This window comes from Alosa alosa, chromosome 6 (assembly GCF_017589495.1).
Source record: "Alosa alosa isolate M-15738 ecotype Scorff River chromosome 6, AALO_Geno_1.1, whole genome shotgun sequence".
NCBI lineage: Eukaryota > Metazoa > Chordata > Actinopteri > Clupeiformes > Clupeidae > Alosa > Alosa alosa.
The window spans coordinates 21,124,058-21,230,065 of record NC_063194.1 but is presented as its reverse complement, the minus strand read 5'-3'; the positions used below and the strand labels follow the sequence as shown (position 1 = coordinate 21,230,065).

General features: G+C 42.0%; 2 protein-coding genes across 2 annotated transcripts; one reads left to right on the top strand and one right to left on the bottom strand.

Annotated features, from left to right (window-relative positions):
• Window positions 1–1,486: 1,486 nt before the first annotated feature.
• helz (helicase with zinc finger) lies at window positions 1,487–39,403 on the bottom strand. Its single transcript, XM_048245483.1, has 32 exons — window positions 39,326–39,403; window positions 37,467–37,673; window positions 34,423–34,459; window positions 33,468–33,592; window positions 33,168–33,224; window positions 32,925–32,973; window positions 32,713–32,788; window positions 28,906–29,104; window positions 28,354–28,461; window positions 27,757–28,063; window positions 26,565–26,832; window positions 24,352–24,688; window positions 22,891–23,021; window positions 21,715–21,894; window positions 20,621–20,722; window positions 20,118–20,293; window positions 19,187–19,305; window positions 18,616–18,761; window positions 16,030–16,177; window positions 14,290–14,473; window positions 13,668–13,896; window positions 11,535–11,745; window positions 10,221–10,272; window positions 9,071–9,264; window positions 8,540–8,747; window positions 7,583–7,665; window positions 7,196–7,447; window positions 6,785–7,067; window positions 5,978–6,206; window positions 4,737–5,361; window positions 3,466–3,679; window positions 1,487–2,476 (listed from the first exon to the last, which is right to left on the bottom strand). Exons 2-32 carry the CDS (start codon window positions 37,653–37,655, stop codon window positions 2,139–2,141), a joined length of 5,856 nt encoding a protein of 1,951 aa, XP_048101440.1. The 5' UTR covers window positions 37,656–37,673; window positions 39,326–39,403; the 3' UTR covers window positions 1,487–2,138.
• Window positions 39,404–43,843: 4,440 nt separating this feature from the next.
• Window positions 43,844–82,789, top strand: pitpnc1a (phosphatidylinositol transfer protein cytoplasmic 1a). Its single transcript, XM_048247062.1, has 9 exons — window positions 43,844–44,498; window positions 66,847–66,995; window positions 69,991–70,079; window positions 70,273–70,280; window positions 72,282–72,353; window positions 74,708–74,803; window positions 80,997–81,152; window positions 81,279–81,342; window positions 81,655–82,789. Exons 1-9 carry the CDS (start codon window positions 44,451–44,453, stop codon window positions 81,957–81,959), a joined length of 987 nt encoding a protein of 328 aa, XP_048103019.1. The 5' UTR covers window positions 43,844–44,450; the 3' UTR covers window positions 81,960–82,789.
• The last annotated feature ends 23,219 nt before the right edge of the window (window positions 82,790–106,008 follow it).

Sequence of the window (106,008 nt, the reverse complement as noted above, 5' to 3'; positions counted from 1 at the left end):
GGACCCCCATCAGTGGAAGTTAAGATGCTGGGCCTTACAAGATTGATTCCCCTGCAGAAGGCACAGAAATGCCTATATAGCTCACAAGACAGACAGCTACTGTACTTTACTCGTGTTTTACAGAAAATATGAAATAAAGTATTGTTGCACTAAAATATGCCCTTCGAGAATCTTGTGTGTTTTCAGTTTCAGTGTGGGAATGAAGACACCAAGACTCACTAAGGGGTAATAGCTGTAATAATCTGCTGACCCTGTGGGATGTGGCTGATACAGTTACAGTATTGAGTGAAGAGGAAACATGCTCAGACCTGCTGATGTCCATGCAGTGGCTCCATAAGGCTTTTCACATTATGCTGAGCGACACCCAAAGGCATGGCACAGGTGTCGGATATGGGGAGGAGAATAAAACTGAAAAGGTGCACAAGCATAACTTACAATGCTGACAATGTGAAAATCAGTGTCCTTTAAAACACTATAAATCATTAGAAGCTGCTAAATTATTGCCTGAATTGGCTAATAAGGAACTTAGCAACACTATCATAATTTGACAGTAGCATCCCTCAACATACTACTATTTTTGATGTCTAAGTGCTGAAATCTGTTTCAGGCCAACTAAATCAGAAAAACAAAAACGTAGAATGAAGCCTTGGTCATATAACGTCAAAAGCATCAGATTACAGATTTAAATAAAAATTATTCAAATGAATAGAGAAATAACATCAAGTGGAAATGCCCACTCTGTGTAAGAGCTTATGAACAAAATCCACAAATGAAGCATTTGATGTCAAGATGCCCAGTGGATGTGTGAAAGTGCAACATACATATGGAGAGTATTCCAAATGATACCAAGATCCATGCACAGCCTGGTTAGGTGCAGGTAGATTGCAGGAACATACTTAAATAGCAAAAACTGAGATAGTTCTACCGCACACGGTTTTGACGTTTACTTAATTTTACAGCGTCCTCAGGATCGCTCAGGTATGGTCTGAGCTCTCAGGTGTGTCTTTAATTACCTTCTAGTCACATGACCAGTTGTTTGTAACGTCCATTTTAAATGCCAATATCCAATATTTTGCATCCAATAATACAAAACAAATTTGTCTGTTAATTGTTGATTGTATTTAACTGTTTATGGGAATATTGGATATTGGCATTTAAAATGGACGTTACAAACAACTGGTCATGTGACTAGAAGGTAATTAAAGACACACCTGAGAGCTCAGACCATACCTGAGCGAACCTGAGGACGCTGTATGCGAAACGCGTTGTTCGCTCTGAATAAAATTAAGTAAACGTCAAAACAGTGTGCGGGTAGAACTATCTCAATTTTTGATACATATGGAGAGCTTTATAACAACGTACAGAAATCTTTACATTTCATATTTCAGAAGTGCGACTTGATGAATCAAATGTTCCATAGCTCAGTATAGTGTAGTGTAGCTCGTTTCTTGTTGTTAAAGAAAATACTACAATCTGGAGACGTGGGTCATTTCATTCATGTCTTTTTATTCATATGTACAGTTTTGAGAAAAGGGTTGTCTACAGCTATACAACTTTTTATATAGGGTTTTTTTTTGTGTATGTGTGTGTGTGAGGGAGTCAACTAACCACTCAGCTGCAAGCACAAGGAAACACACCAATATTGATAAAAGGAAGAATTCAACATCATTTCAAAAATGAAAAGCCAGCTGAAGAGAAAAAAAAAAAATATATATAAGAAAAATCACTTCAACAATTTTACTTTTTTTATGAATCGATGCAAACAAAGCAGACATAATTCCTGAAAAGAGGGAAGCAGAAGACAGGCAACTGAGTGGTTAGCTAATTCGCTTAAAATGTGTTTAAAAAACTTTTTTTTTTCCTTTTCTTTGTCCCATAAATCTTTTTTTTTTTCCTGATTTTTGTTTTTGTCCAACATTTTGGTATAACTTTGAATATATGCTTAATTTTGTTTGCAAAATCACAATTGTCAAACTGTAAAAGAACAACTAGCTAAATTAAAAGTAAAAAAAAAGAAACGAAAACCGCAGGGAAAAAAACAAAACTATCTGACAAAATCATTTTTTTCTTAATTTTCTTGATTATTTTTCCTTTTTTTTCATATATATTTCATATTTTTTACAGGTATGTATTTGATTTTATTTAAAATAGGAGTAATACCCATTGCTACTGTTTGCACTGCCTATGCTAAGCTCCTGTAACAGAGAAAGAGGGTTGTTTTTCTTGGCCTGCTCAGGGGCGGGCCGCGGTTTTGGGGGAGCGCGCAGGGCACTGGCGTAGGACATGGTTGGGGTCTTGTGGGGCCCGGCGGGGCTGGGGCTGCCCCCTCCCCCCGGGTCTGGAGGGGTCTGCTTGCTGGGCAGCAGCGGAGGAAACTGTCCATGGTGCTGCAGAGACGCGGTGCTGGGTGGGTGCGAGGGCGTCTGGAGGACCTCCGTCTTCCCATGATCCTCGGCAGCATTCATGGCCTTAGTAACTGTGGAGAAGCGGGGAGGTTAGTTGTTGCATGGAATTAGTCAACAGCTTCACTACGCACCAGCAATCGCACAAAGCAGGGAACATTTCTTTACCGGACATTATCAGAAATGTTCAAAGCTGTTATATATAATTATCTATTTTCAAACACAGGAGTTTGTTAATCAGGCCCACGCCTGATTTCCCATGCAGTGCCTGAGAACATTTAGCCCGGTGTATGTGAACCAATTAGCAAACCATCATTGTATCCAAAATGACAGTGAGAATTACATAAGGAGTTATCACAGGGGTTCTAAAAGTTCTTCTGCACATGATAACGACTTCATAATACTCTGTGATTTCATTACGGACTTTTAGCAGAAACTATCAAACAGCAGGAGAAAGACATTAACACACAAGTGAACCTAACATGACAAGCACATCATATCTGAAGTGTGCTAGACGAATGCGAAGACGCGTGCTATCGGAACTCCCCCTATTACCGTCGGTCCCGTATTTCCGCCGTCTTGCGTGTATGTGTCACTTAATATCCATTTCTATACAAACCAAGACAGCGGACTCCTATAGAAACGCAACCACCCACAACATAGGTGTATCTAAATTAGCTATGTACCAAAAAATGACATTTTACCGTGACTCGAGGAGCTGTAAACAGTGTTGTAAGGCTGCGTGTACACAACCGCTTGGAGCTCCAGTGGAATTTTAATTTCACAACGAGAATTCTCGGCCCAACCGGCCCATGTGCCGTTGAAACGGGTGTAAATAGGCGACCCATCAGGCCAGCACTATAACTCCGAAGCGTGGTAAACAAAATCGATATTTCAGGCAGTAAATGCCCCCGTTAAGAACCAAACCAGATTTTGTTCAAATCTACACAACTATGGCTACTGAAAAATGTAAGGTTCATTTAGTAAATGTTATTTTGAAGTGTTAAAAAACATTGTCGTTTTAGAATTTTAGAATTGGTGATAATTGGGGGTGTTACGATACCTATGTTGTCCCTGTGTGGGGCCAGGGGGCTCGCTCCGTTGCATGGAATGTTGTGGATGGAGGCAGGGCCACTGGCGGGCCACAGCTCCGCAGGGGGGAACCGGCAGGGGGGCGCGGGGGGCTGGGGGTCCTGAGGGCTGTCGGGGTACGGCTGGGGAGAGCTGGACGAGATCCGCCGCTGGTACAGGGGCCGGCCGGGACCCCGTGGTTCATACTGCAGCGAGGAGAAGAGGGAAAGAGAGGAGGAGAACGAGAGGGAGAGAGAGAGAGAGAACAGGAGGGGGGGCATAGAGAGAGAGAGTGAATGGGTGGGGTGTGGATGAAGAGAGAGAAACAGAGAGAAGTTGAAAAGAGGCGTGAAAGCCATGGATAACGGGTGAGAAACAAAACACACCTTTAAGAGAAACATCTTAACACAAATCAACACTTCACCACAACTTTCTACACCTCGACTGGTGGGATGTCGCCATGGCGATGGGGAGTGGGTAGGCTTGATGCTCACATGGGAGCTTGACACAGACATGTATCTGCTTAAATCTGTGAGCTGCCACTGGGCTAGCAATCACACTCCAACACTGAAGTTATGCTTTGTAAAATGCTCTCTGTAGGCTCAGATACCTCCTCACCTGCCTCTGTGAGGGGAGGTAGGCTACAAAATTACCAAACTGAGACATTGAGTTTGGCACATGAAAACAGGTCTGGTGCACAGGTATGTGGTGGATTAACGATTTAGTGTTACAGGGTTTCTCACACCTTCTTAAACAACAAATTCAACAACTTTTCAAGGATTTTCAACACCCACTCGCTCGAATTCAAGGACCCAACATGGCATAGTTTGAGACAGATCAACTAACAGATCATTTTCTAACTAAATATATAAAGTCAAGCACTGTAATGATCACCCATGTCTGTTTATGTCTACCTTCACTGAAGGTTGGGTGGGCTGGAGCATGCCATCCAATAATCTCAAAGAAGATTCACACTCCAAAGTTTATTTTCGTTTTCTTTGCGCAGGAGGGGTCGCAACAAACGTTTTGACCACATGGCCTTCCTCAGTATCAGAGCACCATGTGGGCGAAATGTTTGTTGTGACCCCTGCTGCACAAAGAAAGAGAAAACAAACGCAGTAAAATATACTAGTAAAATATACAACTTATTTGTTTTTATCACACTCTGATAAATAAATATGATTAGCACATCAGTTTGTTCTTTACTGCCTCTACTCTAGACACAGTTAACACATATATGTGTGTGTGTGTGCGTGTTTGTACCTCTTCTAAGCTCTGCAGGGCAGTGTGTGTGGCCTGTTGCTGTTGCTGCTGTTGCTGCTGCAGCAGCAGGGGGCTGTGTTCGGGCCGAGGACCCTGCAGGCCCTGGAGGCCCAGTGGGGGCAGGCCGTGCTGGGGGCCCAACATGTGGCCCTGGGCCAGGCCCGGGTGGCCCCACGCCGCCTCCGGCAGCAGGTACTTCAGCGGCAGCGCGGCCGCCGGGTGGCCCGGGTGGTCCGGGGGCAGGGGGAAGGCCTGGTGGGGGCCGGCGTAGGCCTGCTGCAGGTCCGCGGCGCGGCCCGGAGGCTCCGGGTAGCCGTGGAAGGGACCGGCGGAGGAGGGGGAGGGCGGGGGGATGTCGCCCCGCACCTGCTGCTGCTGCTGCCGGTACTGCAGCAGGCGCGACTGAGGCGGGGGCATGTCGGAGGGGTCACGCTGCTGCTGTTGATGCTGCTGTTGCTGATGCTGTTGTTGTTGGTGGTGGTGTTGTTGGTGGTGCTGTTGTTGTTGGTGGTGCTGTTGTTGTTGGTGGTGCTGTTGGTGATGATGTTGTTGTTGTTGGTGGTGCTGCTGCTGCTGCTCGTAGTGCTCCTGTGCGGACATCTCACGCAGCAGCCCAGGGTACCTGCTGTGACAGCGGCACAGAGGAGAAGTAGTCAGACACACACACGCAGGGAAACACCCATACCACACTGAAGAATCTAGTGCACACTGGCATCAGCAGGTTACTCGACACCACTGAATGGAATGAATGCAATGGAATTATGAATGTATTTATAGCTTAAAATGTTTTCGGTACATAACCAATTATACCCAATTACCACCACCAGTGGAACACAGAAACCAAGCTCGGACACAAAAACAAGCAAGCTTTCCAGCTATTTTTTATTCAGATGCACTCCTCCAAAAACCACCTCAATCTTTCTAGAATTACTCATTCTTTTCAAATAGAGCTGTTGTTTTCCTTTCATTTGATTTTGCCCTGCCCAAGACTTTGCCTATGGTTAGTCCTGTCAGGTCCATTCCTGGAGGAAGTGACCATGTTCCTGCACGCCTGGCCTTTGCACACGGCGTCTGTATTGTTTTTTGTATTTTTTTGATGAATTGACAGATAAATATGGCCTCACACTGTGTCAATCGGAATCGGAAACGTCAAAAGAGGTTTGATTTTCTGTGCTTTTCCCATCCATATAGCCTCAGTGAATGGGGCATCCTACTGCAGGGGTGACCATGTCTGTGCTCACCTGGTGAGTGGCCCTCTGGGTCCGTCCTCTTCTGACGGGGGCGGCAGGCCCCAGCCGGTGCGGATGAGCGGGTGTGGGAGCCGCATGCCGGGCTGGCCCAGGTGGGAGAGGGGCTGCAGGGGGAAGGCAGCCGCCGCCACGCCTGGGGGCAGGAAAGGGCCCGGCTCACCCCACTGGCCCAGACGAGCCTGCTGGGACATCAGCTCCAGACTGGACGAGCCCTGGGAGTCTGGGGAGACACAGAGAGAGAGAGGGTCAGAGACAAGGTTGGTGAAGAGCTATGCACAAAAAGCCTCAGAGAGAGAGAGAGAGAGAGAGAGAGAGAGAGAGAGAGAGAGAGAGAGAGAGAGAGAGAGAGGGAGAGAGAGAGACAGAGAGAGAGAGACAGAGGGAGATAGTGACATCTTTCGCTAGCAACAGCCTGGCTAAAACCAGAACAAGGGCTGCGGAGCTCCAGGGAGATGCCGTGCGAGACGCTGTGTGCTTGAGAGTAATCACATGTGTGAAAGCCCAGATTACAAGAGCAAAACAACCCCAGAGTCCCTTTCAAGCACTAACCCCAATCACACTGCCGCCCTAACAAGTTAACGAGAAATGCTAATGAGCAAAACCAGATGTTTGGGATACAGAATACATTGGTTGAGCATCCTGATTAAAATCCCAGCTGTATTGCCTTAGATATTTTTGATTAGATCATAATATTATACATAACATGTTGAAGTAGAAAATTAGATTTTGATATTCTGATCAGTCAGGCCATGAAAAGACGTTGTGGAGAAGATATTTGAAAAAACATAGGAGGCTTACCCAGTCCCTCGACCAGTCCTGAGTCCAGACTGTCCTCCCCGTAGCTGTTGACGTGCATGTTCTGATGGTGTGTGTGTGCGTGCTGCTGGTGTGTGTGTTGGGCGTGTGCGTGCTGGACCGCGGCCAGCTGCTGGGGCTGTGGTTGTGCCCCGGCGGCCGCTGCTGACGGCTGCATGGCTCTCAGCGCCCCCTTGAGCTCCTCGGGCACGGCGGACTGCTCGGACGCGTCCCCCTCCAGGCCCGGCGACTGCAGCCTCGCTGGGAGGGGAAGAATGAGGCGGCAAGCTTAGGCCCGGCGCTGGGCGGGGAAGGGGGGGCCCTGGTGGGGTGGCATCCTCATCTGGCCCTGGTGGCGCGGGAGACCGTAGGGCGGCTGCTGTTGCTGCTGCTGGGGTGGAGGCTGCTGCTGCTGCTGCTGCTGCTGCTGGAACTGCTGGCTGGCGCCGGCGGCTGCAGCCGCGTGAGGAGGGGGGAAGGCGGGTGGTGGTGGTGGTGGTGGTGCGGGGGCAGGTGGTGCTGGGAGGCCAGGTGGGGGAAGCCCATGGGCCTCTGGGGGCCGGTGGCCGGGCCGGAGGGGGGCTCCTTGCGGAGGAGGCGGCCGCCGGGGAAGCCCAGGGGGCCCACGGCTTCAGGGCTCCTGTTGGGCCCTTGGTCAGACTCGCCCTGTAAGAGGATACAATGGTTACCGACAGAGCACTGGTCACACACAGGCACAGGGATGGAGGGATGTGGGGAGGGGTGTGGGGAGGGATGTGGGGAGATGTATGGTATAATGGAGGGGTGTGGGAGAGTGCCCACCTGTTTGTCCTTCTGTTCAGGAGCTTTCCTCTCTGGGGTCAGGAGGCGCCCATGCTCCACCTTCCCATTCATGTCCATTTTACCTGGAAAGTGGATACACATGCAAACTGTTAATCGCCTTTTAAACAACAACCGGAATCTAGCCGGGATAAGGGCTCCTGTCGAACAGAGTGTAATAATACCCAAGGGCATGTTGCTATATTTATATGTGATGTGAAAGGTGTTACTATAGGAGATGGTGTTAGTCTAAGTGTCAACGCTACATGCTACATGTGACTGAGGCTAGAGTACATACTAGTGATTACCGGTAGTATTTTAATTAATTAATTTTTTTTAGATTATGTTCCCACGGAAACTGTCACCATAGGAACAGACAGAGCCCAGTGACAGCAAGAGCTACAGTGGGAACTGGTATTGTGTGTACCAGTGTGCCTGTCTTGACTGATAGGAGTGATGGGATTAGCTCTTTGAAAGAATGCGCCTTCCCAGTCTTTCTTTGTAGTGCTTTGCCATATATTTCAAACATCCAATAGACCGTTTTACTGCCTACGTATAAGTATGCGCATGCATTTTTCAGGAAAGTGATGTGCCACCCCATTCATTCACACGAAGAAGAGGAAACTACAGAGTTTTGAATGCTGATTTAGAAGTGTATCTAGCATGAAAATGTCCAGTTGTTGCGTGTTCGGCTGTCAGAATCGCTACTCTACCAACAGCGGACTGACATTTTATCGAACATTTGACATGACTCCGTTGCCAAAATGTGCGCGCATCCACACCTACGTAATCACTGTTTACAAACTGCAAAAGGGTCCATAACCAACAGTAAGAAGGTAGCACCAGACACAGGTCTTCAGGACAAAATGCACTAATTTGTACGGTGAAAGTGTTGCTGCTACATTCTTCCTTTAGTATTAAGAACGTATAGAAATGACCAGAGCTCAGGTGTGAGTGTACCTGCAGTTCCGGCGTCCTGCAGCAGCTCCTTGTCGGTGCTGGACTGGGCGGTGAGTCCGAGGGGTGAGGGGTGGCTGAGTCCGTAGAGGCCCGGGGAGGCCCGGCTGGTGGGCTGGCGCAGGTTCAGGTTGTAGGCGGCCATGGCCGCCTGGTGGTTGATCAGCCGGGGGTCCATGGGGAAGCGGCTCTGGTAGCCCGGCCAGGGGAGCTGGGAGCCAGGGAAGAAGATGAGGCTTTAAAATCAAGACAGTCTGCACAAAAGAAAATATTCTAGGAAAGCTGATCTGTCTGGAGTCTTGCTCCACAGACACTACTATCTAGTCTTACAGTGTAGATAAGTCAAATTCAGAAAGCTGTATGAAGATCTAGTAACTGAGACTTGTTGCTAATATTACAGTTTACTATGTTAACCTGACATTTGTGTCTATGTGTTTTTGTGTTAAATATCCCACTGCCGTATACCTAATTGCACCCACCACAAATAAAGTGATTAATTGATCTACTGACCTCTCCATGGTTGGCTGTACTTACGGGTAAAGGCATGGGCATGACCATGTTGGCCCCGTACACTGCAGGCACGTAGAGGATGGAGGCCCCCGTGTGGGGGTCCACTCTCTGGACCGGGCTGGGGGACTTCCCTGCTGAGCCTGCCGCACCCCCACCGGCCACTGGGGGGGTGAACGCCTGGATGGGGTTCCCCATGAGAACAGCAGCACTGGGCTGAACTATAGAGGGCGAGGGAGAGAGGGAGGGAGGGAGGGAGGGAGAAAGAAGGGAAAGAGAGGAAATGAAAGAGAGGAAAGGGGGCAGACATAAAGACAGAGAAAGGGGGGGTCGGTGAGGGATGAATAGAGGGTTCCAGAGAAGAATACAGAGAGAAATATTGAGTGAAAAACAGGTCAGAGCATGTTAGCCGGTGGGAGGCCAAGAGAGGCCCTGGGACCAACATAAACAACCAGAGGAGAGGCTCCTCTTCCCAGTCCTTCACAAACACTCCACCAGATGCTTTAGGGAGCACTTCAACCAGTCTTACACACACACTTGCACTAATGGTGCTAATGAGAGTCATTTGGACGAGTAGTAGTTTCATCATGTGCTGTTCTGTTTACGCTCAACCTCTCCAACTCTCAAAGGCCCAGGAGGCCCGCACTTAACCACCGCTTCAAACCTCTCTTTATCTATCTCTCTCTCTCTCTGCTCTCCTTCCTTCTGCCTCAGCGATCTCTCCATGGCTGCAATGCAAACGGATGACCTTGATTCCGGGTGACAGCAGAGGTTTGGAAGCGTTCTAATAAGATCACACCCAAAAATGTTGCTGTTGACGCTGAAGCGTCGCTCTATTGACCATTACGCGTGGATACGCCATTACTGAGGAAATGCTCTCCGGTGCCTTTGAAGGAAACCTGTGCCTTTGAAGTAGTCCCACTCACCTGACTACTTCAGGACTAGAGGACGAGATTAGAGGTTTTCTGTCGCATCAGTAATGGGTGACTCCACAAAGAAATATCTGACTGAACTGGCAAAATTTCAACTTAAACCATCTACACTGTGCAGCCTAAATAGTCCATTTATAGGTGTCAGTTGATATTAAATGTTAGAGAGAGAGAGAGAGAGAGAGAGAGAGAGAGAGAGAGAGAGATGTGTCATCCATGGCTAGTTCCTGCCATGGTTAGTTCCTTACCGAATCCCTCCGGTGGGAAGTGCTCCGAGTGGTTTGCCATCGTCCCTTTGGCCTGCAGAAGAGCAGACAGGAAATGGGTCAGAGATACAGCGGTCATGAGGTCACAGGGGCAGCAGCAGACAGGCACCCTACTTCTGTCACAACATGGCAGCAGTGCTAAGGCAAAATGACAGCGCCCCTACAGGTCGCGTTACTGGGGGAGCGGGTAGATTGGGATGGAGGGATTGAATGTGACACAGAACGTTCCCGAGCGCCTGATCCTCCACCCAGTTTGGGTTTGGCTGGGGTGGTGCAGAGCCATACAGAGAGAGAGTTCGGCAACTAGGGAATCGAATGAGACCAATATTTCTATAAGGGCCTTTTACATATTGACAAAAAGTTGATAACATTTATATGCCTGTGAATGGTGATAAATAAGCCATTTATTTCAACATAGCATATTCGCCCAATAGGGTTACACTGTTGGTATCCAACATGGCGCCCATGCTTTCAGTTGGTCAAACTCTTTCTGTACGGCTCCTGGGTGATGGTGGTGGTGTTGACCGTTTTTGCTTGGGTGTGTCCACTGGAGTTGGGCTACTTTTTTGGGGACGGGGGCCTGGAGCTATGAGATGCCTGCACCGCCTCAGTCAATCAGACAAAATGTGGTACTATTTGCTAAAGTGACCATTCCAATGAGAACTTGGGCATGCTAGGGTTAACCTGGCAATAGCCAGATGAATTTCGTCTCATCCATCTGGAACCGATCCATTGAAGTGTTGCTTCAGAAGGCTGGGCCTAATCAAAAAATGCTTGCATATGATTGAATAAGCCACTTATCATGGTACTTCAACCACTCACATCGAAGCCAACCTGTGACGCTAATAACAGACTCACAGTCGCTTCTACGCTATGTCACATCTATGAAACTCCCGCCTAAGGCCCTGATTGGCTAAACCATAAAGTTGGTTGGAGAAATCACTCTCAATGGAAGAGGTCCCAGATGGATGTGAGTGAAGCTAGGCGGAGCTAAACGGAACGACATTCATCTGGCTAGGGTCAGGTTATGCTAGGGTGGCAGTGCTAGAGTTCGAGACTTCACCTCAGGTATGCAGCGTTGGCCTGAAATTAGGGATGTGCAACATTGGATTTCAACAATTTTCTAGCCTATTGCCAATGCAAATACTGATATATACAAATGTATCTAGAATGAAACATTCGCTGCCATTGTGATGCCCTATTTGTTGCAGATACAGGCCCATTTCCTTTCATTCTTTAACTTTCAAGAAATCTGGACATCATGACTCATGCGCGAGGTGTCCGTCTGAGTATCACCTTGGGTGGCGAGTGCTGGTGTTTGCTGGAGGCCTGCTGCGGCGGGGGCAGGGGCCGCAGGGCGCGGGGGATGAACTCGGGGGCCAGAGGGTTGAGCACATACGTCTTCTTCAGCTCCAGGGCCTCCAGCTGGGCCTTGATCTGCTCAAAGGTGATGCCGTGCAGACTGCTGTTGTCATGGCAGATGGAGATGAACGTCTCCCAGAACTTCCTGTAAAGGTTGGAACACACACACACACGCAATTGAGCACATGAAAACACAGTGATGTATGCATAATTGTTTAAGATGAGGGTTTGGCCAGTTCCCTACACATCCCTATGGAAAGGGTTGATGGGTATATTGAATTAGACCAAACGGAGGCGTTTTAGCGAAGTTAAGGTATGAGCTACACCAGGTGCGTAACTGAAGCGTTCCGTTTGCGATGCGTAATATCCATTTTAGAAGAATGGTCTATTTTTTTCGAACCTACGCCCTACTGTCACGTCTGGTGTAGCTACTTCCATTGATTATAATGGAAGCTAATTGTTGCAGCAGACGCAACGCGAACGGAACGCTTCAGTTACGCGCCTGGTGTAGCTCAGCCCTAACCCTGGAGGAGGTGCCCTGAGTGCCGTCTGCACATATCATCCGAGGGAGGCTGCTTAGCAACTGACCGACAGTGGTGCTTGAGGGGTTAAGAGAGACAAGCCTCCCACCACCACTCCCTATCCCGCTCTCTTTCTCTCTCTTTCTCTCACTTTTCTCCCTCCATCTCTCTCTCAAAACACACCAGTCTGTGCAATCAGATACAGGGTACGCACAGAGCACGATTAAAATAACGCTGGCAAAAGAGAAACTGCGAAAAAGCTCCTCGTCTTGCCAGAACAGAGAGGTCGGGTCTTGCGCCCACTCAACAAGGGAAGTTAATGTATAAATGACAAGTAATCAGATGGAGGGGGAAAAAAGGCAGAAAAAAAGAAAATAAAAGAATGGTAAAAACAAGTGAGCGCTGCTCCTCCAAACACGCGGATTGACTTAATTGCCAGGGCAATGCGATTGACATTTCCTGCGGTCTGGGCCTCTGCGATTGGCTGAACGTGAGGTAGTCTCCATGGAGACAGCAAAGAGCTGCAGCTGTGAAAAGGAGAGCGAGCGAGCGAACGAGCGAGAGAGGGATGAAGAGAGAGAGCGAACGAGAGAGAAAGAGAGTAAGAAATAGAGGGAGAGAGATATGGAGCCTGAGAGAGAGTGACATGAAGGGAGCCTGTTGCTTTTTGCGGTGGATCGGTGAGGGTCTCTCACCTTCCCACTAGCGACAAGCGCTAGCTCCCGAAGTGGGAGCAATGCTGGCATCAGCACAAACAAGACAGGCCACAAGTGCCCGGCAAAACCGCTCCCCCGCACTCCACCTGTTTATGGCAGTCTAACTCACTCTGTGTGTGTGTGTGTGTGTGTGTGTGTGTGTGCTCATGAGCGTGTTCTGGTAGTAGTTTGCTTCATCATCTTTAGCGGGCAGATTCGGCGTGACATTTCCAATCCAGTGCAATAACACACACACTCAAAACAGCCTGCAGACACACTCCGCCGTGGCTTCGTGTGCTGTGGAAATGCCAGCTTCACAGCTGCGGGAGGAACTGCCGCTCGATACCACAGTGTGAAGCAACAGCACAAGTCCACCACACTGAGAAAAGGAAAAGACACACTGACCTCGGCACAGGTGATGACCAATACAAAGAGATAAGAGAGAAAATAGACTCGTGGGAATAAGAACAATTTGGAGTTTGGGTTTTGGATTATTTTTTTGAGTGGGTGCAATGCTCAATTCCAATCGGTACAACACTTTACTTGCAGATCCTCACTTTGAGCTGGTTAAATCAAGACTTTTTTTTCAGAGCACAGAGCATAGAGCTTTGTAGATTCTGAACAACGTTTATGCAACACATTCAAGCACTATTAATCTACCCCTCCATTTTGTGAAGAGAAATCAAACATTTCCAAATACTTGGCTAGATACTAAGTCCACACTAATTAATCTACTTCAAACTGTAGTACATTCTGGTACAGCAAAAGCATGCATTCTGTGGTTGTGTGTGTGTGTGTGTGTGTGTGTGTGTGTGTGTGTGTGTGTGTGTGTGTGTATTGGGTAGTCTTACCTGCAGCGCCCCACCGAGCAGAGAGCAATGGGGTCTCCCACCACGGCCACAAGGGACTGGGCTCGGGTGATGGCTGTGTTGAGCAGCTTGTAGTTGGACAGGAAGCCGTAGTCCAGGTCCTCGGTGGAGTCTTCCACCAGCTGCTCCTTGCGCTTGATGGCCGTCTGCTTGTGCTTGCAGGTGTGGCGCGTGCGCACCGTGCTCAGGAACAGCACCCGAAACTGCTTGCCTGTAGCGGGAAGGGCAGGGTCAAACGGCAAAGGTCAGCAGGTAGTCCAGACAAAGGCACACCCAAACGCTCCTACTCAGACTGGCTATGAACTAAGGCATCTTAAAGAGGGCTAAAAAGGGCCGTTCACTGCCTCACTGGAGAATTGTTGAAATAACTGCACACTGTAGACATGTTTGTATGTGTGACTACGTCTCCATTGCTATATGACCTACATATATAATAGAATATATTTATGTAAGAGTCAAGAAAATACACCCTCAGAATAAATGTATGTGTGTGTTCATATCTGAGCCTGAGTGACCTCTGTGGGACACACGTTGAGCATATGTAGCGTGAGCATTTAGGATTCCTCTATCAAACGGAATGTGTGTGTGTGTGTCCGTGTCTCACCCTGCACGTTCAGCACCCTCTCCACGCTGACGTCGTGCATCCGCTTCTTGCGCAGCTCGGCGCGGATGCGGAACACCTGGTCAGCGTAGGGCGACACCACGCCGATGCTGCCCTCGTCCAGCTTGCCCCAGGCCACCGGCCACTTCCGCCGCATCTCCTCCACGCGCTCCACAATCTCAAACACCTGGAGACGAGGCACACGGTCAGAAACGCACAGAACAGGACAATCCAACTCACAAATATGTCACATGGAAGCACACACAGTCACATAGAAACATGTGAGTTATGCTGAATTTACTGCATCCTGTTCACAGATGGTACTGTAATGATGCCTGTTGATCAGTGTAAGAGGCCACGGTGACAGAGTATCTGTGCGCATCTACTTGAGTAAGTGGCACATCTGTGTCTTTTTGTGAACATCTCAAAGACAAAAGGAGTGTGGTGCGTCATCCCAGTGGAGTGGCTGACACAGCTTCTCAAGACCGCTCAGTCAGAGCCATTTTAACCAGCGCCGACACACTCCCAAAAAGGCTAATGTGCAGAGTGCATTACTCCCTCAAACAATAGGGGCTGATGAATGCCAGCTCTCCCACTGAGAGCCCTACATGTAGCCTAGGCAGGACAACAGCCATTTTAACCCATTTCACCTGTGTGTGTCCGTCTAAGCAAATGCTTGTGACTCATACCGCTACATCTCGTTCAGACCCACTCCAAGTCAAGTATGTGTGTGTTCATGAGGGTTGAGGGTGTCATGTGACTGGACGTTAGCTTCCTCAATCAAGTGCCCCCCCCCCCCCCGGCGGCTGATCCAGTCTTGTCTGTGTGAGTCATTTCTCAGCTTCGCAGACCGAGCCTCTCAAAGTCGGAAGTGCTGCTCTTGTAGCTTCTGTGGTCACAAACATGACCATCATTGCCCTCCTCTTCTTCCTCCTCTCCTCTCTTCTCTCCGGTTCTTGTAGCGCATAGAACCGGTGCATAATCCAGCTCCGCACCTGCTCTCAGAAATGCCTCTCTTCAACATCTGAGCTTGACAGCACACTGGGCTGCACCACCAACCCCTGGTCTTTCACTGGCATAAAAGCCTTCTCCACCTGGAGTGGAGTAAAACCACCTGGACTGGCATAACAGCCTTCTCCACCTGGAGTGGAGTTTCGGAAACTTTGACTCACCCCTGATGGAAGTTCAGGGTCATTTTCTAGACCAGGCTCCATTCATCCATTTGGTTCAACACTTACCAAGGATTTGTGCTTAAATATATATTACTGTTTGGATTAGCCTTCTCACAAAGATGCTAAAGTTTAACTCTGTTTGTGATCTTGAAGTGTGTTGATGGTGGTCAGTCTAGGTGACTCACCACCATCTGTGACTACCTGAGGACATTATGTTGGAGGCTGAGTTGTGTCTGTGTCATGTGATTTGTGAGGCTAAGAGGCGCTACACTGGCTTCTGATGCGCAGATGAGTGAAACGTCAGCAAAATAGCAGGTCCTCAGTGACATCCATTTGCTATCGCGAGGTGAACCCAACGCCCCCGCAAAAACCAATCACAAAGCAGCAGGGTGCGAATACACAGTTTTGCACCTTGTTCCTTGTTGTGGGACCGACTGCAGCGTTCTGGAAGCGAGTGAAAAGTGATCCATGTAGGTGTCATGAGGGAGACTGTGGACCGCGTGACATCATTTACGAGGCGAGAGGCAGAACGAGTGTGCGAGGGGGGAAGCGGTCAGCAGGTCGGTCTCACCTCAGCGTTGTTGTAGTAGGCCGTGCTGTTCTTCTCCTGCACGTCCTCGCCTCTGGCGGTGAAGAAGGTCAAAGGGTAGAAGTCCTTATGAGGCGGCTGCTTCCCACTGGCCATCAGCTTGCCCTCATAGAACAGGTCCGACGTGTAGCTAAGGAGACACAAATGTGAACCAATCAACTTCAACCTCTTCATGTATAGTTATTCAGCAGACACTTTTATCCAAAGCAACTTAAAGAAATCATACATTATAGCATCTTATATTATAGCCACAAAGACAACACCTGGAATTTAGTCATTACCAAACTGACACATGCTTCCATAAGGACATATGCTTTTAATATGGTTATCAAATATTCAAACTAGGGATGCACTGATTTTTGACTTGTTGGCTGGTACCGGACTATTGGCAACAGTGTGTGAGTGTGGTAAACTTAAGCACAGCTGGACTGCATATGTGCATGTTTTGAGCTAATGGTATACAAAGCAATTCAATAGAAACCTGTAGAAAATATTCGCCTGGGTGAACTCAGATGAACCTGTTGGCAAATTTGAATTCGCCAACACCAAAGCCCAGGATCTAATCACAGTCACTTGCATTCAACACAACCAATGGCTGTGCTGATAGGCTAAACAGATGAGGCCATGTATTTAAAAAACCTTCATTTACAAGAAGGTTGAGTTTGCTGCACTTCTGAAACGATTTGGGAAGAGTTTATTTTTAAGTTTGAGTTCACTGCCGGTTACTTCCATGGAAGTAATAAAACGGGAAGCTCGGCAACAAGCGCCAATGGGGATCCTTTCCAGACACATTTGCCAACACGTTTATCTGGGTTCACCCCGGCTAGTGATGTACCAAAACCCTGATGCTGCTAAAAGTGTGGTGTCAGTGGTAGGGATGGGCATGATTAATCAACGATCGATAATTGATTATTAAGAATTTCGTTGATCACGTTAATTTGTTATCGATTAAACTAATGCAGGTTGCGTTGCGTAGTATGAGTCTTGAAGCAATGAAATTAATTTCACTGTATGGCAGCAATTAAACATTTTACCACCCGGGGGTAATATTTGACGGCATACAGTTACCTGAGAGTTTCCGTTTTGATTTCAAAAGTAGGCCTAATCATTAAAAGGTCACGCGAAGTGTGGCGTGAGACCATATTGATTTAAAAAAATAATCACTTAATTCACTGCAAACACTGCGATGCCGTGTATAAGTAACCTACAACATGGCCACGACTCAAATGATGTAACCTATGCTACCACTTAAACAAAGTGTATCCGACTCTGGTTAATGTCTCTGGCGGTGCATCCTGCTCTCAGTCTTAAGACGGCAGATTCCTAAAGAAGTGCAAGCACCCACCCCATAAGTGTACATTGTACGATCACTCGAAGACCAGTAAACAGTGTTGTAAGGCTGCATGTACAAATCCGCTTGGAGCTGATTTCGCGACGAGGACTCTGTTTAAGAACGTCGGCTCGCGGCTGTAGGTTTCGCTGCCTTTAGAGCACCGCAGCGCATTGGCTAGATCTTCAAGTTTAGCCTAACCAACGTCCAGTTTAACTGCCACAAGTTGTTCTTCTTGTAATAAAGATGTCATTGAGGAAAAACATGATGTATTTTTGTATTTCCAGTGCATTTTTAATTTATAAAAGTGAAATAAATAATGAATTTTAATATAAAAATATGAATGATTAATCGATAGTCGATCTTCAATTCTCCCGACGATCGACTAAGAAAATTTAATCGAATGCCCATCCCTAGTCAGTGGCACTGGTTCAGTTGGCCTCCGATTCTTCGCCTTGCCTTACCATCAGCTGTTGCCTGAGATTGGCCATTACTGCCTGGCTGCAGACTTTAAGCCTCCAGGCAGAATGCAGGTGTTGCTCATTTGACTCTGGAAACGTCTGTAACCTTTAAGCGTCACATACTGCCACATACTGGTGGCCTGTGAAACAGCTGGACAATGTATGCAGAATTATGGTCAGCTACTCCTCCGCAACAGATGCTATGGAAATCCTCCCCCGTCCGGCAGCATATCCTCATTAGGCTCTGGACGCGTAGGATGCTCGGACGTCAAGGTCAAAACATTGCTGTTTTCCATGGGTTTGACTTCTACAGTACATCCTGCGGTGGTCTCCGTTGGCGTCAGCCAGGATGATAACACGAGGGGGCAGCTCTACTCCATGGGGAGACGGGGGCTGTTAATGTGCGTCAGACAGCCAGAGTGTCCGTTACGTGATCTACTCAGGCGTGAGTGTGACAACATGTGTGAAAGCCTACGTTCCAGTTTATGACCACAGTGCCACAGACTCAGAAAGTGTGCACATACCTTGGAGAAAATGAGACCGTGTGTGTGTCTAAAGAAAGTTTGAAAGAATGGTGATAGATAGAGATAGATAGATAGATAGACAGACAGACAGATTGATAGATTAATGGATTAGATAGATAGATAGATGGATGTTATTTATCCTGTGGGAAATGTAGGCGTATAGATAAGACAGTAAGAAGTGTTGGTATGTTGGTATGAGTGTGTGATGACACGTCCCTGGGGCGCGGGTGTAGGGTGAGGCGGCTCCACCTACTTGATGATGGCCTCGTGGGAGCGGTAGTTCTCACACAGCAGGATGCGGCACGGATCCTCCGGCGGGTAGTGCTCATACAGACGGTCCAGCAGAGACACGTGCAGGTTACGCTCCCGGGCAAACTCACTGTACACAAATGGGCTGAGCTGTACGCGCACACACACACAAACACACACACACAGAGGACATACACATCAGCTTCAATGGCAGACATGCTTCATTTCTATGAGTAATAGGCGTTTACAGATACTAAAGGTGCAATAGAAACACTACATTCTTATATAGTGGGAGTCATCACCACTGTACTTTATGCTTGGAGGAAGGTGGATCTTCTAAAGCACTGAAACGGTTCTGTTCATTGAGATATTAATGGTTTACAGTGCAATCTCCCTCATACATGAAAAAATAAAACTCTTGAAACAGATGAATAGCAAGCAATGAAGTTTATCGAGTTAGTGGTGTTTTATTTTCTCGGCAGGCTAAAGGACTATGAATTTGGCTGGAGTCGGTTGGAGCTGTATGAAGCAGCCTCGTGAGAGAGAGAGAGAGAGATATTGGGGTTGTGGGTTACCTGCATGTGGTCTCCTGCCAGTACGATGCGGGTGCTCTTGGTGGCCAGGGCCAGAGGCATGATGGTCTCACTCTCCATGGCTTGGGCAGCCTCGTCCAGCAGGATGTGGGTGAAGAGACCTTCGGATGGGGAGAGAAAGGCCAACATTCAGCACAGAGCAGGACTGCGTGGGATACAGGCCACATGGGCCTCCGCCGTGCATGGGTCTCCTGCTGATATTAACCACTTTGAAATATTCTACATGTATGTGTGTATAGACATAGTTATAGCCACACACACAGACACACACACATATTACTTATCTATGCTACTAATTAGTATGTTGGTTTTACAGTCAGGTTCAGGGATGCTGGTGCGTGCTGCTATGGCGATGTTTATCTGAATCTCTGCTGTCTGTCTCCGTGACAACTCCTCCCAGACGCGGGGAGCTCATGATGCTGAGTCCGTCAGACAGCCGAGCCGTGTCTCTTAGCAACAGATGATGTTGTGAGCGGCTGCATCAAGCGCTGTTAATAAACTGGCTAACAGGCTTGGTCTGGGGCTCTCTGGGTGTGTGTGTGTGTGTCGAGATGCTCTCCACTGCCCTAGCGCTGTCTGTGTGATGCTGAGGATGCGTGTTGCCTGGTGCCCGCTGCCATCGGCTCACACGCACAGCTGTGTATGTCCGTCAGGGTTCATCTTGAGGATGTGGGCAAGGGTGTGTGATATGTATGTTTGAGTGTGAGTGTGAGTGTGTGTGACAGTGCGTGTGCGTGTATGAACATTAAATGAAAGCAGATATTCACAGGGATTCGGAGCATCAGTGTGCAATGAGGATTGACTGAAATGATCAGTCAATAACAGTGACTGAAAATTGATAATGATAATTTTTAGTTGTAGGTGAGATGTTAATGCTTCAGAATGTGTGTGTGTGTGTGTGTGTGTGTATTACCTGGCTCTAGGTCCAGCTGGCAGAGGTACTGCGAGGTGCTGAGCGTCACCACCACAACCCGGTGGCGCTCCACGTCCTCCCGCTGGGGCATCTGGAAGCAGTAGTTGGCGCCGATCAGGCAGTACTGCTGCACCACAGGGTGCACCGTCTTCACCCACCGGTTACGAAAGTAAATTCTACACATACACACAGTATTAGACATTAGATGCATCATCTTAACACAGGAAGGGGAAGAGGGAGGGAGAGAGAGAGAAAGAGTGAGTGTATGTCCGTATGTGTGTGTGTGTGTGTGTGTGTAAAATCACCCAGTCACTTAGACAGACACATTATCCAATTACAGAGACAAATCTGGTCATCTGGTGACACACAGAGCCCATAGCCAGTCACATGAGGGTGATGAGTATGAGAGAGAGACAGACCACTGATGAGAGAGACAGGTGTGTGTGTGTGTGTGTGTGTGTGGCTGGAGAGAGAGAGAGAGGCCAGTAGGGGCCGGTACCTACCTGAGGGGGCGAGCATGGGCATTGCCGGTGTCTACATAAGGGTGCAGGTAGTCCTTGATGTAGAGATCTGCGGCACTGTTGGAATGGGTGCAGATGAGGACCCTGATAAAGAGAAGGCAAAACACCAGCATTAGCGCAATCTTCATTTACTACACACACACACACAGAACTTAACTGAAAAAGCAAGCACAAAGGTAACTTCAACATTACAATAAAAAGGCTAAGTGTAGAGTACATGATCAGTGTGGGAATGCCTAACACCTCCACATACAGCAGCAAATCGCTGGCAGCACTGGAGAATTAAGGCATGTGGATCTCAACAGCTTCTGACGGCGAGGTACAAAGACCTGCCGATCCATCTCTAGGCCCACTCGGGGCGGACTGAGTGCTGCACTCGTCTTGTTTTTTTCTCTTGTGGGATGGACACTGACCTGGCATGGGGGTTGCGCAGGACACTAATGACACTGGGCTAACTGGGTGGTGAGCTGCACAAGGTGACGGAGCAGGCTAATGTAAGCACAGGGTGGCACCATTTCACTTCATCACCATGGAGACGTGACCCTTTCTACCTGCTCTCGCCATGGCAACGTTTCCCTTTCTGACTCAAATGTCACGCAAGCCTTTTCTCGGCTCCGTCTTGCCCACTTGTGCTGTTCGGAGGCCTCTTTTGAGACTGTTGGGGGATTACCGGCTTCTGTGGTCACTGCCGACTCCCGCTGCCCTCATCGAAGGAGAGGCTGGACTCTGCTAGCGTGGAGCCGTCTGAAAGGCTGCTGGGGCAGCCGTGAGCTTGACTGGTCTGTTTGAGAGTCTTTTTGCAGCCAGACTCAGCCTAGGCTGGGAGAGTTTCGCTGCATTCCGACAGGAAGACACTAGCAGCGATGTGGCCGCAAGAGATAAGGGAATGTTTATGGGATTCAGAAACTCGCAGCCATTACAGGTCAAACAACCATCGGCGGTGCAAAACTTTGCGCGACAAAGACAAATTTCAACTTCGGAGGCAACGACTGATGGGCAACAAGCTAATCGGCGTATATCTGGACAGGACTTTGGAGAGGAAGACTGTGGGGGTGTATGAGGATGTTAAGACTTGCCTGGTGTTGGGCTGCTTGAGGATGTGCTTGACCGCTTGGGCGAGGGTGAAGGTCTTGCCCGTACCGTAGGGGCCAATGATGAGCACGGGGGGCAAGCAGATGGACAGGGGTGTGGTGATGGCCAGGATGGCCTCCTTTTGCTTGGCGTTCAGACGCGGGTCCAGCTGTTCGTCCCACTGCCTGCAACCAATTAGGAGAGAGACAAGGTTTTACATAGGTGGCTTTTGAACCAGATGTTGCTAAATATAAATCACTGCTATCTGATGAAATAACAGCAATTGCACTTTAAAACTAGCACAGTATACATCCTGCTCACTACAACATGGATTTTTTTATTAGGGTAGACATGGTTTAAAACAAGTTTTCTGTTGATAGCCCTGTGTAGTTCTGGACACTGCAGTACATTCATTCTGCCACAATGACTTCATCAGTGCATTTCTGCATGTGGGGGAGTAACTAATATTTTAAAACGTTTGTCTTAATAATCAATAAGTCTTCCAGTGTGTGTGATGGAGGGGTCTGCTTTTGTTCCTATTTGTATGTAGACACTAGACAGCATCTCTGGGCCACTTCTGAATGCAGCTACACTTCATCATACCAAGCCCAGCCCAGCCCAGCCCATGCCTTTGTTGTGCCCATGACTGGCTTTGTGATTCAGGCAGTTTGGACACCGAAATCACAGCTCTCTGATGGGGGAACGGGTATTGTTCTGAGACTTTGTGTGAGTGCACGTCAAGTGGTGTTTAACGTCACTCCTCCCCCTTTGTACAGGAGTCATCGAAACAACAACCAGGAAAACACACACACACACAAAAAAATGATCACTAACATCTGCTAAAAAATTGCTTCTAAGAAGTTGAGTACAGCCACAAACAACTGCTTTTGTGTAGCTGAACGCATCCATTACTACAAGGGCAAACATAGTGTTTCTGAGCAATGTTACCACCTCTGTCTCATGAGAGAACTCAAGAGACATTCCTCCTACCTCAGCATACCTGTCTTTCTACCTACCGGACAGGCATGAACTCTGTTATATGTAAGAGTGTGACTGTGTGTGCGTGTGCGTGTGTGTGCATGTGTGTGCGTGTGTGTGCGTGTGTGTGCGTGTGTGTGCATGTGTGTGCGTGTGTGCGTGTGTGTGCGTGTGTGTGCGTGTGCTTGGGGGGTCAGGCTCACCTGTTGGGGCTCCAGGGGATGGTGGGCGTGAGGCTGACGTCAGGGAAAAGCAGGCCGGTGTCCTTGATGCGGTCCAGGGCGTAGTGCATCTCACACAGGGGCAGCCGGTTCAGCTGAAACTGCAGCTCCACCTGTCAGAAGGGAGTCCAAACTGAGTGCTTTTGCTAAAACTGCCTGGCTGACAAAGTTAGCGTTAGAACAGGGAGAAATTCTTCAATAAGTCAGTGTGAAAGAAGCCGGTCAGCATGTGTATCAGAGAAAGTTTCTGACCTCTGTTTGATTGCATTTCAGTCAGGCTGCACCCAGAGAAGGACGAGTCGCCCACCTGAAGCTGACATTCAGGCGAGACTCAAGAAAAGTCTGCAGAGAGAGCGCTTTGTTTGGCGTCCTTGACCGCCACAGCAGACATATAGAGCAGGAATTCTGGGAGATGCTCTCAGTGGCATTAACCACGAATCTCTCTCTTCTCGGTGTCCTGTCAGGGCGGCCTGCTGTCTACACAAATTTAGGACAGGCCTCCTTGGTCCACTTTTCTGTGTGTATGTGTGTGTGTGTGTGTGTGTGTATTGTGGCACAGCTACTTATGTGGTCCTTCAGCAAGCTCAGTTTTTGAAGATGGGTATATGAACCCCAGCTAACACACTCCTGGAACACTAATGTTTTTCTGCAAAAAAGTCTAGCATGTAAATCAGAGAAGCACCAGCTGGCTTCCTCAGCCGCCGGCTCCAGCTTTGCCAGGCTCAGAACTAGCCAGTGCCTAATTCATTCTGTGTGGGCAGCTCTTACGTGAGGTTGCCAGGAGATGATCAACGGTGACACACTTAATGAATTTTCAGCGGCCTCCCCCATTCTCGCATGACTAACACAACATCTCTCTCTCTCTATCTCTCCGCATTTCTATCTATCTCTCCTGTGTGTCTATCTGTCTCTCTCTGTCTCCTGATCTGTCTCTCGCTCTCTCTAACCTGGCCATCCAGTAGCAGGCATGGTCAGAGGCAGCTGATGGACAGCATCCTTTCCCTGAGGAGTAGGCTGGATGAGTTAAGGCCCTGAGGTGCTCAACACACACCTGAGTTTTGGACGAGTGAGGTAATAACAGAGGGGCATAAAACCACATGGACTGGCACAAGAGCTACTGTTTAGGTGACAGGCATAATGCATGTTCACTCTGTCATATGTACTAGTGCAAGCATGTGTGTGAGTGAGGGTGTCAGTGTGCACATTTGGTGTTGGGCATGAACACATGCCCAAACATATGAATTACATGTTAATACTGTGATAATGATAATGTGTTAATAATGTGATTGCATATGCTGGAGTGTAATACTGAGACAGGAACATGGATTGTGTGTGTTTGTCTGTGTGTGTGTGTGTGTGTGTGTGTGTGCATGTGTGTGTATGTGTGCGCGTGCACTTGCATGCGTGCATGTGTGTGTGTGTGTGCGCGGTGTGTGTGTATACCTGTAACTCTCGATCAGGCAGCAGGTTCAGCTCCCCACAGCAGTCCTTGCAAACACGCAAGAAGATGTAATCCTTGGTCTTCTCCTCAATCAGCGCCTCGTACACGCGCTCTTTGGTGCCACCTGCTGCATGGCCACTGCGCTCGCGGTCCAGTGGCTGCAGCAGCACAGAGTTGACCTTGGTCATGACCAGCCGGCCGGCCAACGTGTCCTCGGACAGCGTCTCGGTCAGCTTGAAGCGTCCGAACAGCTGCCCGCCCTGGGCGTACTTGGCTCCTCCTGAGATGCCCGTCAGCATGAAGCTGTTGACAAGCTGCAGGTTCACCTTAATGTTAAATCTGAGGGAGAGGGCAGTCACAGGGTTAAAAACAAGAGCAACTACACGTCCAGCATTCTTCAGATGGGGACGTTTGGACACACATCTCCCAGTAGACAATAGAGCACCCCTACCCTACCTGTCTAACTGATAGCATGTAAATAGCTAAAAACAAGGGCGAGTATTTCAATTTTAGTTTTTCCCCACAATCTCAAGCGGTCACAATCACACTCAAGCTGTGGCTACAGAACACTACCACAAAGTTTTTTCCCCCTCTGAACAAACACACACACACACTAGGGGTGTAACGGTACACAGAAGTCACGGTTCGGTTCATACCTCAGTTCGTACATCACGGTTCGGTACGAGTTCGGTACAATGGAGGGGAAAGCAAAACAAAAATGCAGAAAGCAATTTTTTTTATTGTGCATGTCTCAGGCTGTACCACCTAGTGTTATACAGTCTCTCCCCTGAGCTGTCTGCAACAGCCTGAAGTGTGTAAGATGTAGGCTAAACAGTACAATAAGTACCCAGACTTCATCTGTAACTTGTAAACAAAATAAGACAATCAGCTAGAAAACTGAAAATAGGCCTACAGCATCTCTTATTTCTGAAAGTGCAAATTACATAGAATAATGATTTTTAAAAATCCACTTAAGCAAGACCTTCAACATCCGTGTTTAGTTGTATATGAAAGGGTCTACAATTTGCCTCAATATTTTTCAGTGTGTACAGTAATAATCTACTAACTGTGAAAATATCACACTATTTTGCCTTCGTTTAAAAAAACGAAGTTGCTCCTTTCATTCATAAACAGAGTACAACTAGAAGTCACGTGACTTTGCCCTTCGACGTTTACTCGCATAGTTTGTTTATTAGCCTGGTTAGCGTTGACACTTTCTTTTACTGTCTATGCACTTAACACTACCAGCTCCTCATGTGAGAAGTTACCCTAACATAAAGGTAATTACCACGCGATTTACATAGCTTTCTGTCATTACGAAATCATTTAATTTAAGCCATAGGTTTTGGCCCCATTTGTATGTGTATTCAAAGGCTGGTGAAGCGCAGGGGAAGTTTTTTTTTTCTCGTTTCAGCGATTGGTAAGCCTACATCATCTGGGTGATGGCATCGAATATGTGTAGCATGTTCGATATATTTCCACTCACATACCCAACAACTGCTGAACATCGCCGACACACAGTTTCATCTTATCCACCACTCTCTTGCCTGTACTACTGTAACTGAAGTTCATCTTAGTCATCTTAAAGAGACCAACGGATCCTCTAACTCTTGTGGGTCGCCACCACTCGCTTAGTGCTGCTATCTCTGACTGACTGACTCGAGGCTACAGATTAGCGTTAGGTGACAAAAAAAAAGAACATAGGCCAATCAGAGTATTCAGCATTAGGCTACAGATTAATTAGGTGTCGTTAAAGAGTTTTATGTTTTAAATTATACAGTATTTCGCATTAAATTCATGCACTGAACCATGACACAAGTTTTATGTTTTAAATTATACCGTGTATTACTGAACGGTAAACACATGCACTGAACCACACACACACACACACACACACACACACACACACACACACACACATGAACACACACACACACACACACACACACACACACACACACACACACACCCGCCTCAGCAAAGACTTGTACAAGAGGACATTGGAGACATCTAGTGGTAAGAGAATGACAGCAGCTCCTTATCAATCCCACCATATAAGGCTGCACTCCCAATGAGTGTCAGTAGGGTCAGAAAAAACATTGAAAATAAATAAGTGTATTAATTAAACTTAAGTCTTAAACTTAAACTTAGTCTAGAGTCTTAAAGTAAACACAATCCCCTGGGAGATGCCTCAGAGGAGAGGTGGAACACCCACTTGCTGACTTCCTTGTACTGGGCGATCTCCTCGATGTAGAGCAGGTCGTGCAGGCGGGCCATATAATTCTCCTTGGTCAGGCTCTTGTCCAGCACAGACTGCGTGAAGAGCTGGTCGGCGGACAGCGGGATCTGGTAGCGGGCCAACAGGCTGCGCTCCAGCTCGCCTGTCTCACCCGGCCCGAACTCCACGATGGTCTTGCAGGACGAGTCCCAGCGCTTGGCAGTCATCAGCAGCTGCTGCCGCGCCTGCATCAAATGCTCCAGATCTGTGGGGGGAATAAACAGAACTCATGGTCAGATATAATGCAATCAAGGGCAGCAACAATTAATCGATCAGTTGTCGACGTTTACATTAATCGCCATCTATTTTGCTAACCATTTTTCGGTTTGTGCGATTTACCTCAAAATCCTGTGAATTGACCTCCGTAATTGACATATTTTCTGCTTTATTTACTCCTATACGAGAGTATACTAAATATCTTTGGTGTCTGGACTAAACTCACATTTGAGAATGTGGGGATTATTGGGCTTTGAGAAACACTTTCTTCCCACCATTTTCTGCCATTTTATTGATTAAAGAACTACACAATTAATAGTAAAAATAATAAGCAGAGGACTAGTTGTACTGTATGTTGAGCCTAAAGTCAGAGATACATTGAAATTCAGCAAACAGAAGCAAGCTTTTGTGGCGATTGCTTTGTTGCTGCTCCATTGTCTGGTTGCCGAACCATTTTACACTTTCAAATAAAGAATTTGAAATGTTTGCAAACATTTTAACATTTCAAAGTTCAAAGAAAACTGTTTCATTAGCTACGTCCACCTCGGTTAGCCAAATCTGAACATACCTCTGGCTTTAAACAACATGCCACTAATCTTGCTTTGCAGGATATGCCCCAGGACTAAGTGATGGGGATTACATCTCTTTGTATGTCATTTAGAAGAAAATCTTAGATACCATGTTATCTGAAAAATGATAAATGACAGATTTACACACTTAATCTTCTGCTCCCAAATGTAACGCTTTTGAGATATTCAGTCTGCTGAAGGCCTGAAAGGCTTGCATATTAATATAGAACCATAAAATGAAATGTGCAGATATCGTTGTTCTTGGTTCATCCATCCCTGTGTCTTGGCCCTATACTCAATTTGAGGGGTACTTCACTACTACCACACTGACTCCGCTTGTTTACCTTCTATAGAGGCTGCATCCACCAACACCCTCTGAGTGAGCACAGGCTCAGAGCCGAAATCAACCACCACCGTCTGCCGGAAGGTCCCGAAGATCTCTGTGCTGAAGGCCACGGTCACCGTGTAAAGGCAGTGGTCCATGCCGTTGGGCGGCACCAGGCTGGTATCCCCGCTCCACTCCTGGCACCCGCCCAGGCACACTTCCTGGGGCACTAGGGAGGAGGTGTCGCCGGCCGACACCGCCGTTATGGAGAAGTGTGGCCGGTTGGCATCATACAGCAGCGCCACGTGGTGTAAAGTGCGGGCAGGCTGGGGAGGTGGTGGGGAGAATGTGTGTTAATATAGATTTAGTATCACATGTTGATGTCTGCTTCATGACATTTCTGTTCACTATAACATATTGAGGCTAGGTGTCACGCATGTTCAATGTAACATCTGGCCTAATCATGATAATATGATTTGGGCCTTCTATCAATGTTCTGCAGCATTCATTGATTATCGCACACCAATCTGGGAAACTTACCACTCCCTAACATTTAAAAATGTTTCAGATGTATTCAGATATATTGAAATGCTCTGTGGTGTGTCAGGAGTCCTACCTTGCAGAGAAGAGAGAAGGTCCATGAGTGAGATGACTTTTTGGAGGTGACGGTCACTGACAGGTCAGAGCTGTGCTCCACGCTGACACCCTCTAAACTGTCACTCAACTAAGGGAGGGAAGCCAGGAAAAACAGCCATTACTTTGAATCAAATAAAAATTGATGGTCACAAAATGAAATTTGGTCAAGTGACATTACTGCAACAGATGTTTGCAATCCTTTCAATAACAGATACCCCACTGGCCAGCAGTACTGGAAATCGAGGGGCTTACCGAAAAAAAGGCCTGAAGGATGAGGACTTACTTTTTGGGGAGCGAGGCATTTTTATGTAGCATTTTTATGTAGCTTAGCAAGACTAGCCTAACTTTTAAAAATGATTTAAGTGATGCATCACAAGGCTAAAAACTACCACTAAGGTGCTAAGCCGCATTACCACATAACTTTGGACACTGAGCCTCGTAAAGAAAACAAACCAAACAAAAAACAATGATAGGACAGCATGATCATACTGCATCAGTAAAAAAAAAAAACTCCCTGTGAAGGTTTCCTTACCACTTTCTCCGGGGTTAGGGAGTTGATCCACTTCTCGATGAGCGCCTCCATGTAGTTCTCTGTGAAGCTCTTGCTCTCCTGCTGCTGCTTGAGGCGGATAAGGCGCGAGGCATAGCGCCTCTGCCACTCCGTCAGCTCCTCCTGCGAGTGGGCCGATGTGCACTGGGCGCCGTACCGACACAGTCCCTGCTCCAGGAACCTGGGGAACGCACGAGATGACGAGTGACCTTTCCTACTCTTACCGGTCAAAGATGTTTTAGTACAGCATATACAGCAGTAACAACTCGTGCAATCTGTTAGTGTACGTCTCATAACCTCTGGTGATGAAGCACGCCATTGAGATACCCCAGTGGTGCTACCTGTGATGGCAATATGGAGGGTAGCAATGAAAACACAGCTAAACCTGTTCCACAAACCCATAGAGTCACAAAACAGGAGGAATTGGTGTGTGATGATCCTGCTGCCCAGCTGGGACAGCATGGCGTTGGATAAGTAAGGGATAACGGACGCTGAGGTGTCCTGTTATACGGAATTAATGGACGAGGGGCAAAGAACTCCCTGACGCGCAGCGGAGCCTCCGCCCAAGTCCATTAATTCTGTATAACAGGATATCTCAAAGGCAGTTATCCTGCTTATCACCCGGTTGCCACTATATGCAATAGTCATGCCTTTAACACGCAAAGGAAACAAGTGGTTCCGTTTAAAAAGAAGCAGACTTGTACAACTTTCTTTGGCCCTATAACAGCGATTGCATGGACAGTTAGCATATTTACAGTTGATTCCATTGTTGTGAAGCCTGTTTTCAGGCTCAACCGTCGTCCTACTATGGTTGTTATAGTTACCATTCATTAGCATTTGATATGGAATGGTGAATAAACTTTTTTTTCCAGATCTACTTCATAGGTGTCCTGTTATTCAGAATAGAGTCCCGAAGCCATGACGTAGCGTTGCCAAGGCAGCAATTTCACTGGATCTAAACAAATCAATCTAACCATTGAAATCACCATTAGCGGTGGCTTTCTTAATCTATTTCAATAATTTTACGTTTCTAAGATGTTAGTATATTTTTTTACACTGTAGGAATCACATACTACAACATATATTCATACCAACACGATCAAATTCGTGACTACAGCGTTATATTTTAGCATGGGTTTCCTCTGTAAAAGAGATCTACATGTAACTTCACAGCATGCAGTTAAAATCCTTAAAATCCACGAACGTATTTTGGCTTTATTTTTTAAGCAAAAAACGTCACTCAACAGCCGCCAGTCTTTGAGAAGACGTGAAATATCCACTGGAATTTTGTTTCTTTATATTACACCTGCCAGGGAATCCGTGTTATGTGGGTAAGCTGCTGCCTAGCAGGTAAAGCACATTTAAATGGCTATAGCCTACATTTAAAACAATTTATTAGCTAGAAATGATGCCACATGTCTACATTCAATGCTATTTTAGCCACTACGATAGTTTGTTTAGATCCAGTGATTCTGCAGTCATGGAAACACTAATTTGTTAAAAACTTTTGCATCCAAGTTAATTCTGCAAACCTACCACCCCAAATATAATTAAATTCTGTGGGAAACTCTGAGTGCTGATATATGACTTAGGCCCTAATGGTCCAAACCGCTACACATTTACACCATCATCAGTGTTAGAATCCTGCCCCAGCTAGGAGCGCACAAAATGATCAACATTTGTGAGAAAGGTGGACTCTGCAGTGTTGCAACTGCCAAACACCAAGCAGCCAGAGTTGTTACTGAACCTACTGAACCAAAAACACACCAAACCCATCACAGAGTGGAGACAGCCGGTAAATGCAGATCCAAGAAACTGCCTTGCTGAAGCGACACATGAGAATGAGAAATCACTGTCCCATATTGCGCAACTTTTGAAAATAATCATACATTTATTGTTGAGCAAGTCAAAAAGAGAACCGGAAAAATAAAAACAGAGGACCATTAACTACAACTCTTTGTTGGTCCTGTTGGTCTGTTGGTTATACTCTCTGCCAGGTGAAATGAGTGCTTTAAAGAAACAAACAATGTGTTGTACACCACTGACATCTGACACTGAGGTCATTTCAAAGTGTGTACCATTTACAAAGTGTGCGCTGTAGGAGTGTTCGTGTGTGTGTGTGTGTGTGTCGTTTCAGAAAACAGCTTACAGAAACAGAAACCCTATATAGTTTTGGCAATTTCTTCACTGTTTTCTCACTTTTTGCTCACAGTTTTTTCTACAGAGCTCCCCTACATCTATACAGGGTATATATTTCACGACACTCCTCGCTTGCTGCTGTTTCTTCTTTGCCTGTTCCTGCCATGACGAACGTCTGAGAAACTCCATCGCTACCTTGATCTATTCGGTGCCTGGCGTATATGTGTGTAGTGCCGTAAAGCAATTTGTTACATCGCGAGACCGCAAGACTTTCTGACTGAGGCCGGCGACTCGCCGGATGAAAGTTGCCAGGTCGATTTTTCCGCTCAGAGACGCTAGGGCAGGGGTCGGCAACCCGCGGCTCTTTGATCCCTCTGATGCGGCTCAGCTTTTGAAATTAATTAATGAGTATTTAATTAAAATGTTAATTAAACAAAATTAATTTTCAAAATGTAATATTGTAAGTCTATCTGAGTAATTTAGCCTATATAACTTTCCACCCTTACTTGACTCCGTAACCGTAGCTGCACAATACTGTTACATTCGCGGTTCGTTGCCATGTCAATATGAAACAAAATCACCGATTTCCCTCCATTTTAGTCAACGAGAACACTTTAATTGTTATTGTATATATATGTATATATGTGTGCGCTTGTATATATGTGTGCGCTTGTATATATGTGTGCGCTTGCTGTAGGCTAGATAAGGAATATGTCAAAAAGGAAACGTCAGCGACCACAGCTTGCGAGCGCGAACACAAGGCTGAAATGGGAAAGTTTCCATCCGAAGACTGATTCTGAAAACGCGAAATGAACTGCCCGTTATATATCGCACACTGCAACGAGTTAGTATTGCTGTGTTAACCCTGTTCGGTTCCACTTGCATGTAAGAAATCTTTCTCACGTATGAAAAATATAAAGACAAACCTGCGCTCACGTTTAAGGGCAATTCCGGGCAAAACGGTCCAATTCATAACGCCAACACAATGCCATGGTATTTAGTTGGCGTTATGGATATCACAGTTTTGCGTGGAGTTGCCCTTAAATGGTGACAGCCTCAAATGAAACTTCACCTCACTGAATATGAGCCAGCCAGACTCCAAGGCCATCACCAAATCCAATCTCTGGTAGGCCTAATGTTCAATTTCACCAATGACATGTCAACGAAAATTGAGTGTTGTGTTGTTAACTATGATGTTACTTTACATACCAAAGGACACTGGAAAAATAGGGGTTGGTGTTTAGCCTACATGGGAAGCCTAAGGCCTATATTTCTGTCATTCCACTTTACATTTCAAGTTACTTGCACATTAAAACTAGTAGAAAATGTAGGCTCTGTTAAATTAAAATAACTGTAGGGTAAATATCCAAACTTTTTCTTGTAACCGTCGTTATGTGGATCTTCTGAGATTAAAAAAATAATACATTTGGTAAAAGTGGCTCTCCAGGCAAAAAAGGTTGCCAACCCCTGCGCTGGGGGGGGAACCCGGAAAAAGTCATATAACCATTCCAATGACTCCAAAGCTGTTAAGGTAAATTAAGCTAAAAAAACTTCACAATTCCCCTTTAACAGAGTGTGTGTGTGTGTGTGTGTGTGTGTGTGTGTGTGTGTGTGTTCCTTTTCCAGAAATGCATAGGCATGTGCCCGTACCTTTTACAAAGTGTGTATTCTTCGCTGCTGGTGACCCCCCTTGGCGGGGGGCGAAACTGCCATCCCTCCTTCCCATCTGAAGCAGACAGAGAGAGAGAGAAAAGAGAGGCAGGGAGGACAAGAGGGAGAGATCAATAAAGCTATTATTCAATTATTCAAGGAGAGAATAAAAACCTCAGAGGACAAACTGTCACGGTCAAGAAAGTACTGACCTTCCTCATTGTCTTCTGTGAATTCTGGCGGCATTTTACTGTTCGCCGCCTGTGGTGCAAAGTAGTATTAAAACAAGTTCTTTTTTCACAAAGTTAGACTAAAAATGTAGTGGCAATTACTTTAACTTGAATTTACTCAGTTCCAACTGCATAAAATTTCTTCTGCAAAAGGATAGGGTAATGGCATGCTAAATAATTGAAAAGGTCATAAACAGTTTTGGGAGGTTTACGGAGGGCACTCACCTCTATTTCAGAGAGCAGCATTTTCAATCTGGTCATGTCTTTAGTCATGATTCCATTCTGGGGAGAATAAAAAAAAAACATTATTATATTCCTTCTAGGGTTCAACATTTATGACAGATGTGAAGCTTGAAGACAAATGTGGAAAACAAAACCTTCATACTGTTTGGTGCCAATATGTATGGGTTGCTTTTAGCTTGTTTATTCCATGTATTTGTATTTATACTGGAAAAATTACCCAAAATAAACTATTGCTACATTCACACCTCATGGACAGGCAGTACATTTACTGGGAGGCCTTACCAGAGGCTCCCCAAACAGGGCCTTGGACAAGATGTGGGACACCTCCTGCAGACTCCCGTCCAGTACCATGCCCTGGAGTCCCACCCGAAAAGAACCGTCCCCCTTGGCAAGCTCTTGTGCAATGACTGAGGAAACATGGAGCAAAGCATTAAACTAAGGACAATATCTCTCTCTCTCACACACACACACACACACACACACACACACACACACACACACACACACACACACACACCGCACCACCAGCACCAACACATGAACCAGCACGTTTGTGATCTGCCAACCTGAAAAACTAGAGTCTAGGAAGAGCTTTCAAAAAGATGGAATAGTTTTTGCTTGTGCAGTTGAATCCACTACTACTTGTTCATCACCATTGCAGCCTACCGTGTGTTTTTTATCTCTTGGCTCCACACTTGTGATAAAGTTGTAAATGCAGGTGAATGGAACAGTGTGTGTGTTATTGGAGATACTCTTTTACACCCTTCTAGATCTAGATTGAGCAGAAAGGAGCAGAGGCCTTCTCTACATGTGTAATTCTATCTCTTAACAGGGCAATTTTGCCCTGCTCTCCCTCGCATTATTTTTACACCAGTCCACTACCAATCTACAGTGCACTTATCAACTGGATAATCACTTTACACAATTCCAACCACAAGAAGACAAGCACTCAGGGAGCAGTGAAGGACTCTGGATCTGCAGATGGGAGTGAAGCCCAGAAGAGGGCTTTATGAACTTACTGACCTGAATGGTCAGATCATTGTATATATAAAACATACATACATACATACATACATACATACATACATACATACATACATACATAGACGCTGAACACTTGTCTTCAATGCAGTTATCAACTTTAATTTGGCCCATCAAGCAGAGAGACTACATTTAATTTGCACTCAAAACAAATGGCCGTCGTAAGCCACGTAATCGGCCCTGGCTGAAGACTTACCATGCTCGCAGTCTTTGTCTGCCTGATCATAGTTCTTCTGTTGGAAGTAAAACACAGGATGCAGTGAATATACCTTGATCATTTGAAAGTGCAACATTATGATGTTGGAGATTCTACCTGCTTTCCAGTACAGTGGAACAAGGTCAGAAATGACACTGCTGCAATCTTTCGTGAGGATCCAAAAAAAAAAAAAAAAAAAAGATGTGTCTGTGTAGGGGCGCTATTAGACAGGGGAGTTTGGATGGTTCCATGGGCCCTGTGCATACCGGAACACTGCCAACACCATCATTATCAGCTTCTTATGTCAGCTATGTCTAGCACTCGCTTCTGTTTCATACAGAAAACATTATATACAATGTGCACTTGTTTCATTCATCTATATCGGCAAGAGCTCTATTAGAATCATGTCAACAAAAGCAGTTATTGCACATACTCTATATTATGCTTAGCTATGCTTTCAACATTCAATTCAGTGTCAAGTCAGCTAAAAGTTTGAGTACAATTATGAACTTAACTGCCAACTGTTGAGCTAAAGAGCTTGATAACATGTTCCACTCAGACCAGCCACAACTCACAAGCTCAATCTGGACACTGTTGCACTTGTGCACATTACGTACGGCACCAAACAAATGTTTTTTTAAAGCACATTTTTATGAATAGACTGCTCTGGGCTATGGGGCAACATTACCTTTTCACATTGTTGCGGCTGGTCCAGCAGCAGTCTTGGTTTTTCCAAACCGCACAGTATTTAAAACTGTGAGAAATGTTTTAAGGGAGCGGCACTATGTGCTGTATTTTGCAGGCCCTCCTAATTTATACGACACACCCTAAGGCTAAGTTCACACTGCAGCTCAAACTGACCCAATTCTAATCTTTTCCCATCCACATTATTAATTGCTATTTTTTATTTATTCAGACCTAATTCTGAAAAAGGATTATGAAATTCTAAAGAAATACAGAAAAGCAAGGCATTCTCTCAAACAAGCCCCTGTTCTTACATGGTGTACTGACCATTAATAACTGACAGAAACAAACAGAGAGAGAGAGAGAGAGAGAGAGAGAGAGAGAGAGAGAGAGAGAGAGAGAGACTGATGCCAATGTATAAAGGGTCAAAAGGGTATAAAGGGTCTGGGTTCCCACTCTACTTCAAGTGTAAAATTCCATGACTTTTCCTGACAAAAACCCTGAATTTCCATGACCTATAATGAGATAAGATTTCAGAGCAGCCATTTAGTGTTCAAGAATCTTTGACTTTTTTAGAGTGGAATATGAATAAATGGTAATTGAATAAACAAAGTTGGGCTAACCATCACCACTCAAACAAGCAGTAAATCTAATAACCAGATATACACCAATTCTGCATGGAAATAATTATATTTGTATTAATGTTTTGCCAAGTATATTCTAAACTGCTACAACACAATTCCCTTATATTCCATGACTTTGCCCCAAATAAGATAAAATTTCCTGACTTTCCATGTCTGGAATAGACTTTATCAAAATTCCATGATATCCCAGAAATTCCATGACCCGTGGAAACCCTGGTAAATAAATAGTTAATAGTTAAATACAAAATAAATCGTTTCAAGGGACTTCCTACACAATAATCAGTATGCATGAAAAGACTAAATGATGTTAGGACATGTAGTCTGGCAACACTGTTTTGTTATAGAAAAGGCTCTCAAGATTGACCAGAGAAGATTGTAGCAACATATTTTCGAGCAGGCATTCGATTTGATGGCCAAGTGTTTAGAAATGTGCCATGTACACCTCAATGGTTTAACCAGCTAGTTTAGATTAGTGACATTGTAGCCTTTGCCAACGGCTAATTTGGTGCTACTGGAAAGAGCAGAAAGATAATCAGACATTAAGCGTGTTTGAACTTGGAATGGAAATGGTGCACACCTCCCACATGCTTTCATCTGCAACCATTACAGTCAACATGTAGCCTGACTAAAGACAAACATGTTTTTGTGCTACTCATTTGTCTTTGTTCATTTACAAGTAATTACAGGACTAGACATTCAGCATGTGTATATATAACAGGAGGCTGATTTCCCTCAAGCTTTGATTTATTGTATCAAACAAATACATGGGAAAAGTGTATATGTGAGGTAATTCCCCATAATTCTGTGCAGACAGCATTGAGATCAAACACCTCCAAACATCTAGCCCAGGAATTCCTAACCTTTTTTTGGCAGGTGACCCTATTTTCATGTCAAAACATTGGCGACCCCAATCATTCACAACATCTCTGCTGTAACACCCAGTCAAGTGGTACTTCCCCAAATGTTCTAGCAAGCTCATTCGTTTGGCTATCTTTGTGCATCTGGTTGTTTTGCTACTTTGTTTGGAACGTTGATCTAGCATGATTACGTCAATCTAACATATTATGCAGCCAGTCTAAGTTTATTTTTACGTAGCCAGATTGTAATGAAGGATCCGATTAGTTACTTAAGTTTTTAATATTTTTATGTAATGTATGTATATTTTAATATAATGTACAGGTCAATTGTAAGATTTTGAATTCCAGGCGACCCCAAGGTTGGGAAACAATGATCTAGCCGTTTCTCTGTATGCAATCCAGTAGTCACAAAGCCTAGAAACAAGACCTTGGGATGTGGGTCCAGTCCAATCCCAGTGACCACATCAGTGGACTTAAAAACACCATAAGACTAAAACTCTTATTCAGCAAGTTGTCTCAACCAACATCTTGACTTTGGCAACATCCTTCTCATACTCTGATGCTTTGAGACAAACCACAGTCGTTCATGACAGCGGTCAAAATGAGGAACTGAACACTAGCGGACATGACGTGGGCATTCACTGAACAAAGTCAGTGTCCAAAAATGTGAGGAAAAAAAAAAAAAAAACATACTCGGGAAGAGACACATCATATCTAAACAGTGGTCAAGAGATGAACACATAGCACATGCTTACTTTTCACACAGTCAGGTTATCTAAAACAAACAAGGCCAGACAAGAGCTGTGGTGTACAACACGGCTGGAAGCATTAACTGGGGGGGGGGGGTTGGATCTCTTACCAGCTGTAGTAAAGCGGCGATTCTGTACAGCAAAGCGCGCGAGCGCAGGGCGGCCCCATGGGGGCCCAGGGACCCTGGCCCGAGAGCCAGGAGCGCCTCTGTGCTCTGGGTCACCGCCTCCTCATACTCTTGTCTCACTAGTGATCCAATGGCTTCTTCACATGACCTCTGTGGTCGCCCGTCCTCCATGTCTCTGGGACAGAGTTCCTGAAAGAGAGAAAGGGGAGGGGGGGGGGGTTCAGAATGAGAACCAACACTTTCATCAGATTGACAGCATACTGAGACAAATAATTATTTGAGAAATCTGCTAAGTACATGAACTAGAATCAACACACTCAGTTATGGGGAAAGAGTCAACAACTGCTGCTTTAGGGTCAGAAAATGAAAAAAAAAAAAGTGGCTCTCTGATTTCAGGTTAACTACAGAAAATAAAAGGGGTTGCAAAATGTAGATGTGCAGTGAAATTTAGGCCTATATTCAGCTGGGAGGGGGAGTGCTCTACAGAGTTTACAAACTAGCCACGCCAACATTAATGACTACTAGAGAGAAACTTCTCTTTTTCATCATTATGAGTGAGGTCTTGTGTACTTCGAATCAGTGTAAACTGGTTCAGGATCACAATTGGCTGTTCTCCATTTGCTAAGTGTAGGCATATAATGAATATCCTCACGATCTTATTGAAGTAGGCAGTCTGAATAGCAGGAGTAGTTTAACGCACTGATAGTGGTGTAGCGCGCAGAAGATCCAACCACGCAGACGTACGTGCCCACTCAATACCATACTACGACTAACGGTGGGGGGAAATATAAGGGGAGTCTATTGTTTAGTTCTAAATGACATTGTCACAACTAAAATGTTCGTAAGTTTACGCCATACACCCAAGACAATACACAGGACAAACATTAGTCTAAAGTCGTAGTTCGTGATTCAAGTTGGCTAGTTTTCACTTGAACGTCAATAACGTTAGCAAACGTTAACATCCAACTTAGCTACTTTTAAATGGTAGATCTAATTAACTTGGATCAGACCAAAAAAGGTAACATAGTGACTTAGAAAAATATAAACAGTCTATATTTGGATTCCAGGTCAGTTAATTATAGATGTCCCGTCTGAGTGTGTGTTGCATGTCCATCAAGAGAGGAAAACAACCACATTCTGCTATTCATTTGCTACGTGACACAGTGTCTCGGTGATTTTTCCCCATCAACACATATACAACAAAATGCCTCTCAACTGACAACTGCTAAATATTTCGAAGCTGGTGTTATGAAATCTCGAAGTAGTTCCCGATAACCCATGGAGACTCAACTGCCCGTCAATGCAATTGCTGTCTATTTTCTGCGCTGTGGCTAGTACCCAGCTTGCTAAGTACCTAGCTGGCTAGCCAATGTTAGCTTGCTAGCTAGCTAGATAGCTCTCTTGGCCTTGAACAACTCACGCCCCCATAACGTTACAAGGTAAATCGAACAACACATTTCACGACACCAACACGAAAGGACTGCAACCTAAAATAACCGACAACACTTTTGCGTTTACAGTGTACAATAAACAACAGCTGTGTCGATGCGTTCAGTTTGCGAGCGGACCAACTAGCTGGCTGTCTATTCGTGCAGCTAGGGAAAGCTAGCTAGTTAGCCAGCTAGTTGTACTAACGCTAGGTAGCTAGTAGGCTGCAAGGGTTGCGGTTCAGGCCTTATATTGATTCGATTCATATCGTATATTACGCGTCGGAAAACTTAATCTTTAGTGCATCTTGACGAAGCTTTCTTATGTATCTTGACTTTGAGCAGAGTTTAGACGCTTGATCAAGATCTTATATACACCCAGCAATAAGATCTTCATAGGAAGTCTGCACTTACCTAGCTATACTTTCTACGCCATCTTGGATCCACTTGTCAGCCTTTCGCATGGCATTATGGTCAAATATTTTCCTCCCTGCTTCCTGGAAAACTGCTCATGTGTATGGTCAACATGTTGGGGTATTGGACTGCCATCACAGGCAGGGAAATGCAGTTGTAAAGTGATGGACAGCAGGCCAGTCTGTAGGCAGTCATGCATTCAAGCAGCAAGGGACTTTGATGGTTTGTTTCACATGATCTTACAGCGTAGTGAAGGCTCAAAAGCCACCACGAGGTCACTTGCTTTGTAGACAATTTTAAATATAGAGACTCACATTCTCTTGCATTTCTGTTTGGTAAATGAGTTTTTAAGATTTATCTTGTGTTACCCCACCCCTCCCAATCACATTATGTCTGGAGGAAAAAGACTCCATGATCATCATGACTGTATGTTTTGAGAGGAGAGGACCAGATGATGTAACACTTGCAGGTAGGCCCTTGCACTCCACATGAAATTGTGGCACCACTGTCTAAACAGGCAGTCACTGCCTGAGAGGAACATGCCGTCTTTGCAGACATCTTGCAAAGAGCACAAACCCCAAACTTTGCTTCAGGAACACTGAGGGGTCACCTTGTTTGTGTATTTAATTAGCTGTTGTGTTCAAATTTCAACCAGATTTAGACTAAATAGCAGATATTATATATGTAAGAGAGAACACTGACAAGAGTTTTACTGATTTGGTGTATTCTAACCATGCATGATGTAGGTTATTTGACAACTCCACACACTACACCTGAAAACTTTGGAACCTGGAAGGGACATGGTGGGGATTTATTCTCATTGAGGTGGGATTTTGTTTTTTGAGCCCCCATTGAGTTCCTTAGCAATAGTTTTGCATTCCCTTGCAATGTTTTTGTAGCCTGACGAGCCAGACCCACATCAAGATGTAGGGTCTGGGAACTCACCATTGGCAGTGCTCAATCCGAGGGGCGGGATAAACGGTTGTCTTTCAAAACCCCTGTGCACGCAATAGCGCTACAACTCATGAGTCCCATGCGTTTTCCTACCAGCGGAGTTTGTTGGCTAGTTGATCAAACGTTTGCCAACTTTAAAAAAAGCTTAACTCGCAGCATGCATCTTCTTTGTTTCCAAGTGGGTCATTCCACGTCAATTCAACCAGGGCCCACGCACTTATGTCTCAAAAAAATCTGAAAAAATTACCAGGTGTACCTATGTTACACAGGAGACACGCTGTAAAATTACTTTTATGTAAGATCAATACTTTCCAAGATACAGCCAGTTTTACGGGGGGGGTTCGATATTGTTCAGCCTCTTTTTTTGTTTTTTTGTCAAAGTTCCCAAACCCATAGCGCAAGAACTAATGTAGGAGGCTCAAAGTTTGGGTAACATAGCTACACCTGGTAATTTTTTCAGAGTTTTTTGAGACCTAAGTGTGTGGGCCCTGGTTGAATTGACGTGGAATGACCCTATCCAGTGTACAAGACAATGCTGCTGTGCTTACTCAGTGCATGCTACTCCTCCTATATCAACTAATCAAATTAACAACTAAAAATTCAATTGACCTATGCTAGAGTAGACATCATGAGTTCATTAACTCTAGACTAATATGACCCCATTGAACAACGTGGGATGTGTGCCAAAATCTCTACCCGGGACGAAAGTCCTGAAAATGACCACAACAGATTACACTACAGGTGAATGGGACTTTTTTTCCCCATTTATAGATATCCCCATACATTTCTACCAGATTAATCTTCATATTAAGAGAAATGCTTTTTGTATTACACTTTGCCTAAAAAATTAAATAAAATATGCAAATGAGGCAATATCTCATTAAATATGCGTAGATATAAATTCTTGAAGGTACAGATTTTATGAGGTGATCACAATGTTTACAATGACCATGTAGTGTATGTGTACGAATTCTGGTTTGATATTTTTAATTGTGTTTTGTGCTGTATTGAATGGAAAATGAATTTATTATAGTATAATAAATTAATAACAAGGGATGCATAAGTGGGGTCAAAAATTACCCCAGCGGTTGTTTCTTTTTTGCAATATCTTGGTCATTTTAAATTATTATTGTTTAATCTAACATGTATACCTCAAATAGGTTATCTTTGACATGAGGCCATTTGGATTTGTATCTAATTGGTATATATTTTTAAGTAATTGCATTTTTTGTATCAGTACCATACGTGGGGTCAAAAATGACCCCAAGCATTTTCTATGGAATTTCAACGGTTAACCCTAGGAACCTTTTATTTTATATATATAACGGTTAACCCTAGGAACCTTTTATTTTAATCAAACTGTGACTATCAGGTATACATTTACCGGTGTATTATCAACAACTTTTCATAACATATCAATGTAGGTGTCATAGGAAATTGCAAAAAACTGCATGTTGCCCTGAGGTAACATTGAACCATAACGGACTTGCATATGGCCATACCAAATATTCTAAGTAGGGAAGCACCTGTATATGTGAAGTGCATGAGTGTGCTTCATGACATTTTATAGAATGCCATCACTATGGTTGAGTATGTGCCCTGACTATCATACCAACATCCAGGCTTTTTGATGTTGCGGTGAAGCTGCAGACTTGCTACCCTGTAGCCCCAAGTTTGAGGCCTGACTGATCCCTCTATTTGCTATAGGCCTACCCCCTGTGTTTTTCTTTTGAGACAAATTGCTTACTAAACTTTCAGAAAGTCAGGTGCAGGTAACTTGCATGAGTGTGCATCAGTACTCATACATGAGTATGCATGGGTGTAAGTGTGGGAAATTTATGGAGCTTTTAATTAGTACATAACAGTGATTTTGATTATTTCCTATGATAATTTTTTTATTGTATTTTTGTATTATTATAACTTCATATCTGTAAAATATTAATATTCATTCTGCAATGGTACAATGTTACCTGGGGGCAAAAAGTAAGTTTATATCCAACCTTGCTATTATCATTGGAACGTTAAAGTGAAAAATACAAAACAACAGGTTTATTCCCTGAGTTAAATGATGAAAATACAAAACAACACCAGCTACCCGACCAAGGTGTCTGTAAATGGTGTTTGGACCCAAAGCTGCTGTTGAATAGGCTCTTTGTATGTTTTCTATTAGTTGAGGTGCAAGCGGCCCTCTCAAAGTCCATCTTAAGGGCATTACTATCGAACGCAGCAATGCGCAGGTCGTCAAATGTCTCCATGTCCGTTGATGGTTTGAGACATTTGACCAAGAATGTTTCTGCCATTTGTGTTGCACTCTGTTAGCTGTGGACAGTTGACATTGAGAATCAGAAAAGAGTTGTCTGGTTTGTGGACAGTGTTCAAAGCTGCAAGTTTGGTTGATATTTTGCTGGTTGTATCGCACCCAGCTAGCACAGGTAGTGTTAGGAGACACTGTGTGAGCTCGTCTCCCAGCGCTATGCAGATATCATGAAGTGGTAATATTGATAATTTCACTCCTGAGTTGCGGATGAGCCACAATTGTTATGTGGTATAATAGGCACACAAAGACATCTGTGTCACCTGATGACAGTGTCAGTGATGTAGATCCATAAGTTGTTCTCTCACTTTCTTCAGATCTTTTGGAATTTTGTAAAATAAGATTTCAAATATGAGTAATTGGTATGTACCAACTTATCTGTTCTTTGTGAGGAATAACTTCATGACTTGAAGACATCGTAACTTCATCAACTTGTCTGAGACAATCTGGTGATGACATTTTCCCCATTTTGCGAAAAAACAAAACAAAAACACTAGCAGCTAGCTAACTACAATACACACCAAATTAAATATAAAACTGATACAAATTCATTATAATTATTTAAATACACAAAACTACAACTCATGATAATGATACATAAAAAGACATGCCAACACAAAGAATAAAGAGTACATTTCCTTACCTTTCTTGATCTCACAAGTCATCTTGCTTTACAGCTATGTGCTCTGCTATGACCTTAAAAATTAGATATTGCCTCATTTGCATATTTTATTTTTATTTTTTAGGCAAAGTGTAATACAAAAAGTATTTCTCTTAATATGAAGATTAATCTGGTAGAAATGTATGGCGATATCTATAAAGGGAAAAAAAGTCCCATTCACCTGTAGTGTGATAATAGTGTTATCTGTTGTGGTCATTTTCAGGACTTTCGTCCCGAGTAGAGATTTTGGCACACATCCCACGTTGTTCAATGGGGTATTAGTGTACAACAGTTGAGATATTCTCCGCTATATGAAGTGCATACAAATCTTATCCAGGACCTCTACTAATAGGCCTACCCGAAATGCCAAGCGTTCTTTGTGTCGCTCTGTGTCAACGTCTGGGTGATTCGTCAAATCAGTCATGAAATGCAACATCCAGTTGCATACTGAGCGGTCTGAATAAAAAAAAAAAAAAAAAAAGTTATTAAAATTGACCATGTGAGTTAATTCTTTCGCAGACAGCTTTGTCTGTCAGGTCGAGTCATCACAAATAAACGATGGTTACTGTCACTTTCAGTAGCGTAGGCTACGTGCATTCAAGTGTAGGCTAGCCTACATATAGGCGGAGAGTGCGGTGTTCATGCAGTATCTGGACATTCCCCTCGCTGCAACTGAGCATCCCACATCGGAGCTTCTCAAATGGTCGGCTTCTTTTATGAGAAGGGCAAACCAATCCTGTGTGAGAAGAGAGGGTATTGAACTCCACTGAACTATCAACACTCAGGCTGGCAGCTTCAAAAGACAGAAAGCAAGCAATCGTCTTAAAAAGCGAATTGACATGGGCGCAACATCTAAAGGCGACGATTTCACGACATCTGTGAAGACCAACCTAGTGAAATTTTACTTTTCGTGCATGACCTATCTTCATTTATCATGAAAGAAACACAACGTTTTCCTGGCTGTGGATCCATGGAATCTTGTCACAATTTCTATTTTTAAATTATATCCTAGGCTACTCTATTTTAATTAATGTATAGCCTACGTACAAGCAGTTCAATGAAAAGTTGAAGGACAGTTAACCTTATCAAAGACGTAGGTTATTCAACTTGTGAAAAACGCTTGTTAGTCTTCATTCGGTCACACAGGCACCTCTCTTTAGAAGACTTTTGGTTCACCGAAGACTGAACACGCTGAAATGCTGATGAAAGAGTACAGAATATGTATGCCACTTACCGTGGAGGAGGTAAGAGCTTGAAGTTATAAAGTTACAGCCTAATAGTTTGCTATTAGGCTACTTCTAGGTTTAGCAACTCACTGACATCTTTTTCATGAAACAGCGAGAGCTCCCGTGTAAAATTAGGGTATTTAACCAAAGTAGGCTGTGACAACGTAGTGGTAGGCTAAATGAAAATGATTCAGAAGAAATATTGTCTAGGTCGATATCTGCAATTTGGCCACCTTTGACATATCATAGCATAAGATACACTGATTGTGAATATGGCTTATATTTCTACCTGGTCTAGGCTACTAATATTTTGTTGTCAGTGCTTGTTGTTTGTCGGAGACTTATTTGCCACTAGGTGACGCTATTGTAACTTTGTCAGGATAGCTCAGCATCATTGAAGAATACATCCATCTAGGCTACATAGCCTAATGATTTTGAGATGTGAACATGCTAAATGCGCATATTTCACCACTGATTATTAGACAGAAGGGCTTCACAGATTTGATTTAAGTTATCTCAGTGGATAGTTTGTTCTGCATCTTTTTGTCAGTCCACTGTGCAATGCAATTGCATTACCTATCAATGCAAGTCATGCAAAAACTTGAAAACAATGGCAGTTCTGAGCATCTGTGCCCACACTCTTAAAATGAATGTGTTAAAATAATGCAACTTGTGTTGTTTTAACACATCTCTGTGTCCAGATAGGGACCACACAAGTTTGTGTTGTTTCCTTTTTTAATTTGTTACACAAAATGTGTTGAAAATAACGCAACTTGCGTTGAATCAACACAACTTGCGTTGTTTTTTTTTAACACATCTCTGTGTCCAGATAGGGACAACACATTCGTTTTAAGACTGCATAGGCTAGCTCGACCTCTAGAGAAATTGAGTTTGTCATGTGTCGTTCAGATGTGCTCTTCAGAGAGAATTTTCAAAGGGCTCTCAAGTCTTTAAAGCCTTCTGGCTTTAGCGCTCTCCCATTCTCTGTGAAGTAGGTCTTGGCTGGAGCTGTTTGCTCCAGTGGGTGGGCTGTAACAGTGGCCCACTGAACTAGGAGCCTTGAAGATTATTTTGTTTATTCTGTAAACTTGACCTGTTTTGCTGATATTTCTATATTTGTGTGTGTGTGTGGGGGGTAGTGAAAGGGATCTATGATTGTTCTCTGTGGTGTGTTCAGAAAGTTTAATTTTATTGACATGCTAAACATGACTAAGTAAACAAGTCCCATCAGTTAAACAGTCCTTGTCAATACTGCATGTTTATAACTGATTCTCACTCTGAGCTTAGTTTGTCCTGGCAAGCAAACGCAGGTTTCAGAGCCAAAATCCTAATGAGTCTGCCTACCACACGGGGTGTTGACCTTGTGCTTCGTGGTAGTGCACATATGTTCATGTCCATCTATTGACCATGTATTGTATATCTGTTATTATGATGCCTAGGAGTTTTTTGTTTATGTTTACTTCCTCTGTTTTCCATTTTACCATAACTTGTATTTGTATCTGTTGTGTTTGAGTGTGTATAGATTTATTAAATAAAATAGGTTAAGTGAAGTCAGCATTAGTGTTGGGTTTGGAAAATAAAAGTGTAAGCAGTCAGGATAATGCGGTGTGGTGAATAAGCAAAACAAAGTCCAAAACGGTGCGGGAGAGACTCATCTGATGCCCTTTTTAAAGGCCCAAATCAGGAAGTGATGTATGAACACCTGCATCTAGCTCACCTGTAGGAGAGAGAGTCTCCTCCTCCTGAATATACACTTACAGCATTCTATGAGACCAGAGGAGCTCCCGCTGCCAGACATGTCAGCAATGCCTAAAGACCCAGAAAGTGAGTAATGTACAGTATTATGAGATGGTTTTCTGTGTTTAAATAGACCAGTAGCTATATATACACAATAACTACAACTCTGGGTAACATTTTGCCCACTAGGCTAAGTTTATTAGTACAAATAGGCCTATATTTTAATGTACGGTGATCAATTGTGCCAACTTATTTGAAAGTATGAAAACAACAGTTCTTTAGAGAAATATTAAATTAATGGAGATCAGTGATGCTGAGAGTAATTCTGGAGTAACTCAGTTCAGCTTAAATGTCATACAGCATTGACAAAAATGCTTGATTAATTATTGCCAATGATGAAGATGCTGTGAAGATATTACAAAACACAGTGGTGTATTGGACATTTTTGATAATTTATGTACCACTTATGTACAGATGATAACAAGTCTCCTTTCAGATAGATGCATGCTGTTGTACAAAAAGTGGTCTATGGTTGTACCAAAAATGGTCTATCTTTCTTTGTTATGATCTGATTTGATCAATTGTAGTAGAGAGTATGAACATTGAAGTTATTTCAAAAGATGAACATACTTTGTTCACACTTAATATGCACAATTAGCTGTGTATTTGTGTATAACTGTAGTCCTCATCCTCACATTTTCTGTCTTTTGGTACTATAGGATCACCCCTTGATCCTGATCTAAATGAAGAGATTTTCTACATGGAAATCCAAATGTTAACTCCAAGCCATCTCCAAATAAATGTTATCTGCCCTGGATGCCAAATCGATACGAACACTCATCTTGGTGGGCACATTGAGAGTGAACAGGGGAGCTGCTTCTCCATCCCTCACGTCTTTGGTCGCGTTGTCTTTTGGTGTGGCAACTCTGACTGCTGTAATCATCTCATGAAGAGTATTTGTCCAAATATGTCTTGTTATACATTGTTTGGGATATATGAGCAACAGACAATATATTGTATATCCTAAGCCTATAATTTCCTTTCACACATATTTGAATTTGAACAGCATAACTGATCATATATGGTGCTTATCAAAGAAGCTTCAGCAAAACTATATTAACAATTAAAATATAGTACAACATTTTACATGTGCATGTTTCTTGAATGGATTGTGTCTAATATCATTGTAATAAACAATATGACAAAACACAGCTATGTTTTTGTATGTTATTTGGGTGTTTGTTCTATGAATTGTATGTAATATAATTGTAACAAACAATATGACACAGCACAGCTATATTTTTGTAGTTTTGGAATTCTTCCTGTTAATAGTCAGTTATTTATTTGATTCATCGCCTTCAAAGATTGTTTTGTGCCAAATCATAGGGAAGAAAACTGGTCTGATTGTGGGAATAAACTGCAGTTTATTAAAATTGTTCTTTTCATTCAGCTTATGAAGAAAGCGATTTAACCCTGTCTACAACTCCAATAAATCAATACAAAATGCACAGTTACAACACACCAAAGCCATATAGTCCAGTCATTTTATGAAAAAAGGTTGAACAAATTGCAACAGAAGAAAACTTAACTGATTTTGTTAAGTTTTCTAAAAAGACCCAAATATACCCTATTCTTGCACCTAATCAGTATTTTTCTCACGCAAATAGGGGAAAAACAATTACCTTCACATATCACTATGAAAATTACTGAGTTGATTACATACCTCATGACAAACAAACAATGTATTACAAGTTTTTTTTTAATTGTTTGTTAACATGGGGAAACAGGGCATAATGTAATTATGTATAGCTAATTTGTATAAATACCACAACGGAGCTAATAATAATAATAATAATACATTTTATTTGTTACATAGTGCCTATCAAAGCACCCAAGGTCGCTTTACACACTGGACATTAAGACAAAAGATGCCGGACGGAGCGGCGTAGGTCGCCAGCGTTCCCGTGACATCAAGACAAACAAATTTACAAAATAACAATTGACGCACAAGACAAAAGATGCCTGATGGAGCGGCGTAATCGCCAGCGTACCCGAGACACCTAACGGTAGACATACAAGACAGACAACAAACAAAAATGAACAAGTAATAAAATAAATAAATAAGAAATTCAAATAAAGAAAAGTCTGTAATAGTCCAGGCAAAGTAAGGTCTGACCTAAAACTAATTGCAGCAGAATTTATTTTCACATTTTTATATTTCAATTGGTGATCTAAACACCATAGTAAAAGACCATGAAAATCCAGTTGGTGGAAATATGTTAAAATGAGGGTTGTTTTGTGCATTATTCTTCAGCAAATGCTGACAAAACTGTAATTAGAATGTTGTAGAATACACATTCTAAAGAATATCTGACACCATCTAACTTAACTTGGAATTTTAGAATCTTGCATTGTTGAGGAACATTCTTTTATTTTGAAAGAGTGAATTTCTTTGGCTTATTTTAGACTGGTTTGTTGCAAATTTGGTGAATCAATGTAAATGGTTGTTGACTCCATTGAGCCATTGTGTTTTTGCATGTAAGTTTCACAATGTTCAAGCTGTACAAACACATAGTTAAGCATTATTTAGCCTAGGAAAGTGGTTTTGGTCTGGTTTAGAGGTCACAGTATATCACACTAAAGTATCAGTTCATCATTTTCCAAGTATTATAATAATTGACATATTGCCCAGGGGTTGACTGATATACTGTCTGTCCAATCAAAGGGGCCTGTATGATGCCCCTTTACTTTGCACAATTTTGTCTAAAACAATAATCAGACAGCACAGTATGTTAATGTTAGTGAATGCAGGAAAATTGTGAAGGCAAAGTTGAAGATGGACATGATAATGTCCACATTCGACAGAAGGGTGCAGATGGGACAGAAGGGTGCAGATTTAGGTGACTATTGTTGTGACATCTGGCAAAAAGGTGCATGCTATACTAATAAATATAGTTTAAGATTAATAATTAACAATGCATGCCTATGCATGGGTCATGGTTTTACCAAAGTCATAGAACAGTCAAAACTACACATATTCTAAAAGCATATGCACTGTACATGAAATATAGCATCAATCAACTTATGTCTCATCATCATTCTCACCTATTTGCGTGAGAAAAATACTGTATAGGTCCTTCTAGCCCCCCTCCCCCCTCTCTCTCTCTCTCTCTCTCTCTCTCTTTTTCTTTAGTCTACCCTGAATGCACCAGAGTGAAATATTATCAGTAAACTGTTTCTTGCATGATGTTCAGTAATGGACAACTATTTTTTTTTCTTTTTTTTGTCTCAAGGTCGTAATCATAATATTCTTTGAGAACACATGCTCTTACCAGCAATACACAATATGTGTTCCCACATCTCTGAGCCCAGTTGGAGCAGTTTCATTTCTCTGTTGCTGAGATAGTTTCAGGCATCAACATTCTTTATTAATATAAACAATATTTAATTATTGGGCAAGGCTATTGCTTGCATGAAGTTATACACCAGCTGTTTTCTTTCAGAATATTCAAATTATGTTTGAAAAGACCAGTTTTCTAGACCAGAAAGGCATGCCTCTTTCAAAAGCATCCATTTTTCTGTTTGTTTCATTTTTTTTTTTAATCTTTCATAGCCTTTGTGAGGTTTTGTTTGTGGATACACAAAAAAGCTGGATCAAAAAGCCTCCTCAGTGAACATCTACGTTCAGCTATGAAAGGATAGGTGGAGTTCCTCTTATTTACCGGGCTGTCTTCAAAAGCATATACAAGTAAGCACATGATTGCAGGAGATTATGACACATCATGAACACTTCATGTCTGTATGTCATCTTTCCTCCTATTCGATAGTGTTTTAAAGAAGATCTTTCACCAGACAGTTTGGTCAGTCTGGGTCTATAATCCAAGCTGCTGGCTTGAATGTTACAGAAGAAGAGCTCAGTCACATCCATTTGATTGTAAGGTCTTGGGGATCAGACCATCCCCATGTGGTCTTTAATAAAGCAGCAGGGATGAGGGGGTGTCATTTGAATAATTTTAGACAGTTGAAGGTGAGAATATTGAGCCTTCATTCTGCCTCAAGGATCAGTATAAAATGATGAGATGGTAAGGGAAGACAAAAGCAACTGTTGTAAATCCTTAGCCTAGAAATCTAGACGCACCTAGCGGCAGCAAATTACATTTGCTGGCAGGGCTAGTCTAGCAACTCTCCGTTGGCTTGTGAGCTCCAGAAATCGAAACTTAATCAGGCCAATGAAATCGTGTATAGAGTCGTTAGGTGGGATTGATGGCAGAGTTGCAACGGTTTGGCTTGAATTCCCTGCTACTTGAAAACAAATAAGATGGATGTTGCTGTTGGCGAACAGTGTGACACGAGTTAAGCTTTTATTAAGTTGGCAAGCGTTTGAACTAGCCAACTAGCTCCGCTGGTGGGAAGCGCGATGGGACTCATAGCTGCCGCTGTCTATTGCGTGCAGAGGGAATTTGAAAGACAACTGATTATCCCGCCCCTCGGACTGAGCACTGCGAACGGTGAGTGCCCAGACCCTACATTTTAATGTGGGTTTGGCTCGTCAGGCTAGTAAATCCTTGTAACGTTATTGATAATGGATCAAGTAGACAGTAGATCAAGCTAGATACTATGTGAAACATCACACCTCTGATCAAGCTAGACCAGTGGTCCCCAAACGTTTTCTTCCGAGGGCCAGCTCAAAATGCCTCGCTCTAATAGAGGGCCAGAGACTTGGAGTATATCAGTAACCATAAATAGCTTAGTGCTGTGATAGCTGTTATAGCTGTGAACAGTCTACCTTAGTTGAATATTCCATTACATTTAATCATAGGCTACTGTAATTTAATACCATTGCTAGCAGTGTTTATATTGCCATCATGCCATATCAGTGTAAAATGTAGCTCAAATGAAATATTCAAAATGTGTTAACTCTGAACTCTGTGTCTTTGCATACACAGCTCAAATTGTGAACAAGCAATATCCTACAAATAATTTAAAGTTCTCAAACTATGAGAGTTTTATGAAGTGCTGGCAAAAACATCTGAAATGACCACTTTCACTCACCTATGAGAACTTTGTGAATTGTGAATTTATATGAACATTTGAACGAGCGGATAAAAAAATAGAAATAACTATCCCAGAAAGTCCCAGAAATATGACTTGAATAGAAGTTAGTTAGTTATTAGCAATTAATTGATAAACTTTTAGAATACTTTGAGCACTGAAACAGTCAGCATAGGCCTCTTACATTGTTTGCAAGTAGGCCTACATTTCATTCCGTTTTCGATGGCAAGCGTGAAACAGCGCCAAAACAACCACCAGTGGACAAAAAGAGTATTACATGTGTACTGTTAAGACTCGCTATACAGAATGAATGGGAGAAATTATGGAGGTTATAGTTTGACGATGTCATACTCCCATGCGGGGCAGATGCTATATACCACGGACATGTTTTGGGGGGCCACCCAAAATGAGGTGGCGGGCCGTAGTTTGGGGACCACTGAGCTAGACACTATGTGAGACATCACACCTCTGCTAGCACACCGCTAGCATGCTGAATTAAAACACAAACTGTAGCAGCATTTTGCCGCCTCTGGTTCAGTGTAAACCTGTAAAGGCAGCATAATGAGGAGTTTTCTCAATGATGATGTAGCGGGATCTCTTTTTTTTATTAGAACTACTCTTTCTCAGCAATACTCCCAGTTACAGGCTTATTTAAGCAGAGTGTTAAGGGAAAGCCACAGCTTGCTGTCAGTGACCATGCTTGATAAGTGCCTTTTAATGAAAATGTGTGTTTACGCTAGTCGATGACACATATAGGACTCCCATGGCTGTAGAGCATCACTACTGCTTCTGTGAACTAACAGGGATATGACGACTGTTCTTCATCTTATACTGTTCGGGTATGCAGTTGCTCTCCTCAGTTAACATCATCCTACAGATGACTGATCTCTTTAAAGATCAATAATGGGTATTGATTGTGTGTTGTTATTGATTGCCAATGATTATTGCTGGCAGTAGGAGTAAGACATGTTCACAGACTCATATGCAAGTGTGAATGGTGGCACAAAGAAGTCTTACATAATATGATCACTGCTTAATCCTACATGTTATGTCTGCAGAAAATGAATCACTCACAACCAAAGTGTGTGAGTGAATGTGAGTGTGTTCTCTGTTTGTGTGTGTTGTGTGCATGTGCGCACGTGTGTATGTGTGTGTGCCAGTTTATGAGTGTATGTGTAACAGGCCTATACTTAGTGTTTCCCTCCGTCTGTGTGTAGATGGGTGTGTGGAGCCAGGTGGTTCTTGAAATATACAGTAAAACCACCATAGAGATATTGAAATTCATAAATTCATCACAAGTGTTGTCACAATGTTTCTGCATGTACAGTATCTTTCACTAGATTGCGCTACACCACAATTGAGCTGTTATGGCCACGTTTGATGTGGCTCCTTAAGGCCAACATACCACAGATATTTCATCATCTTGGATGCAATCACACAACTGTTAGTGAGTTATTCTGTGAGAACTGGTTTTGGCCTACCTGGCTGTTGAGGGGCCCAGCGCAGGGGGGATAGTGCCCCCGGGCACCAAACACTTCTGTTTCTTATCAGCCTTTTGGGGCTGCATGCTCACCAAGTTTCATTTGCCCTGATGTTCCGGGGTCCCGGAATGGAGGGAAAAGTTATATGACCATGCTTCGCCAGCACTAGTGGTGGTCATAATTACTCTCTCATAAGCATATGAATTGAATCAAAGCCCTCTTAACTGATGCACTGACCAGCTCCTTTATTCTTATTTTTTGTTTTCATCTGAAGTGTAAAGTCCTATGTCCTAAACAATATCTGAAATGCAGAACTGACCATCATATATCTCACACATGCTGACATCTCAGGAACCATGTCTGCTGAAAAACAGGAGCGTTTGCTTTGATGACTGCCACTTTCGCACTCCTCTTTTTCATGCTCTGCTCCACACGTCCCCTGCTGTTCGTTCTGTGTGGCTTCGCTTCGGATGGTGTTTTCACAGTCCATTAACGTCATTGCCACGGGTACGAGCCTCAACAGATGAGATACTTGTGCAATCAGTGGTAGCTGCAGTCATCAACACACTAGTGTGGTCAGCGTGAGTGGCACTTAAAAATGTAACTAGCAAACTGAAAACTGTCAAGGGAAACAGAGCGGCCTTGGACTTAAGTGAGACTGAGAATAAGTCAGATGGTTTTAGACTGTCTGTGAGGTAATCTTATGTGCTATAAATTCACCAAAGAAATTTCCATTCACTCAGCAATTTATATGCGCACTTGTGGTTTCAGTGGTCTACCTAGTGAAGCAGGACTTCTGGGAAGCTTGCCTGCGCGCATAAAGCCTTGATCCCTCCTGTTGATCCATGTGATGTCCAGGCTATCCATCAGCCCTGGTGACACTTGAGGGGTTTCAGTAGGGCCTGGGAGGTCAGGCAAGACTTAGCCCAGACTCAAGGGGAAATAATCCCCCCATCCTCCTCTCTTGTTCCATCCCAGGCCCAGCCCATCCTATACCATTCCTGTCATGGAATTCCCGTCCGATCCCTGCAGCCTGGAATGAGCCCTCACCTGTCCCTGGCTTTTTCCGCCACTAGTTTCCGTCAGGAGCGCTGTTTGGCTGTCATCACACCCTCTCCACTGGGACTGGGGGGAGCCAACCCCCCCCACCCCCACAACGGTCACTGAGAGCAGGGGTGACTAGGGGGGAGTCGGGACAGAGGACTATTCTTGACCTCTTTTGTAGTTCTCCCTCAGCCTCAGTCCATTGCTCTAGCTCTCTCTCTCCCTCCCTCCTTCTCATTAATTCTTATAACCAAGGTCCCAAGGTCTTACAACAGCACTGTCATTTTGTTGGATAATATAAGCCAATAATTTTCACGTCCGTTTGGGTGACTTGTGTGAATCGTGCAAAACCGAGGAGTTTTTTTTTTTTTTTTTTTTTTTTTTTTTTTTTTTTTTTTTTTTTTTTTTTAATGGGGGGGGGGAGTCTGATCATCAAGGATGCTTTCCGGCGACTCTAGCTTTTTTCACGTCATCTACCGCAGGCTACAAGAGGAACCAGAGCGTTTCTCATATGGGCCTGCTGGTTAATGTGCTTCTGATAACCTCCACTCATCTTTGATCATGTAGCAAAGGAGCTGTAGTCTATCGTTCTAGCAGCTAAGAAAATACAGGCTCCGTTAGGAGGCAACTCTCTCAGTTCGCGCTCTTACCTCCGCAGTATAGCTACTTCGGGTGGAAGTTTCAACACGCAACACGCTGCCATCTGACTGATCATCCGGAACCGTACAATAATAAAATTATTCCTGTCAGTGACCTAGGCCTAGTATTTAATGTTATGTGGGAATTGCAAGAATACGGGTAAAAACAATTCCTTACTTCAACCACGGAATTGCGTGTGTCATTAATTAAAACGGTAGGAAAACTGAATGAAAGACGTCGCTGTCCATCAACAAAAACAGCACAGTCAAAACGTAGGCCTAATTTAAAGTCCCAGACATTTAAAGGGACAGCGATCACTCAAGACATAGGCCTACACCACGAGTGATGAACGTGAAATGCTTTGAATAGCCTACTACAAAACACAAAAAACAAAACAAAACAAGCATTTATATGACAACTGAGTATAGAACCATTCTAATCTAGCTAATGGTAAATTAAGTATATAGCATTCACATATAAAGCATTCAATAGCCTGATGAAAACTTCAGTCAGTTAAACTGCTCTCATAAAAGGAACAGCAGGCCTACAGAATATTCCAAATAGGCTAGTTTCCTTTCACTTCGACTGCAACATATGAGTTAAACCATGTTAAATTCAAAAGCATCTGGCAAGTGACAGGAGGTTTTGAGGGGAGGAAAAGAGAAAAAAGTGTGTTAGCTGATTCCACAGTCAGTGTTCAGTATTTGGCCTATAATTTCTATAATCTATCATTTCCTATGAACAACAGACCCCAGTAACACATGGAATTGCTAAAAATTTTGAAGGATCGAAAATAATCAAATCATTGGCTTAAAGAATCAATATTGTATGGAATCGTGATGAAACTTGTGATTTACACCCCTATATGGCATCCTTACAATTAGGGAAGGTTTTTGGGAAGTTTTTCTCATGCAAACACTGTGCAACCATGCTGAGTAATGCAATGAAATCATTGTAATAGTTTGCAATTTTGCATTAGTAAAGCAGTCCACCGATGTGCATGTTTTCAGTTACTGCTTTAGTTTCAATTGTGCAACAACAAGACCATAACAATGATAATGGTTTATATATCCATAAAGACACATTTCTGGAACTATCTTAGACTGTTTTTTTGTTTGTTTTTTTTTTTTTATGGGGGTTGGTTGGTAATGTTTCTCTCTTTTTTCACCTCACATGTGTTTGCATCACTGCCAAGGAACTGGGACAGTGTATTTTCATATAAAGAACATTTTTGTGTGAATCGGGTGAGCCCTGGATGGCAGAGGTGGTGGCAAAATGTAGTTATATGATATTTCCTGCGGGGGCGTGGGCTTCGATAATCTCACTCCTTTTTGACCATACCTCTGTTTGCATCCCTGTTTACAGAGAATGTGCAGGTTGGCGCCTCACCTTCTCCATCGGGTGTATGTGTGTGTGTGTGTGTGTGTGTGTGTGTGTGTGTGTATGTGTGAGTGATTGGGTGAATGTGAGGCATTACTTTGTAAAGTGCTTTAAGCGCTCAGAGGAGTACAATAAAGCACTATATAAATGCAGTCCATTTACCATTTATATGATAAGACATGGGGAACAAAAATACAAGAAAATGGGTGAAAGGAAACATGTTAACATAGTGGGTCATAGCTTAAGGTGACATGTGAAAGTTGTATGTGAAGCATGTGTTGTTGTTATTGTGTGTGTGTGTGTGTGTGTGTTTATATTTAACTGAGATTTAACACAACTCTCTCAGTCATCTCTCTCTCCTGACACTCTCCCTGTCAGCACCTCAGCTCCTCTCCTCGGTCACTCCTCTCTGGAGTCCATGCATAACACCAGAGGTCACACACGTTTAGTTTGGCTCAGGAGGTTAAATTTGGCTGCTGGCTGTTTGAGAGTGTTTGCCTCTTAGCAGGTTTATTCCATTAACTTGCACTTTTTTGTGCATCTCAGTGCTCTAATGCAAGAGGTTGGGACTGGGTGGATTTGTAATGCACTTCTGGTGATGTCTAATACATTGAATCACACATTCAAATATATCTGTATAAACACCCACATTTGTCTTTTTGCTCATATTCCTCTCATTTAATAGTTAAACATGAGCATATTCCTTATATTCCTCTCATGGAACAGTTTAATGTGGTCTGCACATGACTTATAACAGAAAGAGAGTAAGAGAGATATCAATAAAGTTATACTACACATACATGTGTTAAGTGCCGCAGAGGGCCTTTACATTTGTTTTTAGGATGCATCTTGCATGACACGATGGTCAGCCAAGACAGATCTCTGTTTACATGTATCCAAGGTGTAGGTGAAGGTGTGGAGACGTTGCTGACCACTTGTGTTTAGATTCCGTTCCTGTCAATGGCACATGCATTGGAACTCCCAGTGCGCAGGACACATTAGACCGCATTAGCGTTTACATTACTAAAGACATTACACAAACAAATGTAAATGAGTTCAGACAGACAGCAGTGAAATAACTACAATGCTAAGGTGTAATGATAAACAAATACTATCAGGTCTGAACTGCTTTGACCCAAGTCAGCTGTAAGGTTAGCTGTGCAAGAATCAGGGATATGAGTGTCTGAACGTGCAGTTGTTAGTGTCAGTTCAAGCATCAGAGGTCTGTTTGACATTGGCTAGTGTGCTCTCAGCAGGGTGCTCCCTCTAATCAGTGGCCCTCCTGATGATCACGCAGCACTGCACCTCAAGTCTCAGGAGAAAGAGGGAAGGAGAGAGAGGAAGAGACTTAAAAGAATCTTATGTAACGTCCCAGCTGGTTGTCAGCCCCCACAGACACATAACTCTCCCACTCTAATGGAACTTCAGCTATCCTCTCTGCTACAAACCATCCATCTCAGCTCTCGCCTCCTACAGAGAGAGCGATGAGTGGGTACGTGTGCTTGGGAGTGTGTATGATCTGCTGTGTGTGTGTGTGCTTGCTTGGGTGTGTGTATGATCTCCTGTGTCCGTGTGTGTATGTCTATATGTGTGTGTGTGTCAGCAGTTGAACGTCTTGGATGCAAATAAAGAGAGTGAGAGAGGGGATCAGCAGTGACTCTGACAGTCCCCTGAAGTCAGCCTTTACATTGTTGCCAAGTGTGAGCACTGCAGCTCACCCATGAAAGGGAGCCCACAGAGATTACTACGCTGTCTTCTAATATTCGATCCACCAGATGAGTGTTACATGCCAGACAAACAGGCTTTGACAGCTATAAGTGTGTTCGTTCAGAATTAGAAGTTTGTGCCTGTAAGGCAGTTTGCTCATCTCTGTATTGCAAGTGCAACACTATTTAACCGTCTACCTGTTTTTGTTTTTTGGTTGCCATGCAACCACATAAAGAGGCTGTTATATGTGGTCTGGCTATCTGGCAAAAGAAGAATATGGATTTTGATTATGTAAATATTTGTCATGAAAATAAAAAATACGAACTCTCACATAATTGAAGACTGATTGCTATGCTGCAACAACATGGTCTGTTACAGAAAGGAGAGACCACAGTTCACCCTGTCAAAACTTTAATGTGGACTGAAAATTACGAGAATTACTGATAACTGAGATTACTGATCTATTATCTCAGTTGTATGTCTGTGTAAATGTCATTATCTTCAGCTTTTCTAGTCTGGTTTAAATCCTCAGTAGCAGTTTTTCCAAGCCAGATGTGTGCAGAGTGTGCACCTTTTTTCAGATATGTATGTTGCATTGTAAAGAATTCATACGTACAGAGTACAGAACACTTGCTTTCATTTCTTCACTGGCATAGACACTTTCTCTCTCAAGCACTCATAGGTTGTTATATCAATGATATAAGAAAACATCTTTGTTCAGCCCAAAAAAATCTCAAAGGGTCATTCAAAATGTCCTGGTTTTGAAGAATGATACCTCTATTACTGTAATGGATATCTTTCTGCCCATATATCTACCTATATCTACATGTATGTATACACACCAACATACTCCCATATATTGCTTATGTTGCCCTTATGTGCTGAGGCTGCATTTTGTCCCTCCCTCTGCGGCTTTCCTGTGTGTGATGGATAGACTGCAGGTATAATGCTGCACTCGCTCCCTCACTTGGTAACTTGCCAAGACCCACTCTAGTGTGGCCCCCACCACCACCCCACTCCACTATCCCCTCTACACACACACACACACACCAACACACACTCCCATTCCATCCATCCTCAATTGGTCCCACCCACACACCCATGAAACCGCACGCAGCGTCTCACCCCAGCCACTTTAATCACCTACTCATTACAGAGACTCCATCCGTGTGACAAACTCCACCCCAGACGCCATCATGCTTCTCGCTCCACTCTGCCTGTAGGGTGCGATTTGTCATCTCTTGCCCCACGGTCTCCGACCACTGATCGTCCCACTCCCACTGCCATTTCCCATCTCCACCCCCTCGCCCCATGGCCTGCTGGCAGCCCTATAAATCTCGGCTGTGTGAACCCGCAAGCACAGAGAGGACTTCTTCTGCAGTCTGCGAGGACTCTTCTCTCACCCCTCTCATGTCACCTCTTGTTGTGGGTGCAATGGATGGGTGCAATCTAATCACCAGTCAGGTCTGAAGTAATGGGCCATCATGTAACCGTGAGGGCTTACACAGATGGAATCTGAGACCATAAACGCACACACACACACACTATACTCTTATATAGTATAATAAGTGAATGCCAGTAGCAGCGTGCTAATGACTGCAGTCGTCTGTGTGCTGCAGTGCTCCACGTCTGGAGACACATCTTTATCAGCAGGCCATAATCTGATACCTCATTACCCAGTCAGCACTCTGCATGGATCTGAATTCATCAAGTTTACTTATTGAATTAAAAGCTTTCTGTGTGTCTGGGGTGTTGTTCCTGCGTTATGCACTCAAATGGACTTTTGTTCTTGCCTTTTTGGCAGCTGAAAGGGCCTCTAATAACTATCTGCACTTACAACTGTGGTCTGAGAAAGAGACCTATACTGTGTTTTCTTGCCACATATTTGTGGGCAGGATAAATTACTACACCAGTCATTTATGAATACCTTGTTCTGAATACCATACCCTGCTATTACGGGGCTCCCCCCACACACATTTCTATTTCTTCAAGGTGAAGAGAACACGGACATGATGCCTGTTCAGTGGAATGCTTTTAGTTCCTGAGAAGTTTCTAGGAAACCTTTCATTCTCGCACGCCAGAACATTTTTAACATTTACAAAAATCATGCTGATGAGTAATCACTATGTTATTCAAAAGAAAACGGTCACATCCACAATATAACAGTTGTATGGCTGATGTCTGAAGCACGGACACTGGACAGCCTCTCACAGCACCAGCATTGTGCTCTGAGCATCTTCAGCTAGAATACCAGAATGTTTGACACACAGAGCTTAAGTGGTTATGAATCTGATGTGATGATAAATGCTTAGAGCAAGCTGACAGGTGCTCAAGGTGTCAATTTCTGACACATATGAATTTTTAGTTGAAAGTAATTTTAGTAGTCACCACTGTCACATTGTTAGAAGTCATGTAACAAGAACTTCTCGTCACACAGTGTGAGCCTGGCCTACGAGACCACTTCAGATTTCTTAGACATTTTGGATGAATGAACATGACTGAGCTAGCCTGACCAGACCACTAATCTCAATTGAGAATGGGTCTGGAAAGGCTTCATCGATTTACGACTTCCAGGGCCATAACCAGCAGTGAAATTAAACTTAAATCGGTGCATTAAACTCTTCGCAAATCGTTTCAGAAGTGCAGCAATCAAATATTTCTTGTAAACGAAGGTTTTAAATGCAGTTGTTTACTTATTTCCAAAGAAAACACACGTCCATATCTGTTTAAGCCTGTCGCCATCAGCGCTGACATTGGTTGTGTTGAATGTGCTGCTCTATTTCTCATATATAAATGCCGGATAAGCAGTTGTGATTGGTGCCTGGGTTTTTGGAAATGGGTGTCAATGGCCTGCAGAGCAAATTCAAATTTTGTTAACAGGTGTCTGGTTCTCCCTGGCAATGACAGACGGCAGGGACGGCAACACTAGCATGTGAAACTTCAAACTTTTAGTAACTGGAGGAGGGTATCACCAATACATCACAGCACATCGGATCCATTTGCCACCCTTTGTGTTCCTGTATGTCTCTCTATGCCTCTCTGCAGGGTTAATACTGTAGATGCTCAGTTACCTCAGGTTTACACAAGAGAGCTTGTCTGGTCACTATGGATACCAACTCTACATAGCATTAATTATGTCGCCTTGCAGGAAGCTAAATGTGGCATTATCGCCTGCTGTTTAATTGCACAGATTTGCCACATTGGCCATTGTCAGAAGAAAAGTTGGCGGTGTCTGTCGTGCTGCACCTCCCCGCCCACACAGCGACCTATATCTGGAGAGCGACCCTTTCATCTACTGTTCATTATTTTCCCTGTGAAATATTGTGCTCAAGAGAGAGAGAGGGAGACGTAGGGTAAGAGATGGAGGAGAGAGATATCTTGAAACATCCATCTGTTACCATTTGTCTGTGTTCTTTTCTCTCCTTTCAAGTCAGTGATTGCAGCCATTGGTTTACAGGGATCCTTTTAAGATTTCAAAAGACCATCATTAGGCACCGAGCTGCGCACAAAAGTCTGCGTTTCATCTCCGATAGTGCAAACAACTCTTACAAAACTGAAACCTGACTGATAGGGGCAAAATGACTGATGGTTCTGATCCCTCACTCTCTGACTGCCTTATTTACATGAGAGATATCCACCTGCTTAGAGTCTGAGATGAACTAAATCGAGCAGACCATGCAGATGACATCACAGAGAGAGGGATAGAGAAGTATACAGTGTATTATCTTAGATGTTGATTGGTTGAAATTGTATCCTTACTTCTACATGGCTGTTTTTTTTTGCATTTCTCTGCTTTTTCTCAAATTATTAATAAATTATTTAGTTGTTGTTTATATTTGGTCATTTATGTCTTGTGCGGCCTGATGTCAAAACCAATTGCCAAATGAACACGAAAGCCATCCATTTGATTGCCCCTCTATTCATATACCTATATTTACCTCTGGCTTGATGGAAATGATCAATTGAATGTGCCTAGACTGATGATCTCTAGATATTTTGAAACTTCAGAGGGTTTCTGCATGACGTGTAATAAGCCAATCCTTGATTTTACTTGTTTGGAAAAGACAGCCAGTCATTTAAACTGGTATTTCACTGACTTACATTCAGGTACCCATACTTGCATCAATGATACACGTCTATATTTGATGCTGGTCTCACACTTCATACAAAAACACACAGGTTTCATTATCTGGAGGCATGACCTTCCAATGAGCTCTATGAGGCTGGCCTTCCTTTTTATTTGGCCACTGCCAGTACACTGAGTAATAAGAGGCGTTCATTGTGCTCTCCGTCAATGCGTTTGTTACTAAAGAGAGCCTTCGCAAAAGACAATCTGCATGGTGTGAAAAGTACTCCAAACAAGCTATGTTTGCCTTTAAAAAAGCTAATAAGCATTGTGACCCTCTGTGTGTCCTTTCTCTTGTCCATGAAAACATGAAAGAGTGAGAATTAATAATTCAGTAGACCTCCACCCATTCAGGCTGCCCTATGTGCAGCACTTAGCATCCTATTTCCACCACTTGTCAGCCAGATACAAGGATAAGAGGGAAAAGAAAGCATCTCATCAGCACATGTTAAAACTAGATGTACCGCAAAATAGCGCTCAGTACAAAAATATGACTTCAATTTGTCTCCCAGCTCAGTCCTGTACATCCGTTCGCTAAAATAAATCACACTTCAATTTGTCTCCATATTTTACTCCATCCCCCACTCTTGAAACTTTTGTGTATGCTTGTTTGGCATGCCTGAGTGTGTGTGAAGTGGCTGCATGTAATGTAAGAAAGTACCCTACTGGTGCTGAAAAGGTGAATAGATTGTAGAATAGCCAAAGAAGATGTAGCATTGTTATAAAACCTTTAAAATCTCTAAACAATCACAAGTAGGGCAGTTCATCACAGTTCATCCATTGCAACTGGATTGATGAAAGGTCACTTACACCTGTAGGCTACATTGTATTTGGGAAAAGCAAAAGGTATCAGCATAATGTTATTTATTTATTTATTTATTTATTTATTATGTATTTTTAAACAAAAACATCTCTGTCAGTTCCATGCCGTTTTCAACAGCTATCAAAAACAAAGGTCATTTTTGGATGGATGGATTTTTTGTGAATGTTTCTTCTTCTACATAAGATTTTAGTCATCTTTAGTTCATGTAATACTTTATTGTCAATGCACAAATTAAGTAACAGTAGTCTGAAACGTTATTGTTAATGCACAAATTAAGTAACAGTAGCCTAGTCTGAAACGAAATGCTGTTTTACATCTAACCAGTGGTGCAAATAACTGACATGTCCAAATGGGCCTTGATGAAATCATTAAGCTAGACTGTTCATACACATTTTAGCGGGCCAAAGTTGAAGAGCTTTTGTCCGTTATTGTTAGTGCAAATATAGGCTGATTCATGTTCCCTTGCATTGTTTAACTGAGGTCCATGGCTAGTCTGGCTTTCATCAGACCAAGCTCAATCTTTTAAGAAATCAAAAAATAAATAGCGGGCAGATCAGGCTGGGTTCACCCAGCCTAGTCCATAGGCACCGATATTGTTTAATTTTTCGATTGAGATATACACGCTCTGGCTATTCTAAATGCAAAAATGCATCAGGGAGTTATGACAAAGCGGTAACTAACAAACTAGATCCTAATAGAAAGCTGTTAGCTTCCTAAGCTACAGGTAGGATTATAAGGTAGGCCTATTGACAACATAAATTGTCAATAGGCTATGCTGGCGACACAAATAAAATCTCCTTTGGAAACCAATGGCTTACGCCTTACAGTATCAAAGCGGACTTAAACTGTGATATAAGTGGCGAAAACTTGTAATAACATTCACGCAGCTCCATGAGTCAAAGGAAAGCTGAATGAAGTAGCCACTTCTAAATGGGACCCACTACACAGTAGCTTAAGGTGTTTTGCTAAAGCAGCCATAATGAAATGAAGGTGTCATTGTTTGGATACTTCACACACCGCGTGCTTTTAATTTCACAGACTACAACTACCAAGCTGTAATCAAAGCACATCGATTCCCCTCTCACACCCTGCACGCACTTAAAACAAAATAAACAGGCGTCTCAGTCTCACGCATGTATAGGCAAAACTGTATCAGACCGGTGTAACGTTGGTAAATCTTCCATTGCACAGAATGATTTTGTAGCACGTGCAATAAATGACAGTCGAAAGATACAAACAGTGCTGCTATACATTTGCTTGGTATAACCGCATTTATAGTTTTCTACAAATGCAATAAATCAAATGCCTCCATCACTCAACCAACGCTTAACGGTAACATTACCTAGGTCCTTATTGATATTACAAGATTAACGTACCTGCAGTAAAAACCAAGCATGTCCGATAAACATCCTCAGATTTATTTTGGCTTCAAGAAGAAATGGGAATTACACTTCATGTGAACATCGTCCTATCCTTATTAGATGTTCGCTGTGGTAAATTACAGTCCTTGTATGGCGTCCATTGTTTTCCAACCCACTTTTAACTTCCAACAAAATTACGTCTCACTGCAACGATCGCCATCTAGTGGACAAACGACTACTTCTAGCCAATACTGAAAATGCAGCCATGATGATGATGATGATGAATATTTATTTTGGCTTTCTTTTAATCCTACTGCTTTTCATTTTTTTACCGGGGGGGCAAATCACAAATGAGTGATTATGAGCCAGGTTGATGTGGGCCCTTGAGACCAACATACCATAAAAGATTCACAGAGAACTGTGTCTGCCCTACCCTCCTTTCGGGGGTCCAGTCCAGCGGGGGGGCTGCAGATGAAAACGAAAAATGACGGTTCCATGCTATCCATGTGGGGGTACATGCCCACCAAGTTTTGTGTACCCGGTCTTTCAGTGTCGGGAATCCTTGTTGGTGTATGTCACTAAATGTACACATAAATTATTTTATTGTAAGGCCCCCCATGAACGAAAGTACACAAAACTTGGCATGCATTCAGAGGGTGTCATAATGATCCTACACTTTTAATTTCGTGCAGTTTTGACCTTGTCAGCCAGAGATATTGAGATGAAAACACCTAATTTTTTGCTTTTTAATTTTTAACTAGGTGGCGCTATACATGAAATAAGTGGTAATGGGATGGGTTGACATGCCCCCTTAAGACCAACATACAAAAAAAAAGGTGGACCTCCTAGGCCCTACGGTTCTCGAGATATTCACAGAAAACTGTCTCCGGCCACCTACAGGCCAGTTGGTGTATAGTAACATAAATTAATTTATTGTGTGGCCCCCATGATCGGAATTCGACAAAACTTGGCGTGCATACAGAGGGTGTCATAATGATCCTACACTTCCAATTTCGTGCAGTTTTGACTATGTTAGGTCACAGATACCTTCAATTACACCACCTCATTTTACTTTTTGTGTTTAACTAGGTGGCGCTATACATGAAATGAGTGGTTATGGAATGGGTTGACATGGCCCCTTGAGATCAACATACAAAAAAAATGGTCCTCCTAAACCCTACGGTTTTCGAGATATTCACAGAAAACTGTGTCTGCCCTACCCTCCCTTTCGGGGGTCCAATTCAGCGGGGGCTACAGATCAAAACGAAAACGATGGTTCCATGCTATCCATGTGGGGTTACATGTCCACCAAGTTTCGTGTACCCCGGTCTTTCAGTGTCCCGGGAATCATTGATGGAAATTTGGGCATGCGAAAAAGAAAAAGAAAAAAAAATCTGACTAAACCTATATGACCGCCTCTTCGCTGCGCGGCGGTCATAATAAGCAGCAGTCATATGTGGACAGTTGTGTGTGTTGGCACATGTTGTCCCACTACACACAAAGGTTGAAATCATATGTTATCCTTAAATTTGCCATCTGACTACATATATATGTCAAGTCAAGTCAAGTTTATTTATATAGCGCATTTCATACACAGAGGTCATTCAATGTGCTTTACATAAACAAAACCAAACAACAATAACAAATAAAAGCATAGAAGGGCAATATAGTCAAAGAATTGTTAAAAGGTAAAGATCATAATAAAAAGAAAACATAAAACACAAGGTAAAATCATTTAAAAATAAAGAATAATTAGTAAGCAAAAGTAGTAAAAAAAGTAATAAAAGACTAGGTAGAATAACTAGAAAATGTAATTTCGAGGAAATTACCAGTGCATGAACATTAACATTAACATTAACATAACATAACATTAACATAAAATGCCAAACAAACTTTTATTTGGAAACAGTTGGCAGGAGTCATAGTTGATAACAACTGACAGTTGAAATGGCTGAACAGTTAAATAGTTGAGTAGTTTAAATAGTTAAATTATTTAATAGTGAATTATTTAACATTTATTTTTAAACAGTTGTGGGCAGAGGAAATACTAGTCTTAAGAGAGCCAGATTGTATGCTTAAAGCCTGAGACAGAGTATATAGTTTAAAAGTTGAATGTAGATAGTGTAATGGATGTTGATAGACAGAAAAGTTGAACGGAAGTTGATAGGCAGATTGTTTAATGGATGTTGATGGATAGTTTAATGGGTGGATGAGTGAATGGTTTGAAGAGGATGAAAGGTTTTTCACCTGGGACCTGAGAGGACGAAAAGGTGTGTACTGCTGAAACATGTCTGACAAGTATTTAGGTCCTGCTCCATTTACTGATTTATAAACAAGCAATAGTGCTTTAAAAGTCAATTCTGTGACTTACTGGAAGCCAGTGCAAGGACTTAAGAATTGGAGTAATGTGGTCAGTTCTTTTAGTTTTTATTTAGAATCTTAGCTGCTGCATTTTTGTATCACCTGAAGCTATTTAATAGTCTTTTTAGGAAGGCCTGTGAACAGTCCATTGCAGTAATCAACCCTGCTGGAGATAAATGCATGAATGAGTTTTTCTAAGTCATGTTTTTGACATCAGCCCTCTGAGTTATAATATTTTTGAGGTGGTAATATTTTTGAGGTGGTAAAAAGCTGATTTAGTTATAAGCTTTCATGGCTGTTGAAATTTAGATCACTGTCAATTAAACCCTAAGTCTTTCCTCCTTTTTACCAAATATAATTACTTCAGTTTTTCTTTGTTCACCCATTTTGGGCGGTTCACAAACAAATGGCTCATTTTCTGGTAAACAATCTTTACCGCTGTAGGGAGAGTTGGGTGGGAAGTTTGTTGTGGAAGTTGTGGACAACTAGAAACTCATCAATATAGCAAATATAACCTCTTTTAAAGGAATTTAATAAAGCATGATAGGGAAAAACCTGCCATCTCTGACCTCTTAAAATATAACCAGACAGAATATAAAGCAAGCATTTTCACGGTAACATAATAAACGCACTTGTGGTCCTCCTGTGTCTCCAGTACAGGATAGGCCAGCTGTACATGATCAGCAAGCACAGTCTGGAGCAGAGCGAGCGAGGGGAGGGTGTGGAGGTCGTCCAGAACGAGCCCTACGAGGACCCCACGCGCGGCTTGGGCCAGTTCACCGAGAAGCGGGTCTATCTCAACAAGTACGTATCCCCGCCGGGCCACAGGCCAGACCATCTGCTCCTGCTGGTGTCCGTTGCATGGCTTTATTCCCGTCTGTTTGTTTTGAGAACGATGAGGCTGTGTGAGGACTGGTTTGACTGGTGTATAAATAAAGGAAGTACAGGTCTCCTGTTTAATTTTACTAACTGGTAAAACTGTTAACATTTCCAACTCTTGTGATCAAACAAAATATACTGTATTTACACTATCATGTTAGTCAAGTAAAATACAGTGTTCATGATTCTGTCGTTATATTGTAGTTATTCAGACATTATTCAGTCATTCAGCCAGGTATCAGTAACCAGAGGGGGAATATTAATGTGATTTAAGTAGTGCTTGGCACTCAACTGCCAAAGACATCCTAGGCTGTGCATCTTTACCTTATTGCATTACAAATCCTTTACATTAAAGTCCTTAAAATTCCTTCAAATGAATTTACATTGTTTTTTCTATTGGGATTCAAACTGGGGCCATGTGTGCATTAAGTAGCCATTAATCAGAAAAGCACATTCATTTGTTCTTTGTCTATGTGGTAGCAAAGAATGTAACTCATTCTTGAATCCATAGAAAAACCTGAAAAAGTGTTGTGGAGCGTACACACGCACATAACACATGGTGCTGGAGAGACTGTTATAATAGTTGACTAAGTTAGAGGTGTGTCCGAACCCCCCCCCCAAGAACCAAGACTTGTTGCTTCTGTGTATCTTTTATTTCTACCAAACAACAAAATATCAACTCTGTGAACTGAGATGTGGAGACTGGACTGGCTGAGACTGGATGTATCGTTTCATGCTAGACTCAAATAGTCTATTTGATATGTTAGTCAGAATGTTGTCTAATAGCTCGACAGCCTCAGACCCATAGGTGCTTAAAGCACAGCGGAAGCATCCATCCTCCTCTCTGTGGAAGGTATGACGGCAGGCATATTGCCCCGGTTAAATGGATCTGACAGTTCGTAAATCAGAAATAGCCTCTCCAGAAATAGCCAGGCAGACGGCCAGAGCAGAGCACTGTCCTGGAAGCACGGCCCTGTCAGACCACTCGTATGGAAAATCTATGGGGTCCCATTTTTAACTCTGGCCAAAGACAGACCTGTCCGGAAACTGCATTTAATTGACCAGATATCCCACTTGAGATGTGGCGATTGACCAATCTTAGACTCTCAGTCTCAGACTAGTTTAATGAAGACACCGAGAACTCTTGTTGATGTCGTTAACAGTCTTTGTCACTGTTTGGTAGGTAACTCAAACCCCCAATGTTGTAGCTAATGCAATACCATTGTACTCTGCAACATTTATAGTTCTTTCTCTATGGGGCATTCTATAAGGGATTTAAAGAGTCAACTGAGGAGCAGTTCGCTGAATTTGACCCAATAGTTACAGAATGATCAGGATAGGCTACTCTATGTGCTATATGTACTGTATATACAGCGCCCTTCACATTTATTGACACTTCTGGTAAAGTTGAGTAAATAGGTATCATGTACTCATATTGAAATCAGACATTGAAGGGGAATAAGCAAATTTATTTTGAGAAACTAAAATACCTCATAAAGAAAAAACAAAAAGAGATGTTCCACAATTATTGGCAGGCCTGTATTTGTAAAGCCTCCCTCTGCCAGTAAAACAGGTCGTAAACTATGACAACCCAAGATCATTTTTCTGTACGTTCTTCCGTACAAAATCTCTTCAGATCTTACAGATTCCTAGGTCCCGCTCCTCAGCACTGTTTTTCTATGGAGTTCAGATCAGGGGACTGGGATGACCATGCAAGAAACCTGATCTTGTATTTAGTAAACCATTTATGTTGTGATCTGGACATATGTTTTAGTTAATTGACCTGCTGGATGATCCAATAACGACCCACTTTTAGTCTCATGGCAGATACTTAGATTTTTTGGTTAGACTTTACTTGACAGTATCGACATAATAGTGACATGACACACTGTCATGAAGGTGTCATAAACAAGTCATACACATTTATGACATAGCGCTTCTGTTTTTAAGTGACATTCGGTTTTTGTCATAACAAGTTAGGGTTAGGTTTAGGCAAGAGGGGAGCATTGGAATCAATGGATTAGGGTTAGAGGTTAGGGTTCATGTGTCATGACAGTGTCATATGTTCATGACCGTGTCATGTCACTCTTATGTTGATACTGTCAAGTAAAGTGTTACCGATTTTTTTTTTCTTTTATAGGTCATTACCATGCACCCTAATAAGGTTCCCAAGGACTTTGGCATAAAAACAGCCCCACCTATAGCACCGACCCTCCACCATATTTATCATTGTGGTTCTTTTTCGTACAGTCATTCTTCTATGTACACCAAACCCACCTTTGTTGCCAAAGAGCAAATTTTCATTTCATTTGACAATAGAACACAATACCAGACAAAGTTCATGTAGCGTTCAGTAACTCCAGCTATTTACGTGTTTAATTAAGAGATAGGCTTTTACCTAGTCAGCTAGTCAACTTTACCAGGGGTGCCAATATACAGTTTATGGAGGGCACTGTAGTGGTTAATTATGTAGCCAATGTCTATGTCTAGCCAATTTCTCTCAATCAAAATAATTTCATGTCTTCTGCTAGTTAAAAGGACCACATTTGTTGTTTGATCCAGCAGTAGTATGTTGTTTCTGTGCACCTAGGCACAGCTTTTCATCAGTAAGATTAATCCTCTTCATCATCTGGGCATGCAGGGGCTTTATATGTGTTTTAGTGCAGAATGCGTAGCATCCTTAAGGGCTTTGGTGGTGTATTAAATAATAAAGACCTTACTGAAAGCCTATCAATTCAAGGCTCCTTCTTCCCAAGTCTCCACATAAATCTGAGTCGTGAGCAGCATGAAAGGCACGCTGGCTTGTTAGCATCAGCACCATACCTCATGCTCCAGCCCAAAGACAACATTTTCCATCTTAGCAAATAGATGGATCATCCCTGTTTCTGAAGTCTCCTGTCTTCTCACCCCTCCCCTGTAGCAAGCTGCCAAGCTGGGCAAGAGCAGTGGTCCCCAGAATATTCTATGTGACAGAGAAGGCCTGGAACTACTATCCACACACAATCACAGGTAAATCATCCATTTATCAATTGTTTTCATTTTCATTTGTTGATTGATTCGTGATGATTAGTTTTGTTTTATTTAGTGATTCCATGATAAGTTTAATTCCCACATAACTCCTGTATGAGTCACAAATGTCATAATGTCCATCTCTTTGCCTTTCTCTCTGTCTATGCCCACATGGATGCTTCCCCTGACACAGAGTACACAGTGAGTACCTTCCACTCTCTCTCCCTTCATCTCTCCAGGTGACCACTGTAGCACACACACACACACACACACACAACACAGCCAGAGTCACGAACTCAGCGCCAGCCCTCCAAAGGCCCCCTCGGCCCCCTGTAACTGGAGCGCCTCCACCCGTGACCATCCACGCATGCAGCAGGGATTGGAAATAATTCAGCCAATGCTCCCCACTCCCCCCTGTGCCCGATAGCACAGAGTGCGGAGCAGTAGCCAGCGGTCTCGAAATCCGGTCTATGAAGGGCTTGTTGCCCGCTGCGATAAAAGGTGGGAGTGGGGGGGGAGGGGGTCTGACGCGGTGCCGCGTGTGTGCCACAGGGAGATAACAAAAACATCCCAGCTGTTGCGGGTGCCCCTCCGCTGAATGCAGGAGTACCCGTGGGCAGTGCGCAGTGCACAGGTTAAATATATCTGTGTGGACCAGCGCCAGAGAACCACAAAAAACAAACGGCTCCTTGATGTGGACTCTCAATGATTTTCTCAAGTGTTATTTTGCAGCTGCTGTTTAATACGTGATAGTTTCATGATTAGCACATGAGAGAGAGGGGAAGGGGGGGATGGTTCATTTTTATACACTCCATCAGGAGTTGTATTAATGTATTTATGTGTAGGTATGCCCCATTGGACTCCTCCTGCAAGGCTTTTACGAAGAGTTTTAAAAAACACATGTACAGGGAAACTAATATGATCTTTCTCTCTCTCTCTCTGTCTCTCTTTCTCTTTTTGTCTAAGGTCTGAGTTGACTATGACTCACACCAATCTGTCAATGAACAATTTAAAGACTGAATGCATGAGTAAATGAGCTCCACCGCAGAGTGGGAGAAAAAACAGTTCTGTCTCTTTGAAAATCAGACAGATCGACTCCTCTCTGGAGGTTGTCCATGTTTCACTTTTGTACACCTGTTTGCCATCCCAATGACAGTTGAATTCGCTCTAAAAGCTATTTTTCTGGCCAAACATAGGAACAGCCGTGACTGAACGCATAAAACTATGAGGAGGGAGATCAGGGTGCCTCTACAACAGGAGAAGTACACATAACAAATTCAATTAGTGCTACTGAGCTCAGGTTTGAGTATCTTTATTATTAATCTCATCTGATTATATAGTATATTACTACCTACCCAACGTTTAACATTGTGCTCCTGTGATTGACAAAGAGCTTCAGCTTGGTGAAAACTGATCTTACTACAGTTATATTCTGTGCCTATAGTGTACCACTCACCTGAAAGCGTAGCTTTTTATTTAATGGTGCATATTAGATAGTCTTGGCTTTTTGCTGGATTCTGTTGTGACATTCTATAGAACTCATCACCATACAGCAGCATCACAGAATAAGGTTTCAATTAGCCACCGATGCTGTATAAAGGGACAAGGGGGGAGAGCACCATGATATACTGCTTTGCCACGCTTGTCCATTTCTTGTCATCCGTAAAGCGTTTCATCATTTGCCCCTCTCCACTAACAGGCCCCGGTCCTCTCACACAAATCAGCAGATCGCAGACGGGGAGCGGGTCCAGGAAGAATCAGAGATCATTAATTACTGAGACACACACACACACACACACACACACACTTCTCATCTCAGTCCCTTGTGTGCTTCACAGCTCCTTTATTGCTCCCATTGAACTTTGCTGTTTGGACTCCTTCCCCCTTCTGTTGCATAAGGGATCAGTGCAGTAGCTGCCTATTGTGATTGCTTAAATGACATAAATGAATTTAATCCAGCATGTTGTTGGCATCTATGGAGAGGGGGTAAGGGTAGCTGAGAGAAGTCCTATATACATATATCTAAGTCATGTATGAAGCCGGACAATCTTCTTGATTATGAAATGATGTGACTGAACTGAATGCAGAAATAAATTGTACAGATAACAGCTAACAGGAGGTGACAGCTAACTTCACTAAGTGAAATTCACTCTGAAGTGATGCATAAAGGAATCACTCAGGATTATTATTTTTCCTCCACAGTGCTCATTTCTGCCGAAGTTCTCCATTCATATAGAAACTAAGTATGAGGACAACAAAGGCAGCAACGACAACGTAAGTCTGTCAAGAATCGTGTGTAATGTCTGTGTTTATTTTTTCTTGTCTCAACCATGTTGTTTAATATCACAGCAACAGTTCTCAAACAGTCTTCTCATTCAAGATCAGCACGCATGAATTCCCTCTGCTGCTCTTCTCTGTGCTCCATGTGACATTGCACAGCATCGCATGGGCCTTGTTTTAGGTGCACTTTCACCATTGCATTTGCTGTGCGCGACTTCTGCCATTAGAGTAGGAAACTGAAGCTCTCTTACTGGCATGAAATGAAAGAAAACACAATGGAGTGTTTCATTTTCAAAAATCTTATGGGAAAGGCTCTACACCAGGAGCCGTAACCTTCTCGGTGACCTAAGGGGCTGCACACATGGTCACAATCGGTGCATCCAGATGATCCAGCTGAAGCATTAAAAATGCATTAATTGCCCACCACACTCCTTGTTACAGTTGCTGAAGTGGAAGCACCCCTCTGAGAAAATCATATCATGATAAAGGTGTGGAGAAAACGGCCTGTCGGTTCTTGTGTTGTAATAGAGCCTCATCTGAGCAGATGGAATACTGAATGTGATCTGGGTTGTCTTTTATGGGCTAAGACACGCTCGGTGCTACAGTAGACCTGATGAGCTGAAAATCAGATCTAGGTTGAATTTAACATCTGTATTGTCACGCCCAAGCGGACCGGAGGCATATAGAATCTCCTGCCTGGTTTACGCTTCTCGGGCCTCCAAACGGGCCGTGTCTGTCAAGTGAGAAATCTCATTACGGGAGAAATGAAGAGAGACACTGACATGAGTCAGGCGTCTGCCCCCGTGGCAGAGAGACGGCTGAGATGGAAAAAAAAGCTTCGCTCAGAAGTGCCATTGTGCACGTTTGTAATTCAGGGTTATGTAAACACGCCATATCCAGAGCTATGTGTGCAATCTCCTTTCAGCCTCGCTGAAGAGATGGACGAGGGGTCGGACACATCAGACTGTTGTGTTCTGTTTCGTTTGTGCTTGGCCCTGTCTGAAGGCTGCTTAATTGGTGCACCTGAGAAACTGATTAGCTTCGCTCTGGCCCTGCGCCCGCCCACCCAGGGTCGTGACTCTGGCGGCATAACAAATGACTGCATCGGTTTGTTGACTTGTCACCATAACCTTGAGTGAAGAGCAGGAAAAAATAAAAGGAGAAAAGCCCCGCTTGGGCTCTTTTTATGAAAGATGTGTTGCTGTGGATGATTCATGATGATGAGGATGATCATTACTATTCAACTCATTTTAAAGAAAGGGGAGGAATTATTATCAAGGACGAAGGGCATTAGAGCAGTGGTATCTTTTGCTGGTCATTGAAAACTTTCAGAAAAAACATTGGTGTTAAGACTTCAAATAGCTCAATCTGTAGCATACCTTTTATGGTGTGGAAAACGGGAACGGCCCATCTGTCACCTTCTCCTGAGCCAAAGATTAATGCAGGCCTGTGTTTTTCCAGGACTTGACTGACAGGGCAATTTTCTGTGAAAATGTTTCTGTGAAAACATGAGATGCTGAATATTTGTGTGATTTCAGGCACAGACGACGGATGTTCATAAGGTCAGGGACTTGTTATTTTCCACAGAGCTACAAAATTAAATGTCAGCTGTTTATCTGAGGATTTTCTAGTCTCATGTAATATATTCGCTTTGAGCTCACTTACTTGATGGAATTTCACCATTAAGCTGACATTAGTATTCTTTGTCAGTTCACCGAAGTTCTATTAGGTCTCAAGTGAACAGGCATCATACTTGAGTTTAATTGATTTCCTCTGAAAAGGTGGCAGTTCATAAGTTATTCAGGGGGTGATCTTGTAGTACAGAGATGAGATCTATTGTTTTCCTGCCTTAGAACATCTTCTCTGTTAGTTCCAGTTAACCAGTGTTGGTCTTTTTATCTCTTATCATTGTTGTGTAATTCCTCTATCTACAAAAGCACCCGAGCAGTATTGTAGAGGACACCTCAACCCAAAGTTAAAAATAATAGCTGAGTGCTCACCTTCAGTACTACTACTCCCTGACCTCTGCAGCTGAACGTACAGTATATCACACTTACTGCTGCTCCGCTTTATTGTGCACACACTGGGGCTTTCTAAAGCAGAGCCAGAGCTACTGGAACAAGAAGATTATGTAATGCTGTCGTGTGGGCAAAAATAAAAGCAACCATAGAGCTCCATCTTGTGCTCATCAAAAGAAAAGCACTTGAGTTGGATTACATGTCCTGCTTCTTTTCCTACTCATTACCTCTGTTTAGTTTATTGCTTTTGTTTTAACTTTGTTTGTCACCATAACTAATGGTCCCTGTTGTCCCTGTGGTAAGTCTCCTGTATGCCACTTCCTCTTGTAGATTTTCGACACCGTTGAGAAGGATGAGACAACGGAGATGTGCTTCATTGACATCGCCTATGACGAGATCCCTGAACGCCATTACAAAGAGTCAGAGGTGAGAGAGAGCTCACAATATTACAGTAAGATTGTTACCAGGTTTATGAAAAGATTATGTTATTTACATGACTGTTGTTATTGGATCTAGGCAGTCCATCCATTTTAGATGGATGATGTGGATAAATGGATATGTCATACATTTTTTCTTGTTTTCTTTAATCATGTTGTTATTGGTATCAGTGCTGATTGAGTTCCAGTTCCTTATTTCATTTCAATATCTATTTGTCTATCTCACCTAAATATCTTTAGCCCCTTTTCGAAGTAGAAAAATGTCCCTAAAATCTACAGGAACATTTCCTTTATGGGGTCATTTTTAAAAGGAACAGGAATAGATTATCCAGAAAATCTGTGGACCTACCCCCCATTTACCTTCTAGAGACTTAGTAACATTTCCTGAAATGTTTCTGAATGGTTCCTGATGTTAATCCCATTAACATTTCAACACAAGACAATTAATGCATTTTTCGCAATGTGTTTCAATATCAACAGTGACCCTCAGACACCTTTAGAGAGAAGTTAGTCGGTCAGTTGGTCAGTAAGCAAGCGTAGCTCCTGTCCTGATAGATGACCCCTCTTCCAGAGGCCAGTTAGTTTATCTCCTCCAGCCCGCATCTCAATGAGAGCAGCCTGCTGTCGGATCAATGGCTTCTCAATTCACTGGCTGCCTCCTCTCAGTAGCCTCCATTGAGAAGGGAAATGTTCGGCCAATCAATATGTGCTAAAGAATCAAGATTTTCCACCAGACCTGCAGCTCCAGCCAGTAGAGACATGGCAGTGTGTTTGAGTGACTAGGGTTCGGTGTCTGCTAATGGAATTGCACACTGATTAGAATGCAATTTAAATCAGCAGGTTTTTTCTTTACTTGGACTTGTCATTATTTAATGTGGGTGAAACAATACCAGCTCAGATGATCCAGTGTGGATTAATGGATCTTGTCCATGTACAGCAAATCTAATCAAAATCACTTGCTTCGACTAAATAGAAAGCTATTTGTGAGTCATAGTCAAGCTATGGTTCGCTGAAGAACAGATTAATACAAATAGATCCATTAGTTTGTGAATGGGGTTAGCAATATGCTTTTATGCATTGTTCCAAAAACCCTTGATCAGATTATCACTGGAGTATTATTCTACTCTGCAAAGCACTAAAATAATAAAGTTGTTCCAAGTTATATTTATTGCTGCTCAAGAACATTTGAATTCTATCAAACTGATGAAAACATTTGGTCTGGAACAGGAAATGAAGATGGCGGGGAATAAAACCCCTCATTTCACTTCCTTCCATATCGCATACGGCAGGAGAATAGTGTCTCACTGAGTGGGATTAATTAGCAGGTTTTGCTTTGCACCCTTGTCACGATCTGTAGGAGGCAACCTTTCTTAGTACAATTTCCTTCCTCACAATCAACCACCGTGTAATCACAATCACATTCATTGTTCAATCTGTCATTCGGACATACCAAGGTCTACTGCTCTGAGATCAGTTCAAATGCAAATGGAAGTCCTTAGAGGTCACACACCTGGAAGCAGTGATGACTTTGGATAAGATGCACACAGGCACATACATTAATTCAGCGCCCACACGTGTCTAATGTGTGTGTGATTGAAATACCTACTTAATTGGCCTAAAAGGAAGTGTTTGGCTGATGTAAGGCTAAGGTGATGAGCAGAAACCCTATTGTGTAGAATCACTGACTTTGTAATTAGACTTGCACAGTTCATTAGAAAGAGAAAAGATAATTGTGCAGTCAGTCTTGGTGCAGCTGTTTATTATTCCGTAGACTCCTCTCACTTTGTTAAAGGGACACCAGGCAACGTTTTCGTGTTAATTAATCATCCCGCCCCTACTGCCTGTAGGAAGAATATCCCACTTGCAAGTTCGGTGTATCCTACCCGCCGACCGAAGCAGGATCAGTTTACAGCACAGAGGCAGGCTAACAAAACGCTAGAGATTGTTGCAAACGTGTGTATAATGGCAGAGCCGGCGAAGAAGCAGCGAAAACCCTTGACGGAAGACGCAAAGAAAAGGAAAAGAGCTTCAGACCGAGCGAGGGGGAGTTTCGTAGAGAAAAAGCATCAGGCTTGGCTGGTGTCCCTTTAAGTGGCACTCCAGGGTCTCAATTATATCTCAAAGCATTAAACATGGTTGTGCAATATTTGCACAATATGAGGAATATGATTTTTTTTTTTTTTAGATTTGTTTATTTTTACATGCACATTTTGTATGTTTCAATACATTTAAGAGCAAAAAGGTGAAAGACCATGATTTTGGTGGAAGTAATCACAATGGATTATGTATATTGTATACACTCATCACATTATTGCAATACGTCTGTAAAAACAGACATTGGGCTCTATTTTGCATCCGAGCGCAATTGACTTTGTATACTCGCGCTTTTGTCTTTCCTATTTTGCAGTCAGTGCATATTGGAATTTTCCCTCCACAGGTACATGCCTGTGAATTAGGGAATTCGATTGCACCCACGGGGGCGGTTCAGCGAAAAGACGGGGTGTGTTCCAGCGCAAACGTTCACTGCTGACATTTTGCAGTTTCAGAAAACAATTCGGCACAGACCAGGAACTACCTGGTCTAAAGTCTGTGGCGCAAATGCAGATGCTATTTTAAGGGCGCATGCATGACCACAGGCCTGCATGAATGAATGCGTTACACACCAATCTACAGACACCCACGTGCACAGACGGAAACATTCAAAGCCTTGATAATATTTGTCCATTTCCCGGTTTTGTTCGTGCATTGGTGACCTAAAATATCTTTACAACCACAACGCCTAATTATGACCTATTAATGTGGACAACTTTATACAGCCCTATAAATGCTAAAGTTACCTTTAGTTTTGTTCCAATTTACTGTTGTGTATGGCTTTAAACATCGCATGCGCTTTAACATCAGCCTAAGCATTATTCCAGCTGCGCTAAGGTTTTAAGCACCATCATTTTGCCTACCTTGTTGTAGCCCATCTGAAATAACTCCAAGCTGTGTTATGTTCCCTCCATCCTTTCGTTATTTTCAAAAAACGTTTTATATCCATGATGGCCTTGAAGTCTTGAGTTAGTGAATTAGCTTAAATCAGCTTTTATGTGCTGTTAACCAGCAACCTAGTACAAGAAAGCAGCAAGTATGGCTACAATTTCTGTAGTTGTTGCATCCATTCTGTTATTCTCTCTCCTGCTCAAACACATGTTGTGCGTGCATTAAGTTGATGATAACGTGTTTACAAACTCTACGTAACAGAAAATATTGTAAATAGCCTACTGTCATGCAGTTAATGGGATACTGTGCAGAGTTGAAAGTTAGGTCAACTTGGAAACTGTTTCTCTTGTTGAGTTGCCTGAGGGTAAGGAGCCCTTGCTTGGCCGCCTGTGCTGCGCAACGCACACTTCGCTCCTCTCATCTATACATTCTGTAAACCATACATAATTTCAAAGAAAAATATTACCACTCGAGGGAAATCAGTGTGGTGTCCATTAAGATGTGAAAAAATAGGCATACATCTAACGTACACATTTTCACGAATCACGGATGTGTTGATGACATAAATTAGGAAATATTAGAGGACTTAAGAAGACGTGATGTTGAATTGCATGCCGATGCCATTTAACCCAAATGCCCCAGCGGCAGCACGGGAGAGTACATGTTAGATTACATTGTACATTGCACAAATATCACCATGCATTCATAACCTCGTGATTCAGTGAGAGTGATCCCAAAACATCGGAAAGTATGTCTTTGTGACAATTCTGCATTACATTTTGTCAAGAGGAAAAATCAATAGCTAACTGTTCCCAACTGAACAGTGATTGGCCTGGCAAATACGCCACCATAGCAATCAGCTATGGAACAAGCGTGCCTGTTGTTAAAGGGAATGTGAGATGACGCTCTGATTGGTTTATTGCACGTTACGCCCAAACCACACCCAATGATTAATGTAGCTACTTCAGACCACCCCATTTTAGATTTGCGTCGGGCAAAACAGTCATTAACCTACCGGTAAAATAGAAACAGCGCTCAAGATCCGCCCACAAAGTCACTTGGGTTTTGTGCAAAGACACTTCCGTTTTAGACCATTAAAATAGAGCCCACTGTATCATTGTATCATTTTTAGGTCACAAACAGAGTGCTCGTTATCTGCATACAGTATGTGTGCACGTTCATTTTCATTTTTGTGCACCTATTTTCAATGTTTATGAATTTTATGAGGATAAGGACGGCTGACGGGCTTCTTTCCCTGCCGCAATTGCATGTCCTGTACCTCGATCACCAAGACCAGCAAATTCACTAGCTACTCCACTGGTAAACAGTACAACATTAGAAAATTCATTACATGCAATTCCACTAATGTAACTTACTTGCTAAATTGCCGTTGTGGTTTGCAGTACACAGACTGCACCCGTAGACATTTAAGAGTCCACCTCAATGAACACCGCAGTGCCATTAACAGGCAGTCACCAGTTGCGAAGCATTTTGCAGAAGCTAACCACTCCGTCTCAGAGCTTAAGGGCTGTATTTTGGGTACCAGCGCATGGCGTAAAGTTAGTCACCCGCGCAAAGTTGAATTTGGTATTTTACACGTTTATATTTCAAGCATTGCGCCCAGGGGTGTGGCATTAGGGAGGGGCCTGGCGCGTTGTCTAAAAATCGCAATCATACACCACCTAAACCTGGTCAGAAGTCAATGGCGAGTTGTTCATATGCTATTTTAAGAGCGCATGTCAACAGTCATATTGGCGGGTGCACGCACCATCTTTCTATCATTCATGAACGCACACCAGCGCACGTCCATGTAAAGCATTACAAATTGGGAAACATAATTAGAATAAAGATATTACGAAATACTGTACATCTCATAATGAATAGTTATTCACCATCATTTGCAAATTGGTAATGACGGTTAAAAGTGATTAGGGGAGAGGCGAGAGACACGTATGGAGCACAGCTGAAGACGCACTGTCACAAGATATAAGCAACTCCTCTGCAGGATAAATGTTGTTTTATTCAGTCATTTGAGCAACATTAGGGTTTAAGAATGACTATTCCATAAGGTCTCGCAAGCAGCCTCCTTCAAATGCACCGTTGAATGCCAAAATACCGATGCATTTATTTGACATATCGCGCTTTGCGCCGTTAAAGAGAATGACAGATGTCATTCTCATTGGTTTAAAATGATGTTACGCCCCAAACACACCCATACTGTAAGACTGATTAAAAAACCTAGGAACACCTTGTTTAGCCATCGCTCCCCGTTTGATACTTGAAACCCCTCCCAATGTGAACTGGACATCCTACTAAATTTGAATAGACTTTTGACAAGTGACGATGCACTTTAGAATGTCATGATAGGGCCCCATATGTCTAGGAATAGATAGTCTCTTCTACCCGCAGGAGGAGCTGTACAGGACAGACGCTCCTTCAGTGCGAAGCGCGTTGGATCTATTATCTTAAAACATTACATCCACATGGGTTAAATGATGACTTTGACTTGACTTGCTTCCTTTGAGCTGGTTTAATCTGCTGATTATAAATTTGAATATCCATCTATTTTTTTTAATATTCACTTGATTATTGTTAATCTTGTTTCCTTATGTTTTTTTTGTTTTTCTATTTTTCCTGTGATTTTTTATTTTATTCATTATCTTGGGTCAGACTGTCTACTGTACTAATGAGCCTGAGGGCCATCTTAAATCATGATTCTTTGAGTCTACACTTCAACCTACCTAGCTAGGGGTCAGGTTTGATTGACAGAGCTGCCACCAAGTAGACGCAGACTATAAATAGGTGTCACGTCATTGTGTATGGTTTGCACTGATGAAGGTCTGAGGACCGAAAAGTTTGTACATCACCTCACTTGGTAGCACCTTGGTTTGATGGATTAAACACTTCGTTTATTTATTTTTCAACGGCAAATAATGGTGTGCGAGTTTTTTCCTTGATTGACTGTTACGTTGCCCAAAACTAACACACCCGCACGGCCTTAAGTAATTGGCGCGAGACCCTACCTGTTTAACATGAGGATAAGGACACATTTCAGAATTGGAATAAGGTGAATTTAATTGATGAAAATTACATTTAATCTTAGCCACAGTGTGGTTTGCCTACCTTTGCCGATTTTGAACTAGCAATGTTCCAGAGTTCACCCATACTAAATCAACCACCCATTTGTCACTGCCTCTCAGGACCTCCGCTACTTCACGTCAGAAAAGACATCAAGGGGCATGCTGAAGGAGGACTGGAGGGACACCCATGAGCCCATCATGTGCTCCTACAAACTGGTGACCGTCAAGTTTGAAGTGTGGGGCCTACAGACCCGTGTGGAACAGTTTGTTCACAAGGTCAGGACCTCAAACTTCGCTGTCAATTCTCACAGCTCCAGTTCTTGTCAGGATTTAAGTTGTTCTCTCTCTCTTTCTCCCTCTCTCTCCTTATTTATCGCCCACTCTCCATTTCCCTCTCTTCAGATTGTTAGGGAGGTCCTTCTGTTGGGTCACAGGCAAGCATTTGCTTGGGTTGATGAATGGATTGGTAAGTCACAATTATTGTTTATTTAGTGCTCTTAGTTGTACTAAGAGATACTTCACCACGTGGGGATGTTTTAGAGACCCGTCACACAATCTATCCAAACCATGTATTCAGAATATCCACTATAGTGTTTAAGTAAGTGTGCTTCAGCAGAGGTGTTGTAAACTTGAACTCAGTCATGCTTGCTCCTGAAACCTCAGTTATAGAGGGTATCCACACATCTTGACATGTGTGAAATGTGTAAATTTATGAAGAAAATATAGCCTCCATACTAGCACATGTAGAGAGATGTGTGATTGTGTCTCTCCTTGGTAGACATGTCCATGGAGGAGGTGCGGGAGTATGAGCGTGTCACACAGGAGGCCACCAACAAAAAGATCGGCTCCTTCCCCCCTGCCATTACCATCAGCCAGACCCCACTGGCATCCTGCGGCCCCTCCAGCGCGCCCACCACCCCCCTCTCCACCGAGCCCCCTGACTTCCTGCCCGTGCCCAAGGACCGGCCCCGCAAGAAGTCAGCCCCCGAGACGCTCACGCTCCCCGACCCAGCACGCCGCCGAAGCTCCTCTTACCGGCTGCCCAGTTTGTTCTCTTGGCCCAGCTCGTCCCAGAACGAGTGAGAGACACTCCCATGGACAGAACATGCAACCAGTGGGGATGCCATGTTTCTAAATCGGTTATGGCTCTGTCTGAGACAGACAGGGGAAGAGGGAGACACAAGGCACATGCTCAAGATATACAGTGGACACTCCTTGTGTAAACCGTCTCACCTAACTGCTTCAGGAAATCTCAGGATTCATATACACAGAATAAGGGGCAGAATTTAAAGACAAGAATTTCATGGCTTAAGCAGAAACAGATTGAATTGCAGAATGACAATAACATTTTGAGTAAAAAAAGAGTATAATGTTAGTATGGAGCCAGGAGCAGTTTACATTGTAGTATCAAATGCAACTGAACTGTCCAAAACATTCACCAAGTCCCCTCCAGTGCCACCAACCGACTAAAGAAGGTCATGCATTCACTGCTCAACTGTCAATCATTTTATTCTCCACTTCCTGATGTAGTGCACATACTGTAGTGATGTCAGTTTATTGTACATAGTGATGTCAGTTTCTACTGTATTGTATATTCAGACTGGTTATTACCTGACCTATTTTAAACATCTCTTCCCAGACTGTGGTCTTGATGGCCTTTAAATTGTGTGTAGATTTAGAGACACTTACATGGAAGTGACACCATCTCATTGATTTTATTGCATGCATTTGGTGAGCTACCTGTGGTTTGGTTTCTGTGAAAGTAAAGATTGAATTGCATTAACAATATGGTCCAGAATCAGACGTGATTATGTATTGATATGCCAAACAAGAACTGAGCAGCTACTAAATACTGTTACCTGTTACTTTTTCCAGATTTTGTAAATGTTTTGTCCATAAACCTTTCATTGTGATGGAAAATGTTTTGATTGTATGGACACAGGAGGTGGCTTCACAGCAAAAGTGAAAAAAAAGGATTTTCAGGAACCTTATGACCGTCATATAGGTTGAGTCAGCGTTTTTTTTTTCCTTCAGTGAATTTCCGTCAACGATTCCCGGGACACTGAAAGACCGGGCTGCACGAAACTTGGTGGGCATGTAGCCCCACATGGATGACACAGAACTATTGTTTTTCCCCCTGAAATTAACGAGGGTAGTTTTCTGTGAATAATTAGAGAACCATAGGGCCTAGGATGAACAACTTTTTTTCGTCTCAAGGGGCCATGTCAACCCATCCCATATCCACTCATTGGAGGTATAGCGCCACCTAGTTAAAAATTAAAAACCAAAAACGAGGCGTTGTAATCACAGGTATCTTTGGCTAACATGTTCAAAACTGCACGAAATGTGAAGTGTAGGATCATTATGACACCCCTCTGAATGCATGCCAAGTTTAGTGGAATTCCGATCATGGAGGACCATACAATAAATTAATATAATGTGTACATTTAGTGATTGTACACCAATCAGCCTGTAGATGGCTGGACAGTTTTCTGTGAATTTCTCAAGAACCGTAGGGCCTAGGATGACCAAATTATTTTTGTATGTTGGTCTCCAGGGGCCATGTCAACACATCCCGTATCCACTCATTTGAGGTATAGTGCCACCTAGTTAAAAATAAAAAGCAAAAACAAGGCATTGTACTGTAATCGCAGGTATCTTTGGCTGAAAGGGTCAAACTGCACCAAATTATAAACACACACAGACATAAACACAACACACACACAGAAAGAAGCACACATATGCACAAAAATAAACACACACTATGCACACACCCATTTACATACACAAAAGTAGGAGATGGAGCAGGCCCGGATCTAGGCTGCTCAGATTGATAGAAATCTGAAATAGAAATTTGGGGTGGGCAAAATGAATACCCCCCCCCACCACCACCACCACCACCGCTCAGTTTAACCTACAAATGCCTTACCTTTTACCTTAAAACCCGTATCTAATAGCAAACATGACATATTACATAGAACTGTTAATCATAGCCCTGATTTTAATATTTACAGATATCTAGGCTATATTTAACATTTATTTTCTATGTGGCCTGTTATGAAATCATGTATTGAACAATTAAAGCACAGTTCAGCTTTAAGAAACTCAAATAGTCTACATGCATGCTTAGCATTTTGTGATCATTAAGGCTACTTTGACAAACTCTTAGTCAGCTGATTTTAATATTTACAGATATCTAGGCGATATTTGTAACATTTATTTTGTATTTGGCCTGTTATGAAATCATGTATTGGACAATTTAAACACACTGTGAAACCTGAAGCCCAAAGTTGGAGACATACATTTAGACATTGCTGCAAATGTAAAAGGGTGGTTGACATGACATGGCCTTTTTTTGGTCCAATGTGTCAAAGATAGGTAAATTATAAAAAAAAATATATAAAAAACTTTGGTGATATTGTTCAGAAAATGCTGTTTTATATGAACATACAGAGCATTCATGGGATTAATCTTCCATTTTTTCACAATTTTCAGCCAAACTAGAAAAAGCTCATATGGCGTGACTGTCCCAGTCACATTTCACAAATTTTGATTTTGAATAAAAACAAGAAAATGAATTCATTTTCTGTTTATTCAATCATATATTGATAACCCAGATGCCTGCTTGTGAGTCTGCTTGATTAAAAGTTCAGGCATAATATTGTGAAGCCACCCTTAACTAAAACACTTTGTCCCAGAAATGGATATCATATGGTGTGACGCCATATTACTTTTTTTAAACGGGCAATTGTTTGGAGACCTTTGGGGAGTAGGGGGTCCTCCTTCTTTCAGGAGGAAGAACACCCCAGAAGGACACTGAAAGTTACAAGGTGAGTTTTCTCTCTTCATGTTTTCAAAAAAATCAAGTACTGTATATCCGGCACTCCTGCTTGAGTTCCCTTTTGCATTGTCTTTTGATGTGACGCATTTTACGCAAAAATGCCCAAATAAAATTACTTTTCAGTCAATATTACCTTTAAAACTATATTGTCATATTGCAGTTAGCATGTTTTTAGGATGTTAGCATAAAAGCACATTGCTTAATGTCATGCTAAGTACATGAAACCTCATATGGTGTGACCCCATATCATATAGTGTGACCAGGATTTCTCGTCACACCATATGATTTATTTGTCACACTGTATAATAGAAACTGCATTTTCCTGCATAAATAATGTTTTTTCATACATATGTTTAACTCATAATTAAGTGTAATATATATTTTGACATATTTAACATGATTTAACATTTATTATTTAAGATGTGCAACTATTGCATGTTTTGCGAATCACACACACATAAAACACAGAAATCACCCCACACACACACTCACTCACACTACAGCCTTGGATACAAAAGATACATATTTGACATTCTAAATATCAATAGTAGTCTGAGAAAATAAATTCTGGTGTTAAAGAAAACAGTAATATTAATGTTGTCTTTAGCACTATAAGTAATTGCAACAATTTAATCTGATTATAATGCAGGAAAACGTTTTAAATTATCTGAATACATTTTTGAATTTGTCTTTTAACAGATATAAAGAGAATAAACTCAAAGGCAGGGACGTGCACAGGAATTTTGAGGGGCAGTTGCTCTGACCTGAAAAAACAAGGGCACCCAACAAAAAAAAAAAAAAATCACTGGCTATATGCAGGACTGAGAATAACAGTGTCTTTTTAAAAATATATACACAAAGAAGTAAAACACTGAAATACAGCACTCAATCCCCTTAACTTATTATTATTGTAATGCCCCTAGTGGTATTTATGTTCTGCTCAGGCAAGATCTTTGAACTTACCTCTAAAATAGCCTGTTTTTTTAGATTACAATTATTTAGCATGCAGCTCTTTAATCCTGTACTTTCTAGCATGGTCCTCTCATCTCATATTTGGTGATCATCACTTAGGCCTTCCTGTCCTGTGCCTCCTCGTGGTCCACATTTTCATCATGTAATTATGAAACATTGCCATTAGTAGGCTAAAATACGAGTCTGATTAATTAATCAATTCGTCTACACAATGTCATGTCATCTTTATTACAGTGCAACGTTTATCACTTTATCACAGTGCACCATTTTGAATAAAATAATGAATGTGATGCATTACTTCCATCATTCATTCTTCTTGCTAAAACGAAATGTGAGAAATTAACTATCAGCAGACATGTAGCTTAGTTTGTCTAATGCCTACTAAAAAATGTTAACCTATAGGCTAGGCTATGTGATAACGGGCTGCTTCTCTGCAAGCTATCTGTCTGATTATTTAGGCTAAACGTGGCAAACTCACCCTGGATTTATGAAGATTTTAATTCATTTCATAAAACTTGATGATGATCGTTCGTTTGTTATACATCACAAACTCACCTTTTCCGACAACGTTGAGTCGTCTCATATGACAACCGCGACAATGTCCTTCTAGGGCCGCTTATGCAGGCTCAGCTCAGGTGCCGGTCGCGTGCAGCGCTGCAGCCACGTAAACAGAGTTTGCCCTTCCCCTACTGACTTTCACTTTCGGTCCCCGAATGGAAGTGAATGAGGCTTTGTGATTTTTTTTATCTAGGCCTACGTGAAATTCTGCATCCATTGTACGATGTATTTATTTATTTTCCCCATTGGAAGGGCAACATGAGTCAAGAAGGGCATATGCACGTCCCTGCTCAAAGGGGAACTGCAAACATTCAGATTGAAGCCCACCATAGGCCTTTATCACGGCAGCTGAAGCAGGGCTGTTCACTTTCCTGTTAGCAGGCAAACCACAGGTGTTCCTAAAAACATTAACGAGGCCTCTGGTTGAAGTAACTGTGGCCGAATCTGACACTTAATTAGAAACACCTGTGCTCACACAGGAGCAGGGCTGTTCACTTCCTACTTCGGTTGCCGTGATAAAGGCCTATTGAGAAGAGAAAAACTCAGGGAACCCAAGAGCTATACAATATTTGGTGGCATTCTGTTTTGCATAGTTGTGATTTCTGAAAGTGAACCTTTACATGATATACCTGTCTTAAACTGTCTTTTGTTGCTTGTGAAATACATATAATACACATTTTTGTATTAACAGATTGTTTTGTGGTGTTATTTATCATATGGCGTGACACCATATCATTTGGTGTGACATCAAGAAATTATGAAAATAAAAAGGCTTTTGGGGTCTAAATCATACAAATCTCAATGGAACAGATAGAAAAATAGGGTCAGCAAAGGTCACAAGCATTTTCTTTCTTTTATATCAAGGTATGTCAAAATGAATATGACGTTTATTGAAAGATTGAGGACATATGCCTTACTCTGTGTATTGATGAAGAAATATACTGTAAAATGTAATAAATTTGCACAAGGAAATGCTAGATCTTGATGAAGTAATGATAGAAGATTATAATACATTGCTCACATTAAAAACAAAATACCACATTATAATTTTACAAACAATAACTTTCATGTCACACCATATGACAATTTTAGTCACTACCACAACTAATTAGTGAATAAATATGAATTTCAACACAAAATCTAAAAGACCATACATATTTTTGGGAATGGAAGGATCAGTACAACAGGACTAAGTGATTTCCATGCCTAATATCTGATTTTATTTTTTTCAAAAACTTTTTTTCGGCCTAAAACGTCAACCACCCAAAACCGGATTACTCTGGAATGGCTATAACTGTACAGGGGAATGCTTTACACCTTTGTATTCGGTAAGGTCTGCTGTTTCTTCTAATATATGGTTTGTCATGTGTTTGGGAAAAATGTGTGAAGTATTCCACCGAGATGAATGGGTAGGGAGATGGGCGCAGAATGTAACATGATAAATTAAAGTTACTTTTCTCGCGAACCGTTACTTTTCTCGCGAACCAATTTTATTTATATCTTATTTTTTAAAATTCCCTACTGATAGGTGTTCTATATATATATATATATATATATGGGTAGTATTTAAACTTCGTGAGCCAGAATCTAACTGACAACTAGCATAGCAACCTGCTAACAAGGATTGCATTGATTAAGGTTAGGGTTGAAGTTGTCAACCAAATACTGTAAAATAGCTTGTTTACAGTCTATGTTGTCAACATGATGAATAAGTGTTACGGTATTTAAGGGGGTTTGGGGGGTTTCCCCACAACTTATTTTTATAAATTCCCTACTGATAGGTAGCGCTAGCTACTAGCTAGTGGATCCTTCGTGAGCCACAACCAAACTGACAACTAGCATAGCAACCTGTAGTGCTAGCTAGATAACAGGGATAGCATTAAGGTAATTAGGTTATCAGGGTAATATAAAATTGAACTGCCATAATTTATTAGGAGTTTAGGACTGTATATTTGCTGCAGGCTTAAAACATGGCATGGTCAGACATTTAGGTGGGATATTTTATAATTTCTGGCTGATACTAGTGATAGAAGCCCATCAGTTTTGTCTTTTGATTTTTTTACTTTCTCATTCGATTTAGCCAGAGGCAGCAACTGTCAATCAGGCATAACCCCAGCCAATCACAGACAGAGTAGGGCGTATTCTCATGCATATCCCAGCCAATCACAGACAGAGTAGGGCGGTATTGGCCAATCACAGTCTTCTGCTACCACCCTACAAAAAAAATTTTCACAGGACCCCGCCTCCGGGTAAGGTGGGACGGGCCTCTCCCACGGCACAAGGCCGGAGGAGCTAAGATCATGCAAACGGTAGAGGTGGATTTTAACGTTCGTTGTCATGACACAGTTCGCGTCGTTCAGTTCGCCAAGATGATTCGTTCTGAATCGTTCGTTCGTTCAGTGTGAATCATGGTACAATGCGTTCAGTGTGAATCATGGAATGCACGGTCCTCAGCTCCTCGTTCACAAACGATCGTGCAAACCAGAATCTTTGGTGCAAACGGTCAACAACACAACACAGTAATTAAAGGAAAATACATAGCTGTAACTTCATGATTATGTGTAGGCACTTTTAGACAACACAACAGCCTAGTAGTCTATAATGTATATATTTACCATGACATTAAATTGACATAATTTGAAGGTAAATAGAGTAGACTACAGTTAGATCAGCAAATTTCTTTAATAAAATGTGTTCATTCGTAAAGAAACAAGGACCCAATATGCCGACAAACGTGTGGCTTGGCAGAAATATTATATTGATGAAAAGGTTTAAAGTCCCCATTTAGGCTACAGAGCCATAATCACTCTGCTACAGCCTAGGCTCAGAGAATGTCTAATAAGGGGAGAACCTTCACTCTCGGAACTCTTCCAGTGTGGTACTGCATCTAGGGATCTAGGGAGTCCAGAATGAATGGAGGTCTATGGAGCTGTACCCCTCAAAAATTTTCTCGGGATATCATTTTTTTTTCAAGTAATTTGAATATTGTATTCGAAAGGGGAGGCAAAGACAATACACTTGGTTGAGTATTATATTTTTTAAAGTCACTTAATTGTTCTAAAAAGCCTTTCAAACGTGTCAATGACGTCATTCATTAGCATGATCATAGCATAGCATAGCATCAATGCTAGCGTGTTATGGGCAACAACGAACCAACCTGTAAGAAAACGAAAGGACATGACTCCCGGATTATTTAACTTTTGACTGATAATCCATATCCATTTTGCGAAAAATAAAATAAAATCTGAGGGTTTCAGTTGTTAAAAAGGTGAAAACAATAAATGTAGCCATGTAGCTCCATAGGACCCCATGTATTTTGGACTCGCCCGCGATCGCCATCTAGGTGAACTCTGGTGAACTGCAGCCAAATTCGGTTTGTATGGGATTAATAGAGAGTGGGGAGGCTCTCCGTAGACAGGCTCTGCTAGGCTACAAGCCAAGAACGAGTGACTGGCTGAACGGGAAGAACGACAGAGGAATGAACGAGAAGAGCTAGAATCAAACAGAGGGGGGAGCTAGCTACGAACAAAATCCTGCGTGCATGCAACTGACGTCAGCAGAACCTCAGCCTCAGTCAGCTGCGGCCCTTTACACGTCCTTTCAGCTGAGGAGCGCTTGGTGTTCAGATGTTGCCCGGGCGTCAGCTGACTTTATCCTGAAAGGTGAGTCAATATCGGTCACTTTATATATAAAAAATACCCGAGATAAAGGAACAATGTGTCAAGTAAAATGTATTAAGGACCAGGCTACTCGACAAGAAAATGCCCAGCTGTAGGCAAAAAATTACCTGTTACGATGTAGCCTAGGCCTAACCTGAGGCTTTTCTTTAGGTCAGAGATAGCCTACCACATGTGCTGGTAACCTCTTTCTTAACGCCCACGCTGGCTATGATAGACGAGAGTGGACTGTTACTTTCCAAAATAAAATTAAAGAAACAAACTGGCGTAACGTTTGTGTCCTCTCCCTGGAATTAATTAGGCTACCGAAAGACCATGCGGCCTGTCATTCACCTGCTTACAACTACGTTCCAATTATGTTGATCTCATGTAGCCTATCGACCTTAGCCTGCTCATAAAACGTGATGGTTACCAAAAATGATCATGAACTTGAACTAAGGTGGCTGATTATAACCTACTCCTGGTGTGTGCACTTCTGGTGTGTGATCTGAATGTTTCCTGGTGGTTTACAGTAGAGACCTACAGTTAAAACAACAGGATGTTTCAGCCATAGGCAATTCATGGGCTACGTCCAGTAAGAGTAGGCTAGCCTATTATCTCCAACATGCCTGTAATGATGGGCTGGGCTGGATCATGACAACCAAATTATTGAATGTGGAAAATATGTTAAGAGGAGCAAAAGACAATTTCTCCTGTTGACCACGCAACAGTGTGTGCCATTTATTCAGCACTCAGCTGCCAGTACGGGAAGGTTACTTTGGAAATGTAATTAGATACTGTTACAAGTTATCCTATTAATAATGTAATAGTGGTGTAACTTTTGATTACTTTAGGAAACCCAATATAACAAATTAGAGTTTTCCTTTAACCTTAGGCTACAATAGGCCTTAGTGATGTAGTACTCGAGTCTCGAGACCAATTTCTGCTTTCTCGGTCTCGTCTCGGACTCGTTCCTTCAAAGACTCGGTCTTGACTCGGTCTCGGACCACAGTGGGAGGAGAAAGACTCGTAATTTCAGACCGAGTCCTCGAGACCAACGCATTTTTTATGTACATATAAAAAACACACAACCCATAACAACAATAATAATAAAATGCAAAGTTGACCGGCATTATTTAAAAATGACATCCCATGGTGCAATGCAAAGATACTGCCGTCAGAGCCGTTTATTTATCTCTATGGCTCTGCTGTCGGTGAGTGTCTGTAGGTCAGCATAGTCCATATTAAGACGTTAAGACTGCTCCTCTAAACAATTCCCAATCTAGCTTAGTCTGTAGGCCTAATGGTTAATTATTAACTGGGGTGATATTAAATTATGAATATGAAAACTGACATGTTTTTATGGTCTTGGTCTCGACTCCTAAAGGACTCGGTCTCGACTCGGACTTGCTTCCTCAAAGACTCGGTCTTGACTCGGACTCGACTGTATTTGGAAACCAACAGACTCGGTCTCGACCCTTTAAAGACTCGGTCTTGACTCGGACTCGGCATAGGCGGTCTCGTCCCCATCACTAATAGGCCTATACCTCAACACTGAATGACTTTAACATCTCTTTTTGACTATGAAATCATTCTGAGATCAAACAGATTTAAAGTAGACTTTTTTTTAATGAACATTTAAACTGAACTGAATTTAAACAAACTGAACATTACCATTAAACATTGTATTCTGTGACCTATACAGTGATGGCACAGAAGAGAACCCAGGAACCTCTGGAACTGGAGCAGGAGCAGCCTGACTGCTCACTCAAGGTTTGCATTAAGGAACACAATGTTTTGTGCCTTGGAGGCAGTAAGCCGGCTGCGCCTCTCTGAAATGATCAGCCCCATTTTACTGAACACCCGTTCAGATGGCACTGAGGTCGCGACAACACACGCTCTCTCCATCACAAGACGAGTCAGCCTTGGGTATATCAGTGCCCTGTTCTTCCACCAGATCAGGGGGTTGCAGGACCTAGGGATCAGAGCCTCTTGGAGGAAGGACCGGATCTCAAGGGTCGCTTCTGTGTGAGCACTGATGTGACTCACAAGCCCTGACACCTGCTCATCAAAGTCCCCCCAGACCTGGCTCTCCTCGGTGGGTCTTGCAGCAGCTCCTTGTTCCACCACCAGAGCATCCTGCTGGGATGGACTGGTGATGTTCGCCTGTGCTGCAGCATTTGTGAGCCTTTGTATGGCCTCGTTGGCTGCCTGGTCATCAGTAAAGGCCTTTCTTTTAAACCTTGGGTCAAGGATGGAGCTTTCTGCCAATAAGGAATTAAACTCCATCCTGTGAAAGCGCCTGGCCATCTCAGAATTGAGGCTAGACAAAAGTGACAGCACCACAGGCTGGTTGAAGCGGCCGCTCCTTAGGTGGTTTGCAGTAAGCCTCTGCAGACCCCGTGCCAGCAATATGATTTTGGAGGCAGTCACATAGCTACAGAAAGGACAGAGAAAGAACACAGTTACAGTGGGTCAGACCATCTTTGTTATGTGGAGTCTGTAGCTTAATGTGTTTATTAAATAATTATGAAAATTCATGAATTAATGGTATGAATGTATTTATCTATTTAATTACTATGTAGTTATGAATGTATCTATTTATTAATTAACATGTATTTATCTATTTATTTAATTACTATGTATTCATTAAATGTATTTAATTACTATATATTCATGAATTTATATATCTATTTAATTAACATGTATTTATCTATTTATTCAAATACTATGTATGTATCTATTTATTTACCATGTATATATGTATGTATTTTAATATTTATCTGTCATTTATTTATAATGCCCCAATGAATTGAATTTTATTTTTTATATTTATATATATTTCATACCTTTCCCCACTGATCTCCACCGTCACTTCCTCGAATGGCTGCAGCACCACGCACGCCTCTTCAATGGCCTCCCACTCCTCATGAGTCAAGGTTGACATTGCTGAATTCACCAAAGCCAGGGTGGTGATGATGGCATCCCTCAGCCTTACAAAACGCTTCAGCATGTAATAGGTGGAGTTCCACCGGGTGGGGCAATCCTGCAGAACCTTCAGGTCTGGCAGACCCATTTGTGCCAGTGTGGCCCTTAATTTTTCTGCCGTCAAGGTGCTTCTATGGAAGTGCTCCACTATATTCTTTACCTTTTCCACTGTTTCTGTAATTTTTTTTGCCCCCGACAATCAAATTTAGGGTATGGGCGAAACAATGAAGGTGTTTCCATCTGCACTTCTGAATGGCCAGGGTGATGTTAGATGCCCCATCTGTCACGCAGGCGACTACCTTGTCCTCGATGTTCCACTCCCGTGTGATCCTCAGGAGATGCTCAGACAAGTTGTCAGCTGTGTGACGCTCACTGACTTTTGAGAGGGTCTTCCTACCTGGTAGGGTGTAGGAGGGATTAAGGGCTGTAGGTCCCAGATCACCATTTTTGCCAGTTGTTCATCCAGGGTTTTCTGGCGTTGTGGTGTCATCGGCCGAGACATAAACTAAGTCAGTCTAGATTGCCCCATAGCCTGCCCCATAGCCTGCCCCATAGCCTGGCCTCTACCCCTGGAGTTCCATGAAGGCGGTTGGGAAGAGGAGCCGGCATGTGACTCCTCACTGTCCTCAGGTGCATCCTCCTCTCTCCTCACATCAACCATCCGGACCCCAGGGTGTTTGGTCTTCAGGTGCCGGTGGAGGTTAGCAGTGGACCCTCCTTTGTAAGAAATTTTTGCCTTACAAATAGTACAGGTACCTATTGTACCTTCCATTTCGCTAAAATAAGTCCATACGGCACTTTTTTTCCTTCCTGACATTTTGCTGCTATCATGAAGGTCAAGATGCCTGCTCCCAGCCTTCAAAGTCAAGCTAAGAGTTCAACTAAACCAACTGGTGGGGGGTGGGGTGTTAATAAAAGTGTGAATAATAATTGCAAATACAACATTGTGTCTGCTTAATTATGTTAACATACATATGTAATGGCCTTAATGAGTTATTCAACAGTTTTATTTAATGTATGCATTAAGACATGTCCTTAAATTAATAGGTTAAGGATCAAAATGCCCCTTCCCCCATTTTAAGTTTAAGTTTTACGTAGACAAACCAAATGAAGCGGGGGGGGGGTTGATTATTGGTATCTAACATAATAGCAAGATCAAGATCATGCAAGTTGATTATCGAGGGGTAACTGAAACATAATACAAAGAAACAGAAAATACAAAGACAACATGCATTTACCATTAGACAGATATTTAATTTAAAAGGCAATATAGCAATGTAAAAATGGTATTGTTAATGTAAACCATTATCATATTTTTTATCGTACGCTCGCTCAGTGCTCATCACCAAGCCCATTTGTTTTTTTACATGGAAACGGTTGCTATGCTTTCCTGCTCCTCATTGGCTAATTCGATGAGAACGTCAAGGATCAATACAGACAAAGCATACGATTGGTTTGGCTCTCGCCTTAGGATACTGAGCCAAGGCATTCACAGCAGCACTCAAGGGGGCAGGCGAATTCCCGGAAGTAGAAGAATCGAGGCTGGAGGGCTGGAAGGGACCATAACTTCATATAACATATATGCTAAGCTTCTGTGTAATCCACATAAACACCAAAGGCAAAACAGTCCATTCATTCATAAGAAGAATGGGCTTTTTTGAAATAGCACGTAACTTCATATAACAGCAGGTTGTTTTCGCCATGCCTTTTGAGGGGAAAATATCCTCAGAACAAGCCGATATTAGACATGTACCAACCACACAGCTAAGAACCCTCCCTGAGTTTCTTTTGCCTATCATGTCCTCAAAAAAATCCTGACAGAAGAATAATTATGGCTACAAGCCAAAGCAAAACAGATGGTCACTGAGTGGGGTTGTTGCACCCTCCGTATTTTCGGAGACTGAAGGGACATGTTTTATATTAATTGAATTAAGCTTTTTGGTATCTTTACCCGCGAAGCAAATGGTTAGTGGTCATATTGATTTGTGGTATTTTTGGACTCCTGCGGAAGACCCTAATTTAGCTTTGAGAGGGTTGTTTGTAATCTCTTTGTCACGAGTCAAGTTCCCGGATGTGCCGGTCTAACGTATAACCGTATTAGATAGGAGATAACTCATAAGCAAAACCTAGCATACAAGACCGTATGTTAAGGTAAAGCATTACACAGAGGCAACCTAATAATAATAAAAAAAAGTAAACCTAATTTTTTTAAAAACGGCACTAATCATTTCAGAGGTTTTCGATGGATTGACCGTAGGTCGGATAAGTGGAAAGAAGATTAGCTTCTTCAAGGCTAACTTTTTTGTTTTGTTTTAGCATGACTGTTTCTGAAGATGATCATGTAGGCTATGGTAGCTTCAACATTAACACGACTTGGTGAGGATGATATTAATAATAATACATAAATAAATGTTTAACTTTGATGACTTTGAAGGCGAAGGAAGTGTGAGAAGAATTTCTGTGTATCTATCATATGAGTTACAAGATTCAGTTCGATGGCTAACGTCACAAAGTTAAGTGTGAGTTTGCGCAGTGGGGGGACCAACTGAAAAATCGTTCTATTTGACTCAGTGCCCTCCCATTGAAAACGACGGAGTCTGTTCGTCCATTTCTTTTACTGTCTATGGCAGCACTAGGTCAGTGTGATTCAGCGATGAACGAAAGAACGAACAAGAACTGGAAAGGCGAACTAGTTCAGGTCGTTCATTTTCATTTTAAAGAACTACTTCGTTCGCGACCGACCCACCTCTAGCAAACGGTTTCTTTTCAATCATTTTCAGCAGAGTGGGACGTATTAGGCTTATAGGTTGCCCCAGTCAGGACGAGTTATGACTCACGGTTGCTGAAAAGTTTTGAAATTTACTTTGATGATTAGTAGGTGTAAAATATTGAATAAAATGTTCTGCTGTATGACTGGCTTTATTTTAACTCTTATATTGAACTTTACAACGTGCAAATTTACAAAATTGGATCGTCTCCTAGAGGCGTCAATGAGAGAACACTTACACTTACATGATTTTGGTTTCGATTTTCTAATCGAGTAAGAGTAAGTCTTTGTGACAACACGTCATGATACATTTGATAATGTGTGACCGTTGTTTTGGTATGAAGCATCTTTTACGTAGCCTAATGAATGCGCTCTAGAAAGTGAAAGTAGCCTAACCATGGCCTAGGCTATATGCGCTCTGTGTCTGAGCTGTCTGTGCACGTCCGCAATTGATTACGTTACTCAAATGGAGAACACATCAATCCCATGGTATTTTTTGCCCTAAAATGCATGAAACATGCAAGTTCAAAATCCCGCTGGTAGCCACGTTACATCTCCGTTTCATATTTGCCTAGGCTACTAGCCTACAACTAGACTGCATCCGGCGGGAACTGCGAATATGTGCTTGCCCTGGTCCGGTCACCAACGTGACCAGACAGTGACATAGCCTACGCTATGCTGAACCTGGCTTGATCCAAGCATTCTAACAGTGCCTTTCAGTGTTGGAGCAGTGGCAATACCTCAAAAGCTCTATTCAACTATTGCCTTGCGGGGTGAATGCGGTTCGTTGGATTTTACCTGTGGCCTGCCTTCGAATTTAGCTTCTATGACTAAAATCAAATCAATAAAATAAAACAACAGCAGTGATTGGCTGCAAAAATAAATAATGTCACACGTCTTGCACCTCTCAAACTGGGCTATCAGGTAACCTAGAGAAAATTTTGAAATTATGAAATATGACTAAGGCATTAAAATGCTGCTTGTTTGTCAGGATACTTTTTCACTGATTTATTTTAAAAATATGATGTCAGACACCAAACAGGACGAGGACCACAAAAGCGTCACGTTCAAAAGTTTATTTAAGGGTTGGGGGTTACAGGGGTTCGGGTACAGGAGTTCAAGAGTCTCGCGTGTGTGTGTTCCCCAGTAGCCGAACAGCGATGGCAGGAGCTGGATGATCCGGGAAGTCCTGGGGAAACACACACACAACAGCAATTGAAACGAAGCAGCAGTACAGTCAAGGACTAGAAGCGGTTCGTAGAAAGGGACGGAAGGCAGGCCAAGATTACGGGGCTGGAGAACACAGAAGTAGTCGAAAGCGGGTCGGGATCACAGGCAAAAAAGAGTCAGCTGGCGTTTTCCAAAACAGGCAGGTAACTGGTGCTGGTTGCAGGCGATCTGACAAGTGTGGACTGAAAAGCAAGGCTTTATATACAGGGCATGATGAGTGGTGAATGCAGTGCAGCTGGTAGGTAACGAGGGTGAGGCAGAGCAGAGCAGAGCAGGAACAGGTGGAGGTCAGACTTCAATCAGCGTGTGTTACCAGGCAGAGAGAGAGCTCATGACATATGAGCTATGAGTGTGAATGTTATATATTCCATCCCTTAATTCTGTTTTACTGGTTTATTTGACAAATAATCTATATGGATTTGCTGTATAAAGACCTTATGTCTGTTTGGGATTGTTTTGAGAGCCTATTGATGTATCTCAGAATAAAGGAATGTCCACAACATTAGTGATGTTTTTTTGTGTGTGTGAATGTATTTTACTTAACTCATTGAATGTAGCTGGATACTCATGAACGCATGTCTCTAATAGCCACAATAGGAGTAATTTTAGCAACACCGTATTTTGTGTGGCCCATAACGACCCAGTGGATCATGAAAATGTGCCAAAATTCACATTCCTTGCTTGTTGTTGGTACATTAATCCCCTTCAGATTGCCACTTATCTGAGATGTAAGAGTTCAGTATAGGTTTAAGGTCTGGGGCAGGGATTTGACATTCTGTGACTTCTTCATTGAGGGCAGTGTTTCCCCTACAATGTATTCATCAGCGGCGCAGCGCCGCTCCTGGAATTCAAGCGCCACTGCAAAAAAGTTGCCTAATTAAAAAGAAAACTAAAAAAAACACGCAAGTGAACTTCAGGAACAGCTGCCGTTCGTTCAGGTTTGATGTCAACAAATAATAGTAGGCTAACGTTGAAGGCGCAGTCAGGGATTCCACAGGAGATCATGCTTGTTTGTGTTTATGTTTAAGTTTATTAGCAGATGCAATTTTGTGCAAAAAAACGTAGCCTAAATTATGTTAACCAAGGAACCAAATTAAACACGCCAGCGAGGTAGCTCGCCCCTACCTTCAGTAGCCTATTCCCAGATAAATTCCACGCATTGCTTCGTTTTTGTTTGTGATACAGGCAATGCTTTCAAGCCCTGTGTTGCTAAAATACCTAGGCTGTGAAACTAAGGTCTAGCTAGCCTATTGGTGGGTTTAATAGGATACGCAAACCATTTACATCACCAAAGCTTTTTGAGCATTTATTTTACCAAATGACATGGAAAACATAATTCATTTCATCCACATATTCTTATGCACCATGCACAACAACGCTACTAAATTAGCTTAAAACCGTGAGAATCAAGCAAGCCCCACGGGCCGTCACGGCCTTAAAGTGACAGGCACTCAATTCGACTTGCATAGCACCAATACAGTGTAATGACATGAAAGAGAACTCTATATAGTTTATACAATGCTGTGCAAAAGTTAATAAAAAAAAAATAGGACATCAATTATTTTTGAATGTATCATGTATCATAAATAATTCTAAATAGTAATAGTTTGTACAGTGGCCTACAGTGTACAGTTGTACAGTGGCTAATTACTAATAATGTAAATGAAAAAGGTGAAAGAAAAACATGAATAATCCTGTTCAAGTACTGCAATAATCATGCTTTGTAAATGTTTGTGTTGATGGTTATGTCATAATTTGTAACACTCAATCTGAGTGGGGGGTTCCTACGATCAACAGCACCGCTGCTGGAAAAATTTCTAGGGGAAACACTGGAGGGCTTGCTTAGCAGCACTGTCCGCTTTCTCATTTCCCCTCAGACCAACATGGCCTGGGACCCAGCAAAAACTACACTCAAGTTCTGGTTCTTTAGGCGTTCTAGTTGATCAAGCTCAGCTTTGGTTGTACTTTTTGCGTGACATTAAAGCCTACTGGAAATATTTTTAATTGCAATTTAATTGAATGCAATTTACTTTTACGATTAAATAAAATTACTTTATCCCTCTCACCCATAGTTTTCTATTTATTTACAAATGTACAGAGGACTACTGTAATTACATTTATACATAGTTATTCTACTGATCTTTATACTATTCATCCTGCACATAGACTTATTCTTACTTCTCTTATAATGTTGTTTCTGCACTACAATGACACTGTTTCCACACTGCACATAGCTGTATGTTATGTACAGTATCTGTTATATATTTGTCATATTGAATATCCATATTTATTCTGTTTTATTATATTCTGTTAATACACTGCATATATCTATATTATTATTTCTACTATTATAATGTTACTGCTACATCTACATACATTATTCTACTTATTGTATGAGATAACTGCTAATACACTGCACATATTTATATTTAATTCATATTACTCTAAACCACCTTCTGTAAATCAACTGTATACTACTGTCTACATTGCACTATATTTCTTGACCTGTCTCTGTATATTTCATCACCTTTCTATACTTTGCATCACATTGCATGCATACTGTAGCTACATGAATCCCAGCTAAGATCCTTGGTTGCTATGAAGGCCAGTCGTTCTAAATGGATGGTTGCTATGGCCAAAGGCCAGTTATCTCTGCCGTTGTCAAGCGGGCATATCCTAACTTTATCTTATTTTAAACATCTCTATTTTACTTAGCCTACTTCCATACAGTGAGTCCCATTGAGAAGTGGCCACTTCATTCGCGCTTACCGTGATTCACGCAGCAACATTATTAAATTAATCTGTCACCATACTGTATGCCTATGCCAACGTTTGCAAAGAGGAGAATCTTTTAACTTTATTCATAATGAAACGTTACATTTAATGTGCATGTAAACAATGAGTAGGCTAGTTTTGGTTGTTGTTGGTGGTGTTACTGCATCCCTTAGGCCTACAATGCAAAATTGTTCCCTCGTGATTGTTAGACGCATTTCAAAACATCGCGACGTGAAATGCCACCACAAAACATTGTTTGTGAATCGGTCTTATTAGGAGTCCTCGCTTAAGCTGTCACAGACTCAGGCGCTACTTTTAGGGCTAAAATGCTTCCTGAATTACTCTTAGTAAAAAAAAATAGTAGGAGTCCTAAAGTTACGAGTGACGAAGTTATGAGTACAAGCATCTCATATCAAACTAGAAAAGCATTTCCTGAAGGAAATACAGTGCATGAAAATGCAAAAAATATGATGTAAAATATCATACAGAGTAAAAACAAACTATATTGGTTGCTAGGTAGATGAGGTTTAATATAGTTGGAATGACTGAACAGTTAAATAGGTGGATAATTTAAATGGTTAAATTATTTAGGTAGATAATTGGTGATAACTGACAGTTGGAATGGCTCTAATATTTGCTAGCAGTTATGCTAACTATGGTATCAAAGATAATATTGTTAACTAAGTTACTTAACTTAGTTAACTAATATTTTGTTTTTTTTTAGCAGTTATGCTAACTATGCTTTCCAAAATTTAACATGCTAACTATCTTAACCATGTTACTTAGCAAACTTAGCTAATCATTTTTAACAGTTATGCTAACTATCTTTAGCATGCTAACTATGTTAACCATGTTACTTAGCTAACTTAGCTAATCATTTTTAGCAGTTTTCTTAAAAAATGCTAACTAGCATCTTAACTATCTTAACCATGTTACTTAGCTAATCATTTTTTAACAGTTATGCTAACTAGCATGCTAACATGCTAGCATGCTAACTATGCTAACCATATTACTTAGCTAACTTAGCTAATCATTTTTAGCGGTTTTGTTAAAAAAATGCTAACTAGCATCTTAACTATCTTAACCATGTTATAGCTAACTTAGCTAATCATTTTTAACAGTTATGCTAACATGCAGCATGCTAGCATGCTAACTATGCTAACCATGTTACTTAGCTAACTTAGCTAACTAGCTACAGTGGTAGGAGTCATAGTTGATGACAAGTAGACAAACAGTTACAATGGCTGAACAGTTGAAAAGTTCAGTAGTTTAAAGGGTTAAATTGTTTAACAGTGAAATATTGTAGTGAGGACTTTTATTTTGAAACAGTTTTGGCAGAGAAGCAGTTGAATAGGGTGTGTAGTCTTAATAGGGCCAGTTTGTATGCTTAAAGCCTGAGACTGGCAGTTGATGCAGGTGGCCGAACACCTGCCATAGGATTCTAATTGCTTACTTGGCTCTATTGTGATGTCATCAGCCCATGTTAAGTCTATGGGGAAATTTTGACTAGTTTTTTAATTAATAGTTTAAAAAGTATAAAAGTTACAAAGTTGAAAAAATACAAAGCCCACATGTCCTAAAAGTAAGACCTACATTAACATAGTTTGAATGAAGTTTCTCGTTAAAGCGGTTTAAGCTGCATTAACTGGGCGTTAGAAGAAGAAGAATAAGAAGAAGAAGAACTAGAAAAGCATTTCCTGAAGGAAATACAGTGCATGAAAATGCAAAAATATGATGTCAAATATCATACAGAGTAAAAACAAACTATATTGGTTGCTAGGTAGATGAGGTTTAATATAGTTGGAATGACTCAACAGTTAAATAGGTGAATAGTTTATATAGGTAAAATAATTTACTTGGTAGATAAGGTTTAATATAGTTGGAATGATTGAGCGGTTAAATAAGTGGATAGTTTAAATGGTTAAATTATTTAGGTAGATAGTTGGCGATAACTGACACTTGGAATGGCTCTAATGTTTGCTAGCAGTTATGCTAACTATATTAACAAAGATAATAATGTTAACCAAGTTACTATGCTAACTAGCATCTTAACAATGTTAAAATCTTAAGTATGCTAACCATGTGACTTAGTTAACAGGTAATTATTTTTAGCAGTTATGCTAACTAAGCATGTTAACATGCTAATTATCTTAACCATATTCTTAGCTGACTTAGCTAATCATTTTAACCCAGTTTTGCAAAAATCTAACTAGCATCTTAACATGTTAGCATGCTAGCATGTTAACATGCTAACTATCTTAACCATGTGACTTAGCTAATCATTTTAAGCAGTTTTGCTAAAATGCTTAATCCAACATGCTTAACTATGTTAACCATGTGACTTAGCTAACTTAGCTAATCACTTTTAGCAGTTTTCCTAAAAATTAACTAGCATGCTAACTATCTAACCATGTTACTTATGCTAACTTAGCTAATCAGCTTTTTTAGCAGTTTTGTTAAAAATGCTAACTAGCATGTTAACCTAGCTAACTATCTAACCATGTGACTTAGCTAACTTAGATAATCATTTTAAAGGGTTTTCTTAACAAAAATCTTGAGTAAGCTTTATCTTAACATGCTAGCATGCTTAACTATCTTAACCATGTGACAGCTAACTTAGCTAACTAGCTACAGTGGGTAGGAGTCATAGTTGATGACAAGTAACAGTTACAATGGCTGAACAGTTAAAAAGTTCAGTAGTTTAAAAGCGTTAAATTGTTTAACAGTGAAATATTGTAGTGAGGACTTTTATTTTGAAACAGTTTTTGGCAGAGGAAGCAGTTGAACAGGATGTGTAGTCTTAATAGGGCCAGTTTGTATGCTACAGTGCATGAAAATGCAAAAAATATGATGTCAAATATACAGAGTAAAAACAAACTATATTGGTTGCTAGGGTAGATGAGGTTTAATATAGTTGAATGACTCAACAGTTAAATAGGTGAATAGTTTATATAGGTAAATAATCTACTTGGTGGTGATAAGGTTTTTAATATAGTTGGAATGATTGAACGGCTAAATAGTGGATAGTTTAAATGGTTAAAATTATTTAGGTAGATAGTTGGCCGATAACTGACACTTGAATGCCTCTAATGTTTGCTAGCAGTTAATGCTAACTATATTAACAAAGATAATAACGACAACCTGTTACTATGCTAATTAAAGAGCAACAATGTTAAATCTAAGTATCTTAACCATGTGACTTAGTTAACTTAGGTAATTATTTTTAGCAGTTATGCTAATCCAGCATGTTAACATGCAATTATCTTAATCCATGTTACTTAGCTGATTTGGCTAATCATTTTAAGGAGTTTTGCTAAAAAATAACTAGCATGCTAACATGTTAGCATGCTAGCATGTTAGCATAATAACTATGCTAACCATGTGACTTAGCCAATTTTAAAAAGCAGTTTTGCTTAAAATGCTAACTAGCATGCTAACTATGTTAACCATATGACTTAGCTAACTTAGCTAATCACTTTAGCAGTTTTTCCTAAAATTTAACTAGCATGCTTCAAACTTACGCCAACATTTATTTAGCTAACTTAGCTAATCATTTTTTAGCAGTTTTGTTAAAAATGCTAAGCTAGCATGCTAACCTGCTAATCATGCTAACCATGTGACTTAGCTAACTTAGATAATCATTTTTTAAGCAGTTTGCTAAAAATCTTGGTGTATCTTAACATGCTAGCATGCTAACTATGCTAACCATGTGACAGCTAACTTAGCTAACTAGCTGGCATTGAATAGGGGTCATAGTTGATGACAAGTAACAAGTTACAATGGCTGAACAGTTAAAAAGTTCAGTAGTTTAAAAGCGTTAAATTGTTTAACAGTGAAAAATATTGAGGACTTTTATTTTTGAAACAGTTTTGGCAGAGGAAGCAGTTGAACAGGATGTGTAGTCTTAATAGGGCCAGTTTGTATGCTTACCCTCTATGCCCGTAAGTGACCGATGAAGGCGGCCGCTCTGTATTCTCCCTGTGCTTGACGTGCCGCAAGTCTTAAAAGACATCTGCTACAGTATAACCTTCATACATGACACATAATACAGCGTTAGTGGATAAATAAACACCAGACTTTTATTTTGACATTAATTTAAATGGCTAGGTAGTCGCTATTGACATTTCTCCGGGATTTTGAGTTTAGCCTGTTGACTGACCGCTGAGGACTTACGATTGCCTCTGGAGTTATGGCTTCTAACAAGCGTCCCGTCTTTTTTTCATTAGATGAGATGGTATTGATGTGCATCCACCATGTTTTGATGTAGTGTGATCATATTGATGTGAAAATGACAAAATAAAAACATGAAAGTATGTAATAAATTTAACGTTAGCATCCTCCGCTTGTCATGACTCGACTTAGCTGCCTCCTCTGGCATAAAAAAATTGGCATGGCTGTCACTTTGTGAAAGTCAGTTTGAGTTTAGCTAGCACCAGCAAAAATAGGCATAATGAATTCAATGATGGGTCATGGCCTAATTAACAATAAAGTTTATGATAAAACCCATGCCAGGTTTATTTGCAGTTATATCTTAACACATAACATTAACATTACCCTTTCTGGCATACAGTAAAAGCTAACATTATCGCTATCCCACTTACAGATAGTTATTGCAAACTACTACTTATGTATGTCTCTCTAAATGAGTTTTGTTGACTAATAAACAAAGCGGGAACCACCGTTGTGTTTCTGCTTATGGATGTCAGGAAAATGTATTTGTATACAAGTAGGCCAATGTCTTCGTCATCTTCGTGATTAAAAAAGCCTGCTAATTTGCTACCTTCACTGATGTAACGCTAACGCAGGTCTGAGACTCGTAATGTTAGCACAGGATAGGAGGTTGAAGGTTAGTGAACAGTGCAACAGGTTCATTATCATCAACTGATCAAGTTTAGATAAATTATATAACATGATGTGCATATAAAACAAAAACGTAAATCCATGTCCGGGATTAACAGTCCCTCATTGTTATGACATGCTTATCAAATGAGTCCGCGATTTCCTGCAGCTATGCTTCATGCCTCGTTAGTTCATATCCTCATCATTTTTTAGCTGTAAGGCTCAATTTCGTCCAGCTAAAATCCCCAAATAAGCCCAAGATATGCCAGTCTATTTCAATGAAATCAGTACTCATATAGCATCTTGTTTCCCAGCTTCTAACAGAAATATGTGAACCATATTTATAACTTTTGTTAGTGAAAACTTTAGGACTGTAAGTGAGTAGGCCTATGGCTGTCTATGGGAAACATGAATATATATATTTTTAATGGATCATATATCATTTGAAAGAGCAATTTCTAAATCTTTAAACTGAAAGAAACTTACAATGGACACTTTTCATTGATTTTTTAGTTATTCTTGGTTATTTTGAAATGTTTCTCAAATTGCCCTTTTTCTCCAAATTCCCAGGAATCTGGGCATTGTTGTAGAATTCCACTGGGGTATAGAGGGTTAAAGCCTGAGACTGGCAGTTGGTCCAGGTGGCCCGAACACCTGCCATAGGATTCTAATTGCTTTAACGGCTCTATTGTGATGTCATCAGCCCATGTTAAGTCTATGGGGAAATTTTGACTAGTTTTAATTAATAGTTTAAAAAAGTATAAAAGTTACAAAAGTTGAAAAATACAAAGCCCACATGTCCTAAGTAAGACCTAATGAACATAGTTTGAATGAAGTTTCTCACGTTGGCGGTTTAAGCTGCATTAACTGCGTTAGGAAGAAGAAGAATAAGAAGAAGAAGAACTGAAAAGCATTTCCTGAAGGAAATACAGTGCATGAAAATGCAAAAAAATATGATGTCAAATATCATACAGAGTAAAAACAAACTATATTGGTTGCTAGGTAGATGAGGTTTAATATAGTTGGAATGACTCAACAGTTAAATAGGTGAATAGTTTATATAGGTAAATAATTTACTTGGTAGATAAGGTTTAATATAGTTGGAATGATTGAGCGGTTAAATAAGTGGATAGTTTAAATGGTTAAATTATTTTAGATAGTTGACGATAACTGACACTTGGAATGGCTCTAATGTTTGCTAGCAGTTATGCTAACTATATTAACAAAGATAATAATGTTAACAAGTTACTATGCTAACTAGCATCTTTTAACAATGTTAAAATGCTAAGTATGCTAACCATGTGACTTAGTTAACTTAGGTAATTATTTTTAGCAGTTATGCTAACTAAAGATGTTAACATACTAATTATCTTAACCATGTTACTTTTAGCTGACTTAGCTAATCATTTTAGTAGTTTTTAAAAATCTAACATAGCATGCTAACATGTTACATGCTAACTATGCTAACCATGTGACTTAGCTAATCATTTTAAAGCAGTTTCTTTA

What these genes read in the sequence shown, in the direction of transcription:
- helz (XM_048245483.1), bottom strand. Translation starts at nt 37,655, where the DNA reads ATGGAGGACGGGCGACCACAGAGGTCATGTGAAGAAGCCATTGGATCA. An exon ending in AGACAAAGACTGCGAGCATG is followed by an intron (nt 33,593 to 34,422) that starts GTAAGTCTTCAG and finishes ATGTTTCCTCAG; the next exon opens with TCATTGCACAAGAGCTTGCC. An exon ending in CTGAACAGAAGGACAAACAG is followed by an intron (nt 7,448 to 7,582) that starts GTGGGCACTCTC and finishes ATCCTCTTACAG; the next exon opens with GGCGAGTCTGACCAAGGGCC.
- pitpnc1a (XM_048247062.1), top strand. Translation starts at nt 44,451, where the DNA reads ATGCTGATGAAAGAGTACAGAATATGTATGCCACTTACCGTGGAGGAG. An exon ending in TGCCACTTACCGTGGAGGAG is followed by an intron (nt 44,499 to 66,846) that starts GTAAGAGCTTGA and finishes CTGTGTCTCCAG; the next exon opens with TACAGGATAGGCCAGCTGTA. An exon ending in AAGCGGGTCTATCTCAACAA is followed by an intron (nt 66,996 to 69,990) that starts GTACGTATCCCC and finishes CCTCCCCTGTAG; the next exon opens with CAAGCTGCCAAGCTGGGCAA.